General features: G+C 42.2%; 1 protein-coding gene and 2 long non-coding RNA genes across 3 annotated transcripts; 1 reads left to right on the plus strand and 2 right to left on the minus strand.

The window, feature by feature from the left end:
* Positions 1–34,785: 34,785 nt before the first annotated feature.
* Positions 34,786–79,850, minus strand: LOC129658067 (uncharacterized). The gene is made up of 5 exons (XR_008717253.1): positions 78,501–79,850; positions 76,731–76,885; positions 74,065–74,142; positions 39,195–39,273; positions 34,786–34,920 (listed from the first exon to the last, which is right to left on the minus strand). It is a non-coding gene; the product is annotated as an uncharacterized LOC129658067 (long non-coding RNA).
* LOC129658068 (uncharacterized) lies at positions 78,589–85,674 on the plus strand. Its single transcript, XR_008717254.1, has 4 exons — positions 78,589–78,679; positions 81,306–81,389; positions 81,687–81,839; positions 85,458–85,674. It is a non-coding gene; the product is annotated as an uncharacterized LOC129658068 (long non-coding RNA).
* Positions 85,675–92,219: 6,545 nt separating this feature from the next.
* On the minus strand, positions 92,220–97,895 carry NKX6-1 (NK6 homeobox 1). The gene is made up of 3 exons (XM_055587508.1): positions 97,025–97,895; positions 95,115–95,287; positions 92,220–92,953 (listed from the first exon to the last, which is right to left on the minus strand). Exons 1-3 carry the CDS (start codon positions 97,686–97,688, stop codon positions 92,693–92,695), a joined length of 1,098 nt encoding a protein of 365 aa, XP_055443483.1. The 5' UTR covers positions 97,689–97,895; the 3' UTR covers positions 92,220–92,692.
* Between the last annotated feature and the right edge of the window lie 46,284 nt (positions 97,896–144,179).

Consider the following 144,179-nt stretch of genomic DNA (forward strand, 5'->3'; position numbering starts at 1 on the left):
AAGACAGATCTGCAGGCTGGAGCGATATTAGACGTAGAGAAACTCACGGTGTTTGCTAGAGGTCTTAAGGGGATCTTCTGTTTCATTCCGTAGTAATGCCCTTTTTGTTGACAAAAGTAAATTGATGATAGTCAAGAGGGAAGCATTTGGTGGAAAAAATTCTGTTGACCCTTCTCAGATTGAATTTGACCACAGCACAGGATACCAGCAGTTGCAGAAATGATAGATTATTGTAATGACTGCCAGAATGGCCTTTTGGCATGTTTAAATGGCAATAAATTTCACCAGGAAGAAGGCAATTTTACTACTTTAGAGCAGTAAGGAAACACGGTGTTCAAGGTGTAAATAAATTGTGGGTCATTAACAGCCAGCATATTCTGTGCGTGGCGCAGGTCTCAATCAGTGGCTATTCATATTTAATTTAATTACATGGATTTACTCAGCCAATTATGCTTTCTGGTTCCAGGTCACAGACTTCACAGGCTGACAGTTTTGCTCTTTTCCTGTCTCCCTTATGTCCATAAACACAGCCCTGGTTTCTCCCTTGTTTTCTCTCCCATGGATACATAAATATGATCTGGGTAGCTCAATGCCAGCTCACTGAATAGCCTACTGAGATGATTAAATTAGAGACTGATCGGCTTTGTGGTCTTTTCCTTGGCTCCAAAATCCTCTCCATCCCTCGCTCATTAATCTGGCTCAGTCCTTCACTGAACTCTGCCATTGCAAGAGGAGGCGGGAGAGAGAGATGTGCGATGGAGTTTGACATTTCCTCAAAAATGATTGTATTAAAACCCACTTACATTTATAGTTCCATCTCATTTGAGAATGTTAATAAGTGGCAATTTCATCAAGAGAAAGGTATTGGGATCTAATCAAGTCAAAGGCTTGCTCACCTTGGTATAGACTGTGCTTCTCAAGCATCACTTTAATAGTCATTTTTAAACACAGTTTTAGCTGATAATTAACAGAGTTCATTAATAATAATCTGCTTATAGGCTGTTTAAAATATTTGGGCTCCATCTACAGTATCAGTTTCAGGCCACACTCAGCTCACTTCACACTCCTGTCAGCTCTGATCTGAGGAGCAAACTCCCCGAGACACACTCCAGATCAGGCAGGTCAATACCATACTGGACAGAACCAAATTAGGGTTGAGCTTGGGTTGGCCAGGCTTTCCCTGGTGACTCAGATGGTGAAGAATCCGCCTGCAATGCAGGAGACACAGGTTTGATCCCCGAGTTGGGAAGATCCCCTGGAGGAGGGAATAATTACCCACTTCAGTATTCTTGCCTGGAGAATTCCATGGACAGAAGAGCCTGGCGGGCTACAGTCCATGGGGTTGCAAAGAGTCTGACATGCCTGAGCAACTAACACACACTTTGGGTTCGCTGAACAAACATGATCCCTCCAAAAGCCTGACTCTCATCTTACATTGAGTACAATGTGATTGTCCCTTCTCAATATGACTGAAATGACAGCCCATGTGATTAGTTCCAAGCCTCACTGTTATATCTGAAACCAGGCACCGAGGTCTCCTTCTGCTGAGTTTGTGCTTTCTGGAATTTTACTGAGACCACTTTGGAAAGCTTTTCTGTTCCTATAATTTTATAAACTACTGGGAACATACCAGTAGCACCAAGTAATTTGAGACCAAGAGCATCATCTTGTTTATCTCAGATCATCCCTGGAAACTTCTGAAACTCTGGACGGCTCACGTGTGCCGTGGAGGGTATAGCGGTGCTCACCACAATGAATGACCCACCAACGCAGGGGTCATGTGATTGCCGTCCCAGGTGGAGAAGGAGGAGAAAAGACAAGAGATTAAATAAAGCAAACCACCAACTGAAGCTTAAGCAGGCAAAATCTGAGGCAGGCGGCTCAAGAGCTACGAAGTTCACAGCCAGAGAAAAGAATCATGACTTGTAGAAGTTGAAAGAATTGAAAAACTGATTTATTGTCTTATTTTACCCATGAGGAAGTGGAAACGCCAAAATCTGAGTGGCGTGCTGAAGGCCAACAGTTTGGTGACAAAATAGGACTTGAACAAGGACTTCTGAATTCCTAATTCCACGTCTTCGGCTAAAAGGAAGAGAGACCCACCAGAACTGCCGGGGCATCTGCTGACTTCAGAAGCAGCTGCAACCTGGGGCAGCAGGAGCCTGAGAAAGCCTGCAGGTGTCCTCAGCTCACCCTTGAGCATGAGGTTCTGTGCTCACAATTCCTGAAAACAAAGGTCCAGTGTGTTTGGGCGGCAGGGGTGGGAATCCACAGTTTTGCAAATCCAAACATCGTTTCCAAGGCCGGGGCTCATTTCTGTCATTATTGCTAGAGAGATAAAGAAGATGCAGGGGCAGCCGGGGTATTTTTAGCCCAAGGGGCAAGGTTATCTGGCTGTAGCTGAGATAAATGTGAAGGGTCAGCACCTTGCCAGTTTTCACTGCAGTAGGTCAAGTTGACCCCATGCAAGGAAGATGGAATTTTTATAGAAGCTGTCGACATTTAAAAGCACATAGTCACGTGGAGTGATAAGTCAAGCCTCCTGTGTTTTTAATGGACTTGCCTCCCAGCCCCACTGCCCCAGATGATGATAGCCTTATCTGTTAGTGCTCAGCTAGGTCCATCTCCAGGCAGGCAGGCCAAGGGGAAGTCAGACTGCGCTTCCTTTGTTTACCATCTCTGGCTAAACTAACTGTAGGTTAGTGAAACGTGCGGGTAATCATGACCATGGGGAAGGTAATGGTGCTGCTGAAGATGATAATGTTGCTGATGTCAGCATCTGTGGTGCATGCGGACAGCCTTCTCTACTAACTGATGGGTGCTAAACTATTAAAGCAAATAGCCTGAGATAAGATGTAAATGAAAGAACTTGAGTCAATAAATGACTGTTTGCTTCACCTCGTGAATAAATATGGTGGCCTCAGGACCAAAAAAAGTTCATTTTCTTTCTGTTTGACTTCTACCTGGTTGGCTTTATGATTTGCTTATCCTTCAGGTTGATCAGCTACAATTAGCATGTCTTTCTAACAAAGATTAATAACTCTTCAAGTCAACAAAGGGCAATTAGATGTAGGGTATATTGTACTGCTACGGTAGGAAGGAGATTTATTTATTTGATCTTGTGTTGTTTGTCATATGTATGGTGTCACAGACTCCCCATCTATGCCACCGCGATGAAGGGGAAAAACCAGTTCATTGGAGTGTAGGTAAGAGACCTTTTCGTTTAAAGCTAATTGCCCTTATAAAACACTTCCGAAAAAGGGTTGTTTTGAATTAACTCTGTGAAGATAACATCTACTAGGTAATTAGCACATGCCAGAGGCTGTGCCATATGTTTTATGTGCATTTTATATAATTTCTACCTTAAGCTTGTACGAGGCATGGAAAAACTGCTTTTGCTCACTCAATGTCCATTCTCCCTTTGTTCTCAGCAATACAACCCTAATTTTATTCATGATGATAATAGTGCCAACTAAAAAGATATTTTTCAGCTTCCTTTATAAATAGGAGGGCTATGGGAATAGTTTCTAACCAATAAGATTTATGTAGAAGCGTCATTAGGGATTTCAGAGGTAGTTTCTTTAAAAAGTCATCACCAGGGACTTTCTGGCGGTTCGGTGGCTATGAATCCACTTGCTAATGCAGAGGACATGGGTTCAATCCCTGGTTGGGAAATTAAGATCCCACATGCCTTGGAGCAACTGAGCCCGTGTGCAACAGTTCCTGAGCCCATGTGCTCTGAAGATCACACACCCCACTGAAGGGCCCGTATGCCTCAACTAAGACCTCACACAGCCAAAAATAAATAAAATACATAAGTATTTTTTTTAGTCATCACCACTTTTGTCCTGTCCCTATTTCCACCTGCTATCTGTCTGAAAAACAGATATGATGGCTGCAGCTCCAGAAGTCGTTTTTGTTTTTTTTTTTTTAATTGGAATTTAAATTTAAATATTTAAAATGGAAGATAACTGCTTTACAATGTTGTGTTGGTTTCTGCCATACCATAAAAAGGAATAAATTTGAGTCAGTTGAACTGAGGTAGATAAACCTAGAGCTTGTTATACGGAGTGAAGTAAGTCAGAGAGAGGAGAACAAATATTGTATATTAAGGCATATATGTAGAATCTAGAACAATGGTACTGCTGAACCTATTTGCAGTCCAGCAGCCACAGTGAACCGTGCATCAGGATGTCAAAAGAAGACAGAAGGAGGCTAGGTCATTCTGTTGACGTCTCTTACACAGAGAGAAACAAAGTGCCATCTTTCTTAAGCTACGGATCTTTTGGATTTTCTATTACATGTAGCTCAACCTAACCCTAGTATGGCCTGGCCTATGTGCTCAGCCATGTCCGACTCTTTGTGACCCCGTGGACTATAAACTGGTAAGCTCCTCTGTGCATGGAATTCTCCAGACAAGAATATTAAAGTGGGTTGCCATTTCCTACTCCAGGGGATCTTCCCAACCCAGGGATTGAACCCATGTTTCTTAATCCTAGCATAATATATAAGTATTATTCTCATCCCTAGGAATGTAGACTATACATGAACTGGTATATCACTTGAAGGTAGACTGTGATAAGTTGAGTATGTGCACTAGAAATGCTAGAGCAACCATTAAAATAACAAAACAAAACATTATACCTAATAAACCAACAAAGGGAATAAAACAGAATCTTAAAAAGTACTTAAGAAAAGAAAGAAAGTGAAGTCGCTCAGTCGTGTCCGACTCTTTGCAACCCCATGGACTGTAGCCTACCAGGTTCCACCATCCATGGGATTTTCCAGGCAAGAGTACTGGAGTGGGTTGCCATTGCTGCTACTGCTGCTGCTGCTAAGTCGCTTCAGTAGTGGCCGACTCTGTGCGACCCCATAGACGGCAGCCCACCAGGCTCCCCCCGTCCCTGGGATTCTCCAGGCAAGAACACTGGAGTGCGTTGCCATTTCCTTCTCCAACGCATAAAAGTGGAAAGTGAAAGTGAAGTCGCTCAGTCGTGTCCGACTCTTCACGACCCCATGGTCTGCAGCCTACCAGGCTCCTCCGTCCATGGGATTTTCCAGGCAAGAGTACTGGAGTAGGGTGCCATCACCTTCTCCAGGGTTGCCATTAAGCCAAGTTAAATCAGAAAAAGAAGAAAAAAGGGAACAGCACAGGAGAAACAAAACACATAGCAAAATGGTAGACTTTAAATGAATCAATCAATAATCATACAAAATATAAACAGTCCAAATACTGCAGAGATTATCAACTTGGATTAGAAAAGACCTCTCCCTGAGGGTTTTTAAGTATTAGTATCAGCAACATCTCTATCGTCTTAATCATTATTGCTATGTTGTATCAATTAGTCTTCACAACCTTCCCATGGGCTTGGGACTCTAATTATTCCCATTTCACGGATAATAAAAATGGAACCCAAGTGGAAACTTTGTCCAAAAACACAAGACAAGACAGTGGTAGGGCAGGATTTGAATCAGGCAGTGTAACCTCTGTACCTATACTCAGAGCACCTTTTCTATCAGTCATTCATACATGAAATAAATGTTTACTGTTTTCCATGTGCCAGACTCCATCCAGGAGCGCACTGAGCACTAGGTGGGAGGCAGGATGCACCCGGAAAAGCAGGAGAAAGCAGAGGGATGGGTAGGAATGTGGAGATAGAGAGATGGAGGGATAGAGTGCCACCCTTGCTTATCTCAGGTTTACTAATGGGAAAACTTGGAATTCCCCATAGGATTCGGTTTCTGCTGTTGCCATGTGTACAGCCCCTTTCGGTGTAGCCTCTGGAGTCTGACTGACCAACTTGAGGCTGGCTCCATCACTTATAACCTGGGGCAAAGGGATCTGTCCGTCTCTGAGTTTCCCACCTAAAATGTCAACTCTTACAGCCTGTCTCGTGGAATTAAACAGCTGGGAGAATTAACAGGTTGAGTCCATGCAGGAAGAGCACTAAAACTCTTTTCCCCAAAACAACTTCTGGAAATTTTGGTTCCTACAGCCCAGCTGGTTAATGATCTGGAAGGCTTCTTTGAATCAGGCTAATCCGAAGACTGAAGAAAAGAATTTCCTCCTGCGGCTTTCTCCTGGAGAAAAAGGGAATAATGTGCAGCTCCCCAAAGACTTCTTAAAAGACAGATCAAAACTGTTTGAGCAGGGGATGATCCTTTTAAAATGGAAACCTCAGGTCGCCCTGGTCTAAACCCATCCTCAGGCCAAATACTTTCCCCCAGGCAGCTATTTAGAATTACTGTAATAGTTATCTTTGGTTGACTGACCTGAGGAGCCAGGAGCTATGAGCACATTCATTTAAAATTAAAAGGAAAAAAAAGTCCAGAAATCCTTGCTGAACTACTGGTTCCAAAAGACTTAAACTCAAAATCGAGCTCAATTAAATTTCATATCGAGTTCCATTCCATCTCAGCCTTAAACTTATGTTTTATTCATTTATTATTTATATCAATAATTATTTTTATATTCACTACTTTTATTTCTATTTATTGTTTATTTATAGCTTACTCATCATGCAATATTAACCAGGCTCTAACACAGGCCCTGATGGAAAGGTGGACTCCTTTTTCATTTACCTTTATAAATATTTCAAATCAGTAGCCAAAATGCACAATTCTTCCATTTTTATATAAGCTCCTTGATGTGCTAGGTTATGAAGTACTACAAATTCTTTGCTATAGGCCCTCAAAGAAGTGTTTATTATAACTGCCCCCAAACTTCTTTGCTTTTAAGAAAATGCTTATCCGTAGAAATGATGTCATTGACTATACAGCAACTGAGAGCAGCCTCCCCAAGTAAGCTAGAGGACATATGGCTGATGTGCTAGAATAAACCACTGAGTCACAGGCCAAGCAGAGGAAGCTACTGTCCTGCTAATTTAGAAAATTTGGTTTTTATTTATCTCTGTGATGACTTTAAATCTGATTTAACAATATACATAATCATGGTAATCACAAGCACTATACAGATGGCAAGTTCCAGCCACTACAAGAACAGATGATTACTGAACAGTATATTACATTGCATTTCATAATTTTACAAAAATGATCTGTGCCCTTGCCTCTGCTTCTAGAATGTGAATTTCTTTATGCATATTTCAGAATAGGCATAGTTGTTCTTTGCATGAATGAGTCTGGTTAACTAATCAAAGATTCAGTAACTGACAATGGAGTTAAATGTATAAAAACATATCTTGGGGGTGGATTAGAGCCATACAAAGGCTTGTTTTACTCAAAACTACCTAAAAAGAACTGATCCATCCTTCAGTTAATGGCAAATACCCTAAAACTCTGTACTTGATCATTCTTTAGTAACAGCATCAAAGCCCACGGTGTATATGGGCTTTCCTGATAGCTTAGTTGGTAAAGAATCTGCCTGCAATGCAGGAGATCCCGTTTGATTCCTGGGTTGGGAAGCTCCCTGGAAAAGGGATAGGCTACCCACTCCAGTATTCTTGGGCTTCCCTGAGGCTCAGCTGGTAAAGAATCCTCCTGCCATGCGGGAGACCTGGGCTTGATCCCAGGGTTGGGAAGAGCCCCTGGAGAAGGGAAAGACTACCCACTCCAGTATTCTGGCCTGGAGAATTCCGTGGACTGTATGGGGTCACAAAAAGCTGGATGCAACTGAGTGACTTTCACTTTCACCACGTGTATGGCCTATTGCCAGGTGCACTGCATTTCCATAAATATTGCTGTCTACACTTAACGGTATCCCTAGAAAGTAGATTTTTCCCCCCGTTTTCACAAAAGAAAACTGCACTTTCCTTTACAAGTTTTACCCTTTTTTTACTAAGATGCTTGTTGTGCTTGATAAATAAGCAATATAAATGACAACTCAAAGTTTCCAACAATCCACATTAGTTGTGTATTCCCTTGTTCCTTGGAGAAATTACAGAATATGCTCTCATTTCAGAGGCAGGATCTGTTTGAGGTATGTATTAATACTTCCACACTGCATTATGATTTTGTTCAGTGAATGGGGAAATTATTTCATTCTTACTACAAGCACCGCCCCTCCTTACTAGGTCTCTTGTTTAAGCTTCTCTGTCCTCTGACTTCTCAAGGAACAGACATGTTCCCTTAAAGAACAGAAACATAAATGGGGAAAAGCCAAAACCCACATCCATCCTTTTCCGTTATTTTTCACTGGTTTCACAATAGTCTCACAACTTTGTTGAACTGTTTGGAACACACCTGGTTCATATAAAAAAAAATCATCCTAACTGGCATATTCAATCATTACAATTGTCTAGTGTGCTATTCTCAAAATAGTTCTGTTTAAAATTGCTTCGTGGAATTTAACCAGGAGTTTAGGAAGGTAGCTTTACAAACAACTATGATCTGATGATTATTCTGGATAACCATTACCTAGTACAGTATCTGCCACAGGCAAGCACTTAGTACATATTTTTTGAATGAAAGAATATTCTATGACCAGTGATTCTAAATATTCCCTGCCAAGGCTGTCTTCCCGATTATCACTAATCAGGACAAATTCCAATCACAGTCCTATTCCATGGCCCTTAAATTGGCACACAACTAGAGAAAATGTCATTGCTTGAAAGGCTTAGAGGGGCCCGGCCAGCCAGACACACCACGTGCGTGTGCCCAGGATCACAGACGGCTCACCCTTTGGGATGAGAATAAGAAAAGAGGATAGGAAATGTATTCCCCATTTCATGGATGGTGACCCAGGACTTTTTGTTTTTTTATCACAAATCCCTGAGGACAAGCATTAATTAAAAAGATCATTGCAGAAAAGCTTTTAGGAGAAAACATTGAAACTAGCTACAGGGAATAAACATCACCAACTCTTTTGTATTGTTTGACCCAAAGTGATTTTTCCCTCTTATGTAACAATTGTCTATAAACTGATAAAGAAACCGAGGATGGTGCTAAGGACAAGACAGCGTGTAAAATTTTATTCTACATTTATCCTTTTCTTGCAACCTTGAAAAATGGGTATTTTTTTAGTTAATTTTTATTGGGGTGCATTTGCTTTACAAAGTTGTGTTAGTTTTCTACTATACAGCAAAGTGAAACAGCTATACAGATACATATACATATAGCCTCTCTTTTTTGGATTTTCTCCCCATTTAGGTCACCACAGGACACTGAATAGAGTTCCCTGTGCTCTACCGTATGTTTTCATTAGTTATCTATTTTACACATAGTACCAATATGTATATGTGTCAATCCTAATCTTCCAGTTCATCCCACCCCTCTCCCTGGGCATTTATCCTTAACATGCACAGTCTCTTAGAATTAATACTTCAAATCATTGGTATTTAAATAAATTGTGGCCTGATGTGTTTCCTTCAAGCTGTCAACCTCTTAATAACTGGCCTCGCCTATTGACAGACAAATATGAAGGAGAACAGGAGGTGTTATTTTATTTGCAAAGCACCCACTCCCTGTCATATGCTCCATCCCAAATAATATACTTCCAAGAGTTGATTCCATTTCTAAGTTGTACTCATGTAGACCTATAAACACTGATTTATTCTCTTCTCTCTGATGACAAAAGCTAAATTAGTCTAAAAATTATGAGTATTGCATTCGTAGAGTACTCCTGTGTTATAACTATCCCATCTCTTTAATCAATTTGCCATTCCAAAGTGGAAAATGATTTAGGAAAAGCTGTCAAACAGGAGAGAAAGAAAATCTAATCTGGATAAGTTATTAAGAAAACTGCTTCTTTGAGTCTTTAACATTTAAACTGTCGGCAGAGATTTAGAAATAAAGGTGACGGGAGGGCAGCAGGGTTGGGGTGAGAGGGGAGGGTGCGGGCTGGAAAGGGGGATGACATGGTACCAGGGGCATTGTCCAACCCCGGGACAAATGGAAAAGAAGAACAAGGAAGTTACACGTCAGGGGATAAAGAGAAAAAGCAACAGAGACAGGTGGCAAAAAGAACAAGTGTGAGACACAGACATGAATCTGGGAAGAGACAAAGGGAAACATGAAAGGCAGAGGAAAAGGGAAAGAGAAGCCGGAGGGGTCATGGAAAGAGAAATGGACAGCAGAGTGTGCCTGCGGGGAAGAATGGGAAGAAGAGAAACTGAGGGGCAAAAACAACTCCTCCATCATCGGCGCTGCCTTCTTCATCTTGGTCTTTTTTTTTTTTTTCAAATGGCACACTGACAGAAGATTAATTCAAGTCAGCTGCTGAAAATAATTATTGCATTATGGGAGCAGTAATCATTATTTAGAACATGATTAAATATGTCTGCACCTATTGACTCTGCCTATGATTTATGTATTTGTTTAGTCAATAGTCTAATGTAAATGATGTAATTAATTATAGATGGTGGTGTCAGGTCATTGGTGAAAACAATCTGAGGAGAACAAGGGCTCTGTTTTTTTCATGACAGATGCAGAGAAGGGGGGGGGTGGGCAGAGTTGAGGGAATTCCAGGGGAACTTTTTCACGTGTGAATGGCGGCTGGGAGCTCGATTTGCATGTTGTCTTTCTCTTGTTCAGCCTTCGTTTAGAAATTGAAATAACTTGTTAAGCAAAGGGGAAGGAAGCACATGATTGCCAAGAGGACACCTGGGATTTGGGCGGGTGAGGAGGTGAAGAACCAGCTGCTCCCTAACACAGGGGAGCGTGGCACCATCATTTACCGCTTCATAAAATTAAATGTTCTCCAAATTAAATCAGTAGGCAGCATGCAGGAGGCCTACTATCTCTAATAACAATTTTTCAATCAATATGAGGGGCCTTGCCCGTAGGAGATCTGAAACGGAGGAAGTGAGCGTGGGTTGGGAGCAAGGGTGCCGGGGAGGGGAGCCCGGGAGAGGAGGAAAGAAGGTTTGAGCCCTGAAGCTTTCCATCACACCCGAGGTTTAAAAAAATATATAAATATATATGCATGGGGGATTCGCCATCACTGTGAGTCTATTCCCCGTAGATTTTTCTCTTAACTGATAATTCGGTCAGTCACATTCCTCAGAGGGAGGTCATAGGTCACCCCAGCCCCTGTCAGGCCTCAGAGAAACCATTTCCATTTTAATGCCACAGCTATAATCTATCAAAGATGTGATGTACAAGATACAATGAATTTAAGTGGTCTTCATATATCACTGAGCTTTCATGCTTCCACCTGGGTAATAGTCTGAATTACTCTCCCTACCTCACAATCTGTCACCCCCAGTAAAATAACTGCCATGCTGGTATTAATGGCAGATTTGTCCAAATTGGGGCCACAGTAGCCAAAGTCATTCTCCATCATAAACTTTAGCATTCAGTGCTTAGCCTGGAAAGGACCCGGAGCTTAAAATTCTTCTGTAAATAATTCTGAAGAGAGGCTCTGCTCATGTTTTTATTTATAAGGGCTAAAATAAATCTAGCTGGGGCTGCACACAGCCTGCCTGCTCCATTTTTCTGTATCTAGTCCTCCAGCCCTCTCTCTCTCTCCAGCCCATCTAATCTGACCTGTCACTTGTCCCAGAAAGGTATCTAATAGACACAGGTCTCTTCCTTAGACAATAAACACAGCAGAGTTCAGAAGACTCAGCTCATAGTTAGTGACCTTCTCCTCAACTCAACTGTTAACCCTTGTTATTTTACCACTAGGGAGTAAGAGTAGACAAAGTTGCTGACATATATAGCTGCCACCTAAACAATCCCTGCCTGTGAGCCCTGCAAAACCCTCCAGAGATGGAGGTCTCAAACACCCCCCTTATTCAAGTAGGTTCATGCCTCCCTCTCTGTTTCTATTCTTTCCACCAGTTCCATGATCTATCATGACCAATATCCCATCTACTATTTTATTTGCAACGTTTTAGATCAAGGGGTAGAGAGCCGGGTTTGTACCCACTGCCTGAGTTATGGCAATAGTTGTTGTTATTCAGTTGCTGGGTCATGTTTGAGTCTTTGCAACCCCATGGACTGCAGCATGCCAGGCTTCCCTGTCCTTTCCCATCTCCTGGAATTTGCTCAGACTCATGTCTGTTGATTTGGTGATGCAATCCAACCATCTCATCCTCTGTCTCCCCCTTCTCCTCTTGCCCTCAATCTTTCCCATCATCAGGGTCTTTTCCAATGAGTTGGCTCTGCATCAGGAGGCTAAAGCACTGAAGCTTCGGCTTCAGCATCTGTCCTCCCAATGAACATTCAGAATTGATTTCCTTTAGGATTGACTGGTTTGATCTCCTTGCTGTCCAAGAGACTCTCAAGAGTCTTTTCCAGCACCATAATTTGAAAACATCAATTCCTTGGCTCTCAGTCTTCTTTACAATCCAACTCTCACATCCGTACATGACTACTAGAAAAATAAATGGATGATATCTTTCCTAACCCAGAAAGTATATGCCGTCCCATCAATGCACCCTTGTGATGTAAAAGGTCATATAATGGTTGATTATTTAGGTACTAAAGCCCTTTGGATCAGACCAAGAAAGACTTAGTTTAGATCACCTGGCTACAGGCATTCATCTCAGCAAACTCTCACATAAACATCTTCTAATAGTATATCACTTATGTTTGAGAAGCTCAAAGAACTTAGGCAATACTGAGAGGGTACCCAGGGTTCTGCACATGAGTCTAACATGATAAGAATATAGACTCTACATAAATTCTCTTCAGTTCAGTTCAGTCACTCAGTCGTGTCCGACTCTTTGCAACCCCATGAATCGCAGCACACCAGGCCTCTCTGTCCATCACTAACTCCTTGAGTCTATCCAAACCCATGTCCATCGAGTTGGTGCTGCCATCCAGCCATCTCATCCTGTGTCGTCCCCTTCTCCTCCTGCCCCCAATCCTTCCCAGCATTAGGGTCTTTTCCAATGAGTCAACTCTTCGCATCAGGTGGCCAAAGTATTGGAGTTTCAGCTTCAACTCCAAATTTCAACATCAAACTCTCTTAACATACTACAAATCTTTAAGGAAAGAGGCAGTTTTACTCGATTCATAGGTCACCTAATACTGGAGCCACCAATGCTTGTAATTAATAATCACAGATAAATGTATGAAGGCTGTTAGTGTTTTAGAGGATTTTCTGCCTCTGCATCATTTGTGGCCTTTCTATACCTCATTCTTCATATATGAAAAGTGGGGCCCTTAGGACTTCTAGACCTTTTACTTCTCAAGGCTATGGTAAGGATAAATGAAGTCAGGTTTATAAGATGTCTTGAGTCATTCACTCTTTCCATGGGCTATGGATTTCTAGAAGTGGAAGCAAAGTTGTCTAGAAAGCTGATGGCTTGGTTAAAAGGCCCAAAAAAAAAAAAAAGTCAGTAGAATTGAAATTATTTAGGAAAGTTTCAGACAGAACACGGAGCAGCAATTATTCCTCCAGGTTGCAGACCGCTTGTGTGTAGCAATAACAAGCAATGGTTGTTTCTAGCAGTGCTTTCGTTAAACAGTATATTACTCAATTACTATATTACTCTGAGAGTTTCTCCAGCAGACTCTGTTTGCTTCCCCTTTTGGGGGGCTTTTTTGCAGTGAATTGTAAACTCAGGAGATGTAAATTAGAAATATGATCCCAGTCAGTCAAAATCAGTGAAAGTCCTTACCTTCAGGTGGAAAGAAATTATAGTAAAATAGGGTCAGAAGAAGAAATGTTCTATCAATATTCTTGAACCCACCATTGATTAGACTTTACTGGACTCTCCAGTGTGCTTATGAAGAATTTTTTTTAATTTAAAATTCTTAACAGATGTGCTTTGTTCACCAAATGTGAAAAAAATAAAAATACAACAAATACAAACACACGTTTTCAGGTAAGCCACCTCCCACCACTTGGCAACTACCATATAAACCACTTGATCTAGTCATAATCCTGAGGAATCCAAGCAAATGATCATTTGTTTTTGAAACATCAGATCATTTTGGAGAATAATGTTGTAGATGGAAAAGGAGGCCTCTTAACTTCATTACATCTGAATGAAACCATTCTCAAGAGTCCCCAGACAGTATTAGAAAGTTCTATGAACTTCTCTTGTCATTACATATATAATCTGGCCCCAAGCCACATGACTGCTTATCTTTTAACATTTATATGTTAAATTGCCTTTTTATACTGTGCATGAGGTTCTCACGGCAAGAACACTGGAGTGGTTTACCATTCCCTCCTCCAGGGGCAACAGAAGGTGAGATGGTTGGATGGCATCACCGCCTCAATGGACATGACTTTGAGCACACTCCAGGAGATGGTGAGGGACAAGGAGGCCTGGTGTGCTGCAGTTCATGGGGTTGCAAAGAGTCGGACATGACAACAAAGTTGAACTGGGTTTGGTGGATACTAAATTAGCTTTGGTGGATACATGCTAGTTTAAATCCTGCACCAAACTAATTCTGAAGAAGATGAATTTACAGTAACAAAAGATATTCATAAATCCAAACAAATTTATACTAAATTAGAGAATAGGTTTTTATAAAGAGATTTTTCTTTATAAATCACTACTTTAAATACATCATGCACACTTTGGTGCACAGGCAGAATCAAACATGGATGATCAAATCAGAATCAAATTATACAAACATGGATAGTGTAAATAAGGCTTCACTCTTGCAGTCACCTCTCAGTAGGTCTGTGAAGAGAGAATGCCTGGAGCACAGATGTTCCAGGGAATCACTTTCTCAAAATTCATCACACCTTTCGGGCCTAAAAGATTGGATTATTACAGATAAATTAAAAACAAACAAACAAACAAACAAACCATCAAACCCAAGTCTCCTCTAAAAGAAACTAGAACTTGCGCAAAGAATTCCAAAAAGCTTTCCTCGCAAAGAAACAGCCTAGTTTTACCCAGGAGTAACTTCACCTCCCTAAAATGGTTAGAGCTGAACAGGAGTTAACAAACTGTTGAGCCTTATAGTTAGAAAATTATCAGATTCCCAGAAAACGTAAAATGTCCATCAAGAAGCACCTGTCCGTCCTCCTGCCTCCTTTCCCCCAAGAGAACAAGCTTTAAAAAGATAAAGAGCTGTGTGCTGATAACATTCAGATCTTCTAAAGTTGTTGCTTTTCCTGTGGGAAAATCTGGTAAGATAGGATGGAGGCAAGGCTTTGCTGACCCCGTGTTTGCACACTTTTTGTATGTGTGTGTGTTAGTCGCTCGGTCGTGTCTGATTCTTTGCAATCCCATGGACTGTAGCTCGCCAGGTTCCTCTGTCCATGGGATTCTCCAGGCAAGAATACTGGAGAGTAGGTGACCATTCCCTTCTCCAGGGGATCTTCCTTACCCAGGGATCAAACCCAGGTCTCCCACATTTCAGGCAGATTCTTAACCATCTGAGCCACCAAGGAAGCCTGTTTGCACACTTTAGTAGTTTACAAAGCTCTTTGTAGGCATTTAGAATCAGATCAGCAGAAATCTCTCCACCCTTCATCTCCCAAAAAGCTTTCAGCTAAAGGCTAGAGCTTGGTGCTGGTTCTGAACATTTGAACACACCCCTTAACTCAGTGCTTCTCAAACTTTAATGTGTGTCAAATAGGATTGCCAGATGCACAGTCTGATTTGAATTTCAGATCAAAATTAAGAGTTTTTTAGTACAAATACGCTCCCGAAATTACATGGGATACTTATCCCTAAAAAAGGTTGTCTGAAATCAAGTTTAACTGCATGTTCTGGGTTTTTTTCTTTGTGTGCTTGGTTTGCATTTTGTTTTGTTTGCTAAATCTAGCAAGCCTACTATGAATTACCTGGAAATTTTAGTTTACAGTGCAGGTTCTCAGTATCCAAACCCCAGAGATTTCGGGTTTTTTCTTCAATTGAGATATAATTGACATATATCACTGCATAAGTTTAAGGTGTACAGCATAATGATTTGACTTACATACCTCGTGAAATGATTACCACAGTGTTTAATAAGCATCCACAGTCTCATACAGACACAAAACTGAATAAATAAAAAATATTTCCCCATCATGAGAACTCAGAATTACTCTTAACTTTCATATATAAAATACAGCAATGTTAATTGTATTAATTAACATACATAACTAGTTGTTGTACATTGCATGACTAGTATTTATTTTAAAAGCTGCCTTAAAACTCAGCATCCAAAAAACTAAGATCATGGCATCCAGTCCCATCACTTCATGGCAAATAGATGGGGAAACAATGGAAACAGTGATAGGCTTTCTTTTCTTGGGCTCCAAAATCACTGCAGATTGTAACTGCAGCCATGAAATTAAAAGACACTTGCTCCTTGGAAGAAAAGCTATGACCAACCTAGGCAGCATATTAAAAAGCAGAGACATTACTTTGCAAACAAAGGTCCGTCTAATCAAAGCTATAGCTTTTCCAGTAGTCATGTATAGATGTGAGAGATAGGCCATAAAGAAGGCCGAGCACCAAAGAATTGATGCTTTTGAACTGTGGTGTTGGAGAAGGCTCTTGAGAGTCCCTTGGACTGCAAGGAGATCCAACCAGTCCATCCTAAAGGAAATCAGTCCTGAATATGCATTGGAAGGACTGATGTTGAAGCTGAAACTCCAATACTTTGGCCTCCTGATGCGAAGAACTGACTCACTGAAGACCCTGATGCTGGGATTGAAGGCAGATGGACAGATGACAGAGGATGAGATGGCTGGATGGCATCACTGACACGCTGGACACGAGTCTGAGCAAGCTCAGGGAGTTGGTGATGAACAGGGAAGCCTGGCATGCTCCAGTCCATGGGGGTCGCAGAGAGTCAGACATGACTGAGCGACTGAACTGAACTGAATCTTATAACTGGAATTTATACCTTTTGGCCACCTTCACCCAGTTTCTCCTCCCCAACTCCATAGATGTGAATTTGATAGTTCTATCTGAAGTCAGGAAATCTTATTTTTTAATTAAGCACTATGAATGATTCCTGTGTGGGCAGACCAGTCTTCAAGAAACTTTCCTTCGGTGGAATGATCCCCGAGGTACCTTCATATATCAGCAGCAAGATGTTTTGAATTTAAAGGTGCTGGTTATTATAACTTTGCCATAGAAAGTTTAATATGTTTGTCCACCCTTCTAAAATCCCAAAGATAGATAGAGTCCTTGATCCTCCAGAAGGAATAAGCACAAACCATATGAATTTGTGTCAAGGGATAAATGGAGCCTATTACCTCTTCCTGGTAATTTTCTTTTTTCACATATAGAACAACCTGATTTCTATTGCTGTATTTCTTTTGCAACTTGGGTATTATTTACAATAAATTGAATCCTTTCTGTGCTTGACATATTACACTGATCTATGACTTTGCTTTCATTTTGTCCTCTTAACTAGAAACCCACTTCATCATGAAATATGTTTCTCACACTTTCCTCCATAGTGAGTAAAAACATTGATAAAGCATCATAAATTGTAGGTCATTTCTCAAATGCTTCCTTTTACAGTGAGGATTGGGAGAAAGAAAAGTAAGTACTGATCAGTGGTCACTTGGTGAAATTTATGCTGAAAGTATGGACAGACAAGCAATGGATGTATTAGAAGCCGCACTATAAGATGCCTGTCTCACATTCAGACTTCATTCTTTACTCCACAATACCAAAGGTAATTCAGCCTTTTTCTCTAGCAAACCAATCCTGCCTCCAAAATAAATTAACACAAACTTCTAAGAGTGGTTTTTGCCTAAGTTACCCAGACACTTGAAAAGGAAGGCGTCTACAGAAGCTATCAGGATGGTTATCAAGTCATCCTCTTTCTTCTGTGTGAAGTGTTGTGGCTGAAACCTAATTTAGGCCAAAGATGTGAAAATAACACTGATTCCAAACACACAGTACTACTAATATAATGAGATGTGCTGACTCATTGTGAGCCAATAAATGTACCAGGCATTTTACCAGCGTTCTCTCAGGCAGCGCTTTACAGCAAGACTATAGAAATGAGGAGTTCATGTTAGGCTCAGACCACAAGGTAACAGATAGAGAAAGAGGTGAGGGGTGGGAGGTAGGGGGAGGCAGGGGAAGAAGAAAAGGTTAAAAAAAGGTGGGGGTGAGAAAAGGATGGATGATGGCCTTTAACACTGATACACTGATTTCAGCTAAACCATTTTCCAGCACTCCTTCTCCAAAACAAGCCATTGTGCACTTAGTTGCTCATTCATGTTCGACTCTTTGAGACCCCATGGACTGTAGCCCACCAGGCTCCTCTGTCCATGGGATTCTCCAGGCAAGAATACTAGAGTGGGGAGCCAATCCCTTCTCCAGGGGATCTTCCCCACCCAGAGATCAAACTTGGGTCTCCTGCATTGCAGGAGGGTTCCTTACCATCTGAGCCACCAGAGAAGCCCAAAACACCCCCAAATATAGATCAAATATCTGAGATCCATGAATATTCCAAGGAGTTGCTGCCTTTGATTGCCATAGACAGTATCTAAATACCTTATCAACCTTTCCTTCCCTTGAAAGTTGTTCCTTAGTAAAATTAAAGTGTTCTTTAAAAGTAAATTCAGCTATGAATACAAGCACCTGCCAACACGCCCTGGAAACACAATGGTTGAGAGTATTCAGCCTAACCGCTGCAATGTTTAAGGTCCCAGATGCCTTAACACAAGAGGCTAACTACTCCTCTGCCAAGTCTTTTCACCCATGTATTGAGGAAAATGAACCTGCCTCTCAGGATTGGTATGAAGAATAGCTTATAAAAATGAGTGTGAAACCCTTTGCAAATACCACATGCTGTGTGAATGTTAAGTAATAATAAAGATCTGTATGAATGCAGCCAAACAGTCCACCTTCCAGGTGCTTTTTCAAACTGGACACCAACCATTTAAGATTCATCCATCATTCACCTTCGGGCATCCCTTTCTTTATGAAAAAATAAAATGGGCTCTCTGCATGGCAAGGAAATTGAAAAATTGAATTTCAAATCATATAAGCCCCCATATGTTGACTGTTCAAAGTAATGGATCATGTTATTTAGTTAATGAAGATAATGCTCACGGAGTAATGAAAGGACAAAATTATCATTTACCAATTTGACTTTGTTTGCAGCTCAGGGGGCACGAGATTCCAGCTGCAAGCAGATTTTGGAGTCATCATTTTGGTATGTGGCACACAGCCAGTACCACAGGGTATATAGAGTCATTACACCTGTTCTTAACTCCTTCAAGAAGTCACTGGTCCCCAAGCATAGTCTGTTAGAGGACAGGACAGGGGGAGAAATATGTTGTCATAAATGACATGACAATGATGACTGTCACCCCGTAGCCCCATGGTACAAGGATAGCAAAGAAAGGAAGAAAGGGAGGGAGGGAGAAAGAGAGCGGAAGGAAAGAAGGGAGAAAAGGAAAGAAGAAATAAAGAGAGAAAGCAAGCTATTTCTTCTCTAGCAAACCAGTTCCTCCAAAGACATGATTCACTAACATTTGATTTGACAAGTTGTAGGCACTCCTAACATTATTTTTTTCCCCTTTGCTGTTCATTTGGGGAGCAAAGATTTATTGCCTCTCCTGCAAAGGACAAGGGATGCACTAGAAATAAGAATTAATAGGGTTTTTTCTTTCCCCCTGTTGCTTATCTTTATAGAAAAGAACTACTCCTTGACTAGGCTCTTAATTCTTTTTGGTTCCAAAATACAGTGAATCTTTGTCCACAACATTAAATAAAATTTGCAGACAGAAGCAAATATTCATGTTGTGGGGCAATCCATTTGAAGGTCAGATCCCCTCCCTACATGAAGTTTCCTTTCCACACTTAGTCAACAGCCGTGTCACTGGACTGTCCTCCTATGCTTGGTCACTCAGTCGTGTCTGACTCTGCCACCCCTATGGACTGTGGCCTGCCAGGGACCTCTGTCCATGGGGATTCTCCAGGCCAGAATACTGGAGTGGGTTGCCATGCCCTCCTCCAGGGGATCTTCCCAACCCAAGGATCAAACCCAGGTCTCCAGCATTGCAGGCAGATTCTTTACCCTCTGAGCCACCAGAGAAGCCCTCCTCTTTAACAGTGACCACAAATCTGCCAGACGTATAAGACATATTGTATATGGACTTGCACTGAATGTGCCCTAAAAAAAAAATGGAAGATTTCACTCACAAGATATCAAGCAATTAATGTTTGATGACATAAAGGGAAAAAAAGAGGCTAGGTTCCAGTCTGCACAGATATTGTTAGGTATCAGATAAATTTCTCTAAGAAACAAAAATTAACCAGGAGAACCAGGTACTTGACTGCACCAAGCTTACTCCTGGGTGCAAAGAGCATAGTTTTTGTTACCCTCCTTGTTGGTAGGTAAGTAAATCTAAAAAGAAAGGCAAAGGGGAACAGGTATAGCTTATTCAACACACAGTATACGAAACTAATTTTTATGAAATGTTTTATCATGGGTAAGATAGCTATAACCTCCTGATATATGCATATTATATGCATATACATCCTTCTTAAAACATTCCTAGCTCTAGCAGCTAAAATGGCAGGAAGCCTCTCAGCATTTCCAATATAAAACCTGATTTTCAGGGATTTATAACTAAACTGAAATTTTCCTTCAGAGTAAAGCAAGAAACACCAGGTCTCAGCTCAGAGCACAATTTTGCTTTCAGTTTTCTGGGAAGTTTGGTTTGGTCATTATCAAGTTATGGAAATGCAAAAATAAATAAGTCAAAGCTTATAAGGATCTGGCTTTTCCTCCCTTTTTGAAAAATCCTAGTGGAGCTTTAGAATAGCTTGGTTATCTGAAATGACATTTAGTCCAAAATATGGATTTCTTTCTTAAAATGGCTGCAACTTTGACATTTAAAGATTGGTTATTACACATGCATAGAAGCTGCTTCTTCAAAAGATACTTGGCCGTACTGTGCAATACCGTATGTATCATGCATACTTAATGCTCACTTTCCAAATGACCCTCTCCTATTGCTGGGCAGAAGAAAGAGCTTTTAACAGTAATGATAAATATATTACCAATTCAATTATTGCTTTTATTATATTGCACTTATTAAAGATTGCTTGAAGAGTAGCATAGATTGTTCAAAAATTACTTCATTTCATGCATCATTTTAAATTATTTACCTCCAAATTAATATTGGCTGAAAGATCTTAAATATCCTGCCACTGAAGGCTTCTGGAAAACTACAATGGTGTGTGTGTGTTTTTTTTTTTTAACAGTGTCCAGAAGCCTAAAAGAAAATAATTAAGATCAGGATAATGCTTCATGGATAAGCATTCACAGAAGATACCACTGGTTTCACCCAAGAGGCAGTAATATTCCACATGCTCCCCAAAGAATATCAAAACACACAGATTTCAGTCAAGTCTAAATAAGTTCATTTTAAAACAAAATTTTTTAACTCATACTGACTTTCACCTGCATGGATTCCTTTCCCTTAATGAAAATACTTAAGTAACACACTTATAATAATATATGTTTACAAGATGGATTTACAAAGTGTAGCACCTTTATAAAAAGTTTTTGCATAGTCATTTGAATATCATCAGTATGCTGCTGCTAAGTCGCTTCAGTTGTGTCCGACTCTGTGCGACCCCAGAGATGGCAGCCCACCAGGCTCCCCCGTCCCTGGGATTCTCCAGACAAGAACACTGGAGTAGGTTGCCATTTCCTTCTCCAATGCATGAAAGTGAAAAGTGAAAGTGAAGTCGCTCAGTCGTGTCCGACTCTTAGCGACCCCATGGACTGCAGCCCACCAGGTTCCTCAGTCCATGGGATTTTCCAGGCAAGAGTACTGGAGTGGGGTGCCATTGCCCCAAATTCTTTGAAGAGAACTTTTTCTTTCTATTGACCATGTCATACCCCTTGAGGGGTCTTAACTCCCTGACCAGGGATTGAACCCAGGCCCTAGCAGTGAAAGCGCCAGCTCCTAACCGCTGGACCACAGGGAATTCCCAGGAGCAAGTCTCTTGAAACAAAGACACTACTAGCCAAGACTTGTAAACGAGGCCAGCATGAGTTTTGGTTTGGCCTAAGGTTAATGAGGGAGAAGGAAATGGCAACCCACTCCAGTGTTCTTCCCTGGAGAATCCCAGGGACGGGGGAGCCTGGTGGGCTGCCGCCTATGGGGTCGCACAGAGTCGGACACGACTTGAAGCGACCTAGCAGCAGCAGCAGCAGCAAGGTTAATGAGGGAAAAGGCAATGGCAACCCACTCCAGTACTCTTGCCTGGAAAATCCCATGGATGGAGGAGCCTGGTGGGCTGCAGTCCATGGGGTCACGAAGAGTCAGACACGACTGAGCGACTTCACTTTCACTGTTCACTTTCATGCATTGAAGAAGGAAATGGCAACCCACTCCAGTGTTCTTGCCTGGAGAATCCCAGGGACGGGGGAGCCTGGTGGGCTGCCGTCTATGGGGTCGCAGAGTCGGATACGACTGAAGCAACTTAGCAGCAGTAGCAGCAGTAGCAAGGTTAATGAGACTGGTTTGGTTTGAGGATTTTTGTTTGTTTCCTGTGACTTGTAAGCCTAAGCTAAAAGCAACCTAAAAGGAGAGTATGGGGAAAAGTTTTGTGCAATGGAAGCATTATTGAAAGATGTGACGGTTTTCGATTTATGAATCAAACATGCATTATATGCCTACTGCAGGCCAATACTGTGCTAGGGTATTGGGGTCCTAAAGACACCAATCATGTTCTCAAAGTTCTTTAAGGTCTTATTGTTTAGTTGCTAAGTCATGTCCAACTCTTTGCAACCCAGTGAATTGTACCCTGTCAGGTTCCTCTGTCCATGGGATTTCCCAGTCAAAAATGTTAATGTGGGTTGCCATTTCCTTCTCCAGGGGATCTTCCCGACCCAGTGATTGAACCCGAGTCTCCTGCAATGCAGATGGTCTCTTTACTGCTGTGCCACCAGGGAAGTCCTCTTTAAGGTCTACAGTCAAATAAATTTTGACTCTTTTCAGGGTGATATTCAAACTTAATCATAGGTACTTCCAGTTTATTAGCATGTACTCATGAAACCACAGCCATCAGGCAAAGATCTTTTTCTTGTTCAGCAAGTAAATGAGTGAGTCTTTAGGAGGGTGGAACAAAGGTAGAGAGGCATCTGTAACACCAATCAACAATCTGTCAAGAGACCATTTCCTCTGGATACAACTGAAGTGACTTAGCAGGCACACACGCACCTGAACCCCTTAGAAAAAATAAGGCTTCGTAAGAATCTGTTAACTGCTTGACCACAACCTAATGGATAAAAATGATACATAATTCTAAAGAATTTTCTAGTTAGATGCATTTCATATACTTTTCTTTTTTTGATCCTCACATTCAGTCTGAGACAAGGGAGGGCATGCTATTATCTTTATTTTCTAGATAAATAAACTGAAATTTAGAGAGGTTAACCACACAGAAGGGACAATTCTGGGGCTAGTCAAGAGTATAGAAACAGTAAGAAATGAAATCAATAGCGACTACATGCAAATTTCCCTGAAGTTTAGATTGTCAATAAATATTTTAAAAATTCCAACAAAGTTTTATTTTTATTTCTTCCATTCAGTCTATTATTTACCTTCCACAATTAAGTCAGCCAAAACATGCTGCTGTCAGTGTTTCCGCTGAGCTTAGATACTAGTTGGACAGTAATCAGTTTAACTTCAGTAAGCAAGACTTCTTGGACATAACAAAATAAAAAATACTGCTCAACTCTGCTGCCATTTTTTCTGCCATCGAAGTAAATTAAGACCAAGACATTTGCTGTTGAAGTAAAGAGGGTGTTTAAGTTCTTGAAATCATCCAAAGAGTCTATCTAAATAGGAGTTAAAAAAAAAATGCCAGGATTTTTTGGGGTTTTTTGGCTGCACCACATGGCTTATGGGTTCTTAGTTCCCCAGCCAGGGATTGAACCCACAACCTAAGCAGTGAAAGCACTGGACCACCAGGGAATTCCCCAAAATACTGATTGTATGTCAAATCTCCATTTCAAATACGCTGCTATGAACATCATCACTGAATTGTACAACAAGATGCAAGTGTTGTACAACACGATGAGTAAGTGCAGTAAATTAAAATAAGGAAAATAATAATTCTACCTCTGACTTTTCTTGATTTTTCTCTTTAATCTGTCAGAATAAAGGCAGACCACTTCTTTCCCCACAAAGGACACACGGCTGCATTACAAATTTAACAAGCAGAAATAGTATGAACATAGATATACAAAGTGTGGTTTATAGTATAGAATGTAGAACATTGAAAAGAACATGAAACTTGCAATCAAATCCTGGACTCTAGACCATCCTTCCACCAATTGCTGTGTGACCTTGATCAAATCCTCTCTTAGGCCTCGTTTCCCTAAAGGGAAAAATAAAATGTGAATAATAACAGCATCCTGCTAGCTCATGGGCATAAGAAAGTGAAAGCACTTTGTAAAACGATGCAAAAAGGACTGTACACATGAGGTATCAATTTTAAGGTACTATTAGTATTTTCATGATCACGGTAGATTTTTCCTTAAATGTAGGTTTTTAAATGCCTGAGAAAATGGGGCAGTCACAGAACCATGACTTTAAACAAACTTTATTTGGGCGCATGACTGACTGGCAATTGTGTGTAATCATTTTAGCTGTCACAGGCCCAGAGAAATGTGGGGGAGCTCTTCCATGAAATGTTTATATTTCATAAACAAAATGATGTGCTTAACAGTCAGAGCGATGGGAGGGTTCCGGCTAATGCATTTTCCAATGTGTGAGGCAGATTATTAATGCGCTCCAGTAGCTGTTAATTTCAGTTTGCCGGAATGATTTATGGGGAGGTAAAGGAGAGAGACATAATCTAATTGAGATCAGAATCACTGTTCTAGCAGCAAAGCAGCAGCATGGGCCCGAGGCACGGCAGAATGATTAATATCTAATAAGCAAATAATCCGTTAAATTATTATAAACATTACTTTTGACAACTCTTTTGTTGGCAAATGAAAGAGAAAAAAAGAGAGAGAGAGAAAAGAAACAAAAGATCGAAAAATCATCGTGCTCCCTAGTAATAATATAAAGGCAGATTTTGTCAGAGCAAGGGTGATGGATACTGTGATGGGATTGAGTATTATGGTCAATTTTAAGTAGACGAGGAAGTATTTTTACCATAATACGGATGCTAATTGATAATCTACCATAATATGGACCATCTTGCCTGCAGCAAGATTGCTCTTCAGAAAAAAAAATAAACACCACCAGTTCTCAAAGTGTGGCTCTTCTTACAACACCCTATCCTGGGTCCTCTAGTAAGTATGCCAGTCCCTTGTCACCACGAAGTTCATCAGATGCATCTGAGAAGATTAAAGAGGCCCTCTCCCAACAGCTCCTTTTAGTTTCTTCTTTTTTAACCTTAACTTTAAAATTTTTTTAATGCACTTAATGTAAAATGTACCTCTTCAACCATTTTTATATGACATTTTTGCATAGTTTTTTTAATATAAATTTATTAATTTTAATTGGAGGCTAATTACTTTACAATATTGTATTGGTTTTGCCATACATTGACATGAACCCACCACAGGTGTACATGTGTTCCCCATCCTGAACCCCCCTCCCACCTCCCTCCCCATACCATCCCTCTGGGTCATCTCAGTGCACCAGCCCCGAGCACCCTGTATCATGCATCGAACCTGGACTGGTGGTTCGTTTCACATATAATCATATACGTGTTTCAATGCCATTCTCCCAAATCATCCCACCCTCACCCTCTCCCACAGAGTCCAAAGACTGTTCTATACATCTGTGTCTCTTTTGCTGTCTCGCATACAGGTTTATTGTTACCATCTTTCTAAATTCCATATATATGCATTAGTATACTGTATTGGTGTTTTTCTTTCTGGCTTACTTCACTCTGTATAATAGGCTTCAGTTTCATCCACCTCATTAGAACTGATTCAAATGTATTCTTTTTAATGGCTGAGTAATACTCCATTGTGTATATGTACCACCGCTTTCTTATCCATTCATCTGCTGATGGACATCTAGGTTGCTTCCATGTCCTGGCTATTATAAACAGTGCTGCGATGAACATTGGGGTACATGTGTCTCTTTCAATTCTGGTTTCCTCGGTGTGTATGCCCAGCAGTGGGATTGCTGGGTCATGTGGCAGTTCTATTTCCAGTTTTGTTTTTTTTTTTTTTTTGAGGTGCTTTCCTGGATTCTTGCCATGTAAATGGGCCGCTTCAGCTGCCCCACTGGGGCAGGGAATGGATTTGATTTGATTTTTTTTTTTTGTATTTTTTTAAATTTTATTTTATTTTTAAACTTTACATAATTGTATTAGTTTTGCCAAACATCAAAATGAATCCGCCACAGGTATACATGTGTTCCCCATTTTGTAAGGAATCTTCACACTGTTCTCCATAGTGGCTGTACTAGTTTGCATTCCCACCAACAGTGTAAGAGTGTTCCCTTTTCTCCACACCCTTTCCAGCATTTATTGCTTATAGACATTTGGATCGCAGCCATTCTGACTGGTGTGAAATGGTACCTCATTGTACCACTTATTAGATATCAACCATTCTGCCGTGCCTCGGGTGCATTAAGTACATTCACTTCGTTGTGCAACCATCACCCCCATCCACGTGCAGAGCTTTTTCATCTTCCCAGACTGCAACCGTATCCTCTGAACAAGTCCCCATTCCCTGCTCCCCTCAGCCCCTAGAAATCACCATTTTACTTTCCATCTCTATGAATGGGAGTCCTCTAGAGAACTCATGTAAGTGGAATCATACTATATTTTTCCTTTTTACTTAGCATAATGTCTTCAAGGTTCATCCACATTGTAACATGTATCAGAATTTCCTTCCTTTTTTGAGGTTGAATAATATTCCACTGTGTGTATAAATCACATCTTGTTTATTCATTCATCTGTCAATGGACAGTTGGGTTCCTCCATCTTTTGGCTACTATGAGTGATGCTGCCATGAAGATTTGCATATAAAATTTCTATTCAAATCCCCAGGCTTCCCAGGTGGCTCAGCGATAAAGAATTCACCTCCATTGCAGGAGACACAGGTTGGATCCCTGGGTCAGGAAGATCCCCTGGAGAAGAACATGGCAACCCACTTTAGTATTCTTGCCTGGAAAATCCCATGGATGGAGGAGCCTGGTAGGCTACAGCCCATAGGGTGGCAAAGAGTCAGGCTCAACTTAAAGACCAAGCAACAACAACAAATTCCAAACCCTGCTTTCAATTTCTTTTTCCGGCTCTAATTAGGGCATAATTGACCAAATTGTAAGATATTTAAAGCACACAACCTGATGATTTGATATACAAATACTTGTGAAAGGATTCCCCTCATGAAATTAATTAACATACCCAACATCTCATGATGTTCCATTTTTCTTTTTGGTGAGAACAACTAAGTTCTACTATCTTTGCATATTTTGATTATCCACGGCAGTACTATCAGCTGTAGTCACTATGTAATACGCTAAATCTTCAGTCATTATTCATATTATAACTGAAAGCTTATACCCTTTTACTAACATTGACTATTGTGAATAATACTGCATTGAGCATGGGTATACAAATATCTCTTCAAGGTAATGATTTCATTTCTTTTGTATATATATCAAGAAGCCATATTGTGGATCATACAGTCATTCTATTTTTAATTTCTTCAGGAACCTTCATACCCTTCCCTAGTGATTGTATCAGTTTACATTCCCACCAACAGTCTACAAGGGCTCTCTCTTCTCCATATCCTTGCCAGCACTTGTTATCACTTGTATACTGCTAACAGTCTTCCTAACAGATATGAGGTGATATCTCATGGTGCTTTTGATTTGGATTTCCCTATTGATTAGTGATTTCAACACCCTTTCGTGTACTTGTTAGCCATGTGTATTTTTCTTTGAAACAATGTCTACTCACCTCTTTTGCTCATTTTTAATGGATTGTTTGTTTTTTGCTATTGATTTATATGAGTTCCTTGTATATTTGGGGTGTTAATTCCCTATTGGATATGTGGTTTTTAAACATTTTTTTCCATTCTATATGTTGCCTTTTCATTTTGTTGACTGTTTTCTTTGCTGCGCAGAAACTTTAGTTTGATGTAGCCCCACGTGTTTTTTTTTTTTTTTAATTTTTGCTTTTGATGGCAAATGCAAAAAACAATTTCCAAGATCAATGTCAAAGAGCTTACCCCTATGTTGTCTTCTAGAAGTTTTATGGTTTCAGGTCTTATACTCAGTCTTTAATCTATTTTGAATTAATTTGTGGGGTGCTTCTCTGGTAGCTCAGATGGTAAAGCATCTGCCTGCAATGCAGAAGACCTAGGTTTGATCCCTAGTTCAGGAAGACACCCTGGAGAAGGAAATGGCAATGCACTCCAGTAATCTTACCTGGGAAATTTCATGGACAAAGGAGCCTGGTGGGCCACAGTCCACAGGGTTGCAAAGAGTCGGACACAATTAAGCAACTAACACACACATGGTATAAGTTAGTGATCCAATTTCATTCCTTTGTATGTGGCTGTCCAGTCTTTCCAACACTATTTATTGAAGAGACTATACTTTCTTCATTGTATATTCTTGGCTCCTTTATTGTAAACCAATATATGCATGGGTTTATTTCCAGGATCTTTCTTTTGTTCCATTGAGTTGTATGTCTGTACTTATGCCAGTATCATATAGTTTTGACTACTATGTTTTTATAATATAGTTTGAAATTAGGAAGTGTGATGCCGCCAGCTTTGTTCTTTCCCAGGATTGCTTTGGCTATACCAGGGCCTTTGTAGTTCCTACAAATTTTAGAAATGTTTTTTTCTATTTCTATGAAAAATGCCACTGGAGTTTTGATAAGGATTTTATTAAATCTGTAGATCACTTTAGGTAGTGTGGTGTTGGAGAAGACTCTTGAGAGTCCCTTGGACTGCAAGGAGATCCAAGCAATCCATTCTAAAGGAGATTAGTCCTGGGTGTTCTTTGGAAGGACTGATGCTAAAGCTGAAACTCCAATACTTTGCCCACTTCATGCAAAGAGTTGACTCATTGAAAAAGACTGATGCTGGGAGGGATTGGGGGCAGGTGGAGAAGGGGATAACAGAGGATGAGATGGCTGTATGGCATCACCGACTCGATGGACAAGAGTGTGGGTGAACTCCGGGAGTTGGTAATAGACAGGGAGGCCTGGCATGCTGCAATTCATGGGGTCACGAAGAGTCAGACACGACTGGGTGACTGAACTGAACTGAACTGAACTTAGGTAGTAGGGACATTTTTAACTTTATTAATTCTGCCAATCTGTGAGTATGGACTATCTTTCCATTTATTTACTTCTTCTTCATTTAACTCATCAATATCTTATAGCTTTCAAAGTATGGATCTTTTATCTCCTTAGTTAAATTCCATGTTTATAATCAGAAGTAGAATGGCTAGATCATATGACCAGTACATTTTTAATTTTTTCAGGAATTGCCATATAGTTTTCCATAACATCTGCATCATTTTACATTCTTACCAGCGATGCACAAGGGTTCCAATTTCTCCACCTCATCAACACTTATGTTCTAGTTTTTTAATAACAGCCATGCTAATGAGTGTGAAGGAGATTCATCTTAAACAGACAGAGTTGTCTAATCTGGCTTTGAATCTCCAAAGGATGAAATACAGGTTATTTTAGTACTGGGCCTACTCAGGGACTTTAATTTGGTGTGTTATTCAACATATATTTGGCATCTACATTATGACAACCACAGACCCCACTGGGTATGCATCACCCAGCTGAGGAAGCAAAAATGTACTGAAATGAATAATGACAGGAAAAGAGGCCATTGGAAGGCTCAGCAGAGAGTGTGTGCAGTTGAGCAGGTAATGCACACAGAGCTTCTTTCACCACAACCCAGAAATCCCAAAGCTATTATCTGAGAACTCTCATGCACCCCTCAAGCCTTTCTCCATCTTCTTCTACATCCTATTTAACAATTTCCTCTGCACCTCCACGTCTCCAAGATTAATCATGGCTGTTTGAAGCACCATGTCATTGCCCACTCCATCTCCTGCTCCATCACCTGCTCTTGACCACAAATCTAAATCAATTAATTCCTCATTGCATGAGTGTAAAATATCTAAAATCTGATAACAGCAACTTAACCACTCAGGGTCCTGGTGGCTCTAACTTTTTTGAGAGAAAAAAAGAAAAAAATAGAGTAATGTCACTCTATTACTGACATTCTCTAGGGGTTGGATTAAGTTATATCTTTTCTCTTTATCTTAATTTCTTCTTTCACAAAGTCTGAGCAATAGAATTAAGTCATTGACTGGGTTATTATCTAATCTGGAGACTGCACTCTGCTTTGAGACTTTAAGACGCCTTTAGTTAACATTTTGGGCTTCCCTGGTGACTCAGTGGTAAAGAATCTGCCTGCCAGTGCAGGAGACGCAAGAGATGTGGATTCTGCTGTGGGTCGGGAAGATCTCCTCAAAAAGAAAATGGCAACCCACTCCAATATTCTTGCCTAAGAAATCCCATGGACAGAGGAACCTGGCTGGCTATAGTCCATGGTATCGCAAAGAATCAAGCAACTGAGCATGCCATGCAATTAACATTATAATTAACATTAAAGAGAAAGAGAAGTCGCTCAGTTGTGTCCGACTCTTTGTGACCCTATGGACGGCAGCTTACCAGGCTCCTCTGTCCATGGGATTTTCCAGACAAGAGTAGTAGAGTAGGTTGCCATTTCCTTCTCCAGGGGATCTTCCCGACCCAGGGATTGAACCCAGGTCTCCTGAATTACAGGCAGACGATTTACTGTCTGAGCCACCAGGGAAGCCTAGTTTAATTAACATTAAAGCTAATTATTAATAATTTAAGAAGTTATTAGCCCAGAGGAAACATTAGTTGATATAGAATAATGAAAGATCTAGCAAAGAATGGGCAACTAAATACTTGGGACCTGGTTTTATATGTAATGTACCAATCCCCCCTCAATTATCATATCTTAGAATATCTAGCTAAGTAATACTGCTGTAAGAGCTGTATGAAATTAATCAATTTGTTTTCAAAGAGTTTATTATATCTAAACTCAAATGGTAGAGAAATAATATCTACATTTCTGATGAGAGAACAAAATTGCTGATGCAAGAACTAAGCATTCCTAAAACCTTACTCTGATACACACGTTAGAGACATCCAGAATATTGTGCTAGCATATTTCAACTTTTTTTTCTGGAATTCCTAATTTAAGATGTGCCTTGATCATGAATGCCAGAAGGGGGTGTGTCTCTCTTCTTTGCACTCAAATTCCACATTACATGAACAAAAATGGTTTTAATTCTTCTAAAAAGTAGTTCTCTTAAGAAATTTGTTCAAAACCCTCCAGACGTACACTAAGGAAGCCAGCCCAAAAGATAACCAGATTTGAAGGTAATCCTTCCGTTCCCACTTAACATGAGTAACTCCCCTTCCTAGCATCCTTTCATAATCTAGAGAGGCATTTCTTTCTCGCAGTCACTAAAGGATTGAAGTTGGAAACAATATCCAGTTCAGTAGAGAATGGGTTGTAAGGGACTGAGTGTGGAATCAGGTAGACAAGGCTACAGAGGTGCTCGGGTGAGAAATAATGACGTTCTGACTGTCGTGATGGCAACACAGTAGAAAGAGGTAGATGGATTCCAGATGTGTTTTGGAAGCAGAACTGATATGAGTTGGTGATCTATAATGTAACGTGAGTGTGAGAAATAGACTGTGATCCTTAGTTGCTGTCATGAGATACTGATGGTGCTGTCCACAAGGTGAAGAGCATTGCTGTGACTTTGCTAAGTCACCTCATGGTGAAGACCTCAGGAATGTATTGCTTTCTAAAGCCAGGGCATAACTATTAGATATTGGAAACATATGTGATACCTCCAAGAGAAACACTTAAGGAGGTTCATTCATCTCTCCATTTGCTAAACATGATCTTCTATCAATACTAAAAAGAATGGAGGGACATGTCCCTGCATTAATTATAGAACACTGATGATAATCATCTCACTTTGACAACTCCACACTCCAGAGCTCCCTAAATGCCTGCCAGTGGACTTCCCTGGTGGTCCAGTGGCTAAAATTCCTCATGCCCAATGTAGGGACCCAGAGGACTAGCTGCCACATATTTCAACTAAGATTTCACATGCCACAACTAAGACTTGGCATAGCCAAGTAAATAAATACATATTTCTAAATTCCTGCTAAATAGTGATTCACTAGCTAAGATCTTCAGGAAGCCTACAATCAGGTTTAGGTTCACTAGAAAGGATAAATGGAAGGAAGAAGTCTAGACAGGTTATATACTTTTGAACATCATCATGTAACATACTATCAACCTTTTAACACTCTGAATAAAATATCCATACTTTCCTATTTCACAGTTGTATACCTAACTGAAAATTTGCTCTTTTCCTCTGCTGCTGCTGCTGCTGCTGCTAAGTCGCTTCAGTCGTATCCAACTCTGTGTGACCCCATAGATGGCAGCCCACCAGGCTCCCCCATCCCTGGGATTCTCCAGGCAAGAACACTGGAGTGGGTTGCCATTTCCTTCTCCAATGCATGAAAGTGAAAAGTGAAAGTGAAATCGCTCTTTTCCTCTACATAATCCAAATATGCCTAGGCTTCAAGAAGTATTTTATGGTACTTCTGAGAGCAAAACCTATATACACTACAATAAAAAACCATATTTGGTGTTTGCTCAGCACCATATGTTTCAGAAAGCACTTTTACATACATGAGTGTAACCATCTGGCAACATTGGTTAAGTCAACAGGACAGATATTATTATCCTTTGTTTTCAGCTGAAGGAATTATGGATAAAAACTCCTAATTCACTTTAAAATATGTGTCCCCTTTGATCTAGTAATTCCACAATCAACCCTATATGGCAGAGATTTCATCATATTATTACTTCACCATATTACTCAGGGCTGAGGTGTTACCAGAAAGTGTCTATGGTGATGCAGAGGAAATGACCCACAATCCTTTCAAAGAAAATATGTTCCTCCAGTTTGTCAGCTGGGTCAAGAGCCCTTCATGTACTGTCCCATTTGTGGGTAACCCACCAAGACATACGGGTTTCCCAGGTGGCACTAGTGGTAAAGAACCCTCCTGTCAATGCAGGAGACATAGGAGACACAGGTTCGATCCCTGGGTCAGGAAGATCCCTGTGAAAGGGAATGGCAACTCACTCCAGTATTCTTGCCTGGAGAATCCCATAGACAGAGGAGCCTGGTGGGCGACAGTCCACAGGGTAGCAGAGTCTACCCTGAAGACATGACTGAAGCAACTTAACACACACTCAGGCACACCAAGACCTATATACCTAGATCAAAGGGTATATATATTTTGCCAGATGGTTTCTAATCTTGAAACAGAACAAATAAACATCTTCTTGCCCAATTTCACCCATAGCATACAGCTGATCTTGGTCATCCAGAGGTAACATTATGAGAAGGTAGGTAAACAAAAAAGCACCACCCCTTCTTCCAAAGGTCTAGTGTGGAGGATACCTAAGCTTCTCCTCAATATTTTCTTCTCCTTGAGCCCCAGCCTGGCCATGCTCAGCCTTCCAAAAGTGGAAGCATCTGCCAAGTGGAAGATACCTAGAAGCTCTATCTTAACCCACCAGTTTCATGGGGCTCAGAGAGAAGAGAATGTCAAAGAAAGGTCCAAGGAAAGTGCACAGTCTACATTTAATTTTATCTGTAATACTTTTATCCTTCCTACTAAAAACTGCATTTAATTGTGTTTCTTTTGACGTGTGTGTGTGTGTGTGTGTGTGTGTGTGTGTGTAAACTGTTGGAAATATGAAGCTCCTCCTACTGGTTAGAGTACATGGCCATCAGGTATGAAGTTCTAACTGTTGTTTTCACTTGCTCATTTAGAAATACTAGAAGGGCAACCAAACTGAGGGTCTAAGAAAGTGATGTCACAAATGATGGGAGACAATGACTAAGGAGGCCATGGTTGTTCTATATTTTTGTAGGAAGAACTGGGAATATCAATTAGGTCAATGGAAACAGTGAATGATAGGTAGATAATTTTGTACAGCTAAAAAATATTTCTTTTCATATTATAAAATATGGTGATCCTAGCAGTGAGTCAAAATTATATCTATGTTTTGTCCTAGGAATTGATAAAAATACTAACATTTATAGGCATTCAATAAATACACTGCTTCTTGAATTTGTTGAATAATGGGCCTGGAGAGCCAAATCTTCCTTAAGAATTAGATCTGATTCATACAATCTTTATTTCCTAATGTATTAAGAGTTTTCTAGTTTTAATGACTATTGGGACTTATCCATGGATAAAATTCCTATGGAGAAAACACCTGAGTTTTGCATTACTAAAAACACAATAGCTTTAGACACAAAAATTTGTTGTTTAGTTGCTAAGTTGTCTCCAACTCAGCCACCCCATGGACAATAGCATGCCAGGCTTCCCTGTCCTTCACCAACTCCTGGAGTTTGCTCAAACTCATGTCCATAGAGTCGATGATGCCATCTAACCATCTCATCTTCTGTCGCCCCCTTTTCCTCTTGCCCTCAATCTTCCCCAGCATCAAGGTTTTTCCAGTGAGTTGGCTGTGCACATCAGATGCCAAAGTATTGGAGCTTCAACCTCAGTGTCAGTCCTTCCAATGAATATTCAGGGTTGATTTTCCAAGGGACTCTCAAGAGTCTCCTCCAGCACCACAATTTGAAAGTATCAGTTATTCAGCATTCAGCCTTCTTTACAGTCCAACTCTCACTTCTGTACATGATTACTGGAAAAACCATAGCTTTGACTGTTCAGACCTTTGTTGGCAAAGTGATGTCTCTGCTTTTTAATATGCTCTCTAGGTTTATCATAGCTTTCCTTGACGTAACCTGAAATACAGGAAAAACATGACAGTCTTTTAAAATCCTACAGTCCAGTAGAAAAGGGAAGAAATATTCACAAATAACTCCAATACAGTGAAGAAAATTTATGGGCTACAAAGAAAGATTAAAAACAGTGTTACTACATGGCCGATTGTTTCTCTCCAAATGAATGTGATCACAAATCTCTATCTCTTCTGTTCAAAACTCCAAAGTCTGATCCTAGGCTGAGAAAAAGAATCGGGGTGAAACACAGACAAAATTATTTGCTTGCTTATTTGTTATAAAAGATTTTGGTAGAAGAGCTCTAAATATTAGGCTAAAACGACTTTTAGATTTAAATTATCTATTTCTTTTATCCATATAAATTCTATTCCTTGTCACCACAATTAACTGGCTTGTGTCTTTTAAGAGAAATAAGTGCTATAGCTATGTGAAAGTCAGAAGTAAAAAGCAAAATTATTTGCTATTTACAAATAATGAGAAGTACAAATACTAACAAAACATAAGATACATCAATATGAGAGATCAATGAAACAGATCTAGTATTGCCTACTAATTACTGTTGGGCTTCCTAGGTGAAATTAGCTGTAAAGAACCCATCTGCCAGTGCAGGAGATAAAAGGGACGTGGGTACTATCCCTGAGTCGGGAAGATCCCCTGGAGGAGGGCATGGCAACCCACTCCAGTATTCTTGCCTGGAGAATCCCATGGATAGAGGATCCTGGTGGGCTAAAGTCCATAGGGTCACAAAGAGTCAGACATGGCTGAGGTGACTTAGCACCCATGCACTAATTACTATTACTGTTTACTGTACTAACAATAAACAGCTGGTAAAAATATAACGGACAAAAGTTAACATACTGTTGATGGAGGTCATTGAGAGAATGTGACCTCCAGTTGACCCAGGAGCTGAACCCAGGGCAATCAGAGGCTCCTCACCTCCTTTCCTACCCTTGGAATGCATGTTATATGTGCTGTTTACAGAGTTGGAGCCATTTTCAAGGGTACAGCCTTGAGAGAGTAACTTCTTGTTTAGAACCCCATTAAGGCCCCTGTATAAGTCTTAAAGATTCTGTGGAGCAGGTGTGGCTTCTGTCTTGTGGCTTTCAGCAACAAGCCTTCTAAGTAGGTTCTATTGGTTCCTAAACTGGCCACACCTTCCAATCTAGGGTGGCTGCCTCTTTCATCCATCTCTCCTTTCCCTATGTATATGGAGGCCAGCTGACAAATTAACACATACTCAGTAAACTGCAGTATGAAATATTTAGAAATCACACTAATAAAATATGCTGGATCTCTTGTTTTTAAAATGATATATTTTTCTGAGACAATATTCAGAAAGGAACAAGCTAGTTTTGCTGTTGGCAATTCTGTGTACCATTTCAACTGGAACCAAAAGACCTTGTCCAAACAAGATGCTTGACACATGCTGAGACATGATAAAGCCAAAGGAAGTGCATACAACAGGCTCCTTCACACAGGTAGTGGTTTAGTCACTGAGTCATGTCTGACTCTTGGGACCCCATGGACTGTAGCCTGCCACGCTCTCTGTCCATGGTATTTTCCAGGCAAGAATACTGCAGTGGGTTGCCATTTCCTTCTCCAGGGATCTTCCCAACCCAGGGATCAAACCCCGGTCTCCTGCAATGCAGGCAGATTCTTTACTGACTGAGTAACATACAGAGATATCTGCTATTTTTGATTCTGCTGCAGTTTATGTCTGTTCAACATAGAAATTCTGAGAGTATTATTTTTTACCATTTCCATCAAAAGAGAAAAATATATGTGTCATGATTTTATAATTGTAAACACTGTCCTACTGACTATATTTCCAACCAGAAGAACTTACACTTTGATGAGAACCAAATTCCTCATTTAGAATTTTTACATGATTGACGACTGGAGAAATTTTCCATAGACTGGCTTCTGACTTTCACATTTTAATCCTTCTGTCTCCTCCACAAACCACATATTTGCAGAAACAGGGGCTGTGGGAGGTGTTCATAGTGAGATGTGACCTCTGGCCTTGTTCCTTCCCATGACAAGGGAAATTCATGCCACAGGCTCTAAGAACATCTCTGGAAGACTTTCCTACCCAGGGACTGCTAGGAATACCTAACTATATCCAAGTTACACTGAGGCTCACCTTGTAGTGAACTCATTTCAGTTCAGTTGCTCAGTCATGTCCAGCTCTTTGTGACCCCATGGACTGCAGTATACCAGGCTTCCCTGTTCACACCAACTCCTACAGCTTGCTCAAACTCATGTCCATCAAGTCGGTAATGCCATCCAACCATCTCATCCTCTGTCATCCCCTTCTCCTCCTGCCTTCAATCTTTCCCAGCATCAGTGTCTTTTCAAATGAGTCAGTTCTTCACATCAGGTGGCCAAAGTATTGGAGTTTCAGCTTCAGCATCAGTCTTTCCAATGAATATTCAGAACTGATTTCTGTTAAGATGGACTGGTTGGATCTCCTTGCAGTCCAAGGGACTTTCACAAGTCTTCAATGCTACAGTTCAAAAGCATCGATTTTTAGGCACTCAGTTTTCTTTATGGTCCAACTCTCACACGCATACATGACTACTGGAAATCATAGCTTTGACTAGATGGATCTTTGTTGGCAAAGTAATGTCTCTGCTTTTTAATATGCTGTCTAGGTTGATAATAGCTTTTCTTCCAAGGAGTAAGTGTCTTTTAATTTCATGGCTACAGCCACCATCTGCAGTGATTTTGGAGCCCCCAAAAAATAAAGTCTCTCACTGTTTCCATTGTTTTCCCATCTATTTGGCATGAAGTGATGGGACTAGATGCCATGATCTTAGTTTTCTGAATGTTGAGTTTTAAGCCAACTTCTTCATTCTCCTCCTTCATTTTCATCAAGAGGCTCTTTAGTTCTTCTTTGCTTTCTGCCATAGGTTGGTGTCATCTGCATATCCAAGGTTATTGATATTTCTCCTGGCAATCTTGATTCCAGCTTGTGCTTCATCCAGCCCGGCATTTCACAAGATGTACTCTGCATATAAGTTAAATAAGCAGGGTGACAATATACAGCCTTGACGTACTCTTTTCCTATTTGGAACCAGTCTGTTGTTCCATGTCCAGTTCTAACTGTTGCTTCCTGACCTGCATACAGATTTCTCAGGAATCAGGTCAGGTGGTCTGGTATTCCCATCTCTTGAGGAATTTTCCACAGTTTGTTGTGATCCACACAGTCAAAGGTTTTGGCATAGTCAATAAAGCAGAAGTAGATGTTTTTCTGGAACTCTCTTGGTTTTTCCATGATCCAGCGGATGTTGGCAATTTGATCTCTGGTTCTTCTGCCTTTTCTAAATCCAGCTTACTTCACATACTATTGAAGCCTGGCTTGGAGAATTTTGAGCATTACTTTACCAGCGTGTGAGATGAGTGCAATTGTGCGGTAGTTTGAGCATTCTTTGGCACTGCCTTTCTTTGGGATTGGAACAAAAACTGAACTTTTCCAGTTCTGTGGCCACTGCTGAGTTTTCCAAACTTGCTGGCATATTGAGTGCAGCACTTTCACAGCATCATCTTTTAAGATTTGAAATAGCTCAACTGGAATTCCATCACCTCCACTAGCTTTGTTTGTAGTGATGCTTCCTAAGGCCCACTTGACTTCACATTCCAAGATGTCTGATTCTAGGTGAGTGATCACACCATCATGATTATCTGGGTCATGAAGATCTTTTTTGTATAGTTCTTCTGTGTATTCTTGCCACCTCTTCTTAATATCTTCTGCTTCTGTTAGGTCCTTACCATTTCTGTCCTTTATTGTGCCCATATTTGCATGAAATGTTCCCTTGGTATCTCTAATTTTAATTAATTCAACTTGCCCTTCTTGGGGGAAGGGATAATTAGGGAGTTTGGAATGGGCATATATACACTGCTATATTTAAAATGGATAACCAGCAAGGACTTACTGTATAGCACATGGAACTCTGCTCAGTGTTACATGGCAGCCTGGATGGGAGAGGGGTTTGGAGGTGAATGGATACATGTATATATGTATGGTTGAGTTCCTTGGCTGTTTGCCTGAAACCATCACAACACTGTTTGTTAGTTGGCTATACCCCAATACAGAACAAAATGTTTTTTAAAAAATTCCTGAAAGGAAGTGTAGTGGAAAGAATGCCAATGTAGAACAAAGAAAAGGATTTGGAATTTTAAACTGATGGAAGCTAAAACACCTTCCTTTTGCCTGGTATTAAAACTATTTCTAGATGAGTAAAAACAGAATTTTCCTTTTTGCATAATATCTCCTCCTTGCCTCAACTCCTCCCAGAGCTGGGGAAAAAAAAAAAAAAAAGGTAAGGGAAAGATGGTATTTGTATTGGCCCCATTCTGTTCTTGCTGAGCCAGGCTGTTGTTATGTTCTTAGTTACAGCTCCATTTTCTCCTGTGATTTTTCCACCCACTCAGTAAAAACAGCTTGCTTCTTCTAAAATGTGGTAAAATTTTAAAAGCTCTGATCTTTTCTTACCTGATCTTGGCAACCTTCACTCTGAAAACAAGAAGCAGAATATCATTCCAGATGTCTTCACAATAACTGCTTACGCTACCTAAAAGTAAAATGAAAGCAGACACACATCTCAAGTTTGGGAGGCTGGACCTGAAGTCCCACAACCTGTTTCTTTTATGAATAATCCCCAAGGCCTAATATGGAGCAAAGGAACGACATGAAACACAGACTGTATCTCGTTGGCCACCCTCTGGGGCAATGAAATCCCCAGTTTTATTTTCTTTACATACACAATCTTGCTCTCTGAAAAGTCTCATCCATTTCCATTGTTTCAAGTACTGCCTATGTTCCAGTGACCGGAGAAGGCAATGGCACCCCACTCCAGTACTCTTGCCTGGAAAATCCCATGGATGGAGGAGCCCGGTGGGCTGCAGTCCATGCGGTCCCTAAGAGTTGGGCACAACTGAGCGACTTCACTTTCACTTTTCCCTTTCATGCATTGGAGAAGGAAATGGCAACTCACTCCAGTGTTCTTGCCTGGAGAATCCCAGGGACGGGGGAGCCTGGTGGGCTGCCGTCTATGGGGTCGCACAGAGTCGGACACGACTGAAGCGACTTAGCAGCAGCAGCATATTCCAGTGACACCAAATTCTGTTCAAACATTTTCCTAAGCTCATGATCCACTGACCCAGTTCCCATGGAACAGTATAACTTAGGCATATGTCCAAAATATAACTTACTATTATTCCTTTCAAACTTGCTTCTCAAAAAGAGCGTCACCCTCTCAGTGAATGGCATTACATCCACTCATTTGTTCGAACCAGAAACCCAAGTGCAATCACAGATTTCTCCATTCCAGTGGAGGAGCTGAAGCCAGCTCCCACCCACCTGCAACAGGTACTCGTGCAAACCTCTCTCCAACTCCTCATTATGTGACGTCACGTTGGTAGCTTGAAAGTGGCCCTGGTGGCTATCATCAGAAACACAAGAAATAACAAGTGTCGGCAAGCACGTGGAGAAAAGACGACCCTTGTGCACTACTTGTACACAATGGAATATTATTCAGCCATGATAAAGAAGGAAATCCTGCCATCGTCAACAACTTGGATGAGCCCTGATGGCATTATGCTAAGTGAAAAAAGTCTGACAGAGAAAGGCAAATATTGCATTGTATCACTAATATGTGGAATCTAAAAAGGCCAGACTTGGAGAAACAGTAAATTGGTAGTTACCAGGAACTGGCAGGGATTGTGATAGAGGGGGAAGAATAGGAAGATATTGGTCAAAGGGTATAAATTTCCAGTTATAATACTGATGAGTTCTTGGAAGCTAATGAATAGCATTAGCTATTCATGGTTATGCTAAACATGCTATATCATATACTTGAAAATTGCTGAAAGAGTAGATCTTAAATGTTCTCACCACAAAAAAAGGCAATCTTATGACAAAATGGAAGTGTTAACTAATGCCATGATGATATTCATTTTGTAATATATAAGTAGATGCCTGGCGTGCTGCGATTCATGGGGTCGCAAAGAGTCGGACACGACTGAGTGACTGATTTGATCTGATCTGAAGTAGACCAAATCAACACATTGTATGCCTTAAACTTATACAATGTTATATATTAATTGTATGTCAATAAATCTGGAAAAATGAAAATTTGAAATTAAAAAAAAGAATTGGCCATGATGGGAATATTTGCACCATGGAAACTGACAAATGATAAAACTGAGGATTTCTTCTTCTGAAGAATCATCTGTTAAGTATTCACCAGGATACTGCTGCCATAATCCTCACAATACAATCAGTAACCAGTCAATTACTAAATCACTGTGTCACTTACTCTACTTCACAATATTTCCAGGGTGCATCAACTTCTCTTTAACTTCACTGCCACTATTCATATTCAGGCTATCATTGTATTCTCTGTGGATTACAAGCTCCCTGCTTGTGGCCCTGCATGTCTACAATCCATGTATCATGCAGCAGCAAAAACGACCCCTCTAAAATGTAGAACTGAATGCATCACTCCCCTGTTCAAAGTACCCAAATAGCTCTCTATTGTCCTTAGAATAAATCCAAATTACTGAGGACAATATCCTAGCATCTCCACTTGCTTACTCATTCATCCATTCTGTAAGTATTTATCAAGTAGCTACTATGGACCAGACACTATTCTAGGTGTAAGGATACAGCAGAGAACAAGGGAAACCAAGTCCTAGATACTTATATTCCAAAGGACCAGTGCAAGCATCAAAGAAGTAAATATATGCATGTGTATATTGCAGATATCTTCAGGAAACAGACTAGAAAATGGAGAGGATGTTGTGGGTAATCATGTCTGAAAAGTAGACCTGTGTAATCAGAAGGAACTCATGCAGGCCAAGGTCTGGGAGAGGAGCACTCTAAGCAGAGGCAGCAGCAAGCATACAGGTTCTGGGGTGGAACTGAACTGCATGATTTGGGCTGTACCGAGGTCTCCAGCATTATTCACACCTTGCTACTCCCCTTCTTCCTCCTCCCATCTCTAACCAGAATTGGGTGCATCTCCTGTGGTTTCTGTTCTGTGTGTAAACTTCCTTCATAGCTCTTATCACCCTCTTAGGGACTTCCCTAATGACTCAGACAGTAAAGCATCCACCCGCAATGCAGAAGACCCAGGTTCCATCCCTAGGTCAGGAAGATCTCCTGGAGAAGGGAATGGCAACCCACTCCAGTATTCTTGCCTGGAGAACCCATGGACAGAGGAGCCTGGCAAGCTACAGTCGATGGGGTCGCAAAGAGTCAGACACAGCTAAGCAACTAACACTTTCATTTTCCCTTCATCACCCTCTAATCACTGACTTAGTTGTCTGTTCACTATTACGTCTCCACACAGTGCTTGGCACCTATCAATAATAAAATGCCCGATGAATATTAGTAGAATGAATGGATGAAATTAAAAAGCCCTTTCTAATAGGAGTTATGGGTTTCCTTCCTTAAATTGAGACATTTTTTGTGCCTCAGGAAGGGAAAGGTGCTTATTCAAATTTTACAAAAATATAATGCAAATTATTCAAAGAATTAAGTTTCACATCTTAGATACCTCATTTGTCTTCCTTAAAAATACTTTGGGGGCTCTGTAACAACTTAGAGGGGTGGGATTGGGACGGAGTTGGGAGGAAGGTTCAAGAGGGAGGGGGCATAGGTATACCTCTGATTGATTCATGCTGATGTTTGGCAGAAACCAAGATCATATTGTAGAGCAATTATCCTTCAATTAAAAACAAATAAGTATTTGGGGAAGAGTCAAAGGGAGACACTTTCAGAAGAATACTGATCTTAGAATAAAGTCTCTCTGTACAAACAGCTTCTTAATGATAAAGACCATCAACTTCTAAATGAAGACAGCTGCTCTCAGAAAATCTTTGACCTCAAGATATATTGAGACGGACTTGCGTGGTGACACAGTGGATGAGAATCTGCCTGCCAGTGCAGGAGACTCAGGAGATGCAGCTTCGATCCCTTGGTTGGGAAGATCCTCTGGAGGAGGAAATAACAAACCTCTCCAATATTCTAGTCTGGGAAATCCCATGGACAGAGAAGCCTGGTAGGCTACAGTCCGTGGGATCACCTATGCTGTGATTTTAGGTTCCTAAAGGGTAGAGAGAGACGATATTTGGTAAAGAACCAAATTGCCCATTTCATTAGATTTCTTTGCATTAGATCAATCTAGTGTAGGACTTGAGAGCACAGGTTCTAGAGTGAGGCTGCCTAGATTATGATACATGCTCTTCCAATCATGAGTGATATGACTGACTTTGCCTTCGAGCTTCAGTTTCTTCCCGTTTAAAAGAGAGGTGGTAATGAGATTACATCACAGAACTATTTTGGGAATTGAAAGGGAGCTGCAGGTAGAGTGCTCAGCATGGCTACTTGGCACAAAACAGGTACATAATAAACATTTTTTAAAAATACCAAAATGTTTGAAGAAAAACCTCTGCTTATGATTTTTAACTGAAACCACATCTGTGCTATGATCATCTCTTTGATGTAACCTTGAATATTTCTTCCAAGAAGGAAAAAAAACATTTATTGCTGCCAAGTAACTTCTATCTTCTGAGTTCAAACTCACTGAGACTCTGAAAGCTTCTCCAAGAGTATCTTCAGATATTTTGCACCCAGTCCAAATCTGGATTTCATTAGCCATTAAATTCTAAGGCAACTTTAAATCAAAGAAGAGAAGAGACCGTTCCTAAGCTTAGCCTCATATTAGCATGTAAGAGATTCCGCATCAGCAAAATCTTTTTTTTAATCAACCTAAACCTCTGACTAAATTATTAAGAGTTGAGTTTGACCTTTAAAATGCTAAAAAATACAGTTCCCAGTATAATTCTTGCTCATCCCTGGACCAAACCATCCTCATAGTAAATTATGGCACTAACAGCTGGCTGCCAATGAAGTCAACTATTAATTGTATGTTCACTGCACTGCCTGATATAAATCAATATGAGTAATGAGCAATTGTCCTCAGTCTATAGATACACAGATCCTACATTGCAAAATAATTTAAGGTTGGCTGTCAGCCTTCTCAGACGAGGTGTCATTTGGTCTTTTCTGAAGATATGGCAAAAAGGAACACACATTGAAAACTGCCTGATCTACTATCTCTGCAGTAAACTTCTAGTCATTTCTAGGACTAGGGATGATTTTTGACTGTGTATTCCAAATAAACAACTTCTACATTTTTAAAAATCCCAACAGAATCTGACGAATGTGTTCAGAGTGTCACTACCTTATTATCTCACACTCTCAAAATTCCCTCTTTTCACCACCTTCTATCCTTCCCACTCCCTCTTTTCTAGCAAACTTGCTCTCCGTCTTCAGAAAAGCCACCAGCCTCCCGGTTTTGAAAAGAGGCACTGATTTTGCAAAGAGGCACTCTCAGAATATGTTGATAAGTATTTGGTATGGATGGAGGATTCCATGCTAAGGGGTAACTAAGCTTGGAAACCACTGATTTAAATGAAGTTAAACAAGTTTTTCTACAGAAACTAATAAAGCCCGGGCGGGGTGTGTTACAAATTTTCAGATAGGGATTACACATGCATCATTTCACAAATTTTTGCCAAAGGAACCACTTTTTCACAGTACAACCACAAATTTAGTATTCTGTGAAACAAGCTGGGGATATATTAACTCATTTCTTATGAACTTCTAACATCACTTTGAACCATGTTATATAGGTTCTAACACCAATTGCAATGCGGTTGAGGAGAAGGTTTCCCCACACCAACAGCAATTCTCAGACCCAGCTGGATGTCCTACAATTCAACTCATCACCTATCCGGAGACAGCATCAGATTCCACAGGTTAAGGGTTCAGTCCTACAAGACTTCCCCCTCCCCCTTTACTGATTTTCTGTCTACTCCTTCTATCAACTATAATTATGGATATGTTGTTTCTCTTTTTAGTTTTGCAGTCAGACACACATTTGCTGTCTTCTTGAACTGACTCTTTCATCATTATGAAATGTCCTTCATTATCTCAAGTAATAGTCCTTGTCCTGATGTCTTCTTATTCTGACATTAATATAGTCACCTCAGTCTTCTTATGGCTAGTGTTTGATTGTATCTTTTTACTTTTTCCTATCTTTGTCTTCATATTTAATAAAGTGTGTTTCCATATAACTGGGTCTTGTTTTTTCCATCTTGATAATCTTTGCCTTTTATTTGGAGCATTTAAGCTATTTACATTTAAATTAATTATCATATGGTTGGATTTAACTCAACCCTCTTGCCATTTTCATTCTACTCGTTTCATCTCCTCTTTGTTCATTTTTTACTCTTTTCTGGTTTTATTTTAGACAAAATTAGTATTTTTCAGGATTTCATCTTACCTCCACCATTTGCTTATTAGCGATACCTGTTTATCATGTTAGTTGTTGCTACATGACTTACAACATACTTTTTAATTTACCATAGACCCCTTTAAAATAATGTTATATGTTACATATAAAGAAAGAATCTTACAATCTTTATTCTATAGTTGAGATTTTAATTCGAGGTTATAAATTCCATGGTATATAATTACTATTTTTGCTTTAGATAAGCAGTTATCAATGATATATTCTTCTGATATTCAAGAGCAGCTACTATCAGAACAGCCTTCTATAAACAACACCTATAAATTATGGAAAAATATTTTCAAAAAGAAACTTTCTGAAGGCAATGAAGAGTGAACAAAAACAGACAGAAACAGGAAAAGAATCAATTAGAAGAAAGGACTGATACGCATTTCCTACTTTTTATTGTTTTTACTTGAGAGTAAGCTGAGTCTGCACTAAAGAGAAGTACCAAAGCTTTGATGGGAAAACCTGAGTCATGCTGGCTTGAAGAAGCATGGATTTGCATCCTTCAAGTTAATCCCATTTAGTGCTGATATATATTTGTTGGGTTTTTTTTAAATCTTTTTTCACTGTACAGAATGTAACCTTTTTATCTGCTGCTGCTGCTAAGTCGCTTCAGTCGTGTCCGACTCTGTGCGACCCCAGAGAGGCAGCCCACCAGGCTCCCCTGTCCCTGGGATTCTCCAGGCAAGAACACTGGAGTGGGTTGCCTTTTCCTTCTCCAATGCATGAAGGTGAAAAGAGAAAGTGAAGTCGCTTAGTCATCTGACTCTCTTAGCGACCCCATGGACTGCAGCCCACCAGGCTCCTCTGTCCATGGGATTTTCCAGGCAAGAGTACTGTAGTGGGGTGCCATTGCCTTCTCTGACCTTTGTATCTAGTTGCTCTTAAAATTTGCTTTTTGATATTGGTTTTCAGCATTTTAATTCCAACATGCGTCAATATGGTTTTGTTCATGTTTATTTTGCTTGCCATGTTTGACTACCATGTATCTGTGGGTTTATATATTTTATCAGACTTGGAAGGTTCTGTATCATTGTTTCTCCATCAGTCCTTCTACCCCATTATCTTCTTCTTGAACTCCAATTACATGCACATTAAATTTCTTAACATTGTACCATAGCTCACTGAAACTCTGTTCAGTATATTTTTCTATTTTTCAGCTTGAATATTTTCTATTCTAAGTTTTCAAGGTCACTTGCTTTTCACCTGTAAGTATATAGGCTATTAAAGCTATTCAGTGATTTTTTCATTTTAGAAATGTATTTTTAAGGTCTAAAACTTCTTTTTTTTGTTGTTCTTTTTTTATGCCTTCCATTTCTCTCCTCATTATGTTCATTTTTTCTGTTAAATCCTTGAAAATATTCATAGTAGCAATTTTAAAGTCCTCATGTGTTATTTCCATTAACTCTGTCATTTTTGGCTCTGCTTCCATTGAACTGATTTTCCAGACATGGTTATGGGCATACGTGTTTTTTCACATATATAGTAATGATGCTGGACATTGTAGATGTTATACTGTTGAGTGCTGGATAGTTTTGATTTTGTAATTTAACTTAATAATCAGATAAGTTACAGCTTAATAGTTTTAAGACTTATTGAAAACTTTGTTAGGGCAAGTTAAATAGGAATTTTACTTTTAGACTAATTTAGCCCTGTTATTGAGGTATGACAAGGCATGACCTTTTGAGGTACCTACTAATTGCCCCAAGTATCCCAGGAGGTCTCTCTACTTTGGCTAGATGGAATTTGGTTATCTCTCTGTCCTGTGTGAGTTAATGGAATTGTTTACCTTATAGCACTCTTATGACACATGAATACCTATCCATGAGCAAATACATGAATAGGTATTCATTCAAAGACTTTAAGGGCCCCTTATGCACGTTCATGGAGAAGGCAATGGCAACCCACTCCAGTACTCTTGCCTGGAAAATCCCACGGGTGGAGGAGCCTGGTAGGCTGCAGTCCTTGGGGTCACTAGGAGTCGGACGCGACTGAGCGACTTCACTTTCATTTTTCCCTTTCGTGCATTGGAGAAGGAAATGGCAACCCACTCCAGTGTTCTTGCCTGGAGAATCCCAGGGACGGGGGAGCCTGGTGGGCTGCCGTCTCTGGGGTCGCACAGAGTCAGACACGACTGAAGCAACTTAGCAGCAGCAGCATGCACGTTCATGAAACTCAGTCTCTCTCCACACAGCTTTTTATGCACTGACACTGTTTTAAAATTCAAGTTACCTCAGCCCCTCAGTTTCTATCTCCTCAAGTCAATGAGTGTGATGTGGTATGCTTAGGTTCCCGCCTACTCCACCATTGTTTGAAAATTGCCTCTAGAGACTGGAGTATTCATAGGGCTCATATTTTTCTATTCTTTGAGGGATCATAGTCCTGGCTTGCTTATTGTCCCAATTCTGTGTTTCTAAAAAGATTTGTTTATTTTGTCCATTTTTTTTACTTGCTTTTTATTCGTTTGAGTTTTTGTTTGTTAGTTTGTTTTGGCTGCTTTGCTTGGCTTGCAAGATCTTACTTCCCCGACCAGGGACTGAACCAAGGCCCTCAGCTGTTAAAGTGCAGAGTCCTAACCACTGGACTGCCAGGGAATTCCCAACTTTTAGTTGTTTATGGCCAGAAAACAAGTTCTACACCTTGGTAAGCTCTGTCATGGCCAGGACACATGTATAAAGGTTTGGGGGCTATTATCTTTGGTTTACAAAAAAATAAAATAGGCCCTCTGGTTGGTTAGCATAACTTTTCCAAAAATTTTAATATTTAATTTTTAATATTTATATTTCCAGAATAGGAAATATAATAGACAAATAGTTACATAATTGGAAGGAGACTTTGAAGACAAAGATCTGCTTAAGCTCTTTACAATGGATCTAATATGGTTTGCCCATCAAAACCATGAGTGCAAAAAATAGATCAAAGCAATTTTTTAATACTTTCTTCTCTCCACTGCAAAGGACCTTCTCAGTGGAAGAACTGAAAACTCTGAACTCTAATGGCTTTTCTCAGTTACTGATTACATTTCTACATGTCCATTTTATTGGATAACAGGGACTGAGGGAACTAAAATTGATATTTAAAGGCATATATACATAGGGAGATGAGATTTTCAGAATTATATAATCTGGACTTAAGCCTCTAATATTTGCTTCTACCTGGGTAAAGCAGGTAATCTAAAAGGCTGAAGGGACAAGGTGGGAACTGAGGCAAGCTGCATAACATGGCCCATCTAGAGAATTCCAACAGAAAACAAAAAAACCTAATTCAAAAAGATATATGCACTCCAATGTTCATGACAGCATTATTTACAATAGCCAAGATATGGAAGGAACGTAAGTGTCTATCAACAGATGCATGGATAAAGAAGATGTGGAAGATATATATATATATATATACATACACACACACATACTATTGCCTTCTCATATATATATGAGAATATTACTCATATTGGAATATTACTCAGTCATAAAAAAAATGAAATTTTGCCATTTGCAACAGCATGGTTTGACCTGGAGGGTATTATACTTAATGAAGTAAATCAGACAAAGAAAGGCAAATACTGTATGTTTTCACTTACATGTGGAATCTAAAAAATAAAACAAACAAATGAATATAACAAAATAGAAACAGACTCACAGACATAAAGAACTGCTGCTACTGCTGCTAAGTCGCTTCAGTTGTGTTTGACTCTGTGCGACCCCAGAGACGGCAGCCCAACAGGCTCCCCCATCCCTGGGATTCTCCAGGCAAGAACACTGGAGTGGGTTGCCATTTCCTTCTCCAATGCAGGAAAGTGAGAAGTAAAAGTGAAGTCGCTCAGTCGTGTCCGACTCCTAGCGACCCCATGGACTGCAGCCCACCAGGCTCCTCCACCCATGGGATTCTCCAGGCCAGAGTACTGGAGTGGGGTGCGATTGCATTCTCCACATAAAGAACTAGTGGTTACCAATGGGGAGGCGGGGGGGGGGGGGAAGGGGCAAGATAGAGGAAAGGGATTAAGAGATATAAACTGCTAGTATAAAACCAGTGAGATACAAGGATATAGTAACTTTAAATGGGCTATAATCTATAAAAATATCATATCACTATTTGTATATCTGAAACCAATATAATATAATAAATCAACTATACTTCAATAAAAACATAATAAAATTAAATAATTTTTAAGGGTTCCAATGAACTATTGGCATGTGGGATGCAAACCAAATATTTTCAGCTCTTCTAATTATTCAAGAGAAGATAGAAATCTTAGCAATATAAATATTTTGTATGAAATCCCCTAACATATGAATTTTGGAAATTAATTCAAAATTTTAAAATAGCCCAACAGTGGAATTTAACCTACTGGCCACCACTACACTCAACTGCTTTTCTTCCATTCCTGAAATCAAATATTTCAGGCAACATTAAAAATCAGGAACAAAGCCAACGCATTATAGAGAAGTTTTGATAGAGGTTAAGATCACCTTGTAAATGACACAAGCTATCCATAACAGAGGATGAGATGGCTGGATGGCATCACTGACTCAATGGACGTCTCAGTGAACTCCAGGAGTTGGTGATGGATAGGGAGGCCTGGCGTGCTGCGATTCATGGGGTCGCAAAGAGTCGGACACGACTGAGCGACTGATCTGATCCATAACAAGAAGTTAATACATTTTGTAAGTTCATAAAAGTTATCTTCACATTGAATTTCCAAAAGACCTTTATAATATTCCTTTGGAAATAGTTACTAAAATTGAGTCACTGTGAGACTAGTAGGGAAAGATAAGAAACTAATTTCAAAGAAGTAGGAAAGATTGGGTGGGGATAATGGGGTCTGTCTTTAGTGGAATAGTTAGAGATGTGTTAATGAGAGAGAGTTCCTAGGCTATGAAATCTCCAAGTTGTTGTAGGCGCTAAGCACTTTAAATAGTAAAATAAATAACTGTAGAAAGTGTTGAAACTCTAGAATGATATCATCAGTACGTGAATCAAAAATGTGAGAGTGGAAGAAAAGCTAAATTATGTCAAAACATTTGCTATCATCACTTCACATGTTTAGGTGTGGTAACCCAGAATGCTTATTTTCCCTGAATACTTTCTTTGCACTTAAAGTAAACCTAATCTTGAAAAGAAACAGTACTTTTATGCATGAAGGTCAAACTTTCAATTATCTAGGTAACCAGAGAAACATGATCACATTTTTCATCTTTTAAGTACAAAAGTAACTGTTTATCAAAATATTAATATAACAAGGTTAAGGAGTATTTTAAAGCTATATATAATACCAAAATTTTAGGGGGTGAGAAATTGTATTTTCTAAATAGGTTTCCCAGGTGGCTCAGTGGTAACAAATCCTCCTGCCAATGCATGAGATGTGGGTTCAATCCCTGGGTCAGAAAGATCCCTGGAGGAGGATGCAACCCACTCCAGTATTCTTGCCTGGAGAATCCCATGGACAGACAAGCCAGGTGGGCTTCAGTTCATAGGATCACAAAAAAGTCAGACATGACTTGGGCTCCAAAATCACTGCAGATGGTGATTGAAGCCATGAAATTAAAAGACACTTGCTCCTTGGAAGAAAAGGCCAACCTAGACAGCATATTAAAAAGCAGAGACATTACTTTGCAAACAAAGGTCCATCTAGTGAAAGCTATGGTTTTTCCAGTCATCATGTATGGATGTGAGAGTTGGACTATAAAGAAAGCTGAGCGCCGAAGAATTGATGCTTCTGAACTGTGGTGTTGGAGAAGACTCTTGAGAGTCCCTTGGACTGCAAGGAGATCCAACCAGTCCATCCTAAAGGAGATCAGTCCGAATATTCATTGGTAGGACTGATGTTGAAGCTGAAACTCCAATAGTCTGGCCACCTAATGCAAAGAGCTGACTCATTTGAAAAGACCCTGATGCTGGGAAAGATTGAAGGCAGGAGGAGGAGACGACAGAGGATGAAATGGTTGGATGGCATCATGGACTCAATGGACATGAGTGTGAGTAAATTCCAGGAGTTGGTGATGGACAGGGAGGCCTGGCGTGCTGCAGTCCATGGGGTCGCAAAGAGTCGGACACGACTGAGCAACTGAACTGAACTGAAACAATAATGTAATAACCCAAATTTAGAAAAATTACATATCTAAATACAATTTAGCATATAACACATGAACTCTTACGTGTAGTCAACTACCTGCTTTTATGTATGAATTGAAAGGATGCTCCTTTCTAATTCCAGGCCATTGTCTGGGAATCACATTGCTTCCAGGACCAGTCCATGGGCTCCAAGTCCTCAATCCACTTTGATAACAAATGTTTGTGACCTTTCCTTTGATTCCCGTTGCTTTTAATCTATCACCAAAAAAATGGAGGACTATCTAACACTAATCTATCACCAAAAAATACAGGTGACTTTTAAAGATAATTAAAACTATGGTTCTTCAGCTCTTAGTTTTTGAACTGAAAATAAACAAAAACCAAAAAAGTCATAACAGTAAAATATGTCTTGTATTTAACTCAACTGTCTCTTCTTTCATTCAATATATTTGTTTTAAGTTTCTTTACCTTATTCTTACTGCTCAAGTAGCTGGCCTACCTAGATCCTGTCATTTGCCTTGTCTAGGCTTCAGTTTCCTCTATTAAAGAAGGAATTTGAATAATATTATCTCTAAGAGCTTATCACCCAGTTAAATTGTATAAAATAGCAACCTAACACAAAAATATCACCTTTTATACTAGAAATTGTTCTCTAAAAAGGCTGTTACCTCTTCTTTTAAAAAGCACTTTCAGGGCTTCTCTGTGGGCTCAGTGGTAAAGAATCTACCTGCCAATGCAGGAGACACGGGTTCAATCCCTGATCTGGGAAGATCCCACATGCTGCAGAGCAACTAAGCCCACGTGCCACAACTACTGATCCTGTGTCCAGAATCCAGGAGCCACAGCGACTAAGCCCATGTGGTGCAACTCCTGTAGCCCACGCTCCTAGAGCTTGTGCCCCACCACAGGAGACGCCACCACAATGAAAAGCCCTCCCACTGCAACTAGAAAGAGGACCCCACTGGTCACAAAAACAGAAAAGCCCACACAGCAATGAAGACCCAGCATAGCCAAAAATAATTTTTAAGAAAACTTCAAAAAAATTACTTTCAAATAACATTCATGTAAAGTATAGAGTCAGATCATAAAGATGGACCATAAAGAAAACTGAGTGCCAAAGAATTGATGCATTTGAACTGTGGTGTTGGGGAAGACTCTTGAGAGTCCCTTGGACAGCAAGTAGATCCAGCAGTCCATTCTAAAGGAAGTAAGTCCTGAATATTCATTGGAAGGACTGATGCTGAAGCTCCAATACTTTGGCCACATGATGAGGAGTCGACTCATTGGAAAAGATCCTGATGATGGGAAAGATTGAAGGCAGGAAGAAGAGGGGATGACAACAGAGGATGAGATGGTTGGATGGCATCAGCCACTCAATGGACGTGAGTTGGGGCAAACTCCAGGAGTTGGGGATGGACAGGGAGGCCTGGCGTGCTGCAGTCCATGGGGTCGCAAAGACTTGGACACAACTGAGTGATTGAACTGAACTGATAGAGTCAGACACCACTGAGCATGCAAGCAATGCTTATATATATATATATATGTATATAAAATTTAAAAGGGCTTTTCATCAGATATAAAATATTACCACAGTAGTATGTTAAGGAAACTTCCAAACACATGCAGAAGATGATACTGGGCAGAGTGTCACTGACCAGGAAATGAACCTACTGTGAGCCTTGACCAGGGTCCTGCTGCAGTGAAGTGTACAAAATTATTAAACATCAACCCCAGAGGCAGGGTAAATAAAATTAAAAAGCAGTATCTTATTTTTATACCAAATTATAAATTAGATACACAATTCTGGTCCCCACAGTACAAAAAAGAGAGCTTTGGAGAAAGACTATTTCAGTAATAATAAATGGGGTGGCTGAGGCTGTAGTCTTTGAGGTCAAACTTTTTTAAAGTAAGACTATTTAGCTTTAGTGACAGAGGGTGAAGGGGACACAATCAAAGTTATTATGCCTTTAAATGGAATGGACAGCATAAACACGAACTCATTAATCAAACCCTAGAACACCAGAGTACCAACTGAAATTGGGAAGAGGATTTTATAACCCAAAGGAAGGAAGATCACTAACACGGAAATTCCTCCTTTCAAGAAAGGGTGGGGCAGGGGCCTCAGGCCAGTGAGGAAGGAGTAATTTGAATACAATTGAAAGTTTAGATTTAATTTAATGAGTATGTATCTCTTATTTTATCTGGAATACCAGTACTCTAAATAGAAGAGAAATGTTTAAAATCTTGGACCTTCTCTGTAAGACTTTTGATCTGCCTGAGAGAAGTGAGGTTCATGGATTAACAATTCAGAATAAATTAAGAGAAGAGAATTATGCTGGTGGCAGAAATCGAACCTTCTAAGCATTTTTGTGGCAGTGTTAGAGATATATGTTCAATAAGTAGAGGATGTTTGGCCCCAGGATAGTGTTGCTTGTGTGATAGTGTTGCTTGTATAGTGTTGCTATACAAATATAGTATCAACCTTATATAATGGCTGTGAAGATTAAATCAGATAACTCATGTAAAGCACTCAATGTCAGGTACATTATAAACACTCCTTAAAATACTAACTACTCTTAAGAACAGAGCTTCCCAGGTGGCTCAGAGGGTAGAGAATCAGCCTGCAATGCAGGAGACCTGGGTTCAATTCCTAGGTCAGGAAGATCCCCTGGAGAAGGGAATGGTTACCCACTCCAGTATTCTTGCTTGGAGAATTCCAAGGACAGAGGAGCCTGGTGGGCTACAATCCATGGGGTTGCAAAGAGTCAGACACAACAGAAAAGACTAAGAGCACATCCCTAGAGCCATTAGAGGCTGAGTGAGCTTATGCAGTCTCTCCATCTCTAGGGCAGGCACACTGGCTTGCATATCTATAAAAAGAGAATAATATGTGCCTTACAGTGAAAACTTCAGTGGGAAAAAGAATAAGAACATGTATGAAAAAAAATGCTTCTTAACATACAAAGTGTTAAACACATGTGCATCACTGTAACAGCATTTCCCTCCCACCCCTTAAAGAGATTGACTATATTTTTGTCTGCTTTGCTCCCAGCACTTAGAACCGTGACTGGTGACTGGTACATAGTAAGGGTCCAAAAATATTGTTGAGTGAATAAATGAGTATCACATTTGGATAATTCTGAGGTTTATTTTGTTTGACCTTTTACCTCCGTGAATTCAGATAATAAATCTGAAGCAGCAAGGAGTCACCTGGATTGTGTTAATTTTCTATTGCTGTTAACAGGTTACCACAAAGTAGTGGCTTAAAACAGCCCCATCTATGAAGTCATGGTTCTGTGGGGCAGAAGCGGGGCAGGGCACAGCTGCTCACAAGGTTGAAATCCAGGTGTCAGCCAGGCTGCCTTCTCTCCTCTGGAGGCTCAGATAGGGAAGAATCCACTTCTAGATTCCTTCATATTGCTGGCAAATTTTAGTTCTTCACGATCGCAGAATAAGGTTCCCAAGTCCTGGCTGCCTGCTCTCCACTGCTGGAGGCTGTCTACATGTCTTCTCACCTGGCTTCTTCTTAAGCAGCCACTCTCTAAAGAAAAACGCAGAGAGTCCTCCTTTTGCTCTACACTGTAACATAATCAAGGGAGTGATATCTCATCCTATTTGGAGATTTACCCACATTTAAAGGGCAGGCATCAGTGCAAGGGCAAAGGTTATTAGAAGTCATTCTTTGTAATTTGCCTACCGTATACATTATGTTGTATGAACAAAGCTATATAATATATTGGTGGATTTTCTTAAAAGCTGGTCATAGAACACGTGCCTAGGATGAGCCTTTATTTTTTTAATTAATGTGCTTAAATATGCAAAAAGAGAGTCAGGCTGTATATTAAGCAGTTCACAGTGGTTATCCCTGGAGCGTGAGACTAAGTTTCTCACAATAAGCGTACACTATCCATAAAATTAAAAAGAGAAAAAAGAAATTGACCTCTTCACTTATGTTATGCATCTTTTTTAAACGCAAAATCTAAACACTTGCTTCTCCTCCACTTTAATTCAGCTCACCAATAATACAACAGGATCAAGTAAAATGATTTCTCCCGGGACTTCCCTGGTGGCTCAGTGGTAATGAATCCACCTGCCAATGCAGGAAACTTGGATTCCATACCTTGTCCAGGAAGATCCCACTTGCCGTGGGACAACTAATCCCATGTACCACAACTACTGAGCCAGTGTTCTAGAACCCAGGAGCTGCGACAACCGAAGTCCGTGCCTAGAGCCTGTGCTCCTCAACAAGAGAAGCTACCACAATGAGAGGCCCATGGACTGCAACTGAAAGTAATGCCCACTTGTCACAACTAGAGAAGAGCCCACACAGCAACGAAGACCCAGCACAGCCAAACAGTAAATAAATAAAATTATTTTTAAAAAATCATCTCTCCTTTAAGGCATCTTCCTCTAAGAGTTTTACACGTATTTCCTTATGTGTCATCCCCAAGTTCTTGGAAAAGACCTTGATGCTGGGAAAGATTGAAGGCAGGAAGAGAAGAGAACAACAGAGTATGAGATGGATGGTATCATCGACGCGATGAACATGAGTTTGAGCAAGCTCCAGGAGTTGGTGGTGGACAGGGAAGCCTGGCGTGCTGCAGTCCATGGGGTGGCAAAGAGTCAGACATGATTTAACGACTGAACAACAAGTTCTTGCGCCACACTTCCTTAGACTCTCCCCTTCAGGCTCAGTTCAGAAGGCACTGTCTTGCTGGTCTCAAAGGAACAAGAGCTTCTCAGCTCTGCAAACCCCACTCCTCCACTCTATGGACTCAACACCATCATTTTTATCCAGTAAGATAGGTCTCGTCCACTTCTATCTGCCCAGGGAAGGAAAATAAAACCTCAGAAAACCCTCCAATTTAAAGAAAACCATCGTGCTGCATCCAAGCATAACTGCACAAACATGTTTGCAGCAGTAGATTGGATTAGCTGTATATTGTACAATAAATGAGCTAGAAATCCAAGCAGTAGGTGCACTGATATTTTGTTGTGAAATTCATGTGTCACGAAGTCTTTGACAAGCAGTATTTCCATACTTAAATTGAGCAATGGATTGACGCTTGAAAAAAAAGCAAAAGAGGATGTATTCTGCAGTTGTCTCTTAAATCGTGTTACCCACTGAAAGTTTTTTCCCACGGAGAAAGCAGTCCCTCCAGTACAGAGAAACTGAATGCCAAGAAAACAGGCTCTAATTAAATCAGCTGTGCTGCATCGCATCATGTGAACAGTGTGTGTCCAGAGCAGTCTTTCCGTGGAAAAATCAAACATATTTGTAATTCAGATGTATACAAACATGGGCTACCTTATACATTGCCTGTCATCTGCTCAATAACCAAACTCTTTCTTGGTTGGAGTGAGAGATATCGAAGACATTTTATAACATATTTAAACTTCATTCAGATTTCTACACAGCCTCTCGTTTAAGCTACAAAAAGGCCAGAATTTGTGATCTTTTGTGCATCAGTGTCAACTCTGACCCTAATTATCTACTCCTGTGGTTTCAATAATAATTTTCTTATTTCTTCGGTATTGGTGGTGGTGGTTTAGTTGCTAAGTCATGTCTAACTCTTGTGACCCCATGGACTGTAGCCTACCAGGCTCCTCTGTTCAGGGGATTCTCCAGGCAAGAATACTGGAGTGGGTTGCCATTTCCTTCTCCATGCCTTCATATTAATCACCTTTAACTGCCCACACAAAGCCTCAGTCAGTTCAGTTCAGTCACTCAGTCGTGTCCGACTATGCAACCCCATGGACTGCAGCACGCCAGGCTTGCAGCATGCCAGGCCTCCCTATCCATCACCAACTCCCAGAGCTTGCTCAAACTCATGTCCATTGCGTCAGTGACTCCATACAACCATCTCATCTTTTGTCGTCCCCTTCTCTTCCTGCCTTCAATGACTTTATAAAGTCACACAAAGCCTAATGACTTAATTTTTTTTGAAAGTATCATAGCAATATAACATATAAATCAAAACCAGCATTGACAAAAGAAGAGCTGGTCACCTTAAGTAACCTTCTCTAGCTGCCTACTAAAGTTAGGAGTAAAATACATTTTTCACTGTTAAAAATATGTGATTTTAGGGTTGCTGTTGTTGTTGTTACTGTAACACAGATTTCTCATTTAAAATTGCATGTTTCATCTTCAGAAAAACCTCTTATCTAAATCTTTCAAAGAACTGAGCAAATGTACAGTACACTGTACATGGCTTACATGGAAGTGTTTTGAAAAGCCAAAAATGTTGCATAGCTTTAAAAATTATCACTATTTTCAATGTTTAGCTTCTGAAATATGCTGGGTGCTGAGTGAAGTTTACTTTTTCAGTTTTCTAGTTAACCAATAGGTGAGCTTCACTTGTCTATCTAGAACTTGAATATATTCACAGATATTTCCCTCAATACTTAGTTTACTATGTGGGATGGAAGAACTGGTTTGATTAATCATATACTGTTCCATCAGGGCATGTAATTAGCAAAAATCAGGTCACAAAGAAGCTAGAAGACATAACCACAGCAAGAAAACACAGCAAGTAGCAGAAATGAACCAGACATTTAAGACTCAAAGTTCTACTTTTCTCCTTTGCCTTTTGCTTCTCTTCTTTTCTCAGCCATTTGTAAGGCCTCCTCAGACAACCATTTTGCCTTTTTTGCACTTCTTTTTCTTGGAAATGGTCTTGATCACTGACTCCCGTACAATATCATGAACCTCCGTCCATAGTTCATCAGGCACTCAATCAGATCTAGTCCCTTGAATCTATTTGTCACTTCCACTGTATAGTCATAAGGGATTTGATTTAGGTCATACCTGAATGGTCTAGTGCTTTTCCCTACTTTCTTCAATTTCAGTCTGAATTTGGCAATAAGGAGTTCATTATCTGAGCCACAGTCAGCTCCAGGTCTTGTTTTTGCTGACTGTATACAGCTTCTCCATCTTTGGCTGCAAAGAATATAATCAATCTGATTTCGGTGTTGACCATTTGCTGATGTTCATGTGTAGAGTCTTCTTTTGTGTTGTTGGAAGAGGGTGCTTGCTATGACCAGTGAATTCTCTTGGCAAAACTCTGTTAGCCTTTAACCTGCTTCACTTTGTACTTCAAGGCCAAACTTGCCTGTTACTTCAGGTATCTCTTGACTTCCTACTTTTGCATTCCAGTCCCCTATAATGAAAAGGACATCTTTTTTGGGTGTTAGTTCTAGAAGGTCTTGTATGTCTTCATAGAACCATTCAACTTCAGCTTCTTCAGTATTACTGATTGTGACATAGACTTGGATTACTGTGATACTGAATGGTTTGCCTTGGAAATGAGCAGAGATCATTCTGTCATTTTTGAGATTGCATCCAAGTACTGCATTTCAGACTCCATTGCTGACTATGATGGCTACTCCATTTCCTCTAAGGGATTCTTGCTCACAGTAGTAGATATAATGGTCACCTGAGTTAAATTCACCCATTCTAGTCCATTTTATTTCACTGATTCCTAAAATGTCGATGTTCACTCTTGCCATCTCCTGTTTGATCACTTCCAATTTGCCTTGATTCATGGACCTAACATTCCAGGTTCCTATGCAATAGTGCTTTTTTTAGCATCGGATTTTACTTCCATCAGCAGTCACATCTATAATTGGCAAAGTAGAAAAGGAAAGATATACTCATTTGAATGCAGAGTTCCAAAGAATAGCAAGGAGAGATAAGAAAGCCTTCCTCAGTGATCAATGCAAAAAAATAGAAGGAAACAATAGAATGGGAAAGACTAGAGATCTCTTCAAGAAAATTATGGGCACAATAAAGGGCAGAAATAGTATGGACCTGACAGAAGAAGAAGATATTAAGAAGAGGTGGCAAGAATACACAGAACAACTATACAAAAAAGATCTTCATGACTCAGATAATTACAATGGTGTGATCACTCACCTAAAATCAGACATCCTGGAATGTGAAGTCAAGTGGGCCTTAGGAAGCATCACTACAAACAAAGCTAGTGGAGGTGATGGAATTCCAGTTGAGCTATTTCAAATCTTAAAAGATGATGATGTAAAAGTACTGCACTCAATATGCCAGCAAGTTTGGAAAACTCAGCAGTGGCCACAGGACTGGAAAAGCTCAGTTTTCATTCCAATCTCAAAGAAGAGAAATGCCAAAGAATGTTCAAACTACCGCACAAATGCACTCATCTCACAGTCACCCAAGTAATGCTCAAGAGTCTCCAAGCCAAGCTTTACTAGTATGTGAACTGTGAACTTCCAGATGTCCAACCTGGATTTAGAAAAGGCAGAAGAACCAGAGATCAAATTGCCAACATCCACTGGATCATTGAAAAACCAAGAGAGTTCCAGAAAAACATCTACTTCTGTTTTATTGACTATGCCAAAACCTTTGACTGTGTGGATCACAACAAACTGTGGAAAATTCCTCAAGAGATGGGAATAGCAGACCACCTGACCTATTTCCTGAGAAATCTGTATGCAGGTCAAGAAGCAACAGTTAGAACTGGACATGGAACAACAGACTGGTTCCAAATCAGAAAAGGGGTACGGCAGGGCTGTATATTGTCACCCTGCTTATTTAACTGATGTGAAGAGTACATCATGTGAAATGCTGGGCTGGAAAAAGCACAAGCTTGAATCAAGATTGCTGGGAGAAATATCAAAAACCTCACATACGCAAATGATATCACCCTTATGGCAGAAAGCAAAGAAGAACTAAAGAGTCTCTTGATGAAAGTGAAAGAGGAGAGTGAAAAAGTTGGCGTAAAATTCAACATTCAGAAAACTAAGACATGGCATCCGGTCCCATCACTTCATGGCAAATAGATGGGGAAACAGTGGAAACAGTGGCAGACTTTATTTTGGGGGGCTCCAAAATCACTGCAGATGGTGACTGCAGCCATGAAATTAACAAACGCTCGCTCCTTGGAAGAAAAGCTATGAGAAACCTAGACAGTGTATTAAAAAGCAGAGATATTACTTTGCTGACAAAGGTCCATCTAGTCAAAGCTATGGTTTTTCCAGTGGTCATGTATGGATGTGAGAGTTGGACTATAAAGAAAGCTGAGTGCTGAAAAATTGATGCTTTTGAACTGTGATGTTGGAGAAGACTCTTGAGAGTCCCTTGGACTGCAAGGAGATCCAACCAGTCCATCCTAAAGGAAATCAGTCCTGAATATTCATTGGAAGGACCAATGCTGAAACTGAAAGTCCAATACTTTGGCCACATGATGCGAAGAATTGACTCATTTGAAAAGGCTCTGATTCTGGGAAAGATTGAAGGTTGGAGGAGAAGGGGACAACAGAGGATGAGATGGTTGGATGGCATTACTGACTCGCTGGACATGAGTTTGAGTAACCTCTGGGAGTTGGTGATGGACAGGAAATCCTGGCGTGCTGAAGTCCATGGGGTCACAAAGAGTCGGACACAACTGAGCGACTGAACTGAACTGAACTGAATGCTAAGTGTTTTAACAGGTAAAGTCTGAAATCTCAGTGGGTTATCATGAGGGACATTTATTTCTCATTTAAGGTTCAGGGAGGAGTGGACAGCAAGAATTCCATAGAGTCATTCAGAGATCCAGGCTGATTCAGGTTCTGTCCTCTTCAACTATCAGCTGCCAGAGTTACCCTAAGAGTAAATACCTGTCCAGCAGATGGAGCAAGAAGGAGGGCAGAACATCACAGAGACAGTGCTTCAGGTCAGACCTAGAAGGGGAAGGAATGTGTATACCTTCCACCCACATTCCACTGGCCTGAAATCAGTATCTGGTCTCATCTAAATGCAAGGAAGGCTGGAAAAATGTAGTCTAGCTGTGTGGGGGGCTTCCCTGATAGTACAGTTGGTAAAGAAGTGAAGTTGCTTCAGTCATGTCTGACTCTTTGCAACCCCATGAACTGTAGCCTGCCAGGCTCTTCTGTCCATGGGATTTTCCAGGCAAGAATAGTGGAGTGGGTTGCTGTTTCTTTCTCCAGGGGATCTTCCCAACCCAAGGATCAAACCTGATTCTCCCACATTGCAGGCAGACTCTTTACCATCTGAGCCACCAGGGAATTATCTACCTGCAATGCAGGAGACCCTTGTTTAATTCCTGTGTCAGGAAGATCTGCTGGAGAAGGGATAGGCTACCCACTCCAGTATTCTTGGGCTTCACTTGTGGCTCAGCTGGTAAAGAATCTGCCTGCAATGCAGGAGACCTGGGTTTGATCCCTGGGTTGGGAAGATCCCCTGGAGAAGGGAACAGCCACCAACTCCAGTATTCTGGCTTGGAGAATTCCATGGAGTGTATAGTCCATGGGGTCTCAAAGAGTCGGACACAACTGAATGAGTCTCACTTTCACTTCATTTTCAGCTGTGTGCCAAGGAGGGAAGAAAACTGGCTTAGTAAACCCAGAGCCAGTTGCAGTCAAACTACAAATGCCCTCTTAATTCCCATTCAAAAGAAAGACAGAAAAAGGATAAACATAAAAAATGACCAAAAAACAAATGTTCTCTCCTATCAGGACAGTTTACTCTGACTTTTCCAGAACCTCCATTTTTCCAAGCCATTCAAGCTCTAATTCTTTTTTTTTTTTTTTTACATTTCCATATGTTAGATTTAATAGATTTTTTTAATGTTCTGAATGGATAAATAGTATTATTAAACAAATCACAGATTTGTAAATTTAAGGTTTTAAATCCTTAAAATCCACACGAGGAAGTGTGGATTTTATGAGATCTATCTCATATTTTTTTTAATTGGAGGATAATTGCTTTACAATGTTGTGTTGGTTTCTGAGGTATAACAACACGAATCAGCTATAAGTATGTATGTATGTATATGTATGTGTGTATATATATATATATATATATATATATATCCCTCCCCTCTTGAGCCTCCCCACGCACTATCTCACCCCTCTAGGTCATCACAGAGCACTGAACTCAGCTCCATGTTCAAATTTCAATTCTTGTTCTTCTATTGGACGGTATGTCCATTCACATGGCATTCAATAATGGCAGAATCGTAAAATATGGAAATAAGGACAGAGCAGAAAACTTATGCAACTCAGTGCTCAGAACTTTGTGGACCAACTTGACTTGCTAATCCACAGTCTGTGCTTCTGGACAGAAGATGAAGGGGGAGTTCACAATCCACAAATCAATTTGTGTTGTTTCTGCAACACTGCAAGAGTGCGACTCATGAATATGCTAATGAAATTGCAATGAGAGTTTTGGCACTATTTCATCACCTCAACTAGATTAGAGAGTAATAACACTATGGGTTTACATGTCTTCAGAAACTGCTGTCGTAGTAAAAAAAAAAAATTGGATCTGCTCTGTTTATAATGCCACAAAAATTACAATCATGCTACAGCAAAATAATGATAATTATTTTATATGTAAGAGTGTGCAGTAAGCACACAACACACACACACAACAGTTTACTGTTAAGGTCATTAACTGCTTTCCATGTTTCCGTATTCTGGCATTCATGTGAGTCTGTATTTGTGAATGAGTTCTCACCTCTGCCTACTTCTCAAGATAGGGGAGAGATAAAAAATGGAAATAGTGGGGGGAACATTTTCATTGTCAAGGCAGGAATCTTCTTTAGAAGCATTTCACACTTTTATCATTACTTTGGGTTCTAAGGACAGGACTCAGAAAACTCTGTTCTTACTTTTAAATTTCTTTTTTTTATTATTTATTTTAATTGGAGGCTAATTACTTTACAATATTGTGGTGGTTTTTGCCATACATTCACATGAATCAGCGAAGGGTATACCTTTAAATTTCAATTACTAACATAATAGTCAAGTTATATCCTAGTACTCTGGAACTGTTCCACAAATCCATGCCTATTTAAGAGTTCATGAATGCATTATTTTAAAATAGTAACCTATTCAACAGGTAAAAAACCCTATAGAGGTGAAAAGATTAAAGATTAACTGAAAACTCTTCAATAGCGTAATTAAAAGCAGCCCAAACCACAAAGAGGTGTTTGAGCACTTTTTCCCAGTGGCATCCGGAATGCCTAATTTGAACATTCCATCCCTCTGAAATATCAGGAATTATGCTAGGACTCCAAGTTCCCAGATGATATTCTCATCAGGAATTATAAGAAATATAAGAAGATATGGGGAGCTGATTCACATTGTTGTAAGGCAGAAACTAATACAACATTGTAAAGCAATTATCCTCCAATTAAAAATTAAGTAACTAAATGCCAAAAAAAAGAAAGAAAGAAGATACTTTGACCACCTGATGCAAAGTGCCAACTCACTGGAAAAGACCCTGAATCTGGGAAAGATTGAGGGCAGGAGGAGGGGACGACAGAGGATGAGATGGTTGGATGGCATCACTGACTCAACGGACATGAGTTTGACCAAAATCAGGGAGATAGTGCAGGACAGGGATGCATGGTGTGCTGTAGTTTATGGGCTCTCAAAGAGTCGGACCGGACTGAGCGACTGAACAATGATGGGGAATGAACATCCACAGGCTAAAGGATTTGGAATGCCCTCTGATCCCTAGGAATGAGGATGCTACTGGTTCCATAAATTAAGAGGGTGCTGCTGATTTTCTCACTGTGTTTTACAGGCACACTACAGGAAAGCAAACTAGAATTTCTTTTATATTTGTTTAATCAAGAGAAAAGAAATGTTTTTCCAGATTAGTGAGTAAATGATCTTATATATGTTAAGAGATACATAGCCACTAAATACTTCCTGGTGGCTCAGACAGTAAAGAATCTGCCTGCAATGTGGGAGACCTAGGTTCAATCCCTGGGTAGGGAAGATCCGCTGGAGAAGCAAATGGCGAACCACTCCAGTATTCTTGCCTGGAGAATCCCATGGACAGAGGAGCCTGGCGGGTTACAGTCAATGGTGTTGCAAAGAGATGGACATGACTGAATGGCTAAACAACAACAATCCTACTTTAGAGTTACTTTTCTTGGAGACTAGGAGGACTTGTTAATCTGGTTCCAAACCTCAGCACTGTATTGTTTTCTGTTTGTTTCATCTGGTTATTAAGCTGCTTTCTAAGTAGGTTAGATTAAATATTTTATATTAAATACAATTAAGTCCATGGGGACACAACTGAGCAACTAACACTTTCCCTCTTCAAATACTTTTGTACACATAATCTCAAGTATGTCACCCATCCATCAGTATGAGGCTAGATATCTACTTATTTGTGAGATTACATATCCCAAAATGATGAAATTATAAGGTTGTTTACATAGATCCTTCCAGTATGCCCACTCACTTTACAGTTTTCAAAACAGCAACGAAAGTAATGTGATCAGTGATACTTTCAGAGTATCCTTGGCCGAACATGCTTTCCCTTTGAGAGAATTAGGTCCTGTTAAATAGAGAAGATTATTTGGTTTCCAAAGAAGCTTGAGGAGATCCAAGAAAAGGAAATAATTCATTTGTATTTGTATAAATAGCACTTTACATGTTTGTGCTGCTACGTACTTATATTTGTATGTACATGTATGTGTGTGTGTACATGGAAATATACACACATACAAAAAAGGAGAAAAAAGAACCAGTCAAATTATCCTTGAGCTGGTATACCTTTAGAGTTCAGTGTTTACTTTAATCCCAAACACACACCTGCTTGCCTTTGGTGATATAGTGTCACAAATAAGCTCTAGGTTGGGATTTAGAAGACAAGGTCTAGGTTAAAGTTTGTTTGTTTAACTTGATAAACAATGACTCCGTAGGGACCTCCCTAGTGATCCAGTGGCTAAGACGCCACACTCCCAATGCAGGGGGCTCAGGTTTGATCCCTGGTCAGGGATTCCCTGGTGGCTCAGACAGTAAAGCGTCTACCTGCAATGTGGGAGACCCAGGTTCAATCCCTGGGTTGGGAAGATCCCCTGGAGAAGGAAATGGCAACCCACTCCAGTACTCTTGCCTAGAAAGTTCCATGGATAGAGGACTCTGGTGGGCCTACAGTCCATGCGGTCGCAAAGAGTTGGACACAACTGAGTGATTTCACGTAGTGATTTCACAGGGAACTAGATCACACATGCCACAACTAAAGATCCCACACGCTGCAACTAAGACCCAGTGCAGCCAGATACATAAATAAATTTAAATAATTTTTTAAAAAGAAGAAGAATTGACTCAGTTGTGTCAAAAATCTCTTCCAGCTCTAAAATTCTGACTCTCTGCCTTTGCTTTGCTTATGGAAACTCAGACTCTGTGGCATAAACACATCACATTTCCTTGGATCTCATTTGACCTAACAGTAAAACTGTCTTACATACTCTATGTAACCAGATAATCTGGGGACAAAAGTGTTCCCGCTGTATTTGTCAGTCTGAAATATCTGAATAATTATTAGATTAATTCAGGAAGTTGATAAGCTAGATTAAAAGACACTTGGAAGAAAAAAATAGCACCAGAAAGGATTGTTTATACACAGACTCATTTTCCTTTGTTCTTTCTTAGCTTATGTTCAGACCCATTTTCTTTGACCAAAGCCTTGGTGGCTTGGTATCAAAATGAATTCATAAAAATAAGATTGAAAGTTAAAACTAAAAAAGCTACTGAAGGTGACAATAGTCTAGGGTAGAAAGTATTACAGAAAAAATGCAAGTATATGAAAGAATAGAATTTTTTCATTTATCTATTTACAAGGGAAACAAAAATTTCATTAAAAAATCAGGAACTTTTAGCTCTACTTAGGTCATAAATAAGTAGCAGATTTTTATTCTAATTAAGTAACACTTCCTGAAAAGCAGAGAGTGTAAATGTGATTTGATTTAATATGACCATCTAGAATATTTATACTATGGTTCTTACATTCTTTTGGTGGTGAGCCCCTTTGAGAATATAATGAAAGCTTTGGACCCTCTCTCTAGAAAAATACACACGCACGCAATTTTGCATATAAATTCAGGACCCTACTGGGCCATGGACCACAGGTTAATAACTTCTGATTTACAATGTTACAGCCCTGTTTATAAAGTACCAGGGCTCTTGGATCAGAAGAGTCTGAATTTGTAGGGTTATTTACATATATTTGCATACTCTATTCAATCTGCTCTACCTCTATGTTTATAAGATAAATTATTTAGTCTAACCTACTAGGATAGTATTCAAATTCAATATCAGTGACATGGTACACATAAAATCCTTTAGCATTATTGAAAATCTACAGTCTCAGCTGAAGCTAAGGAAAGGAGAAATTTCTCATTTACAGCTAGAAATTGGCAATCTAGAAAAAACACGCTCCATAATGGCTGAAGAGCTAGTTAAATTAACGAATCAAAACGACGAACTTGAAGAGAAAGTGAAGGAGATACCCAAACTTCGAACGCAGCTAAAGGATTTGGATCAAAGATACAACACTATTCTGCAGATGTATGGAGAAAAAGCAGAAGAGGCAAAAGAACTTTGATTAGATCTTAAAGATGTAAAAAATATGTATAAGACTCAAATAGATGAACTTTTAAGACAAAGGCTCAGTGAACTTCTGCAAATTACATTCCCATCAAACTGAATGCAAACATTTAATATCTATGTGCTGATGTCCAATAAATTCTTTTATAGAATTAGAAGGTGGAATTTACTGTAGTGTTAAAAAATTGAAAAAATTCTTTTATAGTATATAGCAACATTTCCCGGAGAAGGCAATGGCACCCCACTCCAGTACTCTTGCCTGGAAAATCCCATGAACGGAGGAGCCTGGTAGGCTGCAGTCCATGGGGTCACTAAGAGTCCGGCACGACTGAGCAACTTCACTTTCACTTTTCACTTTCATGCATTGGAGAAGGAAATGGCAACCCACTCCAGTGTTCTTGCCTGGAGAGTCCCAGGAACAGAGGAGCCTAGTGGGCTGCCATCTATGGGGTCGCACAGAGTCAGACACGACTGAAGCAACTTAGCAGCTTAGCAGCAGCATACTCTATTCAATCTGCTCTACCTCTATGTTTGTAAGATAAATTATTTAGTCTAACCTACTAGGATAGTATTCAAATTCAATATCAGTGACATAGTACACGTAAAATCCTTTAGCAGATTCTTAAGCCAATCAGTTTAATCACATCTCACAACCAAGGCATAGCGAGGAACGCCCTGGCCAAAATGAACATTGCTGTCCCATGGGTTTTCATGTAGCATAGCCAGGCATACCCTGTCTTGATCTTACCACAAATATATCACAGCCCCTTCCTGATGACACCTGTACCCCATGCTGCCCTAGAACGTGATGAAACTGCCCTTGGTAGTTTATTTACTAACCATCAAAGCCATTCTTTCATTACCTTCAGAATGTAATGGTTATTTTATGAAGACTCATTAAATTTAATGAGATACAGCCGTGTTTATTGCTATCCTATAAAAGGAGATGGGGAGCGAACCCGTCTTCAAACTGACTCTTGCTTCTGTGAAGTTCCAAAAATAAAATGTCAGCCATCGAGTTGTTCGTAGAGCAAGGTGCTTCAGAATTCAGAAGGCATTCCCCAGGGTCAAACTGTCCAGCATCATTAGGACCATTGTTGTTCTTATTACAACCTGGACTTGTTAACCATAATAGCAAACACATATAACTCAATAGCAGAAATACAAATAATCTGATTTTAAAATGGGGAGAGGATGTGAACAGATATTTTTCCAAAGAAGACATACAAACAGCCAACAGGCATATGAGAAGGCACTCAACAACACCGATCTTTAGGCAAATGCTAATCAAAACAACAATGAGATATCACCTCACACCTGGAGAAGCTATTATCAAAAAGACAAGAGAGAAGCACTGGCAAGAAATGTGTAGAAAAAGGGACTTGTACACTGTCAGAGAGAATGTAAACTGATGCAGCTGCTAGGGAAAACAGTATGAATATTTTTCAAAAAATTAAAAATAGAACTATAATACCATATGATTCAGCAATCTGCTTCTGGATATACATCTAAAGGAAGTGAAATCAAGATACCAAAGACACGTCTGTGCTCCTGTGTTTGTTGCAGCATTATTCACAATAGACAAGACATGGAAACAAGCTAATTGTTCACCAACAAATGAATGGATAAAGAAAATATAGATAACATTATTCAGCCATAAAAAAGAAATCCTGCTATTTGCAAAAATAAAATGTGGTACATATATATCTGTCTATATACAGATAGATATAGATAGTGTGTATATATAGTGTATATATAAATATGTTATATATATACTGTCTATCTTATCCAAGATACATACATTTGTATATATCTTGGAGAAGGAAATGCAACCCACTCCAGTATTCTTGCCTGGAGAATCCTCATGGACAGAGGAGCATAGGGTAGCAAAGAGTCGGACAGGACTGAAGCGACTTAAAACACACACATATATATCTTATATACTCGACAGTGTGTATACAGTGTGTGTGTGTATATATATATATTTACACAGTATATATACACACTGTCTACATCCATCTATATAGAGATATATAGTGGAATATTCTTCAGCCAGGAGAAAGAAGAAAATCTTGCCACTTGCAAAAGCATGGATGGACCTTGAGGGCCTTACGCTAAGTGAAAGAAGTCAGAGAGAGAAAGACAAACCCTATGATTTCATTTGTACGTGGAATCTTAAAAAACTGGAACTCATAGAAACAAAGAGTAGATTGGAGGTTGTAACGGGTTAGGTGGCGGGGGGCCGGGGGGAATGGGAAGATACTGGGGAAAAAAGTACAAACTTCTGGTTATGAGTAAGTTGTCAGGATCTAAGGTTTAGCACAGTGACTATAGTCAACAATACTGCATTGTATATTCAAAAGTTGGTAAGAGAGTAAATCTTAAATGTTCTCACCAAAAGACCAACAAAAAACGGCAATTATGAGAGGTGAATCCTGAGAAATCTGTAGCAGGTCAAGAAGCAACAGCTAGAACCAGTCATGGAACAATGGACTTGTTCCAAATTGGGAAAGGAGCACGATAAGGCTGTATATTGTCACCTTGCTTATTTAATTTATAGGCACATATATATATTATGCATATATATAATTTATATACATCATGCAAAATGCTGGGCTGGATGAAGCACAAACTGGAATCAAGATTGCCAGGAGAAATATCAATCAATAACCTCAGATATGCAGATGACACCACCTTTATGGCAGAAAGTGAAGACTAAAGAGCCTCTTGATGAAAGTGAAAGAGGAAAGTAAAAAATCTGACTTAAAACTCAACATTCAAAAAACAAAGATCATGGCATCCAGTCCCATCACTTCATGGCAAATCGATGGGGAAACAATTAAAACAGTGAGAGACTTGATTTTCTTGGGCTCCAAAATCACTGCAGATGGTGACTGCAGCCATGAAATTAAGACACTTGCTCCTTGGAAGAAAAGGTATAACCAACCTAGATAGCATATTAAAAAGCAGAGACACTACTTTGCCAACACAGGTCTGTCTAGTCAAACCTATTGTTTTTGCAGTGGTCATGTATGGATGAGGGAGTTGGACCATAAAGAAAGCTGACACCAAAGAATTGATGCTTTTGAACTGGGGTGTTGGAGAAGACTCTTGAGAGTCCCTTGGACTGCAAGGAGATCCAACCAGTCCATCCTAAAGGAGATCAGCCCTGGGTGTTCTTTGGAAGGAATGATGCTAAAGCTGAAACTCCAATACTTTGACCACCTGATGCTAAGAACTGACCCACTGGAAAAGACCCTGATGCTGGGAAAGATTGAAGGCAGAAGGAGAAGGGGACAACAGAGGATGAGATGGTTGAATGGCATTACTGACTCAATGGACACAAGTTTGAGCAAACTCTGGGAGTTGGTGATGGACAGGGAAGCCTGGTGTGCTGTAGTCCATGGGGTCGCAAGGAGTCAGACACGACTGTGTGACTGAACTGAACTGACTGATGTGAGGTGAAAGACATGTTAACTAATCTTACTTTGGTAATCGTTTCACAACATATACATTTATGAAATCAGCACATTGTACATCTTAAACTTACAGTATGTTATGTGCCAATAAAGTCTTTCTTCTTAGAGCTTCCCTGGTGGCTCAGAAGGTAACACATCTGCCTGCAATGCGGGAGATCTGGGTTTGATCTCTGGGTTGGAAAGATCCCCTGGAGAAGGAAACAGCAACCCACTCCTGTACTCTTGCCTGGAAAATTCCATGGACAGAGGAGCCTGGTAGGCTACAGTCCATGGAGTCACAGAGAGTTGAACACAACTGAGTGACCTCACTTTTTCTTTCTTTCTTTTCAAAGCTGGGGATAAACCAGTAATAGCAATAGTCATAGTAATAGCAACATTAATCATAACAACAGCTACCAATTATTATATCCATTACTTCATGCAAAGCGTTCTTATACCCACATAGCGTATTATCTCACTTAACGTAGACATGCCATTGGTCATAAACCCAGAAGATACTACACTTTCATGTGCAGCCTGGAGATTCAGTATCATCTACAGGTTGTTAGATGGGACATAATGTCTCAGAAAAGCCCCATAGGTAAGGCAAAAGAATAGGCCCAGATCCCAAAGAAGAACCAGGGGAAAAACTAAGAAGGATTTTCCAGATCTGTTCTTAGCAGCAAGTTCTGCCTTGTAATGTTATGGCCAGGTCTCACAGCTGGAACACTTTGTCTTGGAGCTCACTTAAATCATTTACATTTGTCATTTACTGAGTGCTTACTGTTCAATCCACCAATAGTGATCAAAAGCTGAAAAGTCCTGACCAAGAACCACTTTAAAATAGAGTCTGAATATATGGAATTTGGAAATAAGATTTGCTGCTTCTATGGCACATCAGGTTGGAGTTGGAAGCTTTCATTCTTAGCAGTGATTGGGAGATAATGCAAATTCTATATGGCTGCCCTTAGAGCAGATTTGAGGTGTTAACCTATTTATTTTATGAGAATTAAGTATGTAGCATCTTCTGGCTTTATGACCAATGCCATATGAGAATTAAATTCTATGTTAGAGAAACTATGGTAATTTCAGAATCTGAGTGATGGGTATGTTCATGTGTGTGTTTATTAGTTGCTCAGTCCTGTCCAACTCTTTGCAACCCCATAGACTGTAACCCGTCAGGCTCCTCTGTCTATGGAACTCTCCAGGCAAGATGACTGGACTGGGTAATGATGCCCTTCTCCAGGGGATCTTCCCAGCCCAGGGATCAAACTCAGGTCTTCTGCATTGACAGTAAGATTCTTTACTGTCTAAGCCACCAGGGAAGCCCTGGGTAAGTTCATTACATTATTTCAATCTTGTCATTCATAAAGGAAAAAAGAAATTCCATGTGGGCCCCGACATGAAGTTATTTGTCTGGCTTACCTTGCTTGTGTCTTTTTAGGTATTCTTTCTTTTTAGGTACTCTTTCTGTCCTTTTTAGGTATTCTTCCTCTAGAGATGCCTAGAGGATCCCTAGACAGACGGGCTGCAGTCCGTGGGGTTGAAAGGAGTCAGATACAACTGAGCCACTAACACTTCACTGTTCATTTTCACTGTCAAACACACTATGCTGCTAAGTCACTTCAGTCGTGTACGACTCTGTGCGACCCCATAGACGGCAGCCCACCAGGCTCCCCCGTCCCTGGGATTCTCCAGGCAAGAACTCTGGAGTGGGTTGTCATTTCCTTCCCCAATGCATGAAAGTGAAAAGTGAAAGTGAAGTCGCTCAGTCGCAAACACACTATGGGACAGCTTTAATTAAACAATACCAATTTACCATCATACTTAATACTTGCTTATTAAAGTGTTGTGTGAGAAAAACACAAAAGTTCATTGTTCTTACAAGCAATACAGCTATATACGTTTCTTAGGCTCATTTCTTCTATCAGGGCTTCCCTTGTGCCTCAGCTGGTAAAGGATTGGTCGCCAATGCGGGAGACTTGGGTTTGACCCCGGGGTTGGGAAGATCCCCTGTAGATGGGAAAGGCTACCCACTCCAGTATTCTGGCCTGGAGAATTCCATGGACTGTATAGTCCATAGGGTTGCAAAGAGTTGGACATGACAGCAAGTTTCACTTCACTTCACTTCTTCTTCCATCATATTCAACTATATGAAAGACAACAGCTTCCAATTAAGAAAGAGTTTATGGCTTCCAAATGAGGTATAATATGCTTAATGAAAGCAGCAGTTAAGTTTAGAGCCTGAATTTGAATCGAGATTAATACTTGCTAATATCATCAAATCCTGAAAGATGATGCTGTGAAAGTGCTGCACTCAATATGCCAGCAAATTTGGAAAACTCAGCAGTGGCCACAGGACTGGAAAAGGTCAGTTTTCATTCCAATCCCAAAGAAAGGCAATGCCAAAGAATGCTCAAACTACTGCACAATTGCACTCATCTCACACACTAGTAAAGTGATGCTCAAAATTCTCCAAGCCAGGCTTCAGCAATATGTGAACCGTGAACTTTCAGATGTTCAAGCTGGTTTTAGAAAAGGCAGAGGAACCAGAAATCAAATTGCCAACATCTGCTGGATCATGGAAAAAACAAGAGAGTTCCAGAAGAACATCTATTTCTGCTTTATTGACTATACCAAAGCCTTTGACTGTGGGGATCACAATAAACTGTGGAAAATTCTGAAAGAGATGGGAATACCAGACCACCTGACCTGCCTCTTGAGAAACCTATATGCAGGTCAGGAAGCAACAGTTAGAACTGGACACGGAACAACAGACTGGTTCCAAATAGCAAAAGGAGTACATCAAGGCTGTATATTGTCCCCCTGCTTATTTAACTTATATGCAGAGTACATCATGAGAAACACTGGGCTGGATGAAGCACAAGCTGGAATCAAGATTGCTGGGAGAAATATCAATAACCTCAGATATGCAGATGACACTACCCTTATGGCAGAAAGTGAAGAGGAACTCAAAAGCCTCTTGATGAAAGTGAAAGAGGAGAGTGAAAAAGTTGGCTTAAAGCTCAACATTCAGAAAACGAAGATCATGGCATCTCGTCCCATCACTTTATGGGAAATAGATGGGGAAACAGTAGAAACAGTGTCAGACTTTATTTTTTTGGGCTCCAGAATCACTGCAGATGGTAACTGCAGCCATGAAATTAAAAGATGCTTACTCCTTGGAAGAAAACTTATGACCAACCTAGATAGCATATTTGAAAGCAGAGACATTACTTTGCCAACAAAGGTCCATCTAGTCAAGGCTATGGTTTTTCCACTGGTCATGTATGGATGTGGGAGTTGGACTGTAAAGAAAGCTGAACACTGAAGAATTGATACTTTTGAACTGTGGTGTTGGAGAAGACTCTTGAGAGTCCCTTGGACTGCAAGGAGATCCAACCAGTTCATTCTGAAGGAGATCAGCCCTGGGATTTCTTTGGAAGGAATGATGCTAAAGCTGAAACTCCAGTACTTTGGCCACCTCATGTGAAGAGTTGACTCATTGGAAAAGACTCTGATGCTGGGAGGGATTGGGGGCAGGAGGAGAAGGGGACGACAGAGGATGAGATGGCTGGATGGCATCACTGACTCGATGGATGTGAGTCTGGGTGAACTCTAGGAGTTGGTGATGGACAGGGAGACCTGGTGTGCTGCGATTCATGGGGTCGCAAAGAGTCGGACACGAACTGGCTGAACTGAATATCATCAAGTAATCTTGCTGAGCCTCAGTATACTCATCTGTAAAATGGGGATAATAATAATACCTGCTTCATAGGGCTATTGGGAGGATTACATGAGATGATGTAAAGTATGTGAAGATGTGTAAAGTATGCTAGATAGTGCCTGGTATATAGTAAGCACCCAATAAATGACAAACATAACTAAAATTTGGAAAGGAAATTTTAGGAATTATATTTACAAAGAGTCATTTTTTATTCTAAAAAATGAGCTAGAATCTTCAAAAAAATCTTAAAAGGTAAAGTATGCTTGTCTATACTTATTTAGATAAAGTTGAATAAAAGTCTATTCCTGTTTTAATGCAGTGATCTAATTAACCTTTTGCCAGTATTAAAACGACCTTGAGTTGGTCCTGTGACCTCAACTGCTTCATGTTGTTGACTTTAAACAGGCTTTTTGGGATGGTCAGAAGTAGCATCTGGTGAGAGAAGCAAAAGGTCAAATTCATTTACTTTGTAATAAATAGAAAATATATTTTACATTAGCTGCTTACAAACAGAAAGAGATGCATAAAATTCTTTGTCAGAACAAGAAGGTAAGATATTACACAAGGAATTTAAAATAAATCAAAAATTCCAAAAAGGAGCCAACATTGATTTTTGGTCACACGCCACTTATTTTATACCAGAAAGTAATTAAATTATTCATTTTTATAAACTAAAGAAATACATTTCCAGCTAACATTAAAATGAAGTAAAGATGAATCTAATTAAACAACACTGATTTATCATCATAAACATTCCTGTCTCAAGCAGAGAAATCACTGAGCTCTATCTAGTGAAAGGGAAAAGATAAATGTAGCTTGTGAAAATGTCAGAACTGTAGAACTGTATGATTTCTGAAACTCTTCCTTGTTTTACAAATGTTTATGCTTCAAAAATCAAAACTCAGGTGGCATCTTTCACGTTACCTACAAACTCGAGGGTGCATGACTCAAAAATAGCCTATTTTATCAACGATGATGTTGGGAAAACTAGTTTCAAAAGAGAATCCAAATCATCAATTATATTAACTTGTTTAATCAAAACCAATCCACACAACCACATCTGATTTTTGTACCTCTTGAAATCTTGGTGGAGTTTTTTTTCCCCCCCAGACTGTTTGTAGAGCAAGTTTCTTTCTATTTATATAACTCTAAGCTGAGTTTCATTGGTATGTAATCATCATCATGACTCGATACAGCAAAAGTAGCCATATCTTTTTATTTACAAATTTCATTTATCAACTTCATGTCCATTTCTGTTTCAAAAGAACACCAAAAGGAGAGCATGAAAGCATTCGAATATACTGCTAATGTGTGTGCAGCCTAGAGTCTTTCTTGAAATGAAACAAGTTCAAGGGCCTGTCTGTCCAGCATTGTTAAGAAAGATTTGTAAAGTATCTTCTTATTGGAAATACATCCAGCTTCTCTCTCTTCTCTGTAATAATAGTAAACTGGTCAGTGGATATTTGGCTTCTGTACATAGTTACACATTATACAAAAGCACCCTTTATGCCTCAAGTGATCTTGCAGGGCCATCATTCGCCTTATGTTCCTCTAAGAGCAAATGTTTACCTCTCTAGCAGGCTCATTCAGTTATCATTTATATCAGTAATCAGTTACAAACTGATCATTCCTATCCCTCCATTATTAATTTGTTATTGCCCTTCAGATCATGCCCCATTTTTCAAGTGGTGTTTCAGAGCGTAAATCATTTTTCCTTGCAAAAAAAAAAATTCAACCATAAATGCCAACTATTTCTGGTGCATTATCATTTGTAATGTCCTAATTATTTTACATAATCAATAACATCAAGTCCCTTTTCTTGGGGACTTTCTGTTTATCTACATTTTATTCTACACACGTCAGTTTCCATCAAGAGCAAAACCGATTTTCTTGTCCTGCCTCTGCTCTCAAGACAACCTTAATTCACCCTAAATCTATTTGCGTTCACTGCATAGTTAAACCCAGTTGGTTATGTTGATATAATTCTGGGGTCCAACATATCATACTCTGCAAAATGTGTTACTTGAAATGCAATCCTGATGATGACCAGGCAACTAGAGGGGGCGTTTTATTTCATTGTTGTTATTTTTGCAGAGGTCTCTGTTTATGATGTGATGCATTTGGGCCTAAGCACATTAGCTGCATTATTCATTGGGTTCATTTGTCAGAACATGCATGTGTATAAAGAACTAATGATCCATATTAAATTAATGGCGCTATAAAAAAGAAAAATACTCCATACAAGCAGCTATGTCAGAAACTACAGACTTTGATAAACCATAGAAAGGACCTAATCAGATGAAGCATTGGACTGTTCTGTCTTCCGAAATTACATTTCTAGAAATGTACTTGTACACAATGTTGGTTTTATTAAAACAAATTAATTCAGTCATTAAGGAATCATAAGGCAAGTGTCTCATAAGTCAGGACCTCCAGTGTAACAAATTGATTAAATGACTGTGTAATAGTCTCTTTAAACAAATCTAGTGTAACAAGTTAATAGATCTGCTCAATTACCATGCTGGGGTGATGAGGATGTGGGCGCCTCTCTCATTAAATCCGGGAGATTGTTCTTAAGAGTTTTTTTCCCCTTTTCTCTCCATTTTTCTGTGAGAGCCCTGGGTTGTGTTTTGGATTTGAGGTTTATTTTTAGGCCTCTGGAAATTGATTGCTCTAACGGAATTAAAAATAAAAAACTGAATTTGATGCTGCTGACTACTCTAGTGGATTTGTCAGCTGCTCTGTTTCGTATCGGTGTTCCTTTCTATCTCTCTCTTTCTCTGTGTGTCTCCCTCCCTCCACACCACCTCAAACCTGAGCATCGGGCGTTGGTTGAAGAGATGCAGGGCTCCCCAAACCGTTCTCGGTATTCAGTACCATAAAGAGGGAAGGCCCTCTAGGATCAGGTTAGACTGCCCTGGTTTAGCAAAATTGACAGCAAAGCGTTCTAACCGGGAAAAACCGGCGGACGACCTGCGGGGAGGGAGGCGGAGTGGGTGGCATGGGCAGAGGTCACCTACGTTTCTTCTGAGTCGGGAGTTTAACGGTGTCCGGACTATTGAGCCTCAGGTGGATTTCATGGAAAGTTTTTCCTCCAGGCTTCTACACGGGAGAGGGAGATTTGCCACCAAGTCCCCCGGTCTTCCTGGGCCTTGTTCATTTCTTCTTAATTTTCCTGAAGGAGGGAGGGGAGACCATCTCAGAAAGTACTCGAGGTGGGGGCGGGGCTCCCGGTCCCCAAGTGCCGAGAAGAGGCCTCGAAGAAATGAGGGGCGGAGCGGGAAGACGGGAGGGAGGCAGGGATGAGGGGATTGGAAGGAAGAGATGGTTTCAACCAAACATCCTATAATGACTTCTCTCTCTAGTGTGTGCTGAAATCCTCGAATCGAAAGAGAGAGACCAGACACGCAGCACCCCTAGAAGCTTTTCCTCTCAACTCCGAGGATGTTCATGGCGGGCTGTTTCTGGGGTTGGGACGGGGCAGAGTAACTTCGAGCCTCTTACCCTTTCCGATGCCCATGACACCCTCTCGCAAAGGCCCTGGGAGAAAAATCTATTACCCCACTGCCATTTTGTTAAGTGTTTGCTCCTGCGATGTGACCCTGCCACTTTATCTGTTGGTTTTTATTTTCTGAGTGCATGTTGCCCATATGTTACTCTAATAGTTGCTATAATTCTTGAGCAATGGGGCTCGTATTTTACGGGGCTGAATTAAAAAGAATGCACTTTAATAAAAACCTGAGCAATACACTAATGGCCTGACATTGATGTATTTGCATAGAGATGAATTATACGGGCCGGCTTGACACGACTTTTAATAAATGATTGAGGAGGTTATTATAAGGATGCACTTTGGTGTGTGTTAACAGGTTATTTTAGTGCTTCCGTAGCCAAAACTGGGAGCAACACAGTTCTGCTGCACGTAGTCGGAGGGTACTTTTTGTCTTACATCTCGTGACATTTATTGGGACCGCTCCGTCCCCATATTACCGTCGCAAACTGCATTTTATTAACCATTAGTGCGTTCACTGTGAATGGAATCGGAGAAATGAAAAAGAAAAATGAAGCCGCCCCTCCCCCCATTAGCCATCAAAGTAGTCAATAATGAGCGCTTGACGCCAGTCGCCCTTCTTCGGAAGTCCCAGAGGGCTGGCCAAGCTCAACTTAGAACCCGCAGGACAAGCAGCGGCTCTCCCGGGAACCGCTCAGCGAAATGCCGCTGAGCAGGGGAGAAAAGAAAACACTAAGACACAAATTGTGGACGACTCAGGAAGCGTCCGCCGCCGAGACTGTGGGCACTTGGACCAAGAGGGTCTCTGCACCCAGATTATCCAACAGCTCAGACACTCCCTAGAGGAGACACCCAAGAGGATACATCCAAATACCTGCTTGCACGCGCATTCTTTTGTCCTGCTTGAATTTCTTTTCACCACGTGGGCGAACTACTTAGTAAACCAGGAATAAACTATTTAAAAATATATTTGCAACTGCGGGAGACCCTGCCGTCCCTTCTGATCTCTGGAGAAACGGCTCCAACGCGCTCTAGGGAGGGATTTCCGAGCCCGAGATGCGAGCAGCGTCCCCATCTCTGCGCCCGTAGGGCGCCGCGCCCAGTAGGCGCGCTCGGGGACTGGGTCGCGCGCCCAACCTTCCCTGGAGTCACAACGGAGGAAGGAGCAACGTCCCCACCCCGAGCCTAAAGGGAGTGGGAAGAGAACAAAGGTCGGAGGGGGGTGGGGCAGGGCGTGAGAGACATGAAACACCCTCGCGCCCCCTTCTGCGAGGGGTACCTGAATCTCCAAAATTCTCCGCGAGCGGCACTCTCCCTCCGCGCCCGGGTGGGGTGACTCCTCGCCGCGCGACACCCGCCGCCGCGCCTCCCAGTCTCCCCACAAACAGATGTTTTCGTCCCTCGCGGAGATCTGCAACTGATGTTCGGGGCAGCTGGTGGACGGCGCTAGCAACCTGCGTGGGTTCTAGAACATACCTGGTGGGAGCTGCCGGGGAGAGGGGAGAGGCAGTCTGGAGGGGGAAGGGAAAGGGAAGGGGAAGAATCGGGAGTGTGTGTATGAAAGACAAGAGAGAGAAATTTGTGTTCACACGTGCGCGCACACTTCTCTACGTTCATTTAAGAGCGGGTTTTGTATTTTTCGCGGTGAAGTCCAGCATGGCTGCGGTGACCTTTCCGGCATCTTTGTGATCACCAAGTAAGGAGAGAAGTAGAGAGAAGATGGAAGCTAGCGTAGTAGTATGCCTGGATGGTCCGTGCCGAGGAGCCCGGGAAGACAGCCCGTCCTCGTCTAGGAACTGCGCAACGTGGTGTCCACAGCCCGGGCCTTGCAAACTCTGAGACCCCGAGAGGCCCGGAAGAGGCTTCTTTCTCTGAGCCGGTGGTGGCGGCGAAGGCGCGGTGCATCGACCACGTGAGAGGCCCCGATTAGCCTTGGACCACAGGGATCTGGGTGACAAAGCTCCGGGCGCCACCCTCGGTGTGGAGGGCGCGGGGTTTCTCACTCGGCCTGCAAGGGGCGCGTTCGGCCTCCCCAGGGCCCAGCCTGGGGTCAGGATCCCCGGTGCCCGAGTCTCCCGCCCCTCCTGCAGGGGGCGCGCTGGGCCTCCGAGGTTCAGCCTTCGGCCTCCAGTTCAGTTCAGTTCAGTTCCGTTCAGTCTCTCAGTCGTCTCCGACTCTTTGCGACCCCAGGGCCTGCAGCACGCCAGGCCTCCCTGTCCATCAAACTCACGTCCGTTGAGTCCGCGATGCTATCCAACCATCTCATCCTCTGTCGTCCCCTTTTCCTCCCGCCTTCAATCTTTCCCCTCCAAGCTCTGGTTTTAAAAAAAACCTCGTGGAGAAGCAGAAAGAGCAGAACGTGTTTGGCTCTGCGCCAGGCACCCGGGTTTCTTTCCCTCCTCTGTGCAGCCGCTCTGTGGAGAGTCTCACGGGGTATCCTATCAGTTCTGGGCTCGGCGGTACCAAGGGAAGATAGTACCGACGATGCCTCCCGCGGGGCTTCTGAGTCCTCTCCTTGCAGCAGGAGCCCGACGGGCTGCGCACACGTGGCGATGGCATGTGTCGCTCCTGAAGGCTGCTCTCCAAGGCCTTTGCCTAGCCCTTAGGGACCGAAGCCGCGGGGTCCGCTGTGGGCCCAGGGTCCGGGAAGGGCATCCTGAATCCCAAACACACTTCTTTAGGCTGAGCCAAAAAAAAAAAAAAAAAAAGGCAGAGCCAAAATGAGAGAGGGAAACACGGTGACGGCCACTTCCGAACTCTTGTCGAATTTCCCGGGCCTTGTCACCCCCTGAAAGTAGAGAACAGAGAACGCGGTGGCGAGAGATTGATTGACTGGTGGAGGTGAGTTCCCTGTGGTCCAGTAACTGGATTGGAGCTCAGTCCTTATCATGGGAAGATAGCGGAGGAGGCAGCACGAAAAGAGCGGGTCTGAAAGGGACAGCTGGACGACCCTTTCCGGCTCAGGGGAATGTGGAAGGATCTGAGCACCTGTGCCTCTGAGGGTACCAGTGCGCCTCCTGGGAGGATGGGGTGTGTGGTGCAGCCATCTGCAGAGGCACCGCCCTCTGGGTTTAAAGTGGTCAATAAGAGAAGTGAGCAAACCCATCCAGTGGACTCTCCTTGCCTCCATTCTCACGTCATCCAGGCAGCCAGTACCACCATGAAACCCTCCTAACAGACATGCTCTTGCCCGCTTGTCCCCTTTTGCAGACATGAATTCCAGGGTCCGAAGTGTGCAGGTCAGAGGAGCGGGAGAGGACAGATCTCGAGCCTGTACACAGGATTTCCCTGCGGGGAGCCTCTTCCAGATCAAATAGAATGCGGCTTGCAAATACCTTTTTAAAAATCCGTCTACCCGTTTAATCAGGGCGAATTCCGATTTGGCTCCTTCAAACCTTTGTGATTCAAAGGGAAACTCAGCACCCCCGCCCCAAACTCCGCATCTTTTGTTTCTAGGTCCTTTTTGAACCAGCAGAATTTTTCAGAGCTCCCCCGGCCTTCAAGCTCTGTGCGGTGTTCCCTCTCTCCTGACCTGAACAGAAAGTTCTAGGAGGCCCAGGCCAGGCACAGCCTCTCAGGCTTTGGGGAGATTATTTCAACGCCTGCCTGTTGTAGGTGGGACACAGAGATTATTCCAGACTTTTCCCTTAAGAACACTTGTCCAGTCTGGTAAATCTTCCCAAGCCAGCACTCTTCCCCTTTTTCCCTGGGGAAGCTGAGTTCCTCACTCTCTGCTCTTATACACTCCCTGATCTTTAAAGAGAACCTCCTGGGTGCCAATTCAGGGAAGAGATGAAAAGAAAAAGGAGTTTTTCTGCCCAGCAAAATAGGATCCAGTAAAAGGGAGAGCCCAGACTTAAGTTGTGGACTGAAACCCTGAGACCAGACACCATTCTCTGGGTAAGGGTCTCCCTGATTTCCAGGGAATAAAGGTAGCACACAAAAGACTTTTCTAGGTGTCCCTGGCAGCCAGGGGACAATGCGTGGATGTTGCTGTAAACCAGCAGTATGTTGGGTTGGCCATTCAGTAAGTGCCTTCTGCTTTTATGAGATGTAACAGAAAAAATCCTAATGAATTTTTCAGCCAGCCTAATAGAAAAGGTGCTGGAGAAAAGTTGTTTAATGATGAAGACATCACAAGTGGAAGAATTCATATCCCTTTGGACAGGTGAGTACAGGGAACTGTGTGGGAAGTGGGGGAAGATATTGCTAGTTTCATAATTTCAGTTAAGAGACCTGAGGTCTGGACTTATTCTTCCTTCTCCTTGGATCCTAGATCCTCCAGAACAAAATTTTAAAAACTTGCCTTGGAAATAGAAGTGGTCATTGGCTGTTGGCTTTCAATACAGAGGCTAATGGTGGAGGGGATGGGACAGGGAAACCAGGAGCTCCTAAATTCCCTATTCTAGGGGAAAGAAAGGGAGTGGATGAAAGAAAACAGCTTAATTGTAACATTGACCAACAGGTCAAGAAGTTGACTCCAAACCCACCACCACCAGCTACTTGTAACAAGATCTCCTGCAGGCTTCTCGGAGCTCTCACACTCTCTAAGGATCAGTTCACCACGCAGAGGTCTCTGAAGATGCAAAGGTGTCCACAGTGCATCCAGACTTTTCAGGTACAGAGAACAACATGAGACAGACATGGAGGGTGGCCAAGAGAAACACTTTGTAGTCTTAGTGAGAGACAGAGAATCCTCTAACAGCAGGAAATCCCAGGTAAAATGTACAGGAGTTAGATGTATTCATTTATGTCTTATATCTTCTCAAGTTTTTGTCCCTAAGAAAATATTGCTGGAAATCTAAGTTTGATATTGCAGACTATTGGATGGCATCAATGACTGAGACATGCATCTCAATTGCAGCATGCTGAGTGGCTTCAGTCATGTCCAACTCTGTGCGACCTTATGGACTGTAGCCAGCCAGGCTCCTCTGTCCATGGAATTTTCCAGGCAAGGATACTGGAGTGGGTTGCCGTTTCCTCCTCCAAGAGTATTTTAAATGGCCAGTAAAGTGAAAGTGTTAGTCACTCAGTTGTGTCCAACTGTTTGCAACCCCATGGACTGTAGCCCACCAGGCTTCTCTGTCCATGGAAATCTCCAGGCAAGAATACCAGAGTGGGTAACCATTCCCTTCTCCAGGGGATCTTCCTGGGGATCAAACCTGAGTCCCCTGCATTCCAGGTGGATTCTTTATCATCTGAGCCAGCAGGGAGGCCCAGTAAGTCCTCCTTTGTTTTTTTAATGCATAATTATAACCCATGTGCCTTGAAGAATGACATATATCACTATGAATGATGATTATGCTGAAGATTTTATTTTAAAGTTATTTACAAGTAACAATGTGAGCTGATAAATGAATTTATTATAATAACCTTACTTGATCTTCCATTTTGTAAAAAAAAAAAATCTTTACATTGAACTCACCCATTTGCTATTTAAGCTGTTCATGTCTAATTGTACAGCAATTTGTCAGATGTTTACATGTATACACAGAGGTAAGTAAGACTCTTCCTAGCTTGGAAATCAGTTCTCTGCCTCCAGGCTGGGAGATGAGAAAGGGTTGCCATAAAGGTCTGTCATTTTCTTTAAGACCTTCAAGAAAATGCAAAGTCCCCTGTGACTTCAGCTTCATTGGGGGGGGGGTGTGTGTGTGTGCATTCAAAAATTACTCCTTGAATACCTCCTATGGACCAGGCACTGTGTAGTGTCCTGGGAATCCAGCAGTAAACGTGGACCAAGTGTGCTGTGCCCTGGAAGTTTGTTCTGCATCTTAGTTTTCCAAGAGGTGGTACCATTGCACCTCTGTCCAAACTGTTACCCACTCTGGCCTTTAAGGCAAACTCTTATTATTTCACATGCTTGGTGAAATGACATAGCCCTGTTCTATAAAGAGAGCTTCCCTGGTGGCTCGGTGGTAAAGATTCTGCCTGCCAATGCAGGAGCCTCAGGTTCGATCCCTGGGTCAGGAAGATCCCCTGAAGGAGGAAGTGGCAACCTGCTCCAGTAGTCTCGCCTAGGAAATCCCATAGACAGAGGAGCCTGGTGAGCTACAGTCAATGGGGTCGCAAAAGAGTCAGACAGGACTGAGGGACTAAACAACAACATACCATAAAGATGGAGAAGGAGGGAACGAGGAGGGGGAAGAAGAAGAGGGAGAGGTGGAATGGGGAGGAGGGAGAGGAAGGAGAAGGGAGAAAGAGGGAGAGAGACACGCAGGCAGGCAGACTGTTGGCTGGAAACCATCATGAGCCTTTTATGCAAACTGTGGGTCCCTAGCTGCCAGTCACCTTGAAAGTGAAAGTGAAGTAGCTCAGTCATGTCCGTCTCTTTGCGACCCCATGGATTATAGCTTGCTAGGCTCCTCTGTCCCTGGAATTCTCCAGGTAAGAATACTGGAGTGGGTTGCCATTTCCTTCTTCAGGGGATCTTCCTGACCCAGGGAACGAACCCAGGTCTCCCTCATTGCAGGCAGACGCTTTAGCGTCTAAGCCACCAGGGAAGCCAGTCACCTTACGTGTACAGAAAGCAAGGTCTCTTGAAGTCATCCATTTCTGCCTTACTCTCTGTGTCAAGAAGGTTAATGACAACACACAGATTTCATATATGCCTTCACAGTCCCTTGTCTCTTTGCACAGCCTTTATCAGAATACCTCAGCTGGCACTGGGGTGGCTTCTTACAGCAAAGGCCATGAAGGCCAACCCTTCAACTGTATTTGCAGTTTGCATGGTTACCCTGCATGGACTTTTCTGCTTCTGCAGTGATGCAAAGGATGTGCAAGTGTAGAGTAGTATGGCAGAGAGGAGGAACCATCTGCCCATCAATACTGATTGGCAGCCGTTGCCCGGGCTCACTCGGGAAGAAGCAGGGTCTACAGGAGCGTTCCTCTCAATCAAGAGCCAGTTCTCCTGGCTTCGGGGACCTGCCTTTATTTTTCTAGAGCTTGCTGTCTCCCTTTGTCCTTCATCCCAAGGAGCCAATGGCAGTTTCAGTGCCTGTCCCTTACTGCCTCTCTCTCTCCTGCTTTCTTGCCACCTTGACTCTCCTGGAAACAAGTTCTGTCCCCAGTTCTCAAAGGAAAGACAAGGGGGACAGTCCTAAACCCTCAATCTTAACTCAAAACTCAGGGTCCCTTCTTTTCTTTGTACCTTTTTTTCATTTCCCTGAGCTTTTCTCCCCCTAGAGTTAAGCTTTTCCTGCCTTTAACCAGCCAGAGTAAAGATGGCAGTGTATCTGTAGCCATGTTCCATAGTTAAGCAAATAAAACTGCCTATGAAGCCAGATCCTAGTTCTTTCCAAGTCTTGGACTCCTTCATGAGAAACAACAGTATGACAGAGTTAGCCAAACTATACATCCACATTATGAGATACGGTCATCACCTCTTACATTTATTTATGTGCGCTTTATATTTTTAAGCTTCCCTGGTGGTTCAGATGGTAAAGAGTCTGCCTGCAGTGCGGGACACCTGGGTTCGATCCCTGAGTTGGGAGGGTCCCCTGGAGAAGGGCATGGCAACCCACTCCAGTATTCTTGCCTGGAGAATTCCATGGACAGAGGAGCCTGGCGGGCTGCAGTCTATGGGGTTGCAAAGAGTCGGTCACGACTAATCATAGCACATTTACTTCTTGGGAAATGCTTCAGTCTTGGTTCCAAGTTTTCTACAAGTGATACTACTCTATTACTACTACTACGACTACTGGCATAATAGTTTTTATTATTATATTTCAGAAAGAGCATTTCTAGAGAACAGAAATAGGTCTGTTATATACTACATTAGTTATCTGTTCTTGGGCTTCCCAGGTGGTGCTAGTGGTAAAGAACTCTTCTGCCAATGCAGGAGAGCTAAGAGACTTGGGTTCAATCCCATGATTGCAAAGATCCCCTGGAGGAGGGCATGGCAACACACTCGAGTATTCTTGCCTGGAGAATCCCCATGGACAGAGAAGCCTGATGGGCTACAGTCCATGGGGTCACAAAAGAGTCGGACATGACTGAAGCAACTTAGCGGGCATGCCCGTGTAACAAATTACCCCCAGATGTAATGACTTCATAAACCTTGGTTACCTCATACAGTTGTTATAGCTCAGAAATTGCGGAGCTCTTAGAAGGGTGACTCTGCCTCAATGTACCTCATGAGGTCACAGTCACATGTTGTCCAGGGCTGCAGTCATGTGAAGGCTTGAGTGGGGATAGGGGACCTGATTCCAGAGTTCACTTAACATTCCTTAAAAATTAGGACTCATGATTGACAGAGGCCTCAGCTACTCACCAGAAGGCCCTCCCCATGGGGCTGCTTGATTGTCCTCATAGCATGGCAACTGAGTGATCAAGAGAAAAGACAAGGGGGCTGCTACAGAGCCTTCTATGACCCAACCACACAGCATCACTTCTGCCGCACTGTGTTCATCAGAGTGTCTCAGTATAGCCCCTCTCAGGGAGAGAAGCATTATGCTCCATGCTTTGTAAAAAATGTAATTTTATTTAGTTAGTTCGTTTTGGCTGTGCTGTGTCTTCATTGCCACATGGGCTTTTCTTTAGTTGCAGTGAGCAGGGGCTACTCTCTAGTTACGGTGAGCAGGCGTCTCATTGAAGTGGCTTCTCGTGTTGCAGAGCATGGGCCCTAGGGCGGACAGGCTTCAGTGGTTGCAGCACAAGGTCTCAGCAGTTGCGGCTCCCGGGCTTTAGAGCACAGGCTCAATAGTTGTGGCACATGGACTTAGTTGCTCCTTGACATGTGGGATCTTCCCAAACCAGGGATCAAACCTGTGTCTCCTGCTGCTGCTGCTGCTAAGTCGCTTCAATCACGTCCGACTCTGTGCAACCCCATAGATGGCAGCCCACCAGGCTCCCCCGACCCTGGGATTCTCCAGGCAAGAACGCTGGAGTGGGTTGCCATTTCCTTCTCCAATGCGTGAAAGTGAAGTCACTCAGTTGTGTCCGACTGGCAGCAACCCCATGGACTGCAGCCCACCAGGCTCCTCCGTCCATGGGATTTCCCAGGCAAGAGTGCTGGAGTGGGGTGCCATTGCCTTCTCCGCTCCCGCATTGGCAGGCAGATTCTTATCCATTGGACCACCGGGGAAGTCCTAGGCTCCATCTTTTAAAGGAAAGAATATCAAGGAATTTGGAGAAATATTTGAAAACCGCTTTAGGGTCTTTCCAGTGTCACGGAAAATATCCCTTGTTCCCACTTCAACTTTAACTTTTCATACCCTTTCCTCCATTGAAGAGTTATCCTGTACAAGACAGAAGGGGCTTCCCAGGTGGCACTAGTTTGGTACTACCCAGTGGCAATGCAGGAGACAAAAGAGACCTGGGTTTGATTCCCTGGGTCAGGAAAATCCCCTGGAGAAGGAAATGGCAACCCACTGCAGTATTCTGGCCTGGAGAATCCCAGGAATAGAGCCTGGCGGGCTACAGTCCATGGGGTCACAAAGATATGAAATAGTGTTACTATGAATAATTGCACAATTATCATCTCCATTTTAGAGATGAGAAGACTGAATTTTCAGCAACCTTACTTTTCTCTGGTCTATATAAGCAAATTGGTCCCAAACAACATACTGACCGTTGATAGATTTTTCAGAAGGCATGCTCCTTCAGAATTTTCTTTAGAAATAAAACTGTATAATAGAAGTATGCTGATTTTTTTCTCAACTGAATATCTCTGCTCTCTTGTAATAACTGAGTATATAAGATAATTATATCTCAATATTTCCTTTAGCTTCACCAAGGTAGACATAGGCAGTGACATTAGGAGGGTCACAGGGCCCCTCTACAAAAATAATACACCTTCATTAAACTCTTTCTCTATAATGAGGAAGGAATTCACCTTTGAATAGATCTTCACCCAAACTAGCCCTTATTATTCAAAGCAGACTAAAATAGAAACCCTAGATGAGGCTTCTACTTCAGAATTCCTGCCAGGCAACAAAGAAACATTATACTCCACTTTTTTCCAAGTGTGATATTCAATGGAAATATCTGGTCTGGGCCAGAAAATAAATGATGCATATCTAGATATTCATCTTTGAGGTGAATAATCTGTTGGATCAAAGAAGAAGACTGGAGAGTGAACTGAAGCTTTCAGCTAAACCTTCCAGTTTATGAAACCACCCCAAGCCAGTCTCTGGAATGCTCTGCTGTGCTTAGTCGTGTCTGACTCTTTGCGACCCCATGGACTGTAGCCAGCCAGGCTCCTCTGTCCATGGAACTGTCCAGGCAAGCATACTGGAGTGGGTTGCCATGTTAATGCTGAAGACTGAACTTCAGGAAAATAGCCCAGCCCTTTTGTCCTCCCACGCACACCAAGTCAAGCTTTTCATCATTAGATGTGGGGCATATATTATTGTAATTTCTGCAGACCTTGAAAAAGGCTACATTAGAGAGACTGTTTCTCTGTGAAGCTGGAGTCTAAATGCTGCAGAACAAAATATACACTTTCTTGTCAAAGAAAGGAAGGGTAAAGAGGAACTGACTTTTTTTAAGTTATACTGGGAAGGCAGAAGAATATTTTTTGCATTTGTGTGTGTGTGGTGCAAAGGAGAAAATTTATAGAAATCTGCTCAGATTAACCTAAAATAGAGTTTATAGATGAAATCTGCTGCTTCCTCTGTTGTTATTACGTGAGTCTATTGTCAGGGATTGATGAAAGAGTCAGTCTCTTTTAGGCTATTCAGGGCTAGGAGTTCCCAAGTGGAATTTCACCTCTCCTGTGTGTGTGTGAGTGTGAGTGTGTGTGCTGATGACCAGCTTAATGGACAAGACAGTGGAGATCTACCCTAGCTGGGCTCATAACACACTCATGTTCATGACATCAGGCTCTAAAAGTTTTCAAAGGCACTCTCAGGCTCTGTTGCCTAATACTGTATTTGTAAGAAGAGCTGGCCTCCAGTCCAGATTGCTTGCACACTGAGCGGTGAGGGGCACACGTCTTTCCAGGGAAGAATGAACCATTTTTGGTTCCTCCGAAGTAGAGAAAGGGAAAGTGGATTACAGTACTCACATGCTTGGGAAGCTGCTCAATAAACCACAACTTCTGGGAAAGAAGGTGTAGAGCTTTACAGAATCCTCTGAATGTGAGCCAAAGAAAGGTAAAATCAATTAGAACTGAGCCTGGAATTTGGGGACTGAGAAAGTAACCGAGTAGGAGCTTCAAATTGTGAACGCAGCTGGGACATCTGAGAGGCAGGAACAAGGCCCTTCGCTTCCAGGCTGAGTGCCCTCACCCAACCTTACTGGGTTTCCCTTTATAGGAAAAGACATTCATGTATAAAACAAAAATGAGAAAGCAGTTTTACCCTCCTTTAACCACACACACACAGAGCCCTCATTTTTCTCATTTTGTTTTACATGTTGACACTTTACCTATAAGCATTTTTAAAAGCAGAGGTGGAGTGGAAGATAGGGGAAATGGATGAAGGTGATCAAAATGTAGAAAACATCTGGGCATGTAATGTACAGCCCAGTGATCACGGTTAACAATACTGTAGTGTATATGCAAAAGTCACTAAGAGACTAGATCTTAAAAGTTTTCATCATAAGGAAAAAAAAATGTGAGGTGATGGATATTAACTAGATGTATCATGGTGATTATTTTGCAATATATACATATGTCAAAACTTTATGTTGTATACCTTATACTTACACAATGTTATTTGTCAATTTTATCTTAATAAAACTAAGGAAAAAATTTTAAATAAAAGCAGAGGTGTATTGGGCCACTTGTGTTACTTTTTGTTTTTAAATCATGACCCCTTTAGCTGTCATGACTGATTGGCAGGCTTAATCAGATGCTTATGGCTGGTTAAGGTCCTAAAATTTTTGAGCCATGATGAAAAATAATTCTTACTCTCCCTTGTTTAAGCTGTGGAGTGTTTCCTCAGCTTTCGTACCATGCTAACTCTTAGGAAAAACATTCCTGTTGTGCATACATGGAACTAAACCTAACCAACCATGATAAAGGAGGCCTAAGTAAGGTACCCCCCGCCCTCTCCTCCCTCACTCCATTTTATGGTGCCAGTTGCAACTGGTGGCCAGCTGGAATCCTGGGTGGAAGTAAATTAACTGGAAACTCCAGTCACTGGTGCAGTCCCCTGGGATAAAGGAACGAATGCCAGTGCAACATGGTCCCAGAGCATACCTCTGGCTGCTGCCTGCACAACTCAGGGCTCATCAGTGCTCAGACTGGCAAGCACACACACTCTGTGTGCCCTCCGTATATCTGCCTGTAGGATGGGGGCCAGGCCACTAGCTTTCAGACTTCTCAGATGCTTTAAACACAAAGAGCTCAGAGAGAATGCTTCCTGAAGAAACTGGAAGCGGTGTCTCTCCACCTATCTAACTGGGGATAAATGCTATAGATCTAGGGGCTTCCCTGGTGACTCAGAAGGTAAAGAATCCACCTGCAATGCAGGAGACCTGGGTTCAATCCCTGGGTTGGGAAGGTCCCCTGGAGAAGGGCATGGCAACCCACTCCAGTATTCTTGCCTGGAGAATTCCATGGACAGAGGAGCCTGGCGGGCTGCAGTCTGTGAGGTTGCAAAGAGTCGGTCACAACTAATCATAGCACATTTACTTCTTGGGAAATGCTTCAGTCTTGGTTCCAAGTTTTCTATAAGTGATACTACTCTATTACTACTACTAGGACTACTGGCATAATAGTTTTTATTATTATACTTCAGAAAAAGCATTTCTAATTTTCTGGTGGATTGTTCCTTTCTTAGGAAGCAGGAATAAATAAAAAGTTGCTTGTCTTTTCAAGACAGAAGAGGGATGGAAGAAGGTAAAAGTAAGTAAATAAAGTAGATAAGAGACTTTCATTTGGTGCAAAATAACAAATAATAAAGTGGTGCTTTAGGATAACAGACTTGCCCCACCGCTAGGTTCTTTCAGAAAGAGAAAGATGAGAGGCAGAGGGAAGGAAAGAAGGAAGTGTAGAAGGGAAAAGATCGATCTTATTGTTTACATCTAGGATTTAAATTCAAAACCTCTTTTGAAATAGCTACCTCTCTGTAGGACACACACCTTAGTCTTTTGAAAGTGAAAGTGAAAGTCGCTCAGTCCTGTCTGACTCTCTGCCACCCCATGGACTATACAATCCATTGAATTCTCCAGGCCAGAATACTGGAATGGCTAGCTTTTCCCTTCTCCAAGGGATCTTCCCAACCCAGAGATCAAACCCGGCTCTCTCGCATTGCAGGCGAATTCTTTACCAGCTGAGCCACAAGAGAAGTCTCTCGAAGAGAACAGAAATTTAGAAGTTTGAAACTTATTGGGAACTTCATGGACCAACTAGAGAAAAGAAATAAGGCAGATTTGTATCCTTCCTTTCTATTAAACCATGCCATGAGGAATGTAGCCAGCAATAATTTACTTTGAGCAATTTCGTTCCCAGTTTTTACTGTTTTTTTATTTTTATGTCATGTGGGTCTGAACAAAACAGACCCACACTTTTGTTACCTAACACACGCCTGAAGAATCTACTGAATTCTATTGATTTTCCTCCCTTTGAACACAAGCTCATTAACCTGAAACACTAAGGGGATAACTATATTTCACTGAGCCTATAACTGAGTGTCTGAAAACAGAAAGATCCCAAGACAGTAATACAGCTCTCTCCTCGGGATTCCCTATTTTTATTTTTTCACAATTTCAGCTACAGAAGCTGTGATATTGCTTCCTTAATCCTAGAGAATCCTAGAGAAGAAGCTTTCTTGAAATATAGCCTTCTTTATTGTAATGTTTAGCAAAATCAGGGGTCCCAGTTTTCCACCAACTTCTGTATTTTTATAACCTACTGGGGAGAAAATGTTAGCATCAAACAGCAGCATTGCCCTGACAGCCAGCTCCACTGCCTCCTCTCAGCGAAGAAAGCTAAGGCTGAATTGAGAAGCTATCTTGGGTATATGGAAATGAGGTCTCCCCAAAACCTCCAGGGACTTTCTCGCAAAGGAAAAAGCGATCAGGAAAAAATCAGACAGCACAGACAAGACAGCAGAGGCAGCCTGTTGGACAAGTCTCTCCAAGAAGCCCATTGAATGGGGCTGCATTTATCTTTCCAATCTAGGAGAATGAGAGATGTGACCTCCCCCTTCCAAAATAATAATAATAATAATGTAACAATTATTTTACCCAAGAAACCAAAATAAAATGCTTGTGGTCTTGACTTTTATTTGAGATCTCAGATGAGATCAAATGGTCTATATAAACCCTTTGATTCAAGGCAACAGACTTCTTCAAACTGTTTTTTAATTTGATTTATCCTTTGAAACAGAAAGTGCATTACATTTAACTGGTCTTGCAAAGGGGGTTTTCTTCTCTTTACAAACCGAATTCCTTATATAAATTAATAAAAGTTAAAGATGCTAATATATCACCGTCATTAGCTTTAAAAAAGAAAACAATTTACATAGTCTATAGTATTCTTATGATACAAAACACTTCAAATTCAATTACAGCAACTAAACGGAATTTTCTGTTTCTGACCCAGAGCGGTTGTAACAATTCCCACCATCTACTTTAACACGCATTTTTATCCGAAAGGAGTTAAATTAAATACAAGCTACCGTAGCCCCATCCCTCCCCAACACTTTCTTTAAATCACTAATAAATAGCAACAAACGACTGTGCAATTTCAGAGGGGGACAGAGAGGCTGGTTGGGGGCCTTCCCTGGTTCCACGTCTTCTATTTCAAGTCCTGGACGGGGGAAACCGGGCTCGGGGCCAGGGGTCGTAGGAGAAGAGCCAGAGAGGATGTACGGGGGGGAAAAGAGACTGAACAAATCCAGACCCGGGAGGGGCGCGAAAGGGGAGGGAGAGTGAGAACATTCCTGTCTACGCTTCTCCAATTAATTTCAAAATAAAAGGCGAACCGTGTGATTTGAATTGCTCTTAAAAGCGGGAGGGGAGCCGGGAGAAGGAGGTCCATCTTTTTATACCAAATTCCAAAAAGAAAGCATCTTACATTTTAAATATTCACAATAAAGTAACTTCTAGTCAGTGTGACTCACGATTTATTTACAAAGAGCCTTCAACAGGTTACTTTAGTCGCCACAGCAGTTTGCGGGGGAGACTTGTCCCTCTTCCCATCGGTGGCTCCGAGGTCCCCCTCGAGGTGGGTGTCGGAGGGTCCAGACCGGGTCTCCCTCCGCGATCCCTGCCCCGGCCGGTCTCCAGGCAAAACTGGGGTGGGGTGGAGTGGGGTAGGGGGCGGCGTGAGGAGGGGGAGGGGGGAACACGGAGAGGGAGACGCGGCTGGGACACCGAGCGGGGGCGGAGGGTGGCCCCGCTGCAGCATCAGTTCGGTGCAATTCGTGGTCTTGTCTGCCACGTCTCGTCATCCTCCGAAGTCTCTGTCCCCTGCCCCTGCTCCACTCGTAGGTTATAAAAATAGATATGTACATCTTAGAAAAGCGCGGGGCCCCGGCGGGCGGGAGACGCGAGGCCGGCGGGCGCGCGGGCGGCGGGCGCTCAGGACGAGCCCTCGGTCTCGGACGCGTGCAGCAGGAGCCCGCCGCCGCTGCCGCCGCTCGACTTGTGCTTCTTCAGCAGCTGCGTGATTTTCTCATCGTCCGAGTTGGGGTCCAGGGGCTTGTTGTAGTCGTCGTCCTCCTCCTCGTTCTCCGAGGCCCCTTTCAGCCGCTCGGTCTCCGAGTCCTGCTTCTTCTTGGCCGTGGCCATCTCGGCTGCGTGCTTCTTTCTCCACTTGGTCCGGCGGTTCTGGAACCAGACCTGGCAGACCGAGAAAGCGGAGAAGAGGGGAGATTCGGGGGGAGGCGGGGTGGTGGAAGGAATTTCCGCGGAGCAGAGGAGTCAGGCCGTGGCCCCCGGCTCCTGCGGGCCGCCCCCACTCCCCCCGGATGGCGAGACGCGCTCCCCTGCGGCCCTCCCGCGTCCGGGCCGTCAAAGTCGGTCTCCATCGCCCGGGTCTAGTCTGCGGATCGGGCACCAACAAACTGCCTGCCGTTGCCATAGTGATAGCAACACGAGAGTATTGAGCTTGTCACTGAGCGATGTCTCAGAAGAGGGAAAAAAAAAAACTTGGAAACTTAAACTGAGTTTCCCTAAAAGACTTCGCTTGCCTACTTTCTAGTTGGAAGTAGAAAACTTTTCCTCTCCGTAAAACTGCCTCCTACTGATGGCAATTCTATTCGTTTTTTTACTTTCTCAGATTCAGGTATTTCAAACAATCTGAGGCGTACTTGCTTTTTAGTGAGATTTGTGGGGAAAGACACAGCATTTACACTAATAACCTCTGTTTTTTTCACTTTTGGATATTTGTCTGTTTCACTTATTTCCGGTCTGAAGACACACAAAAATGGTAGGTAAACACTTACCTACCCATGTAGACTTGTATGATGTGATGTCAAATAAAAAAACTGATAAAACACAAACCTTAAGTCAGTGATAATAACCAACATAAATGCATGAAAATATTTAATAGCTTAGTTGAAATCATCATAGCAATTTGTGTGTCTCTGTCTCTCTGGTTTAATGTTTTTCATAAAACCAAAGATCAAGGCAAGAATCTTCATGAGTTACTTTTTAAAAGTGAAATTTTGCCAATTACATTATTTCCCACTATTAGCATACCTGGTCTTTCAAATATTATTTTAATATTGATCTTTCCTAAGACATTCATTTTTATACAACTATTTTAAGCCTATTCATGATTTTTGACATTGTATTTGATACACATATTTTAAACCTAAAGCACCAGCCATAAGTAACCAATTTCCCAAATATATTGAAGCATCCTGTCTTTATGCTTCTCATCCATTTTCTCATGTTATGTATTTATCTAGAGAATCAGAATTGTTAATAAAGTGATTTTTAGTTTCTTTATGTAGCTATAATAATTCACTTCTAGCCACATAGACATATTTATGGCGACAAATGAAGACCTCCAGACTACTGTGGTAAACTCTGTTCCAACCACTGCAAAAAATAATCTTAACAGTGATGGTACTGTAATGGTCATATAGAAAATCACTCCTGAAATGCATTGATATAGATATCTATATATATATATATATAGATACACACACACACACACACACACACACACACACAGAGAGCAAGATATAGCAAACTGAAGAACAAAAGGGAATACTGGAAATACAGGAAACCACTAGATTTACGGTACACAGCTGTTTCCATCCCTTTATTTTTCAGGGAAAGAGTTCTCCAATTTGATTCCCTGGAAATATACTGTACAACTCAATTATAAGCTAAGTGACATTTTAATTATAAATTGTCATAAACAGTAAAACCTTACATATATTGATAAACTTCTGTTTCATAATACAGTCATAATCTTGTTAATTCACTTGGAAAATTACTACTCCAAAGTGACTGCCTTCAGGCTCAGTTAAAAGCAGGTGCATCCACGTTAAGGGGTCACATTGTGTGGATTTTTTTTTTAACCTGTAAGTTAATACAGTAGCACTATAATGCTGATCTACATTAGGAAATTCTGTAACTAGTGGAGCCTGAATTGACAAGCAAAAGCTTGAATATGCTTACAAATAGAAGCTATCTAACTGGCCTCATCTATTCTCAGGGCTGATATTTCAGTAATGCTTTTATTCTCTAATAATGGAGAGTTCCCCCAGCACATGCTGCTATCTAGATTAACCTAATTTCAAAGGCGGGGGCTTGATTCCTTTTGTTCATCAACAGTTTGCCCGCCTGTGAGACCCAGAGCCTTTGTAACTTACTCCCCCCCACCAACCTCTTTCGCTGATCTCAGCTCTCCCCAGTCTCCGCAGACCCACACCCCTGGGCGGGTGGCTATTTGTTAGTTTGGTGTGTGTGTGTGTGTGTGTGTGTGTGTACACGCACACGGTGAACACAGGGGCGCTATTCCTGGAGGTTTGCAAGGTCCACTCACCTTGACCTGACTCTCCGTCATCCCCAACGAATAGGCCAAGCGAGCCCTCTCGGGCCCCGCCAAGTATTTCGTTTGTTCGAAAGTCTTCTCCAGTGCAAAGATCTGCTGGCCCGAGAACGTGGGTCTCGTGTGTTTCCTCTTCCCGTCTTTGTCCAACAAGATGGATCCTTGATCTAGGAGACAGATTTTTTAAAAGTGAAGGGAAGAAGCAGTCAGTTATCAGCGGCTCCACTGAGAAGAAATGAACTCCAGAAACCACGTTGCGGTGGGAACCGAGAGCGTGCTCCTCTGCAGCACTGAGAAATCCTGGGGGGCGCTTAAGGCCCAAGGCTCTTCCCCCCTTTGCTATTTTTACACCCACCTGTTTCTTGTTGTTTTTTGTCTTTTAAGCGGGTGTGCTTGGAACTGCATTAAATAACCTTTGGCCCAACAACGATGTCCAACTGAGAGCTCATTGCTCAAGTTTGCCGAGGCTGAATCGCTAGGGCCCTGGAAACGGAGTGCGGGGCTGGGGACTGGTGGGCAAGTCCCCTTCCTCGCCCGCCTAGTCTAGTTGGGGGCGCTCGGTCTCTGGGCCTTTGCGTGGGACGACTAATTTTGTTCCTCGAACGCTTTCCTAACCTGTGCCCGCGCCACAAAGGGCGCCTTGTTTTAGAAACACAAGCGAGCTAAGTCGCCCCCCAACCCTAACGCTGCTGCGGCCGAGGGGGAGGGGGAGTCGCCTTTGTTGGAGTTCCCTACGTGGCCCTCCGAACACACACAAAAGCGTCTCCCCGACACCCTCACCCGCCCCCGCCACCCCCCCCCCACGCCACCCCAGTCCCGAGGCTCCCCAAAGGAGCCTCCACTTGGCTCTCCCAACTTCCCTCAGTTACTGCCGCTCAGCCACAGAGGTGAGACGTGAGACCCGGAGACATGAGAAACTTCGGGGACTCGGTCAAAAGCAAAGAACTGAGCGAGAAAAGGACCGGGCCCTGGGCCCTCAGTGCCCACCCGGGAGGATGGGAGTTGCGTCGGCAAGCTGGCCAACTACCTAGATTAGAGCGATCCTGGGCTGCCTCAGTTGGTTTACAGCAAGATCTTTGCGGAATGTTGCATTCCCCCCCCACCCCCCACCATCCTTGTCCCGCCGCCTGGTTCATCCTCCAGTTCTTTCCCCTATTAGGATGTTGAGAGCCACGACGCCCCTCAATATGTCCAGGCCCAAGGCGTCCCGGCCCTTGGGGCCGAGGCAGGTGGAAAAAACCAGGGCCCAGCGGTGGGGAGGGGCCCGAAGTGGCGCTCGACCGCGGACCTGACTTCAGTGGGCTCCCTGGGCTGCGTGTACTCGCAGGACGAAACGGGGGCGATGAAGACGACCAGGTGAGGTAGGGACACCCTGGACCAAGTCGCACATGCAAACACAAGCGTTCGGCTCAGGGCTGTGAAGGGCTCCTCGATGCCGTTCCCCCACCAGGAGGCCAGTGAGGCTGCGAAGATCAAATGGGACTTTGGCCTGGGACACGGGAAAGCTGGAGTGCGGGCGGGGACGCAGTAGCCCCTCTTGCCCTCAGCACCTCTTTAACCCAGGAGGGGCCTACGGTTCCGGGCCGAGCTGTTCCGGGAGCAGCCGAGGCCTCGGGTGAGACACACGTCCCGCACACCGCGGTGTGTTTCACGGAGACGCATGCACACGCGCTCTGCTTCGCGTGCCCGGGACTTGTGAAGAGGGGCCGCCTGGACACACCGTGGCGCTCAGGAAAGCGAGAATCCCTCCCCGAACGCCCTGGCCCATCCTAAATCGTGTGATTCTGGCGCTGCCAAACTGCTCGGCGGGCAAGAGGGTGGACCCTGCCGCTTGCACACCAGAGGCCGTGACCTGAGAGCGGGCAGAACCAGCACAAGTGGGCGCAGCAGGCGACTGTACTCACGAGGGGTGCAGGCCAGGCGGGCGTCCCTCCAGGGTGGGCTCTGCATCACTCCCGGCCAGAAGATAGGCGTCCGTCCGGGCAGCTCGGCGAGCGGCTTCGGGTACCGACCCACGGCGGCCACGGCTGCGGCGCTGGGGCTGAAGTAGAGCCCGGGCGGCGGCGGCGGCGGGCTCAGGCTGCTGAAACGGGGCAGGCCGGCCAGGAGCCCCGCTGGCGACGAGGCGGCGGCGGCCGCCGCTGCGGCTGCGGCCGCAGCAGCCGAAGCGGAGGTGGACGAGGAAGAGGAGGATGAGGAGGACCCAGAGGGCGAGGCGGAGGGCAGGGCAGCCCCTGAGGCCACCGGCATGGAGGGCCGGCTCAGGATGTCGTTGATGCCGTGCGGGGTGGCGGCCGAGAGCTGCTGCGGGGGGCTGCCCAGGGCCGAGAGCCCCCCCGCGGCCGGGGGCTTCAGGTTGCCCGGGTTGTGGGCTCCCAAAGGCGGGGAGGGAGACGACGAGGAGGACGAGGAGGACGAGGAGGAGGGGGGGCCGGCGGGCAGCGGGGGGTAGGCGGCGGGGTACAGCGGGGTCTTCATTTCTGCCATGCTGTGCAGGGCGGCCAGGGGCGGGCTGCTGAGCAGGAACGCGCTCTGCCGGGGGCCCTCCATCGCCCCCACCGCTAACATCCCACGACCAGGCCGGAGCCCGCGGCCACGCAGCTAGGGCGCCGGCCCCTACCCCTCGGCGGGGCTCCGGAGAGCGAGAAGCGCCGCGGGCGTGAGCAAGGAGGCGCTCGGCGGCGCACCCGGGGGCGACGTGCCAACGGGGCCAGGAATGCCGCCGCCGAGAATTGCTCTCGGAACTGCGCAGCAGAAATGTCCAAACACACCAGTGGAGAGGCGGTGGCTGGCCGAGACCAGCGAGCAGCGTCCGGGTGGTTTGGGCTGTCCTTTCCCTGCGAGAGTCCTGGATTCAATCTCGGGCTCCTCGTTTCTTCCTCACTTTTTCCTCGCCGCTCAAAGAGCGCAACTTCTCATCTTCTCCCTCTTGGAAATAAGCAAAACCAAACCCCGTCCGGCCCCAGAGAGCTCGTAACAAAGTTAAGAATCACCGAATCTTTGATGCGGGGAGAGTTGGGGGTTGGGGGGCCGGCTCGCTTTCTTCGGGGAGGTTCAAAGGATGCCGGGTTCCGCTCGACGAGCTCCAGTCTTACTTGGATGCCCTGCTCTTTCGGCCACGAGGTTGATTTCGCACTCGGCGCGCGGAGCGCGCAGGGAGAGAGCGCATCTAACCCGCCGGAGGGTTGGCCTCTGGGTGGGCTTCCTCCGCCTGCTCTGCCCGAGGCTTCGGCGCCAGAAAGGGCAGTGCCACCGATCTCCGCGGCTCCCAGACTCGGCGCGCCGACCCGTCTTCCCCTGTGCGCCACGGGGTACTAGAGTTGAAATATTGAAAAGAAAAAGAAGAAAAAAAAAGTGGGGAGGAAAAACACAGAAAAGCAAAGACTAAGTGAAAAGTCTGACGCCTTCAGTTATGGCTCCACTCGTCTGTCCACTTCTGCAAAAGGGCCTGGCGACCCCGGCCCCACCCCGCCCCCAGCGCCCTCTCTTCCTCTCACTCTCCGCCTTTGCCTCTTCTGTCTCGCATTTTCTTAGCGACTCCACAGGCTTCGCTTTTCTAAGTCCTGTCCTCCGGCCAAGCTGACCCCCTCTCCGAGGCTGTTCCACTACCTCTCTCTCTCCTCTCCTTGCTCCCTCCGGGCCTGACAGTTCAGATGAAGCTCTCAAAGGTAATAAAACATTTGCATCACTCCCTACCCCTCTTTAGCTGGGGGACGAGAGGGAGGGGCAGATGGGGGGTCCAAAATGAGAACTTTGAAGGACGTCACTCCGAGGCAGCCGGGAAGGGCGGGCCCGAGGAGCGGGGAGGGTGGGGTGCAAGCCGGGGGCGTAACCACCGTCTCCAATAGCGCTCTGCCTGGGGCCTCGCGTCGCCTCCGGGTCACTCCCACTCGGAAGCGCCGCGCCTTCTGATTGGCTGAAGAGGGCGAGCCGTAGGACCGCGCCCGCCTGGTTCCCGCCCCTTCCCACTTCTATCCCGCCGGTGGGCGGGGCAAGGGGGCGGGGCCTGGCGAGTGGTGCCGTTCGGTCTCTGGGCCAGTGGACGCCTCAATTAATTGTGTTAAATAAAATGGGAAAGGGGAGGGGGGGAGTAGAGACGAAAAGGGTATTACTTTTTAAAGAGAAGAATAATGAAAACCCAGCCCTTTTATGGAAGAGCAGTTCATATTCTTCCCTCGCCTCCCCCTCGCCTGCTCTCGTCACCCTAGCCCCCCTTCCCCCACGAGCTCACGACGCCTCACCTCGAACAGAGTCTGGTCTCTTGTAAAATGGAGCTAATGGAGCAGGCAGCCGGCGCAGCCCTGGCCTAGCTCCTTCTTTTGAAGGGATTAATTAAAGGCCATCTGGGCTCTCCCAGGATTGTGTAAATTAATTTGTTGCTCCTTAAGCCTTAGAGATGTCCTTAATCCCCTTGTAGGCCGAAGGATCGCCCTATTCCATCTTTGCCACCTCCCCGCTTTCCTTCTCTGTTTCTTCTCTTTCACTTTTCTTTTTATTCCTGGGTTTCCCCCCACCTCCACACACACAAGATGTTATCATTTATAGGTTTACTCCATTCTCAGGGAACGGAATCAGCTTATTGGGAGCGTTTGTTTCTCATGTGATGTTTCAACCTGAGAGCAGTGAACTTTTTAAACTTTTCTCCCCTGTGAGCATTATTTGTTTTGAGTTTTACGGGGTCAGAATCACCAAAATTGAGGTGGAGTCTTTAGATACAAAAGTATCTGGTACACATACACACACCCCTTCACAACCATCTCGAAAACTCTTTCCCCTCTCTCAACTCCAGAATGTTTCGGGAGATGGAGCCTTCCCGGCTTCTGCGCTGTGATGATGGGATGTCAGGGTTTAGGTGTTGGACGGCGGTTTCTCTTATTCCCTCTCAATTTCTTCCATAGCTGGAGATCTTTAAATTTCCAGGAGCATTGAGCTGTGTACATGGGGAAGGAAGCCCCTTGCACAATTTTGAGATTTAAGGGTATTAAAGTAGCACACCATCGAGGGATAATCACTACAGTAGTTTGGATGAGATCATTAAGTCCAAACTTAATCAGCAGAAAATTGAAATAAATAAGGAATACAATTCGATCGGCACCACCCTTGGACCGAGTTTGGCTGTGAGAGCCAAAAGCTCTTATTTGCATCCCAGCACTGAAAGCCAGAGGGCTTATTCCACTTAGATAACCTAGGGTTTCCGCTGCACTGATCTTTTAAAGGTAGCAACTTGAGCTTGAGTTTGAGAGGTTTTTGTTTACCTTTTGCCACTTTTGTTATTCACTTCTGATGTAAAAATAACGTTCCCTCTCGATTATTTTTCATTAATTTCGAGACTGGGCTAAACCTATCACTACACAGACCATAGACTCTGACTAAGGGAAGGGTAAGATCCTTCTTCAATGTGAATTGTGCTGAGTAGGGCAAGAAGACAGATGATGAGGGGGCCGTCTGTATTTCCCCGTGAGGATGTTTGCTGGGTTGTGGGTATAAACTCCAGCGCCCTGTCCTTGGGCCACCAGGGGAACTCCAGTAGGAGGGAGGCACATGTAGCCCGACCCTGGCCCGAGAGTTGGGGTCCTCTGCTTCCCGATTCGTTAAAAACGAAACTTTATCTCGCCTCGGGAGTCTCCAGGACGGCGGTGACACACAACCCTTTGCCTGAACCCCGCGCCTGGGCCCTGAGCGACCTCCTCACCTCCCCCGCACACCTCACACCACATTCTCCAGGACTAGGTAGGAATGGAGAGGGAAGGAAGCCAGTGATCCCCAAATACTCCAATTTCAAAAAGCGACTTCGCTTTATTTCATGTAAATAGCCTGACCTGGGAAAGCATTGAACATTTTCCTACTGTAAATCTAGTATATGATTTGAGGTGGGTGATGTAGAAATAGAGCAAAACCAGAAAGACCGACCAACCCGGCGAACCACTGATTCAACTCCACCCAATTCTGGGTTAATTGCCATCGGCAAATAATTGCAAAGCTTGGGTGCCGATTGGAAGTCTCAATCGTTTGCTTTTATTTATCATTCACATTGCGGAATTAAAACAGCAGTGTTGTTCTTAATTGTGACAATAAAAACATCTGGGGTCTATGTACCTAGATCCCGGGGGGTGAGCCTTGGGTGCCCGAATCCCGCGTGGGGCAATGAAATTCAGAAGCTCACGGTGAGGCGCGGCCGAAGGAAGGCCGGTCAGTGTCTCCTGCCTGGTGCTGTTATTATGATCGATCTGCTCCGTCTGTCTCCAGCTGGGAGCCGGGAGAGCGAGGGGCGTCCTCGAAGAGGGTGGGCTATTGGGAGAGACGACCCTGCCCCTGCAGAGCGTAAACCACCTTCCGGACGGCGTCCTAGAGGAGCAGATCCCGACGCGGATTCGGGAGGCGGGTTTTTGGTCAGGGCCATCTTACACGCCGCATACACACGCCCTAAAGAATCAGGACTTCTCTCCCTCCGGGAGCACCCCCTCCAAGACCCGCGCGGGATTCTGCTCACGACCTAAGAGAGCCCGGCATTTCTAAGCAACCCTTGGGAATGGAACGTGTCACACGTGCTCACGACCCCCTTTGCCCCCCGCGTCTCTGCACTATATATATATATATATATATATATATATATATATTTAGGGGGAGGACTGTGTTGGAAAGCGATTGATTTGCATTTTAATTGAAAAATAAATGAAAGTGGTTTGGCAAATTCGGAGGTTGCCAAAAGAACTAAAGGGTAGGGGTGAAGAAGGCGACGTCCCCCTCCCCAGCCCCTGGACTTCCTTTTAGCCTGCAGACCAGGGCCTCCGCTTTCAAGTAACTGTTTTCAGTCGGTTCCTACTTTTATGCAGCCTGCGCCACGCAGTTGACCATCCCACCCTTAGTCTTAACCCTGGACTCGGACGGCTAGCAAGTTGCGCTACTTCTGTTTTAAATGGAAGGAGCAGAGCCTAAATTCAGAGTAATTCACAGAGGAATGCAAATGAAATCTCAGCTAAGTGTACTTAAATTCAGCAGTCTGTCCGGGATGAATGATAACTATTCTTCCCCAAATATATTAACGTCAAACAAAGGTCGGGATACTCAAGTGTAGCCACAGGAAGCCAATTCTAAATTCAGAGAAGGAGGGAGGAAAGGGAGGAAGGGAATTTTGTGTGTTTCAGGCCAAAACCCACTCCAAAGGGTGTTTGCCTGAATTGTCCGGATGACTTCTTTAATAACTCCACTTGGGCCGACGAATGGGGCTCGTTCAGGCTGAACCTGGAGGCCGGTTGGGTTTACAGTTCCTGTTAAAAAGAGGGGTCGAGTGGAACCGGCGGCTAAGTAGAAACTCAAGGGAGAAGGAAGGAAGTCCACGGTCTTGGAATCACCCAGTCTCTGAGAAGGAGAGCACGACTGTGTGCATCTGTTTGCATGCCCTAAAGGCGGTTTTACGGAAACTGGATCCTTGGCCGCTTCTGCTGACCAGGAATTAGGGAGACTACTTGGGAAGTGTCGGGGTACAGAGAGGCCTACAAATGCCGGGTGGGGAAGAGCCCTGGGGGAATCCTGCTGTCGGCCTAGCTCTCCCCGCGGAGACCAACACAAAATGAGAGAGGGAACCGATCCGCTGTAGACAGCCGTGTGGGATCTACTACCAAAATGGTTTGGAATTTCATACCAGCCTCCACCTCCCCGCTCCCAGCTCCCATCGGCGATCTTCAATGTGACAACAGGGCACCCCTGCGCACACCTACAGAAGCTCTCCTGGGGGACATGTGCACTCGGAAGGGAGTGTTGTGAAAAGTCCCAGAAGATGGAGAATTCTAAGTCTAAACGTCTGCAATATCAAAACTGGATTCAGGAGTGAGAGGAAATGCAAGAAAACACCCATGACCTGCTAGAGAGAAAACTAGTCTTGAACTTCAGCAAAGCACACATAACTTTAGCAAACATATCTACATGTGTAACACCCAAGCCCGGCATGCCCCCGAGTATTTTCTACAAAGACCCATTCGCTTCCAGGGAAGGTGCATGCTTTGACGTCGTACATTCTGGAAACCAAGATCCACTGTGGATTCCTCCATGTGCTTGAAGGAATGTCAGTGAATGTCTACAATTTCCTTAAAAAATAAAATGCTGGTTCAGTTTCACCACCAGGTTAAACAGGATCTGATGTGAACGGCCGGTAAAAAAAATTTACACCTGTATACATGACGTCCATGGAGCATAATGTAAATAATTTTAAACGAGCCCGTGAACTAGTTCCTCTTTCAGTCCCCCTAAAAGGTGCTGCTTCTGACTTGGGTGTGCTTGCGGGTCTCAGCATTGGTCCTTTCAGCCGACTCACCGTGTGCGACTCCTTCTTCCATGAAAAAAAGTTGTCTTACTTGCGTCACTGCCTCGCTTACAGTGCCTGGGTCCTTCAGGCCGTTTTAAAGAAACCCTGAGCAGTTACCGCCCTCTTGTGGAAGAAACTTAGCAGTTCATTCGGTCTAGAAAAGACAAGCCTGCCTGGTTGTGTTAAAAGTAGAAATTTAATTTCTCAAACAGGTTTTGCCTTTGTATAGATCCTTGATTAATATGTGCTTAATTTTTATCTGAAATGCCAAATTCATAAAATGAAGTGTAGGCCTGGCAATTCTTGCTTTAATTCAGATAGCAAAAGCCTTCTAAAATGAACATTTCAATTTTAATCTTTCTTCCTCCCCTCCCCGTCGTTGCATTCCGTCATTTGACTCAGTCTGGATAAAACGAATTTCAATTTTTATTGGAATTATCTTTTTTACTTTTCTTCTCTAATTATCAAAATAATACTATCCTTAATTCAGAATATTTGGAAAGTAGAAAGAATTATAAAAACAAAGAGCCACCCATAATCCCATCTTCAGGGGACAAACACTTCAGATATTTTGACATATTTGCTTGCTTTCTTTTCTCCAATCTTAATCCTATGTTTTGCTTTAATGGTCGAGGTCTCATTGAGTATATACTAGTGTATCCTGAAACTTATTTTATAACCTGCTTCATCCACTTACTGAATCAGGTACAGATCAGCACTGAAATCTCCCAGACTGAGTCTCCTATGAAGTGAGAAGAGCCCTGAACACTGTCAGGGACCTGGGTCCAGCTTACTCCCACAAACCATGATCCTGCAGGGAGGCCAAGTGCTCAATGCCAAGATTCCTGCCCTGATTCTCCCATGAACCCCTTCAGGTTCTCAGACACTTTTACCACTAGTTCTCAGAATGTTCTGACATATAATATTAATAATAGATAACACTGAATGTTTACTGTTCTGAGTACGTCACAGTAGTAATTCAACAACAATTCTGCATCTCTGAATTAATACGATAGCTATCCCTATTATAAGAATGATGAAATTAAAGCACAGAGAAGTTAGGTAACTTGCTTAACATTATACCGTGAGTAATTGGGGAAGCTGGAATTTAAACCCCAGGTGGTCTGGCTCCATAGTCCATACTTTAACTAAATTAAACTGCTCCTCTGAAAACTGGGGGGAAAATTAAGGTACAAGAAAGCAATCTGAATGTTATAAATTTTTATGATATCTTTATGCATTTGTTTATTTATTTGGCTGCATTGGGTCTTAGTTTCAGTACAAGGGATCTTCAATGTTTTGGGTGAGATCTTTCATTGCTCTACACGAATTCTCTACAATTTTTCAGTTGTAGTGAGTGAGCTCGGTAGCTGGTCACTAGGGCTCTCTAGTTGTGGTACATGGCTTAGTTGCTCCACAGCATGAGGGATCTGTGTTCCCTGAACAGGGATGGAACCTGAGTTCCCTGCATTGCAAGGTGGATTTTTAACCACTGGACCACCAGGGAAGTCCCTGAATATTATAAACTGGTAAAAAGAATAGCAAGAAGAGATAAGAAAACCTTCCTCAGTAATCAATGCAAAGAAATAGAGGAAAACAACATAATGGGAAAGACTAGAGATCTCGTCAAGAAAATTAGAGATACCAAGGGGACATTTCATGCAAAGATGGGCTCGACAAAGGACAGAAATGGTATGGACCTAACAGAAGCAAAAGGTATTAAGAAGAGGTGGCAAGAATACACAGAATAACTGTACAAAAAAGATTTTCATGACCCAGATAATCACGATGGTGTGATCACTAGCCTAGAGCCAGACATCTTGGAATGTGAAGTCAAGTGGGCTTTAGAAAGCATCACTATGAATAAAGCTAGTGGAGATGATGGAATTCCAGTTGAGCTATTTCAAATCCTGAAAGATGATGCTGTGAAAGTGCTGCACTCAATATGCCAGCAAATTTGGAAAACTCAGCAGTGGCCACAGGACTGGAAAAGGTCAGTTTTCATTCCAGTACCAAAGAAAGGCAATGCCAAAGAATGCTCAAACTACCATACAATTGCACTCATCTCACATGGTAGTAAAGTAATGCCAAGCCAGGCTTCTCCAAGCCAGGCTTCAGCAATACGTGAACCGTGAACTTCCTCATGTTCAAGCTGGTTTTAGAAAAGGCAGAGGAACCAGAGATTAAACTGACAAAATCTGCTGGATCATAGAAAAAGCAAGAGAGTCCCAGAAAAAAAAATCTACTTTTGCTTTATTGACTATGCCAAAGCCTTTGACTGTGTGGATCCCAATAAACTGTGGAAAATTCTTCAAGTGATGGGAATACCAGAACACCTGACCTGCCTCTTGAGAAACCTATATGCAGGTCAGGAAGCAACAGTTAGAACTGGACATGGAACAACAGACTGGTTCCAAATAGGAAAAGGAGTACATCAAGGCTGTATATTGTCACTCTGCTTATTTAACTTATATGCAGAGTACATCATGAGAAATGCTGGGCTAGAAGAAGCACAAGCTGGAATCAAGATTGCCGGGAGAAATATCAATAACCTCAGATATACAGATGACACCACCCTTATGGCAGAAAATGAAGAGGAACTCAAAAGCCTCTTGATGAAAGTGAAAGAGGAGAGTGAAAAGGTTGGCTTAAAGTTCAACATTCAGAAAACGAAGATCATGGCATCTGGTCCCATTACTTCATATGGGGAAACAGTGGAAACAGTGTCAGAGTTTATTTTTCTGGGCTCCAAAATCACTGCAGATGGTGACTGCAGCCATGAAATTAAAAGACAATTATTCCTTGGAAGGAAAGTTATGACCAACCTAGATAGCATATTGAAAAGCAGAGAGAGACATTACTTTGCCAACAAAGGTCCATCTAGTCAAGGCTATGGTTTTTCCAGTGGTCATGTATGGATGTGAGAGTTGGACTGTGAAGAAAGCTGAATGCCGAAGAATTGATGCTTTTGAACTGTGGTGTTGGAGAAGACTCTTGAGAGTCCCTTGGACTTCAAGGAGATCCAACCAGTCCATTGTGAAGGAGATCAGCCCTGGGATTTCTTTGGAAGGAATGATGCTAAAGCTGAAACTCCAGTCCTTTGGCCACCTCATGTGAAGAGTTGACTCATTGGAAATCTCTGATGCTGGGAGGGATTGGGGGCAGGAGGAAAAGGGGACAACAGAGGATGAGATGGTGGGATGGCATCACCCACTCGATGGACGTGAGTCTGAGTGAACTCTGGGAGTTGGTGATAGACAGGGAGGCCTGGGGTGCTGCGATTCATGGGGTCGCAAAGAGTCAGACACGACTGAGCGGCTGAACTGAACTGAACTGAACTGAAGTAAATATTAGGTGAATCTTTGCATATCCCATTACAGAAAAAAATCTCACATTTCAAAATCTCTTTGGTAATAAAAATATTGAAAAGGATAATGGAGCTTATTGAATTCTTTGATAAGTTATTCAAATAAATATTTAATTCCTGAAAATAATAAGACTTGGTTTATGTGCAAGACACATATTTAAGTTCAAATATACTTTTAATTTTAGTTACTTTTTAAAAATGATTGAACTTATTTTTAGGACAATTTTAGGCATCTTAATTACTTTTTAAATTAAAATTTAATATTAACGAATACATAACTTAGCTTCACATTTTTGTTCCCTTAATCCAGGGTAGTGGTTAATCATAGATTCACTTCACGGATGGTCTAGATTATAGCTCTAAATGGCTATTCACAGGCCAGGAAGCCTTCTAAACAAACCTGTCAACCTGGCCATTTTACCTGCAAAATTGCCAACGATGTGAGTTATCCTGTTGGTCATCCAGAAAGTCTCCAGTTACTTGGTAAAATGATGGAATAATAGCGGTACTCAAGCCCAGGTGGTGCTAGTGGTAAAGAACCCGCCTGATAATACAGAAAACATAAGAGATGCAGGTTCGATCCGTGGGTGGGAAAGATCCACTGGAGAAGGAAATGGCAACCCACTCTAGTATTCTTGCCTGGAGAATCCCATGGACAGAAGAGCCTGGCAGGCTACAGTCCATGGGGTCACAAAGAGTTGGTCAAGACGAAACGACTTAGCAAGCACGCAAGCTGTTTTACAATCCGCAGGGGTAGTTAACCCACCAGAAGTGATGCCCTGTCTATTAGAACAAACTCCCTGTTTATCAGCCTAGGCTTTAGCAACCCTTTGTGATTCATGCTCTATTTCCTCTATCTGTGATCTTGAGTACGCTAATTACTCTTTATTTAGAACTAACACTTTGTCATGCTAACAAATGACTCTCCAGACTTGTGTGTTTTGCCTTTCACAGGTTGGCTGGTAGAGGCTATCTCGCAGTGGTGATAGGTCTCTATGTATACAGAGGTAAAGTTTCCTTAAATGAAGTAGGCCTTCTTGATCTTAATCATCAATGGAAGAGCAGGTCCTTGGGAAGGAGAGACATACTTGAAGGCAGGCCTTAAGTGATTAGAGATGTTCACCTCGCTCAGCCTGTCCTTTGCGTTTGGATTTCGAGCTGTCCAAGGTGCTTTGACGATAGAGGTTAAATATAAGCACTATCACATGGAAGCAAAACTTGATCTAGGAACAGGACTCCCCGGTGGTCCAGTGGCTACGACTCCAAGCTCCCAGTGCAGGGTTTGATCCCTGTTTGGGAGCTAGATCCCACATGCCACAACTAAGAGTTCACATGTCACAACTAAAGATCCCGCTTGCCACAACTAAGACCTTTCACAGCCAAAAGAATAAATACAAATAAATATAAAATGAAACCCTTGATCTAGGAAGAAGAAAATCCTGCAGGGAACCCCAAATTGATGATGAGTACTTTGTATAATGGCTTCCTTGATGACTCAGCCATAAAAATATACCTGCCAATGCAGGAGACTCGGGTTCGATCCCTGAGTCAGGAAGATCCCCTGGAGAAGGAAATGGCAACCCACTCCAGTATTCTTGCCTGGGAAATCCCATGGACAGAGGATCCTGGAGGGCTACAGTCCATGGGGTCACAAAGAGTTGGACATGACTTAGCAATTAAACAACAGGTTTGTATAAACTAGTTTACCTAGTTTCATGATACTTATTTTTTCACTTTACTTTTTCCTGTGCTTTGTTTAAATGTTCTATCATGGCTTAGGAATTGCTGCTACAAAGTATGAATCCACTACCCCTATTTGGACAAAATATTTTTCAATTAATTTATTTTTTTAAATTTATGGCTGTTCTGGATCTTCATTGCTACACATGGGCCTTCTCCAGTTGTGTCAAGTGGGGGTTACGCTCTCATTGGGCCACACTGGCTCAGCACTTGTGTTGCATGGGCTTAGTTGCTATGTGGCATGTGGGATCTTCCGAGACCATGGACTGAATCTGTGACCCCTACATGGGCAGGTGGGTTCTTTATCACTGAGCCACCAGGGAAGCCCTGGACAAAATATTAAAGGGAGATCTATGAGCCTTCTGGGCTGGATAGGTTGGCTATCTAGCTATTTCTCCCTTCCTCCACAGAAGTATTGCCTTCCTTGGAAAGGAGAGCACTAGTGTACTATCAGATGTAATGATTTGTGTTTTTCATGCAAATAGAAAGTTCTCTGATAGGGTTAAGGGACCACAGCAAACAGGGATAACAAGTGCCACATTGGTTTAAAACAGTGGTTCTCAACCCTGTTAGAATTAGTGCTCCCTTTTTAGAACAAATACTCGATAATGGCTCTTTTACTACCCTGAAATGATATTCATATCTAGCTACACATATAATTTCCCAAAAAATCAATATACAGCCTGAACTATAACATAAAGGAAAAATAAATGGAAAATAATTTATAATAATGTAAGTGCAATTCAATATGTATATGAGTGGAGACCACACTGAAGACAAGAAATAATGAGACATAAATATATATTTATAAACATCTAACCACAGTAAAGTCAGTCCCTACTGCAACTACAAGCTGAAGAAGGCACTTCAAATATTATGGGATACATTAGCATTTGTGTGTTGATTTTCAGAAACAGTAAATAACTCTTAAATGAGATAAAGATTTTTCTTTTAGTTTACATGGACGTTACTTTCCTAGATAATTCCGTGTTTATTGAAACCATATAAAAATGTTTTGTGTTTATACAAAAGGAAAGGAAAGTGAAGTCAGTCAGTCGTGTCTGACTCTTTGTGACTCCATGGACTCTAGCCCACCAGGCTCCTCTGTCCATGGAATTTTCCAAGCAAGAATACTGGAGTGGGTTGCCATTGCCTTCTCCAGAGGATCTTCCCGATGCAGGGATCAAACCTGGGTCTCCCACATTGCAGGCAGATACTTTACTGTCAAGAGTTAATTCTGTGCTCAATAATGAGAATTTTCATCTACGTAAGTGTCCATTGAGAGATCCAAATTTTTACTTTTTACACAAATGCATTATAGGAGATCTAGCCTCCTATATAAGTTATTTAACTCATAAGTTATTTAACTTATATGCAGAGTACATCATGAGAAACACTGGGCTGGATGAAGCACAAGCTGGAATCAAGATTGCTGGGAGAAATATCAATAACCTCAGATATGCAGATGACACCACCCTTATGGCAGAAAGTGAAGAGGAACTAAAAAGCCTCTTGATGAAAGTGAAAGAGGAGAGTGAAAAAGTTGGCTTAAAGCTCAACATTCAGAAAACGAAGATCATGGCATTTGGTCCCGTCACTTCATGGCAAATAGATGGGGAAACAGTGGCTGACTTTACTTTTTTGGGCTCCAAAATCAATGCAGATGGTGACTGCAGCCATGAATTAAAAGATGCTTACTCCTTGGAAGGAAAGTTATGACCAACCTAGACAGCATATTCAAAAGCAAAGACATTACTTTGCCAACAAAGGTCCGTCTAGTCAAGGCTATGGTTTTTCCAGTGGTCATGTATGGATGTGAGAGTTGGACTATAAAGAAAGCTGAGCACTGAAGAATTGATGCTTTTGAACTGTGGTGTTGGAGAAGACTCTTTAGAGTCCCTTGGACTGCAAGGAGATCCAACCAGTCCATTCTAAAGGAGATCAGTCCTGGTTGTTCATTGGAAAGAATGATGCTGAAGCTGAAACTCCAATACTTTGGCCACCTCATGTGAAGAGCTGACTCATTTGAAAAGACCCTGATGCTGGGAAAGATTGAAGGCAGGAAGAGAAGAGAGCAACAGAGGATGAGATGGTTGGATGGCATCACTGATTCAATGGACATGAGTTTGGGTAAACTCCGGGAATTGGTGATGGACAGGGAGGCCTGGCTTGCTGCGGTTCATGGGGTCGCAAAGAGTCGGACACGACTGTGGGAGTGAACTGAACTGAACTGAGCCTCTCTGGGCTCTGCCTGTTTGTCAGTATTGTCCATAAATCAATCTGACAAGGCAAAAGGTACCCACAGATTTGCCAAACGTACCCATTGAGAACCACTATTTTATAACTTTAGACAGTTTAGACAATGTTTTCATGTACATTAAGTTTGCAAAGCATTTTTACATATGGTATCTCATTTAATTCTCTTCAAAGCCCTTGAGAAGGACATTATTACTGTCATTTTAACAATGAAGAAACTGAGGTACCTATGTAAAAGGTCAAGGTCATTCCCACAGCACATCCTTATCATCCCCATGACTCATCATTCTGGAGCACGTAGAGAGATGGAATAAATGATATACTTCTGTATTTAACCCAGAAAACTCCATTGCATATAGCCTGATTATCTAGACCTGAGCTATGCAATCTAGTGACTGTTAGCCACATGTGGCTATTTAAATTAATTTAAAATCAAGCGAAAATTAAAATACAGCTCCTTAGTCACGCCACATTTCAAATGCTCAAAGGTCATGCCTGGCTAGTGGTTACCATATTGGACAGCACGGGTATAGAGGCTTCTCACCACTACTGAAAGTAAGATTAGGCAACACTGAGAGGTCATTTCAACTGTGTGTGTGTGTGTGTGTGTGTGTGTGTGTGTGTGTGTGTTGTGTGCTCATTCTGGAAGTAACACATATCACTTCTGCACCAATTTCTTTGGCCAACCTGGTCACAAAGTGTTGTATGCTTAGTCCAGACATGTTCCTTGAAACTTTATTTTCCATATAACTGTATTGGCTAATTTGAGCTCTAGTACACTGCATGGCCTATTTAGCATCTCCAATGAACATACTCAGTCTTTCAGTTTCCCAAATTCAAAATCCTAACAAAAATTCCTATATCCTATTTTTTCCTATAGGGGTCTTCCAGCATTATCCAAAGTAGTAACAGCTAACTTCTGACTCAGAGACTTAAACAGAGAAGCACCTAGGGCAGTGCTTACTGAACAGGTGGTGGTGCTTAATTGCTTAGTAGCGTCCAACTCTTATGACCCCATGGACTGTAGCCTGCCAGGCTTCTCTGTCCATGGAATTCTACAGGCAAGAATACTGGAATGAGTTGCCGCTTCCTTCTCCAGGGGATCTTCCCAACCCAGGAATCGAAGCTGGGTCTCCTATGTTGCAGGCAGATTCTTTACTGACTGAGCTTATTATTTCAATTTATTCTTAAATCTTCCATTGCCTTCCTACGGCCCATTCTTCCCTCTAAGATGCTTAAACACAATATACACACACATATGTACAGCTACACACAACTCTCAGCTTTCTGTACCTTGGTTTATGCCGTTCTGTGCCTAGAATATTCTACCTCATGATTGAACTTACTTGCTTACATCTTGAGAACAGGACCAATGTATCTTTGCATTCCCAGTATCCAGCACAGTACCTGGCACATACTCAGTACCTAATACCTTCCAATCAACACTACTTTGTATGCATTTTCTTTAGGATCCTTATCTTAAAGAATGACTGATGAAAATAGGTGTGCTCCCACATAAAAATGGATTAACTACAATTAATCTTGAACTTCAGATTATAAATTAGGCAAATGAAAGTATTTGGCATCTACAAACTCCTATCTTTGTGCCAGTTATATCATGGAAGTTTTGCGGATACAGAAGGCACAGCTCCTGCCTATGGGAGTTTCTTTGTCCTTGGAGAAATGAAGTTCAATATATGATGTGTCTAGAGATAATTAGGCAGTGTTCAGTAGAGCTTGTGATTGGAAAACATAAACTAAATGTTGCAGGAATTCAGAATTGTGCAGTGTTACTTAACAGGGTGCTTGGAAGAAAAAGCTTCGTGGCAGAAAGTGGATCACTTATTTTTGTTGTTGTTCAGTCGCTAAGTTGTGTCTGACTCTTTATGACCCCATGGACTGCAGCACGAAAATCTTCCCTGTCCTTCACTGTCTCCTGGAGTTTGCATAAATTTATGTCCATTGAGTTGGTGATGCTATCCAACCATCTCATCCTCTACCGCCCCCTTCTCCTCCTGCCATCTGTCTTTCCAAGCATTAGAAGTCTTTTCCAATGAGTTGGTTTTTCACATCAGGTGGCCAAAGTATTGGAGCTTCCCCCACACCAGTATTCTTGCCTGGAAAATTCCATGGACAGAAGAACCTCGTGGTCTACAGTCCATGGGGTTACCAAGAGTCAGACACGACTGAGTGACTAAAACACACGGGTCACTTACAGTGTGTCTTAAATGAAAGCAAGATTTGCATAAAGAAAACGAGAGAGAATTCTGGTTCTAGAGAAGAGCGTTACAAGCAGAAGGAGAGCATGTAGACAGGGAATCAAGGAAGAAGTGAATGTGGTGTTGGCAAAGGAGGAGATGGCATGAAAGTACATTTCAACATTTACCAAGCGCTTCTGGGTCTCCTGATGTAACTAGAGACAGGAGGAAAGGGTACTGCTTCCCAGAGGTGGGAACCATGGGTTCTGCCCCAAAATATGAACTTTCCTCAAGTTTCCCTGTAATTGTGCCAATTATTTGGATTCTTTCTATCACAGTTTACCTACTATTCCCTGAATCCACTTTTGTAGTACTTGACTGCCCACTCCTCAATCAGATGGGGGGAAAACCAAAAACTAGAATGGAGGCCACCCGATGTGAAGAGCTGACTCATTGGAAAAGACCCTGATGCTGGGAAAGATTAAGGGCAGGAGGAGGGGGTGACAGAGGATGAGATGGTTGCATGGCATCACTGACTCAATGGACATGAGTTTGGGCAAACTCTGGGAGATGGTGAAGGACAGGGAAGGCTGGCGTTCATGGGGTTACAGAGACTCAGCCACGACTGAGCAACTGAACAAGACAAGAATGGAGATAAGTAACAACAGGCTCAGGCCAAGGATGGAACACCTCACCCAGCCCCATGAAAGAGTTAACACACATGGAGAAAAGGCACTGAAATTGCTGATGTAGGACACTAAACCCCTCAAAGGCAAGAACAGAGAGATTCAGAGTTTTCCAAGCCACATTCAAGAATCCCACCTCCAGATTCTAAGCCAAGACAAATGGAATTGTTCACAGCTAAGGAACATGCATCGTGTCTTATAATCATCACTGTTCTCATGTTTGGGGCCCTCTTCTGGAGTAGGGTTAGCCTGGATTCAAATTTAGGAGATCCAGAATAGTATGGCCTTAGGTCATCAGGTTATTTAACCCTGTTGTTGTTGCTATTCAGTTGCTCAGTTGTGTCCAACTTTGCAACCTCATGAACTGCAGCACGCCAGGCTTCCCATGTTCTTCGCTATCTCCCTGAGCTTGCTCAGATTCATGTCCATTTAATCCTGGCAGACCTAATTTTTCTCATCTTTCACATATTGATGGGTGAAGGAGAGCACTGATTTAGGTCATTTCTATGGTGCTTTTTGATGCTTATATTCTGTGAGCCTAAGAGTTGACCAACAGCCAGGTGTATGCAAAAGGCCAACCTAGAGGCAGACACAAACCAGACTATGTGGGAAGAACTAAGAAACCAGGGAGGAAGCCCAACACCCTGAAGGAGGGTACAAATGAAAACATTGTTCACCAGCTGCCATGGTTAAGTTTCCAGGGGACTGACTTTCCAGGAGGTTGCTACCTACTGGCTGTACACAGTTTCTGTACTGGGAGACTGTGGCATGCTTTTGACCACAGCTCATTTAGGCACTTGATTTTAATTTGACATAGTTTACGTTAGGTTGATTTATTACAGCCAGGTCATTCTGCACAGCACTCATTTCCTTAGCATTCTAAGGCCCATAACAAGGGGTGGTTCATTCCATAAGTACGCTCAACAGAATTCCTTCACAATTACTTATTATTTAAAAGGATCGTGTTACAGGCAACATATTCCAAAGACTTACTCTTATTAGAAGGAGAGCATCTCTGCCTATCCGCAATTTGGATTACGAAGAGATATACAGGCGGATGCCAAGGTATGTAAAATATTTTGAGAAAAATTTCAAAACATGTTCCTACATTTTGTAATGCAAATCAAGTTTAGAAATGGAAGCAATGTGTGATGCTAGAGTTTTAAAAATAACTTGTATTTCTAAAATTTCTGGAATACAATGAGTAGGGAAAGGGCTTTATTATAAGGAATCATAAGCCTAAGTTCTAACACTCTGAGTCTTATCCTTAAAAAAATAAGATAGACTGAAGCATATAGCTATTCAAACATTTTTATGCTAACATTCATAGCAGCATAATTTATAGTAACCAAAAAGTGGAAGAAACCCAAATATTCATCAATTAATGAATGGATACATAAAACAGAATATGTTAATATCTATGTGTGTGCATGTACACTCAGTCTCTCAATCATGTCTTATTTTTTGTGACCCTGTGGACTGTAGCCCACCAGACTCCTCCGTCCATGGGGTTCTCCAGGCTAGAATAATGGAGTGGGTTGCCATACCCACCTCCAGGGGATCTTCCCAACCCAGGGATCGAACTCGTGTCTCCTGTGTCTCATGCATTGGCAGGCGGATTCTTTAACGCTGTCACCTGGGAAAACCAAATATTAATCAATTAATGAATGGACACATAAAACATAATATATCTAAATAATGGAATATCATTCAACAATAAAAAGGAATGAAATACTGCTTCATGCTGCAATATGGATGAACCTTGAAAACAGTTTGCTAAGCAAAGAAATAGTCACAAAAAGATTTCACATACTGTTTGATTTATCAAAATAGATAAATCCATAGAGACAGAAGATAGATTAGTGGCCCCTTGGGGCTGGGATGGCAGTGAGGAAAACAGAAATAGGAATGGCTATTGATGGTTACCAGAGGTTCTTTGGGGGATATTAAAACGTTCTAAAATTATCATTATGGTTATGGTTGCACAACTTTGTGAATATACTAAAAAAAAAAAAAACAACTGAGCTGTACAGTGTTTTATAATTTTATTTATTTATTTTTGGCTGTGCTAGGTCTTCGCTGCTGCTTGCACCGCTCTAGCTCCGGTGTGCGGGCTTCTCACTGTGGTGGCTTCTCTTGTTGCAGAGCATGGGCTTTAGGGCACGCTGACTTCAGTAGTCGCAGGTTGTGGGCTCTAGAGCACGGCCCCAATATTTGGTGAAAGGGCTTCATTGATCCTAGGTATGTGGGATCTTCCTGGATCAGGGATCAAACCCCTGTCTCCTGCATTGGCAGGCAGATTCTGTACTACTGAACTTGCCCACCAGGGAAGCCCCTGAACTGTACACTTTAAATGAGTGAATGTTATGGCATATGAAGCACATCCCAATAATACTATGTCAAAATAAGAAGGGTCTTCCCTGGTGGTTCAGTGGCTAGGACTCCATGCTCCCAGTGCAAGGGGCCTGGGTTCAATCGCAGGTCAGGGAACTAGGTCCCACATGGGAAACTAAGTGTTAAAGTGCCAAAACTAAAGATCCTGCTTGCCACAACGAAGATCAGGGATCCCACGTGCTAAACTAAGACCTGGAGCAGCCAAAGAAATAAAGTTTTTTTTTAATAAATAAGATAAGAGAGAGGCTGTGAAGAAGTGCCCAGAGGATAGGCAAAAGCACTCCATAGAGAGCAAAACGCTCCTACTGTTGTCTTCACTGAAGATCATCTGCTGGGAGAGGAAGTGACAACATTCCAGTAGCTAAAGAAATGGATACTGATAGACTAAGGGCATGAGAATGATGGCCCTATAAATGGAAAATTTAAATAAGGCAAAATGAAAACAGCATGATAGCAATTTACTTATTTTTCCCATCCAGGTTTCTTTTATATTTCATATTATAAACAGACGTAATTGTTTGTGTGTGTGTGTGTGCTTAATCAAGCAATTGTGTCCAACTCATTGCACCCCATGGACCAGACCCCTCTGTCCATGGGGATTCTCCAGTAAGAATACTGGAGTTGGTTGCCATGCCCATTATAAATAGATGTAATTGGCTTGTAGGAAACAACAAATATGATTTCAGATAATTTTTTTGACATCACCATGGCATGAGGGATCTTAGTTTCTCCATCAGGTATCAAACCCATGCCCCTTGCAGAAGAAGTGCAGAGTCTTATCCACTGGACTGCCAGGGACTTCCCTCAGTATAAACTTTGTTTTATTGTTTCAAAATCATGAAGCCCATAAATTATTCTCTATCTGCCCTAGGGACAAAGAAAAGATAAGCAGAGGATTCAAGCCAAGACATATTGAGGCCCTACTGGGTGTTAATTCTACCTCTTAATCAAGATCTGATTACCAAACAGGAAAAGAGAGCATAAAAGTGGTATGAAGATTTAAATTTCTTCACTCTCAGCATAATTCATGCTGTAAATGTGTTCATTATGACATTCACTAGAGCAAGAAAACTGACACGTTATTACAAGATTCTGTGTACTGAATCCCTGCCAATTATGATGAATAAGCCGAGTCCACGTGCTTGTTCTATAAATCTCTATAATGTCAAAGTACTGCAATTCAGCTTCCTCAAAAATATACTCTATCCAAAGAAGAGTAAAAGGTAATTAAAAATACTTAATAGCTTACTCACACTCAGTCCTATATTTGTCCAATACAGAGTCTGGTTTGCTGGTGATATAACTGGAAGACATTAACTTGGGCCAAGAAAATGCATCAGATGGATATGTGGAAATGGAAATTTTATTGTAGGATTACAAAACACAAGCCAATGATACACTAAACTATAATAAAGTTTATCATTAAAATTCTCATCAGGAAAGCTGGGCACTGTATCTTGTCTCCCTGAAAGGTTAGGTATTCTGCAAAAGAATGCTTGAATACCATGTTTGTTCTTTTACAGATAGATACACATCATACGCTGTTCTACACAGCAGGGGGATGCATTTTCCTCGTTTCATTATTTCTATACATTAAGGACATGGAGCAAGGAGCAAAACTCTAGTTATCACCTGAGACGTTCTGTTTAGATCTCTACATCAACACTGAAAATGCCACTCAGCAGAATATCAGGTAAGAAGCTTAAACCCCTCAATGGTCAACAATAGTAGTTTATGTTTTATATAGCATTATGGTGCATTATCAGTTCAGTTCAGTTCAGTCGCTCAGTCGTGTGTGATTCTTTGCAACCCCATGGAATGCAGCATGCCAGGCTTCCCTATCCATCACCAACTCCTGGAGCTTGCTCAAACTCATGTCCATTGAGTCGGTGATGCCATCCAACCATCTCAACTTCTGTTGTCCCCTTCTCCTCTTGCCTTCAATCTTTCCCAGCATCAGGGTCTTTTCGAAGGAGTCAGTTTTTCACATTATCAATTAGTCCTCTTTAAAAATAGTCCTTAGTGGCACTAGTGATAAAGAATCTGCCTGCCAATGCAGGAGATGTAAGAGATGCAGTTTCCATCTCTGGGTTGGGAAGATGCCCTGAGAGGGTAGGCAACCCACTCCAGTATTCTTGCCCAAAGAATCCCATGGACAAAGGAGTCTGGCAGGCTATGGTTCATAGGGTCGCACAGATTCGGACACAACTGAAGTGACTTAGCATGTACTTTGGTTAAAACTATAAGTTCTGGACTTCCTTGGTGGTCCAGTGGTCAAGAATCTGCCTGCCAATGCAGGGGACATGGGTTTGATCTCTACTCCTGGAAGATTCCATTTGCTGCAGGGCAATTAAGCCCCTGTGCCACAACTACTCAGCCTGTGCAACGCAACTACTGAAGCCTGCTCACCCCAGAGCCCATGCTCAGAGAAAGCCCGCATGCAGCAACAAAACCAAAAATAAATACAGTTTTAAAAACTGTAAGCCCTAGGAAAGACTGAGAAGCATGCCTTAGCAATCATGAAAGTTCAGGTGTAGGAATTCAGCAGATCCTCACCTAAGAGCAAGTTTTGATGGCAGGAGGCGGGTGCGGGACTGCATGGTTTCCTGTACATCCTGTGGCAAGGGGGCTTCACAAAAGATGGAGTGAGAGAAAATAGAGTGGCTGTTACAAGTTTTGACTTCAGAAGAATCGCCGTGGAGGGCATACTCATAGAAATTTTAGGTGCCATCCCAGCCTAGGGAGTCAGGAAAGTGAAAGAAAGTGAAGTTGCTCAGTCGTGTCTGACTCTCTGCGACCCCATGGACCGTAGCCTACCAGGCTCCTTTGTCCATGGGATTTTCCAGGCAAGAGTACTGGAGTGGGTTGCCATTGCCTTCTCCAAGGGAGTCAGGAGGCAGACACAAAGAACTAGAAATATAAAACCTTTGTAAAATTTGCCAAAGTTAATAACTTATGGGTATCTGTTTTTTATTTTCTCCCGAAGCTTAGTGGTTCTGTGTGCTTATGTTTAGGAAGCAAGAACGGGTTCCACCCGGGAGACTTCCTACCACTCTCGAGCAGGTCTTACGGAGAGCTTATTGGTGGGCATACCACTTGGCTTGTGTGGCCATTTGCCCAGCTGTCTGGGTACCTGGAGGAAGCAGGTGGGCAGTTCAGGAAGCTATAAGCCTGCAGCTTCCACACAAAGGGCCTCAAATTTAGATCTTGAAAGTTACCTCCAGGAAAGAATACGCACACAATCACAGATGCATACACTGATGAATGGAAAGAAAAAAACCTTTCAATTTTAAAAAGAAGTGGGAAAGGGGAAGTATGGATAAATAGGGAGATTGGGATTGATATATACACACTATTATATATAAAATAGATAATCAATAAGGACCTACTGTATAGCATAGGAAATTCTACTCAGTACTCTGAAATGACTTACATGGGAATAGAATCTTTAAAAGAGTGGATGTAGGTATATGTATAACCAATTTACTTTGCTGCACAGCAGAACCTAACATAACACTGTAAGTCAATTATACTCCAATAAAAATTGATTTAGGGCCTTAAAAAGACCTTTCCATTTTAATCCTGTGCCCCATTACCCAATCACATAGTCTTTATAAGATGTATGTTAATTTATTTTTAAAAATTAATTTTTTTATCTGGCTGCACTGGGTCTTAGTTGTGGCATGTGGGATCTAGTTCCCTGACCAGGGATTGAACCTGGGCCCCCTGCATTGGGAGCACAGAGTCTTAACCACTGGACACCAGGGAAGTCCCAGGATTTATATTAATATTTTAATAAATCTTGGAGAAGGAAATGGCAACCCACTCCAGTATTCTTGCCTGGAGAATCCCATGGACAGAGGAACTTAGTGGGCTACAGTCCACGGGTTGCAAAGACTCAGACACGACTGAGCGGCTTCACTTTCACTTTCACTTTAATAAATCTCATAATTACCCTGTGAATATTAACAATGTATATGTTAAAAGTGCTTAATTGCTAAATAGACCAGAATTTTTGTTATCCTATTTTGCAATTTATGTATCTTTTACTATTGCAGGAACTTCATAAAATGGAAGTAGCTTGGGCTCCTCTCCACCTTTTTTTTTTTTTAAAGTCACTCAGTCATGTCTGACTCTTTGCGACCCCATGGACTATATAGTCCATAGAATTCTCTAGGCCAAAATACTGGAGTGGGTAGCCTTTCCCTTCACCAGGGGATCTTCCCAACGCAGGGATCAAAGCCAGGTCTCCAGCATTGCAGGAGGATTCTTTACCAGCTGAGCCACAAGGGAAGCCCAAGAATACTGGAGAGGCTCTAATTCTATGAAATTGCTTGGGTCGTGGCAGCTGCTAAGAAGAAGAGCAAGTAGAATAAATTTCTGGGGCCTGCAGTAATTGGAAAGGGAGAACAAAGAACATTCATAGTCTGAACAGGAATCCTTGGACTCTTCAGTAGAAAAGGTCCTTATGAGAGTTCCTGGTGTTATTATTTAAAATTACGCCATGGGACTTCCCTGGTGGCCCAATGGTTAAGAATCTGCCTTGCAAAGCAAGGGACGTGAGTTCAATTCCTGGTGGGGGAACTAAGATCCCACATGCCTCAGAGAAACTAAGCCCATGTGCTGCAACCATTGAGCCCAAAAGCTCTGGCGCCTGAGTGCTGCAGGTAGAAAGTCCACGTGCAACAATGAACACACGATGCAATGAAGATCCCGAGTGCTGCAACTAAGACCTGCAATGCAGGACACCCAGATTTGATCTCTGGGTCAGGAAGATCCCCTGGAGAAGGGAAGGGCTACCCACAGCAGTATTCTTGCCTGGAAAATTCCATGGACAGAGGAGCCTGGCAGGCTACAGTCCATGAGTTCACAAAGGGTCAGACATGACCGAGTGACTAACACACCAAAAAAATAAATACTACATCATAAATCTACTTCTGCTTGAGCCATCCTAGTATTTTCTTTGATAAGTCCAGATAATGAGAACATCAAATTCCCCCTTGACTCCAGGACCTAGAATTATAGTCTTAATCTCAGATCAGCTGGATGTTGAGAGGTATAACAAAAACCATTAAGTTGACTCTTACAGGAGCCTATCTGTAACTTGGTTCTTACATGTAAAAATACTGACCATACAAGGCAGAGACAAATTGATAAGTATCAATGCCAGTCACCTGGTCAGCAAGAACGAAGGGCCGGAGTTCATGGAGAGGACAGCCTCCGGACAGAGAGAAAACTGCAAGTGAGGCAGAAGCTAATCTAAGCTGGACCTTTTCACTTTTGTTTGTGAGTTTGTGTGTTCTCCCCTGGACTGGATATTACTGTGCATTTTTGTAGAAAGCCAAAAGGAAGAAAACTCAGTGGAAAAGACTGAAGAGTCTGGAGGGTGTGATTGAATAAGAATTGTCCAAATGGATGAAAATAGGTAGAAAGGTAGGTCTTTCTTTGGGATTGAAGGAGGCAAGACTAGCTATAAAGAAACATAATGTGGATGGACCAAGAGCCTGTCCTACAGACTAAAGAAGTGAGAAAGAAATAAACAAATATCATATATTTCATATACAAATGAAATCTAGAAAAATGGTTCCAATGAACCTATTTGTAGGGCAGGAGTAGAAACCCAGATGAAGAGAACAAACAGGTGGACAAGATGGGGAGGGGAGAGGAGGAAGAATTGGGAGAGTAGCTTGACATATATACACCATCGTGTGTAAGCTAGATGGCTAGTGGGAAGCTGCTGTATAGCTCAGGGAGCTCAGCTCAGTGCTCCATGATGGCCTGGAGGGGTGGGATGGGTGAGGGTGGGAGGCTCAGGAAGGAGGGGATATATGTATACCTATAGCTGATTCACTTCATTGTACAGCAGAAACTAACACAACATTGTAAAGCAACTATCCACCAATAAAATAAAAAAATAAACAGATATTTAGAGTAGGAGAGTAGAGTGGCTAAAGAAACTTCTATCAGGCAAGCAGGTAATATCCCTTGGATGGAAAGATTCAGGGAAGACTTGACAATGTGAGAAGAAAGAAAACCCATGAAAGTTCCCAAGATGAACTTGTGAATGGATCAAGAAGAGGTGTATAAAGTAGTATTAATACTTAGTCGTAGGGCAAAGCTACCCTATGGGCAGCGTGAACTTTTCCAGATGGACAGCTCTGTTCAGTGGCTCCTCCAGCATCACTCCTCCCCCAGTGGAACCAGGGAAGTGATCTATTTGTAGACCGTGAGCAATGTCACCGATGCTGTGAAAGCAAAGAGGGTGGTCTTTGAATTCTTTTCCTGATTGATGCATTACTTAGTTCCTATATTTTTTAATTTTTTTTAAACTTTACAATATTGTATTGGTTTTGCCAAATATTGAAATGAATCTGCCACAGGTATACATGTGTTCCCCATCCTGAACCCTCCTCCCTCCTCCCTCCCCATACCATCCCTCTGGGTCGTCCCAGTGCACCAGCCTGTTGGGGGCCAGAGTGAAGTACTCCGCCCGTGGCAAAGGTCATGAGGAAGGAGGCTCGACATACGCAAAGGCGGGATCGAGCCTCAGGAGTCCCCCTGGAAATCCTCGAGCATCTACCCCCATAACCCAAGCCTGCCTACCTTACTACTTTGTGCTCTCACCTACACCTCTGACTTTACGGGGGGCTGTCCCCCACCACCTCTTTCGGAGAAGGAGTTAACTTAGAGCTCCAGTTAATAATAATTCCTGGGCATGATAGGAGTGTTTCAACCTACAAACTCCTCTGAAGGTTCTCTAGCCTGCCTGACAGGCTTGTCCGGCCACATGTGATTGCTCACAGCCTCCCAACTGAGAGAGGCACGAGATGCTTTAAACCTTCTAAAAACAGGTTCCTTAGAAAAGTTAGAAAACCATAAGTATAATGGGCTGATTAGAAATTGTATTGGTGAAGGGTTTTTTCATTTGTTGAGCCAATGTTTGTTGCTAAGTCTCCATATCCCCTGCCCTTACACACATTAATGAATATATAGAAGAAATAAGTATTAACCTTTGATATAAATCACGTTAGACCTTAGGCTAAGTAAATTCTTTCCTTAACTAAAACCCACTACACCCTCACCCTATAGGAATGTAACTTTATTTGGGTGGCGTCTGTTTAAAAATAATCACCCCTGGAGTTATAAATAAGTGTCCTGGTTGACTGACCGCTGTCACAAGGAGAGGGTCAAAAATTGTCAGCAGGCCCCCTGGCCAGAAGATGATGTAACACCCCTAAGACCTCTGTATACATTTGTATGAAGCACTTGACTTTGATAAAAGTCAGGACTGCTGACCCTGCATGACTTTTGCATAACATCTCAGTGTATAAAAGTAGACCATGGAAAATAAAGAATTGGGATCAGTTTCTCAAAAGACTGGTCTCCCCATGTCGCTCTCTCTCTCACTCTGGCTGAGTCTCCATCTGGAGCGCGGAACCCACCATGCTTACTAATTATGCCTGGGCTTCTAAGATCCGACCGGGGAGGCCTCAGTGTCTCCTCTCCTTCGGGAGAACGGAAGGACGCCTGTGGCCTACGTAAGTGGTGCAAGCTTCTTGTCTTGAAGTTTTATTGGTCCCCCGCGTAAACCAAGCTACTCAGCCTCTTTTCTCCACTGAATTTTCCTACTGAGCTATCCTCATTCTATTACTCTTTATATCCTTAATTAACGTTTAATTAAGCAGTTGTTTCCTGACCCTCGCCTACGCCGTCTCTCCTTCGAATACCCTGGATCAGCTGGGGCTGGACCCCAGCACCAGCCCCAAGCATCCAGTATCGTGCATCATGGTTCCTATATTTTTAAAGTGGAAACATGGGCTTGCAAGAGGGCTTGCCTTCTCTGTGCCAACCTGGCCATATCTAGGCCTTGCATAACCCACTGAGGGCTCAGTAAGTGTGATCATTTTTATCTGCTCTTCTTCTAAGAGGTATTTTGTAAGTAGCTTATGGGTATGGCCATCTCTTCCATCAGGTAAAATACAGTTCCTGTTCTCACTTTGTTTATGTCAGTCTAGTTTAAAAAGTAAAGCTATGACCTAAATTCAGGGCTGCTGACAAGGGAGTTACATTTTAGCCTATTACTCAGGGAAAATACCTGTTGATTCCTCATAGAGATATTATTACCCTTACAGCAGAAAGCAAAGAGGAACTAAAGACCCTCTTGATGAACATAAAAGAGGAGAATGAAAAAGATGGCTTAAAACTCAACATTCAAAAAACTAAGATCATGACATCTGGTCCCATCACTTCATGGCAAATAGATGGGAAAAAATAGACACAGTGACAGATTTTATTTTCTTTGGTTGTAAAGTCACTGTGGACGATGACTATAGCCATGCAATTAAAAGATGCTTGCTCCTTGGAGGAAAAGCTATGACAAACCTATATAGCCTACTAAAAAGCAGAGGCATCACTTTGCTGACAAAGGCCCATATAGTCAAAGCTATACTGGTTTTTCCAGTAGTCATATACAGATGTGACAGTTGGACCATAAAGAAGGCCAAGTGCCCAAGAATTGATGCTTTCCAACTGTGGTGCTGGAGAAAACTCTGTTCCCCTGATGTGAAGAGTCAACTCATTGGAAAAGACCCTGATGCTGGGAAGGATTGAAGTCAGGAGAAGGGGACGACAGAGGATGGATGACATCCATCTCATGTCATGAGTTTGAACAAACTCTGGGAGACAGTGAAGGACAGGGGCCTGGCATGCTTCAGTCCATGGAGTCATAAAGATTCAGACATGACTTAGCATCTGAACAACAACAAAAGAGATTATTATAGTGGTGAATCAAGATAGAAATGCCTAATATCTTCTCTGACTCCTAAACGAGATTCAATTAGTGGGAAAGAAGTTGAAACTTAAAACAACAGTGTGATGTCAGTGCTATGTCATTGTCTGCACCTCCAGACTTAATCAACACGTCTCATAACTTACCTGTTTTAGGCCCTGAATCATTCACCTGCAGGAGAGTGCCCCTGGTGTTCTGTTTGCACACTGCATGATGCAGATGGATAGAACTTTTTTAGTGGAAGAGGAACAGATTTACCCCTTCTGTGTGACTCATGGAACCCTCTCTGAGCTGTAAGTTTTCATCTCAGACTTTGGCATCCTAACCTTTGCATATAAGGTCTGACTAGTGAAGCGGCAGACTCCAACGGATGTTCCTTTCTGCAAACAGAAGAAACTGAAATTGGGGATTACCTGGTGGTCCAGTGGTTAGGTTTCCAAGCTCTCACTGCCAGAGGGATAGAGTTTGATCCCCAGTTGGGAAAGTACGATCCTACAAGCCATGTGGTACAGCCAAAAAAAGAAGAAACTGCAATTATATCAAAAGACATATTTTCCTTTCAATTGATTCAAATGCAGAAAAAATACAGTCACTCTAATGACTACAGAGGCCAAGTCACAAATTTAATTAAATTCTGAGTGAAATGAATCATTATTCAGGTATAAAATCCAAACAGCCAAGACCAGTGCCACCTCTTCCATCAATAAGTAGAGAACCATCACTGGAAATTTCACCCGGGGCTTTTGCTAACACTGCCGAGCAGAGAGAGATGTGACTTGTATTTTCGGCTTTGACTAATGTCACAATTAGTTGAAATGTGGTATGTTTCCACACAGTTATATTTTACAACTAGTATTTTACCTTAACAAAGATAAGATGTGGTTCATCTCATGTAACTCAGTTTAGTGTTAGGTTTAGAATAAATGAGTTCTCCAAATGGAATTTTAAGTAAGAGTAAAAGCAATGCTGGGGGAGGGGGTGGGTTGCAGAAAGCCCAGGGATATTCCTGCACCGATGGAATGAAATTTAATCATGGCAAGTGTACACAACACACATAAAAAGAAAAGCAAGCAGTATAAAAACAGACCAGCATGGCTCAGGAAGGCACGGGCAGGCCCCGGGCAGCCCTGCAGACATGCACTGACCAGGGAACTCTCAGCTGTGCACACAGAGCGGCGGCCCTTGAGTGGTGGAAAGGCAGTCCTTCAGAGTCATCTCCCCCCATCTCTGAGTGGGAGGGGAGACCACTCTGAAATCCTCCTTTGAGTTTTCCCTCAATCTCAAGTCCAAACTTTCAGCTTTAGAAGCTGTGACATTTTACAACTCAGGACACACACACATACCCACAAAGATGATGTCTTCTAATATTTTCTATTCTATCCTATCCCATTTCATTCTATTAGCTTATTTACTTGACTGTGCCAGATCTTGGCTGCAGCACGGAGGCCCTTCTACCTTCATTGAACCATGCAGGATCTTTAGTTTCAGCACATGGGATCCAGTTCCTCGACCAGGGATTGAACGCAGGCCCCCTGCGTTGGGCGCACAGAGTCTTAGCCACTGGACCACCAGGGAGGTTGCCTATCCCCTTCTTTTTAAATTCTAATGAAGACATCTTTTAATGGGTTTAATTGTGTCCCCTCCCCCAACCCAATTTTATGTGTTGAAGTTCCTATAACTCAGAGGATAACCATATTTGGAGGTAGTGTCTTTACAGAGGTAATCAAGTGAAAATAAGGTCATTACAGTAAGCTCTAACTGGTAATATGACTGGTGTCCTTATAAAAAGGGTAAATTTGGACACAGTGACATGCACAGAGGGAAGGTGGGCCAAGGAGGAAGGACGGTAACAGAGTCTACCTCACAGTCTCAGATGGAGGCAACTCTGCCAATGCTTTGATGCGGGGCTTCTAGCCTCTAGAACTGAGAGACAGTTTCTATAGCTTAAGCCACCCAGTCTATGGTACTTGTATATATGGCAGCCCCAGCAAATTAATCAGTTTCAGTTCAAATCTTTGTGACCCCATGGACTGCAGCACACCAGGCCTCCCTGTCCATCACCAATTCCCAGAGCTTTCTCAAACTCATGTCAATTGAATCAGTGATGCCATCCAACCATGTCATCCTCTGTCATCCCCTTCTCCTGCCCTCAATCTTTCCCAGCATCAGGGTCTTTTCCAATGAGTCAGTTCTACGCGTCAGGTGGCCAAATTTACTGGAGCTTCAGCTTTAGCATCAGTCCTTCCAATGAATGTTCAGGACTGATTTCTTTTAGGATTGATTGGTTTGATCTCCTTGCAGTTCAAGGGACTCTCAAGAGTCTTCTCCAACACCATAGTTCAAAAGCAAATTAATACAATGCAATAAATTGATTTCCTGACTCATTAACGAATTTTGAAGAGCAGTTTAGGGAAAATAAATTTGGTCCCACTGCCCTCTCCAGCATCTTCTGTCCATCTTGAATACTTGCAGTGGCAGGGAACTCACTGTCTCCCAGGGCATTTTATCTCTGGGTATCTCTGGCAGAGCTAAAATATGACCCTGTACCTTTTGTTCTACACTTCAATGGCTATTTTTTGGAATCATAGAGAAAAATGGAAGTCTTCCTCATCATGACAGTTTTCCAGCTGGACATTTGCCTTCTGGGGCTGTCGTATTTGTCCTACCTCCTATAAACTCTCTGCTTTCTCCCATGTTATTTTCCTTCAGTCAGTCCCTTGAACATCCTTGTCTTTGCTTTTCTGCTGACCTGTCCTGCAAAGTGCGATTGTCTGCCTTTCTCCCCAGCTGGCCAAACCCAGCCTGTTCCAAAGACCCAGGTCATCCTCACCTTTACAAACACATTTTTGATCCTAACAATGCAGAGCAATCACTTCCTTCTCAAAACATGTAACACGTGTTAAAGAGTACCGAAGACTGGCCAGTATTTATTAGTACTTAGGGTAACTTATCCTTGGGTATGGAAAGCTTGATGAAGAGGCTAGTTTAAGTACCAGATCCCAGTGGACATGCCTGAGTTAGCATCTTTGCAGCTACTTTCTAACCTCTTTCCTTTGTTAAACCAATTTTTCCCAGAAAGTCTTTTCTAGCCACCCTCCTCTTGAGGTAAGTAGAAGCTCTGAATCAATAGGCCAGTAAAGAATCCACAGATTTAGGAGAAATCTCTGGTGGCACAATGGTTAGGACTGTGCTTTCACTGACATGGCCTCAGGTTCGATCCTCAGTGGGGGATTAAGATCGTAAAAGCTACATCGTGAATCCTAAAAAAATAAATAAATAAATAAATAAAAATAAAATTAATTAAAATGAAATAATAAAAGGAATCCACAAGGTCTTGTAAATCTGAAAGCAGACTGCCGACAATTTTGTAGTTCCCTAAAAGCTTCTCTTCCCATCTATTTTGACCTTCCCCCATCTATCCCCTCATTTTTTAAGATTTTTTTGATGTGGACCATTCTTAAAGTCGTTATTGAATTTGTCACAATATTGCTTCCATTTTATATTTTGGTTTCTTGGCCAAAATCTTAGCTCCCTGACCAGGGATGGAACCCACACCCCCTGCAATGGAAGGCGAAGTCTTAACCACTGGACCACCAGGGCAGTCCCTTCCCTTCTCTATCTTTATTCCTCACACTGCCTCATGTGATCTCTGCCACTTTTGTGGCTGTAAACACCCAGAGACTTTCGTGATTCTCTCATAGACTTCTCTAGCCCAGATCTCTTTTGCTGTTGTCGTTCAGTCACCAAGTCATGTCTGATTCTTCGCGACCTCATGGACCCCAGGCTTCCCTGTCCCTCACCATCTCTGGGAGTTTGCCCAAGTTCATGTCTATTGAATCAGTGATGCCGTCCAATCATCTCATCCTCTGTTGCCCTCTTCTTCTGCCTACAATCTTTCCCAGCATCAGGGTCTTTTTCAGTGAGGCAGCTGTTTGCATCAAGTGGCCAAAGTATTGGAGCTTCAGCTTCAGCATCAGTCCTTCCCAAGTGTATTCAGGGTTGATTTCCTTTAGGATTGACTGGTTTGATCTCCTTGCAGTCCAAGAACTCTCTAGAGTCTTCTCCAACACCACCATTTGAAAGCATCAGTTCTTCGGCACTCTGCTTTTTCTTTATTGTCCAGCTCTCACATCTGTACACGACAACTGGAAAGATCAGATCTCTTATATGAGCTGTAACTCACCCATCCAATAATGGATCTCACAGATTTCTCAAGCCCTACAGGTCCAAGGCAGGAACCTGTATTTCCCTTCTCAAGGAATGGCCTCAGGCATTTGCCCAAACTAGAAACATGGATATCACTGTAACTCCTCCCCCACAGCCCATCAGGCACAACTCGTGGATTCCACCTTCTTAATATTTCTCAGATTGACCATTTCCATTTTAAAATGGCCACTGCCTACATTGCACCTCGCAGCCTGTCTCACCTAGTTGACTGTATCAGCTTCAGAAGCTCTCCTGGTTTCCACCTCTTTCCACGTGATTCATATTTCCTCTGCAGTTTGAGTGATCTTTTCTGAATATCAATTAATTATGCCATTTTTGTACCAGTCAGTGCCCAGCCAAGGAAACCAGCTACGCCGAGAAGCAGATGTAATTTCATACCCCAAACTGATGACACAGGTGATGAAATAGCTTAGAAATCAAAAAAAGGATGGAAAGGCGAGCCAGAGATTACCAACAGCAGAAGAAAGAGCTGCTGCCACCCAAAGTGGGAGGGATGAAGGGAAATAGGGTTCTTACTAGAGCCCAGACTCTGGGGTCACCCAGTAGAGGTGGGCATTACGTCAAGCTTGTACAGAGAGAAAAGAGGCCATGGGCCGATATAGCTGCAACTGGCGATGCTACCTGATGTGGAAAGAATCACAGAGAAGCACGCTGAGTTTCTCCCGTCCCATTGCCACACAGTCCCCCAACAGTGCCTCCCTTTGACTAAACCAGCCAGAAGTCAGCAAATACTGGGATCTGGGAGACACAGCCTGCAGGGATCAGACAGGACAGTGCAAGGGAACGGTCGTGAGAGGATGCAGGGCAGTCAAGCACCTGACCTCCCTTCGAGAAACTTTTTTTTTTCATTTGTCTGCACCAGGTCTTAGCTGCTGCATGGGATCTTCCTTGCGGCATGTGGGATCTTTCACTGCTGCATGCGGGATCTAGCTCCCCGACCAGGGATCGAACCTAGGCTCCTGTGTTGGAAATTTAGAATCTTAGCCGCTGGACCACCAGGCAAGTCCCTAGAAACTTGACAGAGTTTCTTCCTTAAATCCTCAGCACAAAGTGCAACTCCTGGCCATGGAAGATGAGGTCGTGTTCTCTTGCTCCTGATCCTGCTTTGTCTTTCTAGGGTCGCCCTGCACCAGGCCCACCAACCCTGCCCTACCCTCACACTCAACTCAGGGCTCCCAGCTGTCTACCCACGGCCTCTGCATGTGCCACTCACACCACTAAGCCTTTACACGTGCTCCTCCCTGAAATGGGATCCCACTCCTTCCTCCCCTTCTCAGGCCCACCTCCTGCTCCAACATCAGAGTATCCACCTCACACCCTCTCTGTCTGGCTGGGTGCTCTTTTTGTGTTTCCATGCCATCCTGTGCTCAGTTCGTATAGTACTGGGTTGGTCAAAAAGTTCTTTCAGGTTTTTCTGTAACGTGGAAAAACTTGAACAAACTTTTGACGGACCCAATATTATCCTTTGGTTACTCAAACTGTCAGCTTTCTGGTCTTCCTCACTGGAATATAAACTCCTTAAAAGTAGGGACAATACCTTAGTATTCTCCTCCTTCTCAATGCAAAGAATGTTGCTGTTCAACCACTAAGCCCTGTCTAACTCTTTTGTGACCCCATGGACTGTAACCCACCAGGCTCCTCTGTCTATGGGATTTCCCAGGCAAGAATATTGCAGTGGGTTGCCATTTCCTTCTCCAAATGCAAAGTATAATGCCTAATATAGGTAGTAAATGCTTGGTGAATAAACAAATAAATTTGGTCTTCAGAGAAGTTATACTTCACTCAGGTTGACCTGGCCAGTTCTACTAAAAAGTTATGACTTCATTTTTCAACCACAAGGTTTGTTTTTAAAATGCTGTCCAGGTATTTTTAATACTGTGAAAGATTTCCTTTCTGGGGACCAGGGAATTCCTGCCAAATACTTTCAGAATATGACTTTAAAACTGAAAAATCACCTAAGAAAGCTAAAAAGTCTTCAAAACTATTTAAGGATACCTTTTTTATTTAACATATAATATTTCATTTAACAAATAATAGCTTTGTTACAAATCATAGTAGAGCAGTAGTTCTCAAAGAAAACAACTTTTACTTGAAAGAGCAGTTGATAAACAAACAGACATGGGTGTCTGGCAGGCATTTTCTCAAATATCAACAACATTTAAGTGCTCACTGCAAGGAAAACAATGAATAGGATTTGTCACCAATGATAAAATGTAAGGCTTCAAGCAAAACTTTTGAAAGCTTGTATTTGCCACCGTGAGCTTGACCACTTCTCAGTACTTAAAATCTTTTCTGGTGACATTGGTGGTTAGAAGAAGTATGCCTTTTCAGAACAAATTACCACAAACTTAGTGGCTTAAAACAGCACAGGTTTGTTTTTTTTTAATTTATTATTTTTCATTAAAGTATAATTGCTTTACAATATTGTGTTGGTTTCTGCTGTACAAGAAGTGAATCAGTCACACACACATATATCCCCTCCCTCCTGAGCCTCCCTCCCACCTCCCCCATCCCACCGTCTAGGTCATCACAGAGCAGCAAACTGAGCTCCATATGCTAAACAGCAGGTCCCCACTCGTTGTCTGTTCTTACACATGGTAGTGTATTATGTCAATCCAATCTCCCAATTCGTTCCACCCTCCCCTTCCCCTCCTGCATCCACATGTAAACAACACAATTTTTTTCAATCTCATAGTCACGTTAGCTAGAGGTTTAATACAGGTCTCAACAGGTGAAAACCAACAGGTGTCAGCAGGGCAGCCTGAAGGCTGTAGGGGAGACTGTTTCCCTGCTTTTCCTAGCTTCTAGAGGCTGCCCAATTTCCTGAGTTCTTGGCTTCTTCCTCCATGTTCAAAATCAGCAACATAGGGTCTCTGATCTCTTCTCTGTCATCATGTCTTGCCTCTGACCCTCTCTCTCAGTGAAAGTGAGAGTCGCTGTCCGACTCTTTGTGACCCCATGGACTATACAGTCCATGGAATTCTCCAGACCAGAATGCTAGAGTGAGTAGCCTTCCCCTTCTCCAGGGGATCTTCCTAACCCAGGGATCAAATCCAGGTCTCCCGCATTGCAGGCAGATTCTTTACCAGCTGAGCCACACTGCACCCACCTGAATGGTCCCAACTTATTTCTCTATGTTAAGCTAAGCCAATGTGCAAACTTCATCTCAGTTCAGTTCAGTCTCTCACTCGTGTCCCACTCTTTGTGACTCCATGGACTGCAGCACGCCAGGCCTCCCTGTCCATCACCAACTCCCAGAGTTTACTCAAACTCAAGTCATTGAGTTAGTGATGCCATCCAACCATATAATTCTCTGTCATCTCCTTCTCCTCCCACCTTCAATCTTTCCCAGCATCAGAGTCTTTTCAAATGAGTCAGCTCTTCGCATCAGGTGGCCAAAGTACTGGAGTTTCAGCTTCAGCATCATTCCTTCCAAAGAAATCCCAGGGTTGATCTCCTTCAGAATGGACTGGTTGGATCTCCTTGCAGTCCAAGGGACTCTCAAGAGTCTTCTCCAACACCACAGTTCAAAAGCATCAATTCTTCAGCACTCAGCTTCCTTTATAGTCCAACTCTCACATCCATACATGACTACTGGAAAAACCATAGCCTTGACTAGACAGATCTTTGTTGACAAAGTAATGTCTCTGCTTTTCAAAATGTTGTCTAGGTTGGTCATAACTTTCCTTTCAAGGAGTAAGTGTCTTTTAATTTCATGGCTGCAATCACCATCTGCAGTGATTTTGGAGCCCCCCAAAATAAAGTCTGACACTGTTTCCACTGTTTCCCCATCTGTTTGCCATGAAGTGATGGGACCAGATGCCATGATCTTCGTTTTCTGAATGTTGAGCTTTAAGCTAACTTTTTCACTCTCTTTCACTTTCATCAAGAGGCTTTTTAGTTTCTCTTCACTTTCTGCCAGAAGGATGGTGTCATCTGCATATCTGAGGTTATTGATCTTTCTCCCAGCAATCTTGATTCTAGCTTGTGCTTCATCCAGCCCAGTATTTCTCATGATGTACTCTGCAAATAAGCAGGGTGACAATATACAGCCTTGACATACTCCTTTTCCTATTTGGAACCAGTCTGTTGTTCCATGTCCAGTTCTAACTGTTGCTTCCTGACCTGCATATAGGTTTCTCAAGAGGCAGGTCAGGTGGTCTGGTATTCCCATCACTTGAAGAATTTTCCACAGTTTATTGTGATCCACACAGTCAAAGGCTTTGGCATAGTCAATAAAGCAGAAATAGATGTTTTTCTGGAACTCTCTTGCTTTCTCCATGATCCAGTGGATGTTGGCAATTTGATCTCTGATTTCTCTGCCTTTTCTAAAACTAGCTTGAACATCTGGAAGTTCACGGTTTATATATTGCTGAAGCCTGGCTTGGAGAATTTTGAGCATTACTTTACTAGTGTATGAGATGAGTGCAATTGTGCAGTAGTTTGAGCATTCTTTGGCATTGCCTTTCTTTGGTACTGGAATGAAAACTGACCTTTTCCAGTCCTGTGGCTACAGCTGAGTTTTCCAAATTTGCTGGCATATTGAGTGCAGCGCTTTCATAGCATCGTCTTTCAGGATTTAAAATAGCTCAACTGGAATTCCATCACCTCCACTAGCTTTGTTCGTAGTGATGCTTCCTAAGGCCCACTTGACTTCACATTCCAGGATGTCTGGCTCTAGGTGAGTGATCACACCATCGTGATTATCTGGGTCGTGAAGATCTTTTTTGTACAGTTCTTCTGTGTATTCTTCCCTTCCAGTCAAGCATCTGTGTAAACCCAGATGTTCTTCCTATGGTTCAGCCAAACAACAGTGCAGCACAGCAGGCTGAAGGCAGATATGAGAATCCAGCTGTCTTCTACAAAGTCAGACGTCAAAGCAGTTTACAAAAATGTAGAACAGTGCCTTTCTTCTCACTAATTTTTCTTAGAAGTATGGATCTTTCCATAAAAATATACTGTACACATTAACAGGTAATAGATGTATTATTGTTACTTTTAAAAAGATTAATAAGTTAAAATGTTTTTCAGTTTAATATCTAATGTGATATATTTTGATAGACATAACTCACATAAACAAAAGCTTTTTGAGGTCTTCAATAACTTTTAAGAATGTAGAGGAGTCCTGAGAGAAAAATGTCTGAAAACTGATGCATTAGAGTAACAGTTCTTCCAGTGACACAGATGAATATGGGATCTTTAAATATGTGCTCTGCTTGTTGGAGAGCTTGCCCATCCCTCAGCCAGTGCATAAGAAGAAGAAACTATAATTCAAAAAGATACATGCATCCCAAAGTTAATAACAGCACTGTTTACAATAACCAAGACAAGAAAGCAATCTAAGTGTCCATCAACAGATGAATGGATAAAGAAGATAGGGTTATATATGCATATAACCGTCATAAATATATATATATATATATATATAGAGAGAGAGAGAGAGAGAGAGAGAGAGAGAATGAAATTCTGGCATACTACAATGGAATACTACTCAGCCATAAAAATAATGTAATAATGCTATTTGTAGTGACATGGATGGATTTGGAGGGCACCGTGTTAAGTGAAATAAGTCATAAAGAGAAAGACAAGTACCATATGATATCACTTATGTATGGAATCTTAAATACAACACAAATGACCTTATCTACAGAACAGAAGGAGACTCACAGACATAGAAAAGACTTGTGGTTGCCAAGAGGGAAAGAGGGATGGATTGGGAGTTTCAGATTAGCAGGTGCAAACTATTATATATAGGACAGATAATCAACAAGGTTCTATTGTATTACACAGGGAAACTATACTCAATATCTTGTTATAAACCATCATGGAAAAGAATATGAAAAAATATGTATATATATATAACAATACTGAAGCACTTTGCCATACACCAGAAATTAACACAACATTGAATTAATTATACTTTAATAAAATAAAAAAAATTAGAAGCCCCAGTTTTAAATGGCAATCATGTATGCAAGAGTCATGCCTGTCAGCCACAGATCCAGGTATACTTTTAATTGAGTACGCAATCATGTGCCAGGGAATCTGACATGTACTTTCATATTTCTCATCCATTAAATAGAAGATCCATCACAGCAGGCATTGTTAAACAGGTCACCAAGGAAGAATCTGTGGAATTTCCTCTCATTCTGGAGGCTTCCAAATATAGACTAGTTTCCCATTCTTCTGTACAATGAAGAGTGCTTAGTAATCTTAATTGTTACTGTTGTTGTTGCAGGCAAGTCAAAAAAAAATGTTCATGGTAAACTAAATGATGTCTCAACAATATGACTGAAAAGCCTGTGTTTGTCTCCCCATCACAATAACATCATGGATCAGTACAGTGAAACTATCGAGCTGTAATGCAATCTTTTAGTAGGATTTTGCATTTTTCGATAGATTTTGTTAATGTCAGATTTGTAAACCCTAAGTGACTTTATCAAGACCCTATAGTATTTTAGTCATGTATTCTCACAGATGAGGAGGTAGAATTCAGTTCCATGAACTTTGTAGCAAATACGGGGCTCCTTTCTTATTGTCTCTGTCACCAGAGACCATACACAGCCTTGGGACACTTCTTAACCTCTCATGGCCCCAGGTTCCTCATCTCCCTCTTGTGTTTAGGAATGCCTATCCATGATCAGAATTTGTGATGCTCAAATGCAACAATAAAGTATATGAAGCAGCTCCTGATAAACTGTAAGCTGTTTTACACAAGTGATGAAACCAAGAAGGAATTTGATAAGATGACTTTATATCTCCTTTCCATTTTCATCAGCCCTAACCAGGTTTCAGGTGAATGAGAAGATTAGCAATTGCTTTGAACGTGCTAATTTTGAGATGCCACTTTACATCCAAAATATCAAGGAGGTAGGCAAACATACAGAGAAGGCAATGGCACTCCACTCCAGTACTCTTGTCTGGAAAATCCCATGGATGGAGGAGCCTGGTAGGCTGCAGTCCATGGGGTCGCTAAGAGTCGGACACAACTGACCGACTTCACTTCACTTTTCACTTTCATGCATTGGAGAAGGAAATGGCAACCCACTCCAGTGTTCTTGCCTGGAGAATCCCAGGGATGGGGGAGCCTGGTTGGCTGCCGTCTATAGGGTCGCATAGAGTCAGATATGACTGAAGTGACTTAGCAGCAGCAGCGGCAGCAGGCAAATATAAGAGTCTGAAATTCAATAGGAGAGGCCTGGCCTGGATATAAATTTGAGAGCATTTGTATTTATATGACATTTAGATCTTAGTTGAGACTGAATAATATTATCAAGATAATAGGCATGAATATAGGAGAGTTTAAAGGACTGAGACTGGAGTCTTTAAAATCAAGATTCTGAGGAAGAACCAGCAAGAAAGACTGAGAAGGGGTGACCAGTGAAGCACAAAGAAAATCTGCAGAGTGTTGTGATCTGAAAGAGAAGTCAAAATGTGTGTTAGGAAGCCCAGAGTGGTAACCCTGTCAAGTTAGATGGGGAGTAAGAATTGGCACTTGGATTTAGCAAAAGGAAAGTCAGTTAATGATCTTGACAAAAATGGGGTTATGGTGGCAAAAAAAAAAAAAAAAAAGCCCCAGTGAAGTGAATTCAAGAAAGAATTCTTGAAGAACTGGAGACAGCAAGTATAGACTTTGGAAGAGTTTTGCTGTAAAGGGAAACAGAAAAGCAGAGGAAGAAGGAGAATATGGGGTTGAGAAGTTTTGTGTTCTGGGAATGTTTTGGGTTTTTATGGAAATGTTTGTAGATACTCATTGTATCTGTATCTCTTTATATGCAAAAATACAAAGAGCCAAGGCAGGACATGGGTGAGTTTCACTCTTAATTTCTCTTTTCAAGAACCTGGTTAGTGACTGTACAAAAAAGAAAGGAAAAAAACCCAAGCCTTACAAAGAAACTGATGCAGTGTCCCCAGATTCACAGCCAAGAAGCAGATTTTAATTGGCTTCAGATTTTGCGCAGAAATGAACCCAAATGGATTCAACTTTACTGAACTATGTATCGTTTATTTTGTTACTGAAATAAGAGTATCAGGCAACTGGAAATCAATGAATTGATTTAAATATTATGCAAAAGATGGAGCTATTACTATGGACACATTTTTATGATTTAAAAATCACATTTCAGCATTTCCTATGTCAGGGGCTATGACAGGGCAGCATTGATTAACACATTCAGACCCAATCATCAAGAAAAAGACTTGGAACTGCAAATTTCTCTTGTAAAAGATGTCTTCTTAGGTCCACACTAAGTTCAAAGTTATTAAATAATGACAGTTGGGTTTGGGAGTTTGAGGGCCTGTGATTTGTTTTTAACTTTTTACTATGAAAAATCTTATAATATGAAAAAGTACAGAGAATGGAGAATTACCCTCTCCACCATATACTCAGGACCCAGCTTTGAAATTTTCAACTCATGGCTAAGCTTATTTCATTTATGGCCTCACTCATCTCTCTCTCCCCCCAAACACTTAGAGTGTTTTGAAGCAAATTTCAGCTATCATATCATTACATCGATAATTATTTCACTGTGCATGTCTAAAAGAGGAGAAGGACTCCTAAAAAAATCCACATAACTATATTATCATTTTCATATCTAAAAATTAGTTTCTTAATTCTATTAAATATTCATCAGGGTTTATATTTCCTCACGCTAAGTCACTTCAGTCATGTCTAACTCTTTGTGACCCCATAGACTGTACCCAGCCAGGCTCCCCTGTCCATGGGATTCTCCAGACAAGAATACTGGAGTGGGTTGCCCTGTCCTCCTCCAGGGGATCATCCCAAACGAAGGATTCTACCTTGTCTCTGGCATCGCCTGCATTGGCAGGCAAGTTCTTCGTCATTAGTGCTACCTGGGGAGCCCTCAATGTCCCATAAATGTCTTTTTACACGTAGCTTGTTTGAATCAAGATCCCAATGAGGTCTACAAATGGACACATTGTTTCTGAAAGGGATCAATAGATATTTTTAAGACAGTTTTGCAAATTACCAGAAACTCTTTTGTATTGAGGGCACAGGTGGGCCTAGAGCAGCTATCCCACGTTGAAGGTCAGGAAGGGCGGCGGTGAGGAGATACCCCTCGTCCAAGGTCAGGAGCAATGGCTGTGCTTTGCTAGAGCAGCCGTGAAGAGATACCCCACACCCAAGGTAAGAGAAACCCAAGTAAGACGGTAGGTGTTGCAAGAGGGCATCAGAGGGCAGACGCACTGAAACCATACTCACAGAAAACTAGTCAATCTAATCACACTAGGACCACAGCCTTGTCTAACTCAATGAAACTAAGCCATGCCTGTGGGGCAACCCAACACGGGAGGGTCATGGTGGAGAGATTTGACAGAATGTGGTCCACTGGAGAAGGGAATGGCAAACCACTTCAGTATTCTTGCCTTGAGAACCCCATGAACAGTATGAAAAGGCAAAATGATAGGATACTGAAAGAGGAACTCCCCAGGTCAGTAGGTGCCCAATATGCTACTGGAAATCAGTGGAGAAATAACTCCAGAAAGAATGAAGGGATGGAGCCAAAGCAAAAACAATACCCAGCTGTGGATATGACTGGTGATAGAAGCAAGGTCCGATGCTATAAAGAGCAATATTGCATAGGAATCTGGAATGTCAGGTCCATGAATTAAGGCAAATTGGAAGTGGTCAAACAAGAGATGGGAAGAGTGAATGTCGACATTCTAGGAATCAGCAAACTGAAATGGACTGGAATGGGTGAATTTAACTCAGATGACCATTATATCTACTACTGCGGGCAGGAATCCCTCAGAAGAAATGGAGTAGCCATCATGGTCAACAAAAGAGTCTGAAATGCAGTACTTGGATACAATCTCAAAAATGACAGAATGATCTCTGTTCATTTCCAAGGCAAACCATTCAATATCACAGTAATCCAAGTCTATGCCCCAACCAGTAATGCTGAAGAAGCTGAAGTTGAACGGTTCTATGAAGACCTACAAGACCTTTTAGAACTAACACCCAAAAAAGATGTCCCTTTCATTATAGGGGACTGGAATGCAAAAGTAGGAAGTCAAGAAACACCTGGAGTAACAGGCAAATTTGGCCTTGGAATACAGAATGAAGCAGGGCAAAGACTAATAGAGTTTTGCCAAGAAAATGCACTGGTCATAACAAACACCCTCTTCCAACAACACAAGAGAAGACTCTATACATAGACATCACCAGATGGTCAACACTGAAATCAGACTGATTATATTCTTTGCAGCCAAAGATGGAGAAGCTCTATACAGTCAGCAAAAACAAGACCAGGAGCTGACTGTGGCTCAGATCATGAACTCCTTATTGCCAAATTCAGACTTAAATTGAAGAAAGTAGGGAAAACCACTAGACCATTCAGGTATGACCTACATCAAATCCCTTATGATTATACAGTGGAAGTGAGAAATAGATTTAAGGGCCTAGATCTGACAGATCGAGTGCCTGATGAGCTATGGAATGAGGTTCGTGACATTGTACAGGAGACAGGGATCAAGACCATCCCCATGGAAAAGAAATGCAAAAAAGCAAAATGGCTGTCTGGGGAGGCCTTACAAACACCTGTGAAAAGAAGAGAAGCAAAAAGCAAAGGAGAAAAGGAAAGATATAAGCATCTGAATGCAGAGTTCCAAAGAATAGCAAGAAGAGATAAGAAAGCCTTCTTCAGCGATCAATGCAAAGAAATAGAGGAAAACAACAGAATGGGAAAGACTAGAGATCTCTTCAAGAAAATCAGAGCTACCAAAGGAACATTTCATGCAAGGCTGGGCTCTATAAAGGACAGAAATGGTATGGACCTAACAGAAGCAGAACATATTAAGAAGAGATGGCAAGAATACACAGAAGAACTGTACAAAAAAGATCTTCATGACCCAGATAATCACGATGGTGTGATCACTCACCTAGAGCCAGACATCCTGGAATGTGAAGTCAAGTGGGCCTTAGGAAGCATCACTATGAACAAAGCTAGTGGAGGTGATGGAATTCCAGTTGAGCTATTCCAAATCCTGAAAGATGATGCTGTGAAAGTGCTGCACTCAATATGCCAGCAAATTTGGAAAACTCAGCAGTGGCCACAGGACTGGAAAAGGTCAGTTTTCATTCCAATCCCAAAGAAAGGCAATGCCAAAGAATGCTCAAACTACCACACAATTGCACTCATCTCACATACTAGTAAAGTGATGCTCAAAATTCTCCAAGCCAGGCTTCAGCAATACATGAACCGTGAACTTTCAGATGTTCAAGCTGGTTTTAGAAAAGGCAGAGGAACCAGAGATCAAATTGCCAACATCTGCTGGATCATGGAGAAAGCAAGAGAGTTCCAGAAAAACATCTATTTCTGCATTATTGACTATGCCAAAGCCTTTGACTGTGTGGATCACAATAAACTGTGGAAAATTCTTCAAGAGATGGGAATACCAGACCACCTGACCTGACTCTTGAGAAACCTGTATGCAGGTCAGGAAGCAACACTTAGAACTGGACATGGAACAACAGACTGGTTCCAAATAGGAAAAGGAGTATGTCAAGGCTGTATATTGTCACCCTGTTTATTTAACTTATATGCAGAGTACATCATGAGAAACACTGGACTGGAAGAAACACAAGCTGGAATCAAGATTGCCGGGAGAAATATCAATAACCTCAGATATGCAGATGACACCACCCTTATGGCAGAAAGTGAAGAGGAACTCAAAAGCCTCTTGATGAAGGTGAAAGAGGAGAGTGTAAAAGTTGGCTTAAAGCTCAACATTCAGAAAACGAAGATCATGGCATCCGGTCCCACCATTTCATGGGAAATAGATGGGGAAACAGTGGAAACAGTGTCAGACTTTATTTTGGGGGGCTCCAAAATCACTGCAGATGGTGACTGCAGCCATGAAATTAAAAGATACTTACTCCTTGGAAGGAAAGTTATGACCAACCTAGATAGCATATTCAAAAGCAGAGACATTACTTTGCCAACAAAGGTTCATCTAGTCAAGGCTATGGTTTTCCCTGTGGTCATGTATGGATGTGAGAGTTGGACTGTGAAGAAGGCTGAGCACTGAAGAATTGATGCTTTTGAACTGTGGTGTTGGAGAAGACTCTTGAGAGTCCCTGGGACTGCAAGGAGATCCAACCAGTCCATTCTGAAGGAGATTGGCCCTGGGATTTCTTTGGAAGGAATGATGCTGAAGCTGAAACTCCAGTACTTTGGCCACCTCATGCGAAGAGTTGACTCATTGGGAAAGAGTTTGATGCTGGGAGGGATTGGGGGCAAGAGGAGAAGGGGACGACAGAGGATGAGATGGCTGGATGGCATCACTGACTCGATGGACATGAGTCTGAGTGAACTCTGGGAGTTGGTGATGGACAGGGAGGCCTGGCGTGCTGCGATTCATGGGGTCGCAAAGAGCGGACACGACTGAGCGACTGGTCTGATCTGATCTGATACAGTATAAAATCAGTCTTATTTGAAATGGAAAGTGTGTTTTTAAATACAGTTCTATAAGGTGTAAATGTTAGTGTTAGTCACCCAGTCATGTCTGATTCTTTGCAACCCCATGGACTGTAGCCCACCAGGCTCCTCTCTCCATGAATTCTCCAGGCAAGGATATTGGGGTGGGTAGCCATTTCTTTCTCCAGGGGATCTTCCCCACCTAGGGATCAAACACCATCTCCTGAGTTGCCAGATTTTTTACTGTCTGAGCCACCAGGGAAGCCCATAAGGTGTAGGGACTCTTCCAAATACCAAAAAGCATTTTCTCAAACAAAAAGTAGGAATAGAGTTTGTGTCTGCCAATTGAAATACATTCACAATTGATATGAAAGTTTTCCATTGAAAATACAAAATCTTGCTGAAATATATATTTCTTCTAATGGTTGATTTAGCTTTGTGCAGTGAAATATAGCTCATCTATTCTTCCAACCTAACATAGCCAGCTTTAACATTCTTCAGCTCAGATTAGTGCTTAGAAACTAGTATTCTCTTACCCTTCAAAAAGAACCAAAGCAAACCAAAAACAATAGTAATAATTAAGTGTTAGGGAAAAAAATTTTTTTTAACTGCGCTGCAAAGCTTGTGGGATTTTAGTTCCCTGACCAGGGATAGAAACTGCATCCCCTATCTTCAAAGTCCAAAGTCTTAACCAACAAGGAAGTACCAGAAATTTTTTCATATATAAACTATGACTGATTTGGGGGTATTTGGCTGGAGTACAATATGGACCATGTGACTATAACACATAAGATAGTAAAAGTTAAGCAAATAAGTATCTTAAACATAATTACACTAACTTTCTGCTTTCAGTGTCACCGTGATAGAGTGTGAGAACCGAAAGGAACCTTGGAGCTCTAGCCCTGTTCAGTTAGAGATGGGGCAACTGAGGCTGAATGATTGGCCTGAGGTCAAAGAGCAGGATAGCTGGGTCCCCTGACTACCAGCAGATCCTTTGCCCTGCTGCTGCGTCACTGTATGTCCTAAATCACCAGGTTATTTCTGATTCAAAGTCACTTCTTTTGTGTTAAGAGTCTTCTTTCACTACTGATTAGAGCAAGACTTGAGAGAACTGCATTTCAATTGTCATTTGTCTTTACTTTCTATAGTCATTTCAGAGAATGTTGGCAATCATTTTAAATGGTTTGATTTTGTTTCGCTATTTAATGTGAACTTTATTTAACTATTAGTCCTACTCAGTTTCTATGAAATCCTTTTGGCCAAGATGGAATAGGATCCTAGCGTAGTTTTCAAAGCTTGGGAAATATTTATTCTCTACAAATTATACTAATGTTTATCTTTTGAAACAGTCTGCTGTCATATTTACAGTCTGCACAAAAGTACAGCATCATACTTATCAACTTTCACTTACAGCAAAGATTCATTATCAACCAACTGCAAAAAAAATTGTAAAAGGAACATCACATAATCTGTTACAATAGCTCCCCCTAGTGAACATTCCCACTATTATTTTCTGAACACCCTTTTGAACTGGATTGATTGCATGCATGCATGCTCAGTTGCTAAGTCGTGTCTCAGTTTTTCTACCCCACAGATTGTAGCCAGTCAGGCTCCTCTGGATATAGGTTTTTCCCTTTAGGACTAATTTAATGGTTATTATACAATTTCTTAGACATTTTCTTTCTATCATACATAAAAAAGTGATGTCACCAAATGATCTTTTCAGTTCCACATACACCCCCCCAAAATTAAACTTAACAGCAGAATAGTTTCCAGCTAGAAAAGTATTGGTTTTTTTTCATTCAACTTGAAAAAGGAAAAAGGAAAAAGAACAAAGAATCTAACAAATACGATTGATAATAACAACTTGTGATTTATTGAGGATTCATTATGTGCTGTGGATTTTGCTCAGCACTTACATGGTTTATTTAATGTAATTCTTGTATCATTTCATACTGTTAATACTATTACTCTTTCATTTTACAGATGAAGAAACTAATTCTTCAACCAAAGGACATGTAACCAGCACATGACAGCTGAAATGTTAATTTAGGTATTCTTATTCCACGGTCCGTGTTGTTGTTGTTGTTCAGTCACTAAGTCATGTCCAACTCTTTTGTGACCTCATGGACTGTAGCCTGCCAGGCTCCTCTGTTCATGGAATTTCCCAGGCAAGAATACTGGAGTGGGTTGCCATTTCCTCTTCCAGGGGATCTCGCCAACCCAGGAACTGAACCCGAGTCTTCTACATTGGCAGGTGGATTCTTTACCACTGACATGTATCAAGCCACTATTTTATTCTGTTGACACAGCTGTAGAATAATGCACGTGCCAAATCTGGTTTTTCTCCTAGCAGCAAACATGTTCACCAGATTACTTCATTATTATCCATTCTATTTTGCTCATATCGCAGAAGGCTAAAGGTCTTCCTACCCCAAGGTTGTACTTCCCCTCTTTCTGCATACTCACCTGAGTCTGTAACTGCTGCCTAGATAGGAAGTTGTATTAATTAACTCCAGGACTGGAGCAGAATAGATACAAGTTGATCCTGAAACAGCTGGTTATGTCAGAAAGTAAAGAAGTTCTCCAAATTAAAAAAACAAACAAACAAAAGGAATAGAATAGGAGCATATCACAAGGACACAGGTGCTAGCTTGAGAC

The sequence above is a fragment of the Bubalus kerabau genome, chromosome 7 (assembly GCF_029407905.1).
Source record: "Bubalus kerabau isolate K-KA32 ecotype Philippines breed swamp buffalo chromosome 7, PCC_UOA_SB_1v2, whole genome shotgun sequence".
Classification (NCBI taxonomy): domain Eukaryota; kingdom Metazoa; phylum Chordata; class Mammalia; order Artiodactyla; family Bovidae; genus Bubalus; species Bubalus kerabau.

Bases quoted from the DNA above. Each gene is read 5' to 3' on its own strand.
- NKX6-1 (XM_055587508.1), bottom strand. From the start codon at position 97,688: ATGTTAGCGGTGGGGGCGATGGAGGGCCCCCGGCAGAGCGCGTTCCTG. The intron at 95,288-97,024 runs GTGAGTACAGTC...TCTGTCTCCTAG, and splicing joins CCGCCTGGCCTGCACCCCTC to ATCAAGGATCCATCTTGTTG. The intron at 92,954-95,114 runs GTGAGTGGACCT...TCGGTCTGCCAG, and splicing joins TGACGGAGAGTCAGGTCAAG to GTCTGGTTCCAGAACCGCCG.